General features: G+C 33.5%; 8 protein-coding genes, 2 long non-coding RNA genes, 1 other non-coding gene and 1 pseudogene across 21 annotated transcripts; 7 read left to right on the forward strand and 5 right to left on the reverse strand.

The window, feature by feature from the left end:
* The first annotated feature begins 3251 nt into the window (after positions 1-3251).
* Positions 3252-9181, forward strand: LOC147408091 (phosphatidylglycerophosphate phosphatase PTPMT1-like). Its single transcript, XM_086436967.1, has 6 exons — positions 3252-3975; positions 5576-5698; positions 6924-7017; positions 7111-7193; positions 7333-7422; positions 8199-9181. Exons 1-6 carry the CDS (start codon positions 3745-3747, stop codon positions 8763-8765), a joined length of 1188 nt encoding a protein of 395 aa, XP_086293093.1. The 5' UTR covers positions 3252-3744; the 3' UTR covers positions 8766-9181.
* Positions 9182-12622: 3441 nt separating this feature from the next.
* On the reverse strand, positions 12623-12703 carry TRNAL-AAG (transfer RNA leucine (anticodon AAG)). Its single transcript has one exon. It is a non-coding gene; the product is annotated as a tRNA-Leu (tRNA).
* Positions 12704-15938: 3235 nt separating this feature from the next.
* LOC147408093 (acid phosphatase 1-like) lies at positions 15939-20539 on the forward strand. The gene is made up of 3 exons (XM_086436968.1): positions 15939-16593; positions 17091-17300; positions 20219-20539. Exons 1-3 carry the CDS (start codon positions 16178-16180, stop codon positions 20394-20396), a joined length of 804 nt encoding a protein of 267 aa, XP_086293094.1. The 5' UTR covers positions 15939-16177; the 3' UTR covers positions 20397-20539.
* A 1676-nt stretch (positions 20540-22215) lies between these two features.
* On the forward strand, positions 22216-30698 carry LOC147408094 (lipid droplet phospholipase 1-like). Its single transcript, XM_086436969.1, has 10 exons — positions 22216-22513; positions 22730-22797; positions 24124-24194; positions 24553-24795; positions 25903-26066; positions 26191-26246; positions 26345-26397; positions 26492-26612; positions 27964-28061; positions 30430-30698. Exons 1-10 carry the CDS (start codon positions 22383-22385, stop codon positions 30499-30501), a joined length of 1077 nt encoding a protein of 358 aa, XP_086293095.1. The 5' UTR covers positions 22216-22382; the 3' UTR covers positions 30502-30698.
* Positions 30699-32724: 2026 nt separating this feature from the next.
* Positions 32725-33758, reverse strand: LOC147408095 (mitogen-activated protein kinase kinase kinase 20 pseudogene; annotated as a pseudogene).
* Positions 33759-43148: 9390 nt separating this feature from the next.
* Positions 43149-46295, reverse strand: LOC147408096 (calcium ion-binding protein). The gene is made up of 4 exons (XM_086432879.1): positions 46206-46295; positions 45266-45380; positions 44466-44526; positions 43149-43602 (listed from the first exon to the last, which is right to left on the reverse strand). The coding sequence occupies exons 1-4, from the start codon at positions 46234-46236 to the stop codon at positions 43312-43314; spliced, it is 498 nt and encodes a 165-aa protein (XP_086289005.1). The 5' UTR covers positions 46237-46295; the 3' UTR covers positions 43149-43311.
* Positions 46296-49461: 3166 nt separating this feature from the next.
* On the forward strand, positions 49462-55255 carry LOC147408097 (disease resistance RPP13-like protein 4). Of its 5 annotated transcripts, none has more exons than XM_086436970.1 (3): positions 49462-49769; positions 49850-49884; positions 53051-55255. In XM_086436970.1, exons 1-3 carry the CDS (start codon positions 49710-49712, stop codon positions 55023-55025), a joined length of 2070 nt encoding a protein of 689 aa, XP_086293096.1. In that variant the 5' UTR covers positions 49462-49709; the 3' UTR covers positions 55026-55255. The 5 variants fall into 5 exon arrangements, with proteins under 5 accessions (XP_086293096.1, XP_086293097.1, XP_086293098.1 ...); XM_086436971.1 differs by having other exon boundaries at positions 49463-49773; XM_086436974.1 differs by lacking the exon at positions 49462-49769 and adding an exon at positions 52311-52408.
* A 1274-nt stretch (positions 55256-56529) lies between these two features.
* EMB1923 (embryo defective 1923) lies at positions 56530-58571 on the forward strand. Its single transcript, XM_086436975.1, has 2 exons — positions 56530-57077; positions 57754-58571. Exons 1-2 carry the CDS (start codon positions 56702-56704, stop codon positions 58449-58451), a joined length of 1074 nt encoding a protein of 357 aa, XP_086293101.1. The 5' UTR covers positions 56530-56701; the 3' UTR covers positions 58452-58571.
* Positions 58572-64679: 6108 nt separating this feature from the next.
* Positions 64680-67226, forward strand: LOC147408099 (disease resistance RPP13-like protein 4). Its single transcript, XM_086432654.1, has one exon. It carries the CDS (start codon positions 64680-64682, stop codon positions 67224-67226), a length of 2547 nt encoding a protein of 848 aa, XP_086288780.1.
* Positions 67227-75741: 8515 nt separating this feature from the next.
* LOC147408100 (uncharacterized) lies at positions 75742-80424 on the reverse strand. The gene is made up of 3 exons (XR_015175826.1): positions 80109-80424; positions 76510-76863; positions 75742-76423 (listed from the first exon to the last, which is right to left on the reverse strand). It is a non-coding gene; the product is annotated as an uncharacterized LOC147408100 (long non-coding RNA).
* Positions 80425-88293: 7869 nt separating this feature from the next.
* LOC147408101 (disease resistance RPP13-like protein 4) lies at positions 88294-96836 on the forward strand. Of its 3 annotated transcripts, none has more exons than XM_086436978.1 (3): positions 88294-88425; positions 91293-91405; positions 93788-96836. In XM_086436978.1, the coding sequence occupies exon 3, from the start codon at positions 93792-93794 to the stop codon at positions 96360-96362; it is 2571 nt and encodes an 856-aa protein (XP_086293104.1). In that variant the 5' UTR covers positions 88294-88425; positions 91293-91405; positions 93788-93791; the 3' UTR covers positions 96363-96836. The 3 variants fall into 3 exon arrangements, with proteins under 3 accessions (XP_086293104.1, XP_086293105.1, XP_086293102.1); XM_086436979.1 differs by having other exon boundaries at positions 88317-88425; positions 91306-91405; XM_086436976.1 differs by lacking the exon at positions 88294-88425 and adding an exon at positions 88426-88542 and having other exon boundaries at positions 91306-91405.
* A 5560-nt stretch (positions 96837-102396) lies between these two features.
* LOC147408102 (uncharacterized) lies at positions 102397-115572 on the reverse strand. Of its 5 annotated transcripts, XR_015176975.1 has the most exons (4): positions 114829-115572; positions 113090-114703; positions 112755-112914; positions 102397-109310 (listed from the first exon to the last, which is right to left on the reverse strand). It is a non-coding gene; the product is annotated as an uncharacterized LOC147408102 (long non-coding RNA). The 5 variants fall into 5 exon arrangements; XR_015176974.1 differs by lacking the exon at positions 102397-109310 and having other exon boundaries at positions 111272-112914; positions 113090-114633; XR_015176971.1 differs by lacking the exon at positions 102397-109310 and having other exon boundaries at positions 111272-112914.
* Positions 115573-117986: the final 2414 nt, after the last annotated feature.

Below are 117986 nucleotides of genomic sequence, written 5' to 3' on the forward strand. Positions count from 1 at the left end.
TTAACTAAACTTTTATTTCTTATTGGTCCCTCAACCACATCCCAGGCGATAGTGTTTTTGAAATACCCAAACTACCCATTTTTCATCTTTTTCATATGCTTAGGTTTTCCAACATGCATTACAACCATTTCCAACAATTTTTTATTGTGAATGACAAATAGAAATGGAATATTTCTAATTGTGAACATTAATTTAGATGTATTTTTTTTAAAATTTATTTTGATAATTTATAACAAAAAAAAAAATGAAGAATGAAGCTGAGATTCAAAAAAAATTATATAATGTTAAGCTCATGACTTTTTATTGTCGAGGTCACCACTTTTTATTGTTGAATTTGACAATTTTTTAATATAATGTTGAACTCGACAGCAAAAAATGTTAAAACTGAAAATAAAAAGTGGTGAGCTTGACACTAGTAAAATCCACTCATTTTCGAATTCTTTTGACTAAAGTACATGGAAAGATCAACTAAAAATTTGACATAATAACTAGTATAAAATTTGGTAGGAAAAAAAAACATTAACTTCTTACATACATCTTCAAAACCCTTGAAAATGACTTCTTCCTTCTCAAATCATTTCCATCAGAATGCAGTCTCTAAAAACTCAATTAGGATGTCAGAAATCCAATTTTTTTGAACAAAAATGGTTAGTTTGAATAGTTATAGCCGTTTCAACATTTCAATTGTAAGAGACGTGTGAAGTGGGGTTCATGGACTGATTAGAAATTAAAATTTTACTAAATAGACTATTAAGAGAAGCCTTAAAACTTAAAGACTAATTAGAAAGATATCCACCCCCGTTAGGGTCCTTTAAGTAATTTCCCCCATTTTTATGAGTTAATATTTATTGGTCCAATTGTTTCCAAATGAATCCCACCTTTATATGAAATGAATAGTGAGTCTCACCATTAAATAAAATATAGGATCAAGATCAAGAGCCAACTAAATGGTTAACGTGTTTTGTCCTATATGAGTTAGAAGTTTTGGAATAGGCTGATTTTTGGTGAGGATGATCTATATGATGAGAAAATCATCCTCATAAAAATCAGTTGATTCTGAAACTTCTAACCCTAAAACTATGGATCGTCCTTTTTTTTTTTTTTTTTGTAAATTATTTTTAATGGGGTTAAAAGTTTCAGAATTGAACGAAAATTTTGTTGTTGTTGGGAGGATAATCTTCTCACCATAGAGATCATTCTCACAAAAAGTCAACCTATTCCAAAACTCTTAATCTCAGTTTACAAGTTGAATAAATGTTGACCATCATTTTTTTTTATAAATCACTTTTGATAGGGTTAAAAGTTTTCGAATAAACTAATTTTTTTTTTGTAAGAATGATATTCCCATCAGAGAGATTGTTCTCACAAAAAATCAGCCTCATTCTCATCATAGAGACCATTCTCACAAAAAAACAGTCTCCTCAAAAACTTATAACTTATATAGGAAAAATTACGTTGGTCATTTGTAGTTTTTGAACGCATTTCACTCAACAAGCTCGTTTTCTTAAAAAATTCACATTTATTTTATTTTTGGTATTGTATTCATGTGAAATATACAAGACTTCATTTTTATCTAATTTTATGATAGTTTCATTTACAGTACATCCATTTCATATTTTTCTAAGCATTGTATAATTCATTTGTTTAATAAGAATTCATACTAAATGTGTTTAGTAAATAACTAACATTTTAGTAAGTAATGAGATGTTAGAGAAAACTTTTTTTTTTTTTACTTTGGCGGATCACACATACCAACTACTTTAACATTTCAATAATTAAATATAGACACTTTTATGTGGAGAGACATATAAAGATTCAAAGGTGTTACTTGGGGAGCAAACCCAGACGCCTTTGCCATCTCAACTAACTCCTGATAGTACATGTTAAAGAAAACTAAAATATCATGCACTCTCAAGTATCTAATACTCTTAATTTTTAATTTTTTTTTTTAAATCTTTCATTTAAGTTAATATTGGAGAATAACATAACCCTCGACCACGATCTTCTCTTATAGACTATAAAAAAAGATAAAAAACTTTGAATATTTTTTTTCAAAATTAATCATAGTGATGATGGTAATGATGACGATGAAAATGATATGATGATGATGGTTCTAGTGATGATACTGTGACGACGAGGGTATTTAAATCAAATTTTTTTATATTAACCTATTAGAGAAGACCAAGGTCAAATGTGATATGTCATTAATTTGAGACATAAGGAGATATCTCAAATATTCATAAAAATGTAGAGTGGAGCCTATTATAAATTCAAGAATATAAGAGCACATGCTATCATGCATTAAATACACCAACAAAATACCCTCAAAAGTAGGGTTGCACATTGGATTGAGCCAAACCAAACCAAGGCATTTTGTATCAGTTTGATTTGATTTTTTAGCTCATCAGTTCGGTTCTAATTCGCAATTTTTTAGGATTCAGGAAATCCTAAAAAAAATCTCACTGTTTGTTTTCTATATTCTAATAAATTTAATCATCAATCTAAGTGGTCCCAATGACATGGCCCTAACCATTTAATGAGTTTCAATTTTTGAAATATCACTCGTGTCATTAAATATAATTGAGATTATAGACATATTAATATTATATTGTCAATGCCATTCTCTTTGATGGATTTTTTGACTGAAATCATTGATGGTCGTGAAATTTTCAATTGTAAGATTTGATAATTGGTATCTCAATATCTATATTTAGGAGATCCGAGAATCGAATTAAATCAAATAGAACTAATGTTGATTTGGGTTGGTTTAATTCTAAGGATAGTCGATTTGATTTCGATATTAAATTTGTAAAGCAATTAAGTTCGAGTTGATTCCAATTTTTACCCCAAACCCGAACCAAATCAAACCGTGTGCACCTTTTACTCAAAAGAGTAGTTTTATTCAAAAATTCCTTCAAATGTTTACTTTCAAATTGTATTTAATAGAAAGGGCACACTTTAACTAAACCCCAACCCAAAATCACCGAAAACTTAAGGGTATAGATGTAAATTCCAAACATGTCTTAGTCCTCATTAAATTTCGAAGCAACCTTCCCTGTTAAGAGATACGAGACGTTTTGAATTTATTACACGCCCCTACATTTCCGCCTAAATGGGTATTACCAGCATGGAAATGCCACGTGTAATTCAAAGGAGAGGGTTGCTTCAAAATTTTGAAGAAGCTGCCGCTTCAAAGTTTTTGTCCTTTTCACGCGTTAAAATCTTCAAATGACCTTATAAATAGAATAACAGTTGGGAGAGTTGGTAGGCCCGTAAGATTTAACAAATGGAAAGTAGAATCTCCGTAAGAAATTAGAAAATTAGGATATTTAAAAAAGCCATTTTTTCTGTTCAATCGAGTTGCAGGAGAGGAACCCTCTTTGTTCCGATTCAGATCATTTTTAAGTTCGATTGGTGTTGATCTAGAGAAATCTGGTGAAGACCACGCACGTTGTATTTTTCGATTATTTCTTTATTCGATGTTTTGAAGTTCGATTTCTCTTCGTAAATCTAGGGTTTTTGTGCCGTTTCATTTGTAGTTACGATTCGATCGGTATATTATGTTGTTTTCGATGATTTTTGGTAAAAAAGACATGAAGGAATTGGTGGAAATGGAATGTTGTCGGATTGAAGTTCGGATTTGTTGGGATTATTAAAACTTAGGATTTCTAGGGTTTCGTCTTCGGTTTTTGGTGATTTTTCTGTGGCTGTTTAAAATTTGAAGGGGTTTAGTATTAATTATCGATGATGGATTTGATTGGAGACATGAATATTGAAGAATTGAAGGAGTGGGAGTTGGAAAGTGGAGAAGAAGAGTTGATTCTAGACGTTCTTCGTAAGGAAATCATTGTATCCGATGCAAAGCGGGCTTTGGTTGGAGCGGGGGCTCGTGTTCTTTTCTACCCGACTCTTCTATATAATATTCTTCGGAATAAGATCCAGTCGGAGTTTCGTTGGTGGGATGGGATTGATGAGGTACATTTATCATCCATGCTTTCTTAAGTTCTTTTTCTCATTTTGTTATTTCATATTTTAGTTTCTCCATCTATGGCGTGACATCGTGCTTTCTTTATATCATATCAACTGTAGGGTGTCCTTTATATTTTAGCATACAAATTCCCATTTGTGAGCATTGTTAGCATTAGCTAAACCACGGTTTAAAATATCACATCTATTGAATGTTTGGTTAATTATAAAAACCGATATGGTGTTGGCCGATGCATTCAACACAAATCGATACATCCCCAAAAAATCAATGTTTTGGGGTCAATGTTTCGTATTGGTCTTGGCCGGTACTGATACATATCAACAGATAAGTTTTTATACATTCCGATATTTTAAACCCTGAGCATAACCAAGTATATGTAACTTATTAACAGTCCCCAATTCTTCACTCTTCACAACACACATTTCTTATAATTATTTGGAAACAAAGGGGGTTGTATCTTACCTTTATTTAGTGGAAATCTAAAGGAAAACATGTACCCAAGCAAAAGATTTACATGATATAAGAGCCATGGATGGTTAGGATCTTGCAATCAGACTAGCCATGGGCCCAGATCTTCTTTCTTCCTTCTCCGTTGTTTTTTCTTTTCATTTCCTTTGATTAATAAATCTCCACATTTTAATCTACAATTTCAATCTCCTGCAACATTATTAATATATTGAATCCGATGATTTCCACTTTTTATCATTCATAATCTTCACCCAAAGATAACATGCCACACGATCCAATCAAATGATCCTAGGAGAGATCATGAAGGACCTGATTTAAGGGGTACTAGCTCCAATAGACTCCAAGATGAACAAATTGGGATAGTGAGTTAGTGACAGACTTCATAGACAAACGGTGACCAGAAACAACACCATTTGTGTTTTTTTTTTAGTGTGTGTTTTGTTTTGTTTTTTTTTTTTTTTTTTGCGTCCTTAACAGCTCAAATCATTGAGACCAAGAGATATTGATTTCATGTTCCTTATTCAAAGGAGCATGCGATTGTGGGACAGTGTTAGCAGATCTAAGTAATTGTAACATTATTTGAACTCCCCACATTCTATATCCATCACACAAATCCCTTGTAGCTTTTTAGAACAATTGTTTCTTACCTTTATTTAATGAAAATCTCACGGGGAACATTTACCCAAATGTTCAGAAGAATTACAAGCATTGTTTTCATTGTAGACCCCCTGCCTCAATTAAGATGGATAGTTTGCATCAGACAGATGGCTGGTGTAGAAACATTGTCAAATCTTTTACATAGTTAAAGTTAATATTTGGGATAAGACTTATAAAAAAATTGGAATAAGGGATAGATGATGATACATAATGGGAACAAGCAAACCTGCTCAGAATGAAATATTTTTGTATGTGAATTGACTTTCTCGCAAAGACATCCACTATTGGCCTTGTTTTTGTCCCGCTGCCTTCAGACATGACTTACATGAGATTATAAAGCAATTTTACTGTCATATGTTTGGAAATCCTGTAGTTTATTGATTCATGTGTTTTTGTTGGAGACTGTTTTTTCGTTAAAAGCCCTACTGTTTTGTCATGTGGTACTAAAACATCTGTTATCAGTTTATATTGTTAGGTGCTGTTCCGTTTCCTACAGATGTTCCTCGCTTAAAAGAGCTTGGTGTTTGTGGAGTGATCACACTGAACGAGCCGTACGAGACTTTGGTTCCCACGTCACTGTATCATGTGAGTGTTTTCATTATTGTCTCAACTGGCATTTGCATCTTTATATGTTGAGTTTTTCTATTCAATTAATCCTACTTTTGTGCTTCATAGTTACTTCTTTCTTTGCTTAATAAAAATATATTTTGTCTATGACATTGTAAGAAAGATATTAGTGATGTACCTAGAGGAAGATTTACATTGGGGGCACTTGCCCCCACAAGAATTTTTGAAGCCTATGAGGATAAGAAAATCCGCCGCTATTGCTCCCACAAAAATTTTTCCTCTATTGGTTTGGTTGCCCCCACATATATATTTTTTCTCTTGGTTGCCTTGCCCCCACGAGAGCAAAATCCTGGCTCCGCCCCTGGATCATGTACCTGGTTAGTACTAATTTTAGAGTTCTATGAGCATATCCAAGGTGGTTGCAGTTGTATTGTTTATGATTCAGGCTTGATTGATTAATTTGTATTTCTTTCACTTATCAAAAAAAAAATCGTATTTTTTTCACCTTTCACTTATTTAGTGGGGAAAACCAGCTCAAAGCCCATCTGTATTTTCATGATTCATGGGAGATGCATAGAATGGCAGTGTCTCCAATGCATTGACCCTCTTTTTGAATGGATCTGGAAAGTTGGTACAAAGCCAATTTTATAACAATATTGAGAGGATGCATGCTTGTCTGATGAAACCTTTAAAAGCCCCCCTCACCCCCACTCCTTTCTTTTCCTTTATCTTTTTGGCATGAAGAGCATGCTTTGAAACATTTGGTTTATTCTTCAGTAACTTTCAACTTTTTGTCTGGTGGATGATGTTGGCCATGTGAATATGGACATATAATTTGGTCAACAAATGATGCTTGAACAATGAATGCCATTTTTGTTATCGAAATAAAGATAAACAATTTTTTTTTAATAGCCAGAATTCCATTCACCTTGAAAAGTGGTGACTTCTTTGCCTGTTTCTTCAGAGGCTTCTTCGTTTCATTTTTGTTGGATATACTTTATCTTACATAAATAAATTGTAGATGTTGTTCCTACTTTTTTTATTTTTGAGGTGCTTTGAACTTTGACTAAGCATGAATGTGGCAATGCAAAGGCCAGGAATGGCCGAAATGCATCTGAGATTGATAATACGTGGTAATTTGCATTTTATTTATCCACCTCATTAACCATTTCTTTTCTAGTTATTCCTTCCCTAATTGTGCAATTGTCTGCTGGGTTTATCTAATCATTTGTTTATCGTATAGACTCATGGCATTGACCACTTGGTGATACCTACCAGAGATTACCTTTTTGCTCCATCATACGGAAATATATGCCAAGCTGTAGACTTCATTCATAGTAAGTAGCTTTATCAACTTCTTGTTATAAATATTTTTTTCTAGTTTTTTGAAGGCCCTTGTAATTTTGTTTATTAATGTTTCCTTTTTGAAGAGAACGCTTCAAGTGGCACAAAAACATACGTACACTGTAAAGCTGGTAGGGGACGAAGCACAACCATTGTTCTCTGTTACCTGGTATGTTTTACATGCACACAATATTAATTATTAGCTACAAATCTTTACAGAAATACTTCTGGAAAAGAAAATTTGACTATATACTAACAAGCAAAGAAACAAAATCTGAACAAATACTTATATCATCTTTCTTTTACAGGTTCAACACAAGAAAATGACCCCTGACGCTGCATATGAGTATGTGAAGTCAATCAGACCTAGGGTGCTCTTAGCTTCTGCCCAGTGGCAGGTACTTTTGACTCCTCGGCTAGGTTTTATGTTTAAGAAGTATAGGATTCATCAGGAAATTTTCAGAAACTGAAAAATGCCAAGAGTGATATATGTACGCAATTTTGTGCTACATATCACTAAAGATCAACCATTTTCAAACTTCTAACCCTTTGAAAAGTTAATTAATTTTTGAAACATTTTGGGCCATGTATTTCATTGTAAGCTTTCAGCCATGTTTCAGTTGTCTTTTTTTTTTTTTTAAAGTATGAATTTATTGCAAGAGAAAGAATTGACAAAAGGCAGTCGGGTGATTGACCTGAAAAAACAAAAGAGGAAACTAGCTGGAGCACGCATACTCCCACTTAAAAACTAATTCTTAAAAAAATACTTCCTTAAAATCCCAAAATAATTCACTCCAAAAAAAATGACAATCCAAGAATACTCAAGGTAAGCTCCTGAGGGGAGGCTCTTAGATGGTACATGTCAAAATAACACTAGTACCATCTAAGAGGTTCCGTAGAAATGCTTTACATATACCATGTAAAAGTTTCTATATAAGTGCTAATCTGCTCTTTCGTGGTATCCAATTCTGTAGTACCGCAACGTCCTCTTTACAGATAGAATTGTAATGTTCAGTAGCTGTTTTTTTTTGGTATTTTATGTTTGTTAAAATCGGTACTGTATCAACCAAAAGAATATCCTTCACTTCTATCCAATAAATTGTATTTATAGTTGTTCATAATGCATCTAACAGCTGCACAAACTCTAAATGTTTATCTTGGTCTTGATTTACAGGCTGTTCAAGAGTTCTACCATCAGAGGGTGAGGTGTACTGGAAGGTCCAATAATCTATACGTGGAAACCCCACTTTCCCTTACCATACTTGACAATGCAGCCTTCAACGATGGTTCGGTTATGACAAAATCGGACCCCAACCATTTTGACAATCCAGTTGTGAAAGCCTCAGGTTCCTCTACAACCACAGGAAACATTGCAACCTTCGACAACAGTTCAATTGTTCCGTTAGCATTATTGAACTCCAATTATTTTGACAATCCTGTGAAAACACCGGGTTCCCCAACAAAGAGAGACCCTGCTGATTTTGATGACAGCTCAGTTGTGTTGATAACAGAATCAGACCTCGATGGATACGATGCAAATCACAACGGCTCAGTTGTGGGTTACGAGACACGTTCAGATATAAGCAGATTTCAGTTTGCTAGTCAGGCAGCACTGACGAGATTCTCGGGCTTGGGTTTTCGCCGAAAGACATCAGGAGAGAAAATGGGGAGGGAGAGCACCACTTGCTCTGTGGAAGCCGATCAGTTGGGAGGGCTTCTTGTTGACATGCATGTCTTTTGATTTGATGTTGTCCTTCTTGTTTGTTTGTTTGTTTATTTTTTCCCCTTTTTCTATGAGATAGGGGCAACTGTAGTAGATGTCCACGTCTATTTCAGTGGGTGTTTGAGTCTGTAGGAAGGGATTTTATCTTTGTTGTTTGTTTTTTTCCTCTTTTGTCGAGGAGTTAGGGGCAACTGTATGAGTCATTTCTTTGTAATTTGTTACCTCAATAATGGGGGGGATGGAGAGGTTTCTGTAATCCGGGTTGTATTTGTCATGCCAGCCTGTTGTGGCTGCGGCCTTACTTTTATTTTTATTTTTATTTTATTTTCCAGAGTTAGGTTATTTTTACCTCTGTTAACCCAAGGGGGAAAGGAAGAATGTGATGAGTCTAGGTTTATTGTGTGACAAATACAATTTTGCATTTTAAGGTAAAATATGGTTATTTAATTCTCTCTTTTAAATTTAGTTTGAATTTTGATAATATGAGGCAGTTTTTGGCTAACACCCCTGACTTCATTTTCTCTCCTGCCCATAGTGAAAAAAGGAGATCTGATCATTCCAAAACATGATCTGATACAATGGAGTTGTAAAGGACAAAATTATATGAAATTTAAAATAATAAAAAATAGTTATTTTTCACTGTTGATGAATTTTATTTCTAAATTTCACTGGTCGTTGATCAAGCTCGAAAAATAATACTTTTTTTAATATGAATATTTGAATGAAATATAAATGGCTGTGTCGTTGGATTGTAAATGTGATAATCAATGTGGATCCAATGACTTTTTTCGAGATTTAAAATCTTCAAAAAAAGAAAAGATAAGTGGGCAGTGGGCAAGAGATAGAATCTCTCTATTACTGATGTTATTTGCATCTCATGCCAAACATTTGTTGGGCTATAAGCAAATGCGTCGTATTATCAGCATTCCTTTAGTTTTTCTATTTTTCTGCTGATACTTTGCACTTTTTTAATTAGCATAATTATCCAAACTGTACAATGGTATTTGGACTTTTAGCATAAAAATTCCTTAGGTTCAGGCAACAGCAAAAAAAAGGGCCACTTTTTTTATACTTAAAATAGGACTATTTGTTAGAATTATTCATGTTTTTGATATGCCCTCACCTATAATTTCTCTAAAAACCCTTAATAAATCATTTTCTAAATTGTAACTTTTCCCTTCTGACATTTTATACCATCGAAATAGAAAGAGAGAGGGATCCATTCTCTCTATCAAAACCTACCAAAAAGTCATTGGAGTTCACCAAAGAAGCTCTAGATTTAAAGAATTATAGTGAATTTTATAAATCTATGCACTTTTGTATTCAATTCATGATCTATTAAAGATTTTCACAAAAACTTATCAATCTCTCCTCTATTTCTTTCATCTTTTGAAATCATTTATATATTCTTATAAACTTGATACATTTCTCTTCCATAATTATATAAATGGAAAATGGTAGGGAAAAAAAATTGGTTTTACAAATTTTTTTTGGTTTTATTCATAAAATTTACTCAGTGTTGAACCTCGATGTTGGAATGTATCATAACGTCAAGGCTCAACGGTACCTATTGTCAAACCTCGACGAAATTTTCTAACAGAAACTTTTGTAAATGAAAAATGTTCATAGCGTCAAACCTCAGTGATAGATACCATTGAGCCTTGATGCTATAATACAATATTCTAACATCGAGGTTCGACACTAGATAAATTTGATGAACAATCGCAAAAATCCCATAAAATCAATTTTCCCCCCTACCATTTTTCATTTACATAATAATAGAAGAGAAATGTATCAAGATTATAAAAAATATAAACGATTAAAAAAAATGAAATAAATAAAGGAGACATTGATAACTTTTGGTGAAAATCTTCAACAGATCGGGGGTCAAACATAAGAGTGCATAGATTTACAAGATTCACCATCCAATGGATTTTTGATAGATTTTGATAGAGATAAAAGACCTCTCTTTCTATTTCAATGGTATAAAATGTTGGAAAGGGTGAAGTTACAATTTAAAAGACTAATTTTCAAATATTTATTAGAGAAATTATAGGCAAGGGCAAATTCTGTCAAAAAACATGAAAAAATTGGTGTGACAATATATATATGGGTCCGTTCGCCACCCTTAGTTTTACCACACACTTTAACAAACGCGTTTTGTCTTACATGGGTTAGAAGTTTCGGAATAAGCTGATTTTTGGTGAGGATGATCTCTATGGTGAGGAGATCATCCTCACCAAAAATCAGCTCATTCCAAAACTTCTAACCCCATCAAAATTGATTTACAAAAAATGGACGGTCCACGATTTTTCAACGTGTAAACATGGGGCTAAACATTTCGGAATGGGCTGATTTTTGGGGAGGATGATCTTCTAATCATAGAGATCATCCTCACCAAAAATCAGCTCATTCCAAAACTTCTAACCCATGTAGGACAAAAAACGTTTGTTAAAGTGTGTGGTAAAACTTAGGGTGCTGAACATTTCCCTATATATATATATATATGGCCAGGATCAAGGGACATATGAAAAACATATGTAAAAACAATGTAAGATTAATAAATTTTCAAAATATGGGTTAGAAGTTTCGAATTGAACTGACTTTTTGTGAAGATGATCTCTATGATGGGAAGATCATTTGAAAAAAAAAATCAGTCCAATCTGAAACTTCTAATCCCATTAAAAGTGACTTAGAATGTGGACCGTCGATTTTTTGTCAATTTTTGTCAAAAATTTGTAAATCACTTTTGATGGATTTAGAAATTTCAGATTGAGCTGATTTTTGTGAGGATGATCTTCTCATTATAATAATCATCCTTACAAAAAATCAGCTCAATCCAAAACCTCTAACCCATATTTTGAGAAACCATTGTTTTTACATATGTTTTTACTTATGGCCCTTGAACCGCCCCCATATATATATATAAATATAAATTGAGAGAGAGAGAGAGAGATTCATTTTCTCTATCAAAAAGTCATTGGAGTTTATCAAAGAGATTCTAGATTTCAAGAATAATGGTGAACTTTGTAGATCTTTGCATTTTCATGTTCGATTCATGATCTATTGAAGATTTCCACCAAATGTTGTCGATCTCTTCTTTATTTATTTTTTAAATCATTTATATATTTTTATAATCTTAATACATTTCTCTTCCATATTTCAAGAAATTTTTACGTTTCATAAAATTTACCCAGTGTCGAACTTCGACATTGGAATGACTAATAACTAGTGTCGCGCCTCAACGATACCTATTGTTGAGGTTCGATGATTTAGACATTTTTCACTTATAGAATCTTCTATTAGACAATTTCGTCGAGGTTCGACCATAGGTACCGTTGAGCCTCGACACTATAATTCATACTTGTATTTAGGTTCGAGGCTAGGTTAATTTTGTTAACAAAACCAGGAAATTTTCATGAAATTAATATTTTTTTTGCTATCATTTTTTCGTTTATATAACATGATGAGTAATGTATGAAGATTTAAAAAAAAATAAAAAAATACATAAATGACTTTAAAAAAAATGAAGGAAACAAAAGAGAAATTTATAATCTTAATGGAAATCTTCAATAGATCGTGGATTGAAGACAAGAGTGAATAGATCTACAAGATCCATCATTATTCCTCAAATCTAGAGTCTCTTTGATGAATTCTAATAATTTTTTGGTAGAGAAAATAGATCTCTTTCTATATGGAGTAAAATGTTGGAAGGGAAGAAATTACAATTTAGAAAATTATTTTTTCAAAGATATTTTAGAGAAATATAAATGAAGGCATTTCCGTCTAAAGACATAAGTTACTCTAGCAAATAATTCTTTTTTGAGTATTAAAAAAACGAGTAAGTTTGGGGAAAACTGGGAAAAAATTTATAATGTTGAGAGTGGGATTTGAACCCACGCCCTTTCGGACCAGAACCTTAATCTGGCGCCTTAGACCAACTCGGCCATCTCAACATTTGTACACCAAAAATCAATAAAATATTAATATTAATTGTAAGTGACTTTATAGGAAGCTCGGGTTTCAGAACAAGTCGTCAACAACCCTGTTAGCACAACGAACTCAAATCGTGGAGTTTGGCAATGTAAATCGTTGATGTTGATGTTGATGATTCATATTGAAATGTTGAGATCAAAGATTGTATTAGGGTGATCTCAACAATTGGGGAGGTGCTGTAAGTAATTTTCCTTTAACAAAATTTTTTTTTTTTTTTGACGCACACTGCCTATGTCTTCTGACCCACCAAACCTTTTCATCATAACACGTGACTCCCATCACACTTATTATACCATATTCTGATCTGACTACTGAGAAGCATTATTTTAAAACTCATCACAAACCGAGACAACTCGTTCTTCAATGTGTGGATCCAAAGCATAGTGACAAAGTTAGGGTTTGGGAATAATTTGGCAAGAGAAAAAAGCTTCACAAAGATAAAGGCGAAAAAGCATCACATAAATTAAAATATAAAAAAAATGTACTTCATATAATAAATGATAAAATAATGCTTAAAAATGTAAAAAACAATAAATTATATGATTTTTTTCCCAAAAATTTATCAATTAAATTATAATTAATCATGATTTTTTGAAAAATTAAAGTTTTCTTTCAAAAACTTCATGATTTTTAAAAAAAATCGGGATATAATGTAAAACTAATAAAATAATTATTTAATCGTGAATTTTTCAAAAAATCAAATTTTCGTCACTATGGATCCAAGCAAGATACCCACAGAATCGTCCACACCCCTTAATTTGAGTTATCTCAATTGGGATTTCAAAATCTGAGCACCTTCTTAGAAAATTCGGCCAATTTGATATGTTTCTTATAAAATAAATCATTTTTTAAGAATTTAAATGTCTGGGACCTATATAGATAGGTATTTTGTGATAATTTCTATTGTAATATAAAAATATTAATTGACTATATAGATATATTATTAAAATTTATTTTATATTGATTGAAAAGTTGTCTCACTGAAGATGCCATGACTTGAATGATTGAACTCGATGTCTGAGGGTGTTGTGAGCGATAGTCCCACATCACCTGAGTATGATAATCGGATTATATATAAACCTGGGGTAATCATTACCTTATAAATCAGTTTTGTGAAGATGAGTTAGGCTCATAAGCTTTTACATGGTATTAGAGCGGGTAATCATCATAATGTAGGAGACATGTTACATGCTAGGGAAGAGTGTGAACGATAGTCCTACATCGCTTGGGTATCATAATTCAGGGTATATTCAATTTTGAATTGCAAAAATCTGGCCAAAATTTTGATAAATGAAAAATATGCAGCATATGTTTCATATGCGTATTATCCATTTCATTTCGAAAATTTGAAAACTAAAAATTCGGCCATATGATAGTGATGGTGACGGTGAAGGTGATAATGAGGACATTGAGGTTATTGTTCCATTGATTTTAAAAGAAAATCAAAGTTAAGGGACAAATTATCAATTTGAAAAATTAAAGTGTAATCTCAAATAAATCAATTGTGTAATTACTTTTTTAAAGATAAAAAAGGGAAAATTTTTATGTAAAAATGTGGATTTCTCCAAAAATTCGAAGCATGGCCACTTCAAAGTCAACTTGTATTACACATCACAACTTGCAAGTTTCACTTTGCAAAATACCACAAGTTATAGTAGCATTTTTTTTTTCCCACCAAGATTTATAAAAATTCGTAAAAAAATCGTGTTTTATTCTTTTCAAACTTAAAATCTGTGAATTATTTAAAATCGTTCAATAATCCTGAAAATAATACTTTCATTGAAATAAATGAAAAATTCATGAATTTTTCAAAAATTAAACGGGAGATTGCTAATAAGGATTCTCTCCTTACAAACCGATTTTGTCAGGACAAGTCAGGTCCATGGGCTTCTACAACTTCTACAAGTGCCAAAGATGGAATAAGAAATTAATTGGATTTGAAAACCATGATAAGAGCTAACCCGATAATTTGCTAGAAAATAACATTGCTAAAATTATTTTTCATTTGTTTTATTTGCTTTGAATTTGAATCCAAGTCGTGATATCAACACTCACAAACTTTAACCAAGTTATCAATCTTTGACATTACTTAAGTTTTAATTTCTTGATGCCTATTATTTCTTATATGGATCTAGAAAATTTATTAGACAAGGTACTCATTGGATTATTATTATTTTTTTTAAATTTATAGTTGAGAAGAAGAATAAACTAAATAATTTTAAATTTAATAAAATTGGCATCATTCTTCATAAGTTGAATAAAATTGGATTTGAAGACAAATTGTAAATATCCACTTAATCAGAGATAGTCTTCGTCATCATCATCAATATCATAAATCCTTAAACTTTGGGAAAATCGTAATGAAAATTGATATTTGAGTTGGGTCAAAAAGATCAGTAAAAGTATTTGTATGGTAAATGAATTTCAGTCTGTAGGTGCTAGAGTCGTCTCTAAGATATTTTTCAACTCGACGATCTTACATTCATATAACTGTATATGGGCAACCTTCATACCTACTAGCGAAATTACCAAAATGACGATAATAAAATGAAAGCATTTGAAGGCCATTCAATCTCTTCTTTTTATTTAAATCCAAATTTCCCTCAATTTTCTTCATCCTTCGAGACCTCTTTTTGGAGCATTAGAGTTTAGACAAATTGTGGTTACATCAAAGAAGATTTTGTATTGATCTTTTCATTACTTTTTAACGTAAAAAGATAGATTTTGAAAAGATTTCTTCTGATTTGAGAATTTATTTTGATTTCCTCATTAATTGTTTTTTTTTTTGGGTATCAAAATGCATCTCACAAAGATTTATTTTGATTTCTTCATTGATATTTTGATTCCTCTAATAGATATAAACAAAATTAATTTTGATTTTGTAAGTGTTAATAGGTTGTTCCTAAATGCCTCTTTTAGGAAAATTAATTGATAGCTCATATCCGTATCTGGACTAGATCCATTCGGATCCATATCTCGATGTAAATTTTCAAACTTAGATCCAACCCCCAAAGAAAAACGTTCCGAATCCACAAAAACTATGGCTGGTAGCTTTTAAGCCTTTTCCATCGCATTTAATTTTAAAATGCAATCCAAATTAACATTCGTAGATAAATAATACGGGTTCAGATATTGGATCCGACCCGTTCAGAAAGTCTTTCCCTCCAGTTTATAACTGTCGTGTCAAAGATGTTCAAATTCGGGTCATCTGTTACTGTTAGTCTACCGTTGCTTTACTGTCACGCCATCTCTCTCTAAAACCAGAAGACGAAACTATTTCTAGGGTTTCTCTCGGATCAAGAAACGAAGCTCTCAAACTCAAGAACTCTACAAACTGCAAACCCACCTACCACTATTTCAGATTCTCTCCAACTTCTTTATAAATTCCCCAAAAGTTTTCTTTAATCACCGATTTCTTCTTCTTTTTTTCTTCCATGAATCTTCTCGGATATTTCCTCCTTTTCTTAGCTTTCTCTTCAATCGTTTCTGCTCATGAGAAATTCGATTCTCATATCCTTCCTAGACCCCTAATCCTCGAATACCCTGAAAAACTCGAAATTGGACTCAAAGAATCCGATGAAGAGAATCAATTTCAGTGTAACAGTTGGAGATTTGCTGTCGAGGCTAATAATCTGAGTCCATGGAAGACAATTCCGTCGGAATGTGCAGATTACGTGAAGGATTACATGACGGGTAGGGCTTATGTTGTGGATCTGGAATTGGTTTCTAATGAAGCTTGGAATTACGCGAGTAGCGTAGAATTGGTTGGTGATGGGAAGGATGTTTGGGTTTTCGATGTGGACGAGACCCTGCTCTCGAACCTGCCGTATTACTCCGAGCATGGTTATGGGTGAGATTATTTCATGTTTTTTTCTAAATTTATTTTTTCATTAGTTTAGATTAAATTTCGAATTCTGCCATTTTTTTTTGTGTTAATTTCGCTAAGAAAATTTTAGGTCCTCCTTTTTAAGTTCAAAATATTTTATGGGTTGCGGCCAGGACTGATTGCCATGTCAAAATTAAGATCTCAAACTATGCTGAATTCAAGGGAGGTTGATTTTTTTTTGGGAATAAAAAGCTAATTTTTGGTATCGGATTCCATCTGTATATGCATTTTGAATTTTGGAGGTTTTCGAGATTAAATTTCAATTTCAGCCATAGTTTTTTATCTTAATTTCCCTAAGAAAATTTTAGGGCATCTTTTACAAGTTCAAAATTTTTATAGATTTTGGAGAGGTGTGATTTTGATGTCAAAATTAAGATTGAGAACTATACTGAATTGTAATGGAGTTGATTTTTTTTTAATAAATAACTGATTTTGGTATGTGTTTCGATTGAAATATGCAGTTTGGAGGTTTTTAATAGTCAGGAATTTGATAAATGGGTCGACAAGGCGAAGGCTTCTGCCATAGCGTCCAGTTTGAAGCTGTATGAGGAAGTTTTAGGATTGGGTTTCAAGGTCTTCTTATTGACTGGACGGAGTGAAACACAGAGGAGTGTCACAGTTGATAATTTGAGAAATGTTGGATTTCAGAATTGGGACAAACTTATATTAAGGTGTGGATCTAAATTGTTACTACTTACTATTGATTAGTGGAATTAATGCTGTTATTTCTGTGATTCTTTGTGGCTACTTACCTTTATAAATATATAATTTAAAAGTGAAATGGTAGCGATACTATGTGGTTTGAATGATTAATCCCTTACTTCATGGTCGACTTTAGGGGTTGTATATTTACACCTTTATTCTTAGTGAAGTAATGTTGATGGTTAGGTTAAATATGTTCTGAGGATGTTGGGAAACTAAACTTGTATATTTGTAATCTATATAGATAGTCCAATTGTTACTCATATAAGAAACCTGCCTTCACAATTTTTTTGTTTGGTTATACAATTTCGACCTTTGGAGACACTGCATTCTTTTGAAAGGTCGAACAACAACAAATAAAAAGAACAAGAAAATGGGGTTGGCCCAGGAGAAGGTCCACTTTGTTGGATGCTAGGATCATTTCTTTGGGTTTATTTTGAGCTAGGTGATCATCTAGGTTGGTTCCATCTGATGTAGAGGGTGTTGCCATTTTTAGGTTTGAACAGTGATCTCGAACATCTACTTGATCTGATGTTTGATTATCTTGAAGAGTTACTATGAGTGAAAATATCTTGAAAGATTTCATTTTCTCTAAAATGCCTACGTTTTACCGTAGCTGTTATTGGTAAGTTATATTGCTTAATTCTCTCCTAGTTCCTATTTAACAAGTATATGGACACTCCTGTCAAGTTTGACTGGGCTGTGTATTGTCTTGACATGGTGCCTTTGGGAAGTCCATTTCATGGACATGCTCATACACATGTATTATAATGCAATATTTAGCTATATTTACTTTTGGTTCCCTTTTTCTTTCCCCCTTAAAATCATCATCATCAAAGCCTTCTGCTCAAAAATTTCTCCATGATATCGATTGTTAACTATTTCTATCCAACCATTAAATTTAACCTCCTACTACCACTATGGTGGAAACTAGTATAACTTTTTAAGTTATCCATTTCGTTCTATTTTTTCTTCAACACCAATTTAAATTTCTTTTATTACTTGAGAATTAGTCCATAGATTCGAATAATCCATATACCATATTGCCTATTCCATATACATCACAATTTGTTCCACTAACGGTCTAATCACAATAATCGACTCTTAGGTAGTGGGTAATGTCTACATGGTGTTAATGAAGGATTTGGTTTTGTAACACCTTGCAAATTAGCTGAAATCATTCTTTATACATACATATATATATAACTTTGTGTGGATTCATTCCTTATAAAGAACCCTATGGTTCTTAATTCATGGAAAATCTATCTGAGTCTCTCTTTAATGCTTGGTCAACAGCACTAAACTAGAATGCTTTTATCCATCTTACTCCCTCTTGTGCGGCTTAGATTGGCCTCTACCCCATGTTACATGCATTATAATTTAATTTTTTGATTTCTTGATGAGATTCTCAAGTACCCAATGTGTCTCTCTATGTATATTACAATAGAGCAACACCAAAAAATTTATTTCAAAAAATAATATGTAAACTGGTAACAAGACATTGATATTGCAATAGAAATAATACGTCCAGACTGAATTACATTCTAATCCCCAGAAGAAAAAATAAATAAAGGCCAAGACCCTGAGTGAGAACACCTGGGATTTTTTTTAGTTAATATATAATTTTAGGCTTATTTAAATTCTCTCTGACTCTTTAGTTTTGGAACCGTAAGAGTTGTAGGAGATCCTCACTTAGGCATCAATGCAGTATGGTGCCCTTTGAGCTGTTCTGAATGGAAGATGAGATAAAGCTAGACCTTTCTCTCATAGTTTGCCTGCTTCTTTTAGGTTGATAGATTTCATGACTACTTTCTATGTGGTTGTGTGATTATTTTCAAACTATTTTCCAACAAACTATTATTTTTTCTTCTTCTTCAATTTTATGACTGTAGTTTGGAAATTCTCATAATTTCGCCAAGGCTTCTACATGCTAGGAAATGCACATGCTTTTTGATAATCCTGGTGTTTAACTGTGGATCAACAATCCATCATAAAATATAATAGAGAAATGGTTTAATTACAGCATGTCATCAGGTGCTTCTGCTCGTCTCTTTAAAGTTTCTAACTGTTGACTGATGGGCCCAATGAGGATAATGTTTTAGCTCTTCCAGGACAAACTGCTCATTATATGTGATACCCTGATCATTCATGCCCAGCATAGCAAGTGCACACGATACAATCCAATGCTTGTACCGAAATGGCATGGATGCTTCTATCTTACAATTTTCTTATTTCATGTTTTACTGTTGGTTATTTTCTTAAACTCGTGATAATGATGTCTTTTGTTTTGTCAATGAAAATAAATGACTAGTATATTATTACAAAAATTACTTCAAAATCATTTATAATATTAGAAATTTCGTTACATTTGGCATCTTGTAAATAAACTAGTATATTATTACAAAAATCACTTCAAAATCATTTATTAGAATTTTTGTTACATTTGGCATGTTGTACATACTGCAGAATGATATGTTACCCAAAAGTAAAGAACAATAAAGAAACCTTCCAAAAAATGGAAAATAAAAAAAAGAGAAAGAAATTAAAGCACGCTATGGAAGACATATTGGATGGGATACCTGTACAGTGTGTTTGATTGACTCCTTGGATTCTATTAAATAACGATCCATATCCCCAGTTCCTGTACCAGTATCCATATCCATACCTATGTATCTTAACTCATCGTAAGATTTTACATTTTTGTGTGCCTAAACTTTGGGCTTTTCTTTATAATCTCGAATCCTTTTAGTCGATGATTCTAGATAATTTCCACCTTCTATTCTTTTTTTTTTTTTTTCTTTTTTTTTCACATTTAATGGAGTCACGGTGCTCTGATCTGGAGTTCAGTCGTCGTCAACTAATAATTTATTTTCACTACCTTCTGTAGGGCCTCGGAGGACCATGGAAAATCTGCAACTACATACAAATCAGAGCAAAGGAGAGAGATGGTAAAAGAAGGGTACAGGATTCTTGGCAACTCTGGAGATCAATGGAGCGACTTACTGGGCACCTCATTGTCCAACCGCTCATTCAAGCTTCCAAATCCAATGTACTACATTTCCTGAGATCCAAATTCATTGCTAAGTGCAGTTGACTGAATAAAATTTAATTTGCGTCAAACAATTGTATTTCTGTTAAATGTATATGGCATTTAAACTCCCAAAGATTGCAATATAAATGAAATTTCAGAGTCAAAAATTGCCTCCAATTGTTTGTCATCATCTTCTTCCAAAGAGCCTTTTCGCTACTATTCAGGATTAGTGGCAAGAAACCTGTTTGATTCATCCAACCTGTCAAGGGCCATAGCTTCTTTAAAGATATGTTACAATGAGTCACTCTTGAAACTTAAGTTAATGTAACCATCCCACCTACAGCCATCAACAATGTTCAAGTATTAGGATGGTAGACCCCGTCTCGGTTATAGTGATAGCTCGACTCACTTGATCTGCCATCTCAAATAAAGAGGAGAAATTAATTAACACCATATATGTTGAAGGACTCTATTTATACTAGAATGAATAAAAAGATAAAAGGAAAATTATGATGATTTTGAAAAGAAAGATATAAAAATAAGGGTGAATTAGCATTTCGTAAGCTGAAAATGAGTTATTTACGATTCCAAACACTTTTCATTTTAATTACCAAAACGTGAACTTTCACGTTTTTGTTAAATTTGTTTTCAAAACGAAGTGACTATTTCACAGGTTTAAATTGACAATTTTGCAGGTATAAAGGGAGATTGTCACTTTAAACCTGCGAAATAATCATTTTAAAAACCTCTGAATTCGTTATCATTCACATTTTGATAATTAATATGAATAGTGAGCTGGAACTGTAAATTTGTCAAAAGTTGATCACTTTTTTGTAAATATCTCTAAAAACAATGAATCTATCTTAAGTAGATCGATTTGAGAGCTTAAGCGTTTCATTAATTTATTTACTTGATTAATAAAAAAAAATTTACTTATTTATTTATTCATTTGATCTATAGGGTTGGCATTAGGTAGCTCATGAAGAATGATTCGTAGAAAAACTTATGATCCTGACCATGTAAACACAATATACAACTCTCAAGATTAATATGTACCCTAATAATACATATCTCAGGATACTTATCAAAAGATAAAACTTGATAATTGGATTTCGTATGGAGTGTTTATATGATCAGGATCATGCATTTTTTCTTAAGTCACTAAATTTTATTTTAATTTTTTTACTTAACAATTGAGGTTGATGGTTAATAATTAAATGATGAAAGTGGGTTTTGAAGTCATTAACACTCACCAACCTTGGATCAAATTAGCAAAACCCAACCCTATATTGGAAAAAAAGAATTTGATTAAGAGACCTTACCAAGCCTCATCCACAGTAAAAAAAAAAAAAAAAAAAGAGAGACCTCAAGATTTGTATAACAAGATCTCGAGATTTAGTACAAATCTCGAGGTCTTCTTTTACGCATTTTAAAGTCTTTTGACCGTGGATGAGACTCATTAAGTCAGTAAGAAAGGTGTTATTTAAAAAAAAAGTGAAAATAATTTAATAACCAAATCATTCTCTTATCATATTTTTGTCTTTCTCAGTCTTTTAGACTGAATTGTTAAATGATCTGTTAAATATCTAATTTAAAATGATCTCTATGGACAACATATGTTCCTAGGGATTCACAATGATTTGATTTAAGGACTATCCAACGATTTAAACCTTAAGAGGCCGACACTATCATTCTCCAATCTCCCTTGTTAGTTAAACAATCGAATTTATAATTAAATAATAAATTAACCAACCGTCATCCACGTGGCAATAATTCGAAACTTCTAACCGAAAAAAAAAAAAAAAACCTACCGACCTCCGCATTCACCACGCCGACAACGCGTCTATTTTTAAATTATTATTTAATAACATCTCTTCCGTCGCTACCATCTTTCGTGTTACATTATCTCCGAATTTTAGATATTTTTGGAGAAATCGAATAACGAAAGACGATCGCTTCTCTGTGTTTTCGATTTCTTGTTCTTTTGCACAGAATGCAATGTGATTAAAAGAGAGAAAGTATGGATTGCGATCCGAAAGAGAACGGTATTTGTTCAGAATCTGTTCATGGAGGTCGGGATGTTTGGAGTTCCAAGGATTCTGCTTCTTCTGCAGATCATCTTGTTATCATGGTTAATGGAATTCTCGGCAGGTCAGGTTTCAATATATATAGATAGTGAGGATTGGGGAGAGGGGGGGGGGGGTTTTTAAATTGAGGTTTTGGAGAGATTTTGGTTAGGGTTTGGTTTTGATTAGAGGAGTTTCTGTGAAGCTTTGATTTTGAAGGCAGTTTTGGAGATTATTAGATCTGAATTTTTATGTTTTTTATTGGTAATTTTATTTCTTTTGTGTTTATTGTTTGTTGCAGTTCCACGGACTGGAAGTTCGGGGCGGAGCAATTTGTTAGATCGCTTCCTGATAAAGTGATTGTTCATTGTAAGGAGCATTTCCTTAAGTTTTTAGGGTCACTTGGATCACCATTTTTGTGCCAATTAAAGTTTTTTCAGGCAAAAAAAAATTCCTTTTTAATTTTGCTAAAAAATTGTGATCCAAACAGGGCATTAGCTTTTAGGTAGTGAATAATGTTCTATAGCTGTGGTTGGAATCTTTTGAGTTTCATTCCACGTTTTCACTTGGACAAAGTTTAATTGAAATAAATGTTCGTTTTTTGTTTTTTGTTTTTCACTTAATTTTCATGGTGGAAGACATATTCTAATTGTTCCTTAATGCCTATCACAAATATTTTTCCTGTTATTGTTCATGACATGATGAGGTGCATTGAAGGGAATTAAGCAATAAAATATTTAATATCCATAGCTTCCTAGAAGGGGGAGAGGGGATTTCAAGAATTAGACCATGAAGACAAAATGTGGTGGGAAAATACTATGGAGTTAACTTCTTCTTGGATTTTGTCTTCCTTTTGAGACTTCTTGTTGAACAATGTCAAAAATCACGAAAATATCTTTGTTCGTTGGAGAAGTCGATGAACCCTAATTGTGAACTCAATGAATTGGGCATATGTGGGTTTTGATAATGGGCCTTCCTACAGGTGTAGACTTTAAAGCCCATAGGCCCATTGTCATTTTGTCAGTTTAAAAAGCACACTCAATCCTAGTCAAGTCATTTGTTTCATAACCGAATTGTTCCTGCTAGCTTATCATTTTAAGGATTAAAATCTACAAAAAGACAGCGTGTAGACTAGGTGGATCTCGGATTGTGGTTGTCCCATTTTATGTCCCTTTGGTTGGGTGAGTTGAACATGAGAAAAGCTTGAGAGGAAAATGACTTCATTTGCTTAAAAAAAGAGTTTGTGGTCCTTTTCTTCCAAATTTGTGGAAATCATTTTCTAGCAGTTGGTCTTCCCCAATTTTATGGCCACCAGTTCCAAGTGAATAGGAGTATGCAAGTTGAAGGTTCTAAAAGAGCAAGAGGAAGACCCAAAAGAACGTGGATTGAGTTAGTGTATTGAAATGAACACACTTGCAATAACAATAGACAAGGTTTTAGACAAAATTGAATGGAAGGACCAACTCCTAATTTTTGGCGTAAGGCTTTAATGATGATTATTCCCCAAGGAAACCAAATACATGACTAGGATGGATCGTTTGCCATAGGATTTCAAGGTGATAGTTTCTTTTGTTGGGATATTTCTCCCCGTTTTTCATGAATAGAAATGTGCATTTTTAAGAATCATTTCATGCATAATGTAGATTTGACCAACATTTGCTTCATCTTACTAAAGTTGCTCGACATATTCTGCAGGTAGTGAACGTAATGTGTCTATGATGACATTAGATGGTGTGGATGTTATGGGAGAGCGGTTAGCTGAGGAGGTTGGTTTGCTTTAAAAGATCATACACTTATACTATACTTATATTGAGAATTGATCCCATTGAAACAAGTAATGGATCTGCTTGTAGTATCAAGTGATTTTCTCTAGCAAGATGTGTATGCCGTTAATATTTTCAATGTTATTTTCTTTGGTTTAGATTCAACTTATAAGATTTTGAATCTTGAATCACATTTGACTTGTAAGATTCACACACATTATAGGATCTTTATGTAAAAAGGACTCATAAATTAGATCAAATCACCGACTTTACATCTGATACGAATTATTATATTCAAATCATTAACCATGTCTACTATGCCACTGATGTTCTTGTATGTGATAAAACATATACATTTTAGGTTGTTGAAGTGATTCAATGGAAACCAGAAGTGCGGAAGATCTCATTCATTTCACATTCTATGGGAGGACTTGTAGCACGATATGCAATTGGGAGACTGTATAGACCTCCTAGGAAAGAAAACATGGTGGATATGACAAATGATCCATCCGATTTAGATTCAAGGGGTACAATATGTGGTCTGGAAGCAATAAATTTTATTACTGTCGCTACTCCTCACCTTGGTTCTAAGGGTAACAATCAGGTATTCTTTCCTTCACATTATATTTATCAATGAGAGTTCTGATTTCTGTTGGCATTAAATGCCTTATTTGCCATTCAAATATCTGAAGCTGACCTTTTATTTTCATGATAATTGAGCCGAGGTTTACCAATTTGAAAATTTAAACTCAATTCAACAAATGCTCATCAGTTGCCTGTTTGTTGGGGTTCTCCCCTGCCTTCTACATGGTGGATTGAATAAATTTGGAACTGAGGATTTCGTTGACATTACCTGATTTCTCTAATATTTGTAATTTTTTTGAGGCCATTTAGTGTGTGATATCATGGTTAAAATCTCATTTCGTCTTGGAATGTATTGACCTGATTTACAGAATTTGCTCTAACTTGGCCGAACCACAAATAGGTATAAAGCAAACTTGTTCACAGTTTGGTTTGTACCATAAACCCGTATACCACTGTTTTGTTCCATATTAGATGCCTTCATGTTTTGGTTAACATTAGAGGTACCCCCCATGTTTTGGTCAATATTAGAGATGCACCCCCTATTTTGGATTTTGGTCAATAATAGGGGTACCTGTGTTTTCAAACTGATAGCATGCTCCCTTGACCTAGGTATTTTTCTCCGAGACTAAACATAAATTATCTCTAAAAAACTACCTCTACGAACTGGGTTCATTCTAGAGTGGCGAACCCAAATTCGAACCAAGCGAACCAATGAACCTGGTAATGTAGGTCTTGACTAATATCACAATCTTGGGGATGACTGGAACGAGATGTGGAGGTCTGTTTCAGTTATCTAGGGTCTCGGTCGAGACTTCTCATATTTTGACTGACTGGAACATACACCAATTGGTTGTACCAAATTGGTCATGCATTTTGGCCTCTTTGTGGATTTATAATACCTTAGATGTATCAGATTGAATTATAGGGAAGCGGTGCAACTCGATCGTAAGTCCTTTAATAGGTTAGAAAATTCTCTTCTATATAAAATATTTAAAATTATTGATTTGTAGGGCTCTATGAAAATTTTAAAGGGTATAACATCTCTTTATTTTAGTAGATTTTGGTTATTTGCTTCCCAGATGGGTTACTTCATTCATTTGCTTGGGAAAATCACTCTCATTTGCAGGTTCCCTTTCTTTTTGGTGTAACTGCATTTGAGAAAGCAGCATCTCTTGTTATTCACTGGATATTTAGGAGAACTGGCCGACATCTTTTTCTTACTGATGCTGAGGAGGGGAAGCTTCCCTTACTTCGACGCATGGTGGATGATCATGATGAACTCTATTTCCTGTACGTTAACAACAGTTTGTTTTTTTTTTTATAGATATTTTCGGTAGATCAGTAGTTCTTTGAGACGTCTTTCTCTCCTATAAACTGCAATTCATATTACTGATGTCAAATCTCATTCATGTAGGTCTGCCTTACGAGCATTTGAACGTCGTGTTACATATTCAAATGTTGGCTATGATCGTATCCTGCCCGGTCTGTCAATGGCCACTCTTGGTTAAATATTCCTTTCCAATGAATCTGCCACCTATTCTTGTATTCCTTGATAATATGTTATCAAGATATAGTTGGTTGGAGAACATCATCAATTAGACGTATTAGCGAACTTCCAGAGGTAATATTCCACTTGCATACTTAAATTACTTCCTCCCCCCCCCCCCCCTTAAAATTCTAGTGACAGTGCGATAACTAACATTCTTGCTTACTAGTGGGAGGATGCTCTTAGTGAGAAATATCCTCATATTGTGCATGAAGAACGCTGCAAGGAAAATGACGGGGAGAAATATGCCTCCATTTCAGCAGAAAATGATGGCTTTGATGTGCTAGAAGGTACGTATCTTTGTTTAAGTTCATGATTGCATTTCTCCTTTTTTTCGTGATCCTTTTATGTGATGACATATTTAGCTTTATGAAGAGGGAGCTCTCCTCAACATTAGCCATTGCTAGAATTGCAAATAACTGCCTCAATGATGTTGTACAATCTCATCTCTTAATATGTGGCTATATTTTTCTGTTTTTGAATGCTTCAAGTTTGATGCCAATGATCTCAAGATTGTACAATTTGAAATAATTTGAGTGAGCTTCATTCAAAAAGCAAACAAGATGCAGAATTATGGCGGAATTATCTATATGGTTTGTTTATTTTCATTGGGATTAAATAAAAAATTAGTAACCTTGGGTATGATGTTAGTTTAGGAAACTTTTAGGAGTTTGATATTAATTGTTTTACGTCCTTTTTCGAGGACTATATGTAATTTCTCACCAAATAGTTCTAATTTTATGAATTTTATAGAGTTGTTTCTTTCCTGGTTCAATAATTTTGGAGTTGAAAATTGTCTAAAGTGGTCTTCTTTCTCTGTTCAGCCACTTTAGAAGAATCATAACTGTTGATAATTAAATTGCTTGTAGGTGAATTATCATAAAATTTCTATATGATATGTAAAGAGAGTGTCAATCACCTACTCATCCATTGCCTTGGGACTAGAAGTATCTGGTCTCATTTTATTTTTTCTCTTTTAGACATTTACTTGACTCTCCCCTTTTCAATTCCATCCTTCTTTATTAGCTGGCTCAGATATCATTTTAATGCTAAATATGGGACTCCTTTGGAGAGTCGTCGTTTGCAGTTTGTTGGTCTATCTAGAAAGAAAGAAATAGAAGAACATTTGGGGCAAGGAGTCTTTGCCTAATTCTATTCTGGCAACCGTATGTTCATTTTGTCTAAAGTTACGAAGAGTTTGGGGGTTCCTTCTTTGGGCTTTGTTTTTTTAAATAAGACATAATGTTAGGAGGCAACAATTAGGAGTTTTTCTTTAGATTGAATGGTATGTTTTGCTTGCTTTGTTGGTCCTTGACCTTAGCAGGAGGTCTCCTCGGCCTTTGCCTTGCTTTGTATCTTCTATATTTTTTTAATGAATATCTTATAAAAAACATTAAATTAAATGATGCTATAATTATTGTTCTATTTGTTAATAAGTAAACGATGTTTTTTCCTAGACCAAAGTATAATTGCAAAATAACATAGCTGGCATGTTGATGTAAGTTTGCAGCCTTTCATGCCATGCTGTATTTTTTGGATGCCTTTCTATTGGTCTTTGCTTTATGCCCTTGTTTATGAATTCTTGTTTTAAGGTGTCAAATAAGTTGGTTATAAGTTCCTCATGTGATCTCTATTATGCAGAGGAGATAGTGACAGGTCTATCTCGTGTTTCATGGGAAAAAGTCGATGTTAGCTTTCACGCCTGTAGACAGAGGTTTGCTGCACACAGTGTCATTCAGGTTTATCTATCTCTATCTCACCCATACACAAACTATTTCATGACTAGTAATTTTATGCCACATCTCTGATCCTGTATTATTTTTATGGAACACAACTCTGTAATTGAGATAGGACCTAGAAGAAAGCACACACATATACAGAATGCTCTAGACACACTAATCATCAGAAACCCAATCTATTGAATTTTCCATTGTTAATTCATAGCACATTTCCACGAAATATACTATAACATTTCCATTTCCTAAGGCTCAACAGTAATTCAGTTGACAATTTCTTCTTGTATTTATTTTCGTGGAAATCATTATTCATTTCACAAAATATTTTGGTAATAGTAAATTTTTGCTGAAATACTATTTTGAAAATTATTCTATATATATGAACAAAATAAAAAAGTTATGAATTGCTTTTGGAGGGACTTGCAAATTACAAAGAAATTTATTCATTTGTATGATTAATTATGATTGGTTAGGAATTTATATACTATCTTATTTTGATGCATTCTGAGATGGTAACTCGTATATATAATTATGCACATACAAGAACCATGTTTTACTTCGATAAGAAAAATAATGCAATCATTCCCCAACTTTATTCATAAAATTTGGCTTTTGGAGAATTTATTTTCAAAGCAGAATTGGAAAGAAAGCCTGGGTAAACCTAACATACAAGATTTGCTGTTGGTATATTTATCGTACTATACCTGAAACATATTCTTCCTATCAGTTGAAACTAGGAATTTATCTAGATCAGGGGTTGAGACAGGATTTTCTTATAAGGAAGGCAACCTATGCACAAGTGGTAAGGTTGAAGTGCTTGAACATGATTGATTTTGGGGAGAAATTCAAGGGTTTTTAATGTGAAGTTGAAGAAATGGGCATTTAGATCATTTCTCATTAGTCTATTGGAGTAGACCTATATCAAGGCGGCAATGCCATCAATTTAAAAACATTGGGTTTTCTCTAATATTCACCAAAACGCTTACATGCCTCCTTGACCTTGGTCTTCTCCAATAGATTAATGCAAAATGACCTCATTACCCTCATCTTCAACTTGAAACCAAAATCTGTGGGGGTGAGAAGTTCAAAATGACGGAATGAGGGTTATCTTAATTTTTATTAGTCTAGAAAAGAAGAACAAAGTCAAAGGGGGCATTTCACCAGTTTGAAAAAACATGGGTATCTCAAGTATTAATCAAAATATGCAGGGGTGTCTAAAGACCCCAATTTTTTTTAAAGGAGATGGGGCAATCAAGAGGGGTGGGGATTAGTTTGAAAACATGGGGTATCTCAAATAATGACCAAACGTAGAACCGTCTCCTCTTGTGCTGATCTAGATGGCATATAGTTGGGATGTTTTGGTTATTGGATCAAGTGTATAAACCGTTGTCCAAGAGGCTGGGTCTATAAGAAATTCCTTTTGACAAAGAACTCAAATTAACTAAACACTTTTTGTAACCATACTGCCATCCTTATCTCTATGAGAGAGTCTGAAATAGATGATTATTCTTGAGTTTCATGATGGTTTTGAGTTTGATTGGCATTGGGAGTTTGGGAAGCATCCCTAGCTTTAATTGTTCAAGGGTCTTCAATTAAACTAAATTTGATTATTCATCACCAAAAAAAAAAAAAAAACACTAAATTTAGATGATTGCTCCTTTAGCAACCAAGTAGTTGCTAGAATTGAGAATCCTTTAGAAATAATAAGGGTGTACTACTAAAGAGGTCTTTGGATTAGATTAGAATCAATTACTAAAATGAGACCAAAGCTATTATTCTTCTATTTTTAAAGATATTTTCTGCCTCTTTCGAAAGTCATTGAATATTGGGTGGGATTCAGCTAATATGGTATTTTGACGGAGGGAAATGCTCCAGTGCCTTGGTGGGATCTTGTGTTGAACTTGGATACTTCTAGTGTATGAATGCTAATTAGAAAAGTGGATGATCTTGCTTAGGATTGTGTCCTAGGGATTCCTTTTCTTTTTTGTGCATTGGGGATAACATTTTGATTGGGTTACCTTCATTTTCCTTCTTTTTTTTCATCAGTAGGATCCTCTCTTTCACTGCTCAAAAGAAGAACATTGCGAATTTGGACTGTGGCCAATCCAAGGGACAAGTCATTTTTACAAACCTATGTGTGCATGGTTTCTTTCCTTTGTCTATTCGAGTATTGCTCGTGTGCAATCTATTGGGTTTATGAATGTTATGCAATTTGGGTGTGCCATGATTGCATGTGTTTCATGTTATGTGTTGTAATAGACTTTTAATTCACGGGTGCCATTGATCTTTGTGCCAATTGTTCTTCAAGTTAAACTTTCCTTAATCTTATAATGAATAAAACAGTAATCAACTCTGTTTAAATGTTTTACAGGTCAAAGATCACTTCATGCACTCCGAAGGTGCAGATGTCATACGACACATGATTGATCATTTCCTTACTTAAAAGGTTTGGCAACCATTAAAGTTGTTAAGACTCTCCAGATGGGAAGATCAAGTTACTTTGGAAACCATCAATTTAAACTGTTAGCTGATTGTACCAAAGACAAAGAATGAGAAATTTTGCTGATTCATTATTCGTTGAATTGTACATGAGCACGTTATATTTATCAACAAAAAGCTAAGAACATTCTATGTTGCTCAGATACAGTGATACTCAGCTTCTCAAGTGTTTTTTAAATGGCTTTAGAGCCAGTAGTTTCTTTGGTGTCATGATATTTTTTGGTGCATCTGGGAATATTTGAGTCTCTCTTGATAGTTCATCTATCAAAAAAATTCTACAAATCAAATATAACTATGTATGAGACTAAAATAATTCTTACTCTTGTGACCAATGCATTTTGTTATTAGGTTAAACAAGATTGGCCGAGTGAACAATAGTTACTAAAATTCTAATTTAATAAGATAAGACCATTAGTGTATTCAATTGGTAGGCACAAGAGATGTTTCTAATGGAGATGACATTTTTTCAGCCCTTGCTGGGGCTCAGGAACAAGTGGGGCATGTTTTTGGTGCTCTATTCTTATCTTTAAAGTTCAAACTAGGGTATAGGAAAGACTCCAAGACTAGTTTGGTCTTTGAGATTTTACTCTAGATAAAGAAAAGTTATAACTAAAGCATTCTTAGAAGGAGTTAGAGAAGTACTATGCATTTGAAAATTATCCCTAGAAGTGGTGAATTTTTTTTTACATTGTAAGAGTAGCTTCCCACAAGAGCCAAGAACTTGAAGCACCCCTAAAGCAGCAAATGAGTTTCCAACTCTAACAAGAAGCTAGAAGCTAATATTCAAGTAGTTAATGAAGAGCTTGCATCTTAATGTGGACTCGAATGAGATTAAGTATAACTCAGATCATACACTAGGGAAAGTCGATTAAGATAATTTGCTTACGTACAATATGCCAATTGTGGGGTGGAAATCTTTGTGGGTTAGTGACAACAATAACCTTTGTATTACATGGCAACATCCTTATAAATCACCCTTATAATATCCCAAAACAAGTTCATAGTCTTGATGAAAGAAATTCACCCTCAATTCTAGCAAATCTCAGATCTGGCAAGACTTTGCACGAGACCTTGTGATATTGCAGCACATAATCTTGGCACCAACAAGAAATAAAACACTTTCCTTTGACCAGATTGCAATATCATTTTTTGATGTTTCGTGTGATACTAGTGACATCTTCTGCCAATGCCATCACAAATTTCTCAAGCACTAATGAGAACAACAACAATGACAAACTTAATATGGCAGCAATTTGGAAAAGTGAGTTTGGGAAGCATCCCAAGCTTTAGCTGTCTTGTAAGCTAATTGTTGCTCGAATTCAAGATCCTTCAGAATTAATAAAGATGTACTCTCAAGATGTTTTCGGATTAGATTAGAATCAATGACCAAAATGTAAACAAAGCTCTAGTAGATTTCAAAACTTTTACTGTCTCAACATCAAAGTTGGACTCCATGTAGCCATATTAGGCTTGAAAAAACAAAATGTCAAAGGTGATTTAATGGTCGCCTGGAAAAAAAAAATCTTGTTTTGAAAATTTAAACAGAGAAAGCTTCCTTTTATGGAAATCCTTTGGGTATAACCTTTGAGAGCTCCTTAATTGGTTAGTCTAATATGACATGTTCATTTATTTCTTGATAATAAGTGAGGCCTTAAAAACCAAATATATGCATCCTTTGGGGATAATCTTTGAAAGCTCATAGAGGACAAGAGATTCACGACTTCTTCATTTTTAGACACAAAAAAAGTTGTCAACAGGTTCATTATGTAAGGGAGAGCAGAATTGACTTGGAATATAATTACAGTAGAGTAAGAAATTTCTTCTAAAGAAAGAGACAACAGAAATATTGGGGGACAATATATCCATTAACTGAAAATAAACATGAGAAATCGAAAAGTCCAAAGACATGTGTAATAGACAATCTGAATGTTGACAGATTTCGCCATAAAACAAAGAGTTCTCTATATTTATAAATTTGTGTTAAATACTTACAACGAATGAATTAAAGAATGCTGAAATCTTGAAGTAAACAAAACATAAACACAGCCTTGTTTGTATAAAAAAGGATCTATACACATTAGGATTCAAAATGAGATGTTGTCGATCGAGCGAAGTGCCTATTAAAACTCATGGCACACCAATATTGCTATAGATCATCATTCATGTGCTTGTACTGCCAGAAGGCTCCTCTATCACATCCTCAACTCATGAATGGCGTCGGTCGACGTACTAACAGAAGGCACCTCTATCACATGAATGGCATTGATCGATGTACTAACAGAAGGCACCTCTATCACATCATTGGTCGATTATTTTGTTGTTGCAAATCTCTTGGTACGCATGTTCCATTGTGAATCATGAGGTTCTTTAGCAGTAGTACTTTGTCTTTTTTCTCACAACAGACCATTGCAAAAAATGAGGTATATTAGTAGTGCTTCTCTTACTACCGATATTAGGCCGCTTCTTCATCTCCTCCGCTAGATTATTGAACCTCTGCCTCTTCTTGAAAGGAAGGCAAGTAAGAGCGGGTGATTGTAATTGTGGCAAATCAATTGGGACTGTTCTTGCGACAAAAGGATGGTTCAAGAGCATATCAGGCGTCCATCGAAGTGACGTATCCCTCATGAAACACATGTTCAAGAAATCCCTTCCCTCTTCCGATATCTCTTTGGGTATACAAGGTGATTCTGTACTGAGAGCAATTCGATACAACAAAGCACATAATTCAGTATCCGGGGGACATTTCCAAGCTTTTTCACCTGTAAGCATCTCTACTACAACACACCCAAGTGCCCAAACATCACAATGAGGTTCATACTCATTACGGATAATTGATTCTGGTGCCATATACAAAGGGGTACCCCTCAATTGACTCTTTTCTGACTTATTCTCTTCTCCAACCCTCTTTGCAAGTCCAAAATCAGCAATTTTCATATTTTCAATCTCTGGATTTCTAGCATTCGAGACGATTAAGATATTGTCAGGCTTAATATCACAATGGACATACCCGTGTTGATGAATATTCTTAAGTCCTTCAAGAATCAAGCGGTTGTATAACTTGACTTGAGATTCGGGTAATCCTTTTGAACCATTGGTTTTCTTAATTCGATCAGCTAAAGAGCCTCCTGAAGCATATTCTAAGAATAAATTGTAAAATGGGCAACCATTTTCGTAGGTGAAATCGTCTCCGTAGTATTTGATGATGTATGAGGAAGTTTTAAGACGAGAAAGAATTATTTGTTATCCCCGATTCTCTACTGTCCCTTATTTTTCGCACACATTTACAACCTTATTTTTTCGGATCCCTTATAGTGGTCCACTTCGTCTCAACACGTTTCTTATAGTTAAGAAACGTGACCCACTTCAGATCTGGTTTGTGGCAACAAACCAAAACGTGGTCGAGTGCTTGATGGAAGCCTCGACCAAGTTTGGTTATAAAAGGAACCGTTTGGTCCCCAAAACTCACTCACTCTCTCAATCTCCTTCATTTTTACACCATCTAAGGAGTGAATCAGAGTTTTGGAAGTACCAAATCGAGATCGACGGATCTTCAGCGTAAGAGGGTGAAATCAATGGCGGGAGGTATTTATACAAATTTTGGGCATTTTCAGTTTTGATTCTCTTGATTTATTTCCGCATTTATTTGAGAATCAATATGTTAGATTTGGATTTTAATCTAACATTTGGTATCAGAGCATCCATAATCTCTGCCTTGATATTTATTTATTTATTTATTTATTTTATTTTATTGCATTCCGAAATTCATGATTCTCGGATTTTGGATAAAAATTTTATTTTAATGCTTATTAATGTTAGAAATCATAAGGATAATGGATTTCTAAAATTTCTGTATTTTTAAACTATATTAAAATGTTGATTTGAAGACCGATTTTGGCTACTGAGTTGTATCGGATAGAAATCGGATACAAATCAGATAAAATTCGGATAGAAATCAGTTGAGAAATTAGATTTCTAATTTCTATATAATTTTTTTAAACAATCTTTTGGAGTTTTATCTGATGAATTGTATTAGATTCAAATCTGATAGATATCGGATAGATATCAGATAGAAATCGGATCCATATCGGATCTAAATCAGATACAAATCGGATAGATTTCGGATAGACTGAAAATTGAAGAAGATAAAATGTATAAATAAAATAAATAAATAAAATAATTTCTATAATTGTTTAGGCATTTATTTAGTAACGTGCCTATCTTTTATTTATTTATTTATTTATTTTTGCATATGATCTTCAGTTTGTTTAATTGTATGCAATTTATTCAGATTTATATGTGTTATGTGTTTGCATGAATTAATTATTCTGCTTAAATTAATTATGCAAAATTTTGGATGAAAATTTATGCTTAAAATTATAGGATTGATTATGCATAATAATGACATGTTATTTTCAGTTTTTTTTTTTTTATGCAAAATAATTTTTAAGCATAAATGAATAATGTCTAAGTGATCCATATAATTTTAGTTAATTAGAGAATAGCCACAGCATCTTTAATTAAACAAAACTATAATTGATTAGGATCACATAAAGTTTATTTAGACATTAATTGTAATTAATTATACTTAATATAATAAATTTTATCCCACAGAAAATTTTATTATATTTATATAATTAATTAGGATAAAATATCAAATTATTCATAACTTACCCACAGGAATTATGAATTAATAATTTGGTAGTTTTATCATAAAATTTAATCTAAGATAGAATATATATCTTGTATAATTACGAATTAAGTGAATAATTTGATTTATTCTATCATAAAGAATGATTGAATCTTTTGAATTAAAAATTTAGCCCACAGGTAATTTTTTAATCATTAGACTCAATTTATTAAGCATGATTTACATTGGTAAAACATGAAATAATTTAGGTCTCAATTTTAACATAAACATATAATTTTTAATTTATGCAGCTTCACAAACTGCGAATTTTTCTGATATCCGATGTGATATTCCCGAATTAAAGGGTGATAACTATAAAGTATGAAAAGAGAGAATTCTCCTTCATTTAGGATGGATGGACATTGATTATGCTATTAGGAAAGACGAACCACCTGCAATTTCCGATACCAGCTCTACAGCGGACATTACGCTTTATGAAAAATGGGAGCGATCTAATCGCCTCAGCGTAATGTTCATTAAGACAAAAATCTCTGCTGGTATTCGTGGTTCTGTAGATCAGCATGATAATGTCCGGGACTTGCTGAAAGCCATTGATGATCAATTCGTCACTTCAGAAAAGGCTCTCGCAAGTACCCTAATCATGAAGTTCTCATCCCTAAGGCTCACAAATGTCAAAGGTGTGCGTGAGCACATCATGCATATGAGGGATATTGCGGCTCAATTAAAGAATCTCGAGGTTGAAATGTCGGAGTCCTTTCTGGTGCACTACATTTTGAATACCCTTCCGCATCAATACGGGCCCTTCAAAATCTCTTACAACACACATAAAGACAAATGGTCAATTAATGAACTCATGACCATGTGTGTTCAAGAGGAAGGAAGGCTAATGATGGAACTGGGTGAGAGTGCAATGCTGGCTACGCGAGGAAAGGGCAAATTTCAGGCTAATCAGAAAGGGAAAGGTAAAATACCTCCCCAAGCTGATATCAAGAAAAATTCCAAGTGTTTCTTCTGTAAAAAGACGGGACACGTGAAGAAGGAATGCGCCAAATTTAAGAAATGGCTTGAGGATAAAGGTAATTCAATCTCATTTGTTTGTTATGAATCTAATATGGTTAATGTAAATATTAACACATGGTGGATTGATTCTGGATCAACAATCCACATTTCGAATTCCTTGCAGGGTTTACAAAACCTAAGGAAGCCAGTGGGAAGTGAGCAAAGCATCTTATCCGGAAACAAGATGGGCTCACATGTGGAGGCTGTAGGGACATGCTGTTTAACTTTAAGTAGTGGTTTTGTTTTAGAATTAGAAAAGACCTTTTATGTTCCAAGTTTTTCTAGAAACTTGATTTCAGTTTCAAGACTTGTACCTTTTGGATATTCCTTTCACTTTTCAGAAATATCATTTGATTTATTTTATAAATCTGATTGTGTTGGGAATGGTATTTTGTCTGATGGTCTTTACTGCATTAATTTACAAAACAATACCACTTATAATGCTATGCATGTTCAAACTGGCACTAAAAGATGTGTTGTTAATGAGGATTCCTCTACATTATGGCACCGGAGATTAGGTCATATCTCTATAGAGAGGATTAAAAGATTAGTAAATGATGGGGTACTTAGTACTCTAGATTTTACTGATTTTGAGACTTGTGTGAACTGCATAAAGGGAAAGCAGACCAACAAGTCAAAGAAAGGTGCTAATAGGAGTTCGGCCATATTAGAAATCATACATACTGATATATGTAGTCCAGACATGGATTCACATGGTCAGAAATACTTCATCTCCTTCATAGATGATTATTCACGATATATGTATCTCTACATGCTTCATAACAAGAACGAAGCATTAGATGCCTTTAAAATCTTTAAGGCTGAAGTAGAGAAACAATGCGGCAAACAAATTAAGATCGTGAGATCAGATAGAGGTGGAGAATATTATGGTAGATACACAGAGAATGGACAAGCACCTGGGCCATTTGCAAAGTTTCTTCAAGAGCATGGGATTGTTGCCCAATACACCATGCCTGGTTCACCGGATCAGAATGGTGTAGCAGAAAGAAGAAATCGAACATTATTGGACATGGTGCGGAGTATGCTAAGCAACTCTAATCTTTCTAATTCCTTGTGGGCTGAAGCACTTAAGACGGCAGTGTATATATTAAACCGAGTTCCAACCAAGGCTGTTTCTAAAACACCATTTGAATTATGGAAAGGTTGGAAACCGAGTTTGCGACATATGCGCGTTTGGGGATGTCCGTCTGAAGTAAGAATTTATAATCCACAAGAAAAGAAACTGGACCCAAGGACCATTAGTGGGTATTTCATTGGATATGCTGAAAGGTCTAAAGGTTACAGATTTTTTTGTCCATCTTACAGTACTGGGATTGTGGAATCAAGAAATGCAAAGTTTCTTGAAAATGACTTGATCAGTGGGAGCGATCAAATCAGGACTATTGGTTCTGAGAATGATCATTCAGAGTCTCAACCTTCCACTTCAGGTGATAGATTGGTTATTGTTCACAACGCCCCTCAAGTACAAACTGGTGTTGAACAATCAATCATTGAAGTTCCACAAGCTGTTGACAACATTCCGGTAGATCAGGTTGTTCAAGAGTTGCCTGAAACTTCTGAACAACGAGTTGAACCTCATACTTCCGAGGAAGATGATGGTGCGACATTAAGAAGATCTGCTAGAACTAAGAAGTCAGCAATTTCTGGTGATTATGTTGTGTATCTGCAAGAATCTGACTACAACATTGGAGCCGAAAATGATCCTGAATCTTTTTCGCAAGCCATGAGTTGTAAAGAATCAGAATTATGGTACAATGCCATGGAGGAAGAGATGAATTCTATGAAGAGTAACGGAGTTTGGAACCTTGTTGAGTTGCCTAATAGTGCAAAAGCCATTGGTTGTAAATGGGTCTTTAAGACAAAGAAAGACTCATTAGGCAACATTGAGAGATACAAGGCAAGACTCGTTGCTAAGGGATTCACTCAGAAGGAAGGAATCGATTATACGGAGACTTTTTCTCCTGTATCTAAGAAAGATTCCTTGCGTGCTATTTTGGCATTAGTAGCCCATTTTGACTTAGAATTGCAACAAATGGATGTGAAAACGGCATTTCTTAATGGAGATCTAGAGGAGGAGGTTTACATGAAACAACCTGAAGGATTCCCCTCTAGTGATGGTGAGCAATTGGTTTGCAAGCTTAAGAAATCCATATACGGTTTAAAACAAGCATCCCGTCAATGGTATTTAAAATTCCATAATGTAATTTCTTCATTTGGTTTTGTAGAAAATATTATGGATCAATGTATATACCAGAAGGTCAGTGGGAGTAAAATTTGTTTTCTTGTTTTATATGTGGATGATATTTTGCTAGCAACCAATGATAAGGGTTTGCTGCATGAGGTGAAACAATTCCTCTCTAAAAACTTTGATATGAAGGATATGGGTGAGGCGTCTTATGTCATTGGCATTAAGATCCATAGAGACAGATTTCGAGGTATCTTGGGTCTGTCGCAGGAAACCTATATCAATAAGGTTTTAGAGAGATTTCGGATGAAGGATTGTTCACCAAGTGTTGCTCCCATTGTGAAGGGTGATAAGTTCAATTTGAACCAATGCCCGAAGAACGATCTTGAGAGGGAACAAATGAAAAACATTCCATATGCTTCTGCTGTCGGAAGCCTAATGTATGCTCAGGTCTGCACAAGACCTGACATTGCATTTGTTGTGGGGATGTTGGGACGATATCAGAGTAATCCAGGTTTAGACCACTGGAGAGCTGCAAAGAAAGTGATGAGGTATCTTCAAGGAACTAAGGATTACATGCTTATGTATAGACGGACGGACAATCTGGAAGTTATTGGTTACTCAGATTCGGACTTTGCTGGCTGTGTTGATTCACGTAAATCAACATCAGGTTACATTTTTATGATGGCTGGTGGAGCTGTATCATGGAGAAGTGCCAAGCAGACCTTGACTGCCACTTCCACTATGGAAGCCGAGTTCGTTTCTTGTTTTGAGGCTACTTCGCATGGTGTATGGCTTAAGAGTTTCATATGTGGGCTTAGAATTATGGATTCTATCTCTAGGCCATTAAGAATGTATTGCGACAATTCAGCTGCTGTTTTCATGGCTAAAAACAACAAAAGTGGAAGTCGAAGTAAACATATCGACATTAAGTATTTAGCTGTAAGGGAACGTGTCAAAGAAAAGAAAGTGGTCATTGAGCACGTTAGCACTGAATTGATGATCGCTGATCCTTTGACTAAAGGCATGCCACCATTGAAATTCAAGGATCATGTAGTGAATATGGGACTTAGTTCCATTATGTAGTTTTTCATTGTATAAACAATGTTATTTAATGAAACTCTTCTAATTGTAATGTTTCTCATATTTATGTGCACCTTAATTTATTTTGAGAAACTTCATTTGTGTAGGACCAGAATAAACATAGGGTTTATTCATTAAGAAATGTTACCACATAAAGTGTAATATTAAGAAATAAATACATTGTAATACATGGAAGGTAATACTCGTCTTTAGAGGACTTATCGCTATGATTCGTGTATTTATTACTTAATACAGATCATCGATGGGTTTAAGATGAGACATTTGTATTGTGGACCAAGTGGGAGAATGTTATCCCCGATTCTCTACTGTCCCTTATTTTTCGCACACATTTACAACCTTATTTTTTCGGATCCCTTATAGTGGTCCACTTCGTCTCAACACGTTTCTTATAGTTAAGAAACGTGACCCACTTCAGATCTGGTTTGTGGCAACAAACCAAAACGTGGTCGAGTGCTTGATGGAAGCCTCGACCAAGTTTGGTTATAAAAGGAACCGTTTGGTCCCCAAAACTCACTCACTCTCTCAATCTCCTTCATTTTTACACCATCTAAGGAGTGAATCAGAGTTTTGGAAGTACCAAATCGAGATCGACGGATCTTCAGCGTAAGAGGGTGAAATCAATGGCGGGAGGTATTTATACAAATTTTGGGCATTTTCAGTTTTTGATTCTCTTGATTTATTTCCGCATTTATTTGAGAATCAATATGTTAGATTTGGATTTTAATCTAACATTATTCTCTCGTTGACAAGGGAAATAGAATGAGAGAACTCAGCATATTTCACAGCCATTAGACAAGGGAGATAGTGGTGATGGGTTGTGGCGAGAGAGACCGTAGCGAAGCCTCCTTGACCTATGATCCTACCCTTCTTCCAAAACCGTTCTTCTTCACAGTTCTTCATCTCCATCTCCATCTCTTACTTCTGGGTTTCTGCTTCTCTCTCTGTATCTCTGTTTTTTTCAGGTTATTTCTTTTGATAGTTTCTCAAAATGAGAGGGACAGAGTGGTTTTATAGTTTAGTGTCTTAGTAGAATTTGAAACTGAAAAGGATTACGAGTCCAATGCGGAATAGGAGTACTGTTTCTAAAGAATAAAATTATCGCAAATGAACAGATAAGATGCGAAGAGAAACAAATAATTTCTAAGGATTACTTCTATCTCGAGGATCCTTCTAAATGTTAACGGTCGATCAGAGATATTGCCCATCACATTATTTGCTGAAGTGGAACCGACAACTTACTTTTTGGATCAATAGTAGAGATACTGTCCATCACATTCCAATCAATGTTAGAGATACGCCCTGTGTTTTCAATCTGATCACACACCCCACTTTGCCCACTCTTGACCTAGGTATTCTCTAGGAGACTCATTTAAATGACCCAAGTGCCCTGATATTTAATATCTAGCAGAAAATTCATTTTATCCCCAAAATCAGGCTTCTTCATCTGGGCAAAGTGTTTATTTTTCCAATGTCTTCAACCTTAAGATTCTAACTTCTTCAAACTCAAGAATCTCACTTTTTTATTTTTATTTTTATTAATCTAACCTTAGTTTTCTAATGGGCATTTCTGTACTACGCTTCCATGAATTAAACCAACGAGGGTTGGGTGTAGCAGCCAACACCTCCCTTTGATATCATTCTCCATTGTTTCTATCAAGAAGAAGTATCAAATGTCAAGTTCAAAAAATCAACAGAAAAAGGAGCAAATGTTTATCTTAATGTTTGAATCATTGATCTTGACGATTTTTATTTTTTCTAGCTTGACTTTGTATAGATCTTTTCAAAATACCCGAAATGCATTTATTATACTCTGATTAAGATTATCTAGCTGCAACCTTAATCAAAGTGTAACATCTTATCAATATTATATATGTATTTTGGTTGTTCAGAAAGATATATTCAGCAAAGTGCTAAAAATAAATGGACGGTAGAAATTATCTATACCGATTATTGAAATATCGATCTTGATGGTTCATTCATTAATCTCGATGATTTTGATTTTGCATTTTTAAGATCGACATTGGATAAATCTTTCTTAAATTCCCAAAATGCATATGTTTTATAGTTGCAAAAGGGAAATTTGGACCAAACATTATAACTAAATCTTTAAAATTTTGAGTGGGTTGTTCTTCATTCGTTATTCATTCTCACAAAACATCAAAATATATTGTTCTCCATTCATCATTCACTGTTATAAATCATTTAAATATATTTGAATCACCATTGAAAAATTCAGTATGTTAAAAGAGGTGAAAAGGGCGTATTTTTTATACTTTCAAATTTTTATTAAGCCTTGGGGCCATAAGAAAGAAAACGTTTGTTCTAAGTGAAGATCTGTCTTATGGTCTTACATCGCTTCGATGGACGCCTGATATGCTCTTGCACCATCCTTTTGTTGCCATTGATGATTGGATAATTGGAGAAATACCAACAGTAGCAACAAGGCTCGTTGCGTCTCCATCAACCATCTCCCTTGATTTTCCACAATTACAATCACAAGTTCCTACTTGTTTTGCTTGCAAGTAGGGCCAGAGGATCAATAATGTGGTTAAGAAGTGGCCTAGTATTGGCAGTAAGAGAAACACTACTAATATATGTACCTCATGGTTTAAAATGGTTTATAGCGAGAAAAAAGATGACAGATACTGAGGTTGACGAGGTGAAGAGGAGGTCTAGTATCAGCAGCACGACTTCTACTGCTAAAGCACCTCATGGTTCACAATGGCACCAGTGTACCAAGAGATTTGCAACGGCAAAACAATTGACCGATGCCAGTCTATTGTTTTGAGTCCTTTTTATTTTTATTTTTGGTTTATAGAATAATTTGGTTTGTGTTTGAGTATTGTGGATGATTTATTTCTGTCACAAGTCCGGTGATACAATTTGATTGAATTAGTTTCGTGAAAGTGTAGGAATTGCCTCATTTCATTTGATGTGGACTGATAATGTGCCATGAAAGCCTATTAGAGCCACATTTGAGGTGGTCTAATTTTGGGCTTGTGTTGTTCAGTTGTATACTCAAAAAATTGACATATGCATGCCTCCTCACGATAACTCAGTATCTATAGATTATGAATGAAAGCAGATTCAAGACTCATCACGAAATTTGATTTTGAAACAAAGAAAGAAAAGGGAGAGAAAAATGAAACAAAATTAAGAACCAACCTCAATATTCTGAATCCATTCGGATTTTCTCAAATGATACTTGCAAACTAAGAGACTTCGAATTGAAATCATGAGATAGTCCTTAAAGCCTACGGTATGTGGAAACGAATGTAATATATAATATAAGCAAATTGATCAAAAATTAAGCTTTGATTAAGATCAATGTTGGATTTCACTGCTAAAAAAGAATTAAAAAATTGAAATTTTGGAGAAAACAACTGAATTCATTGTTATTCAGAAGCGACAAAGTTCAACCCTGATCTTAGTCAAGGCTTAACTTTATGATCCAACGGGAAGCATTTGCTTTATTTGCTTATGAGGAAACGTAACTTCAGTTTAAATATATAATTTATGATAAAGTTGAATGATTAAATCATGAATTCTGAACACTTAATAATCACATCGATGTCTATATATTTTACGAGAGTGAAGTCCTTAATTAGATTAAGGAAGATATATATGCATAAGATTGTATCATAATAAAGTAGTACAATGGTGTTTTATTGGTGAATTTGCTACTTTATTTCTACACGACCATCAAATTTGGATGTCGGGCTGAAGTCTTCGTTGTGTCATAATATGTGATTCTTCAGAGAAATTCTTCTTGTGAGCTTCACAGTTACTAAAGCCAACAAAGTGGCAGAAGGTACAAAGATAACATCAGGGATGACCTTAATCTTATTAATCTGTGGGACATTCTCTCCTGCTCTCTTTATGACCATGGCAACTGGGGGTGTTACTAGTCCTGCAATCATCGTGTAGTCGTCAATCTTGCTAAGGTTCGCATTCTTCATCATGAAGTCCACAAACACCTTTTTCTTCTCCTCTGTTGTGGTGACATTTTCCCAATCCTTAAAACATGCCTGTAATTTTTTGTTTTTTTTTTGAAAAAAATAAGATTTATATATAGTAGGTCTATATAGCATAGTAGCATGGTTTTAAAACTCGTTGATTCAACTTGATTCGAATGGATTTTGAGATGAATCAGCCTCAAAATTTGATGGAACCAATACACCGACTAATCCTTGGGGCACGTGGAGTCCCCTCCCCCAACATGCACTAGGTAATTTTTGGGATAAATTTCAAAGGGTGACCCTAAGGAGGGGATTCAAACTCAACACCTCTACTTCCTCAGACTTGGTCTCGGCCTCTCACCAATCCTTAGGGTTTAAAAACTAAATATTTTTACTTATTTTAAAATTTTAATAACTAGTTTTAGAATATTTATAAACTTAGTACCAAGTTGACTGTGAGTTTTCAACTTGGTGGATATTCGAGTCAATCTAAAAGAAGGGTAGTTGACATCTTGCTCGGGTTTTCAAATTGATGACATACCTCTTTATCACAGGGATACTAACGAAACTTAGTCCAGATCTATACACCCAAAGTGGAGAGCTGTATTAATCCTCTTCCCACTCCATAAAACGTACCACATAATCAAGAATACAAAAATAATAATAAAAAGATATAATTTAGGGAATTAATTACTCGGGTTCTTGAGTAAGGCAGGTTTTGAGGTGTGGGAGGAGGATTTCAACACGAAGGGATATTAAAGGCCACAAGAGGGGTCTTTTAGATTAAAAAAAATCTAGGATTTTTCACAAGAGAGTGAAGGGGTTGTATGGTAATTTTCTTTTTTTTGAAGTCTTGGACATGATTAGCCCTTGCTCCTGCCCCTCCAAAAAAAATTTAAAAAAAATTCAATATATTGGGGAACTTAACTGACCTCAACATCTTTGCGTGGTGGTGCATCATAATGCTTACCAGGCAATGCCACATTGATTGTGCTGGATTAGTTCATGAGTCAAGCGTAAGAATGGTTAATGAAGTGAACAAGGCACTTTGACATATATACATGTGTGCACATATACATAAATATATATTCGTATGGGTTGGGATTTGTTAACTCATTAGAAAACATATGATCCTACTTGTGCAAACATGAAATTCAATGGTCGGGATTTCTATATGTATCCCAATAAATCATATCCTATAGAAGATAAATCACAACTGTGGGATTTCTTGTTTATATGATTAGGCTTATTGTTTTTTTCACAAGTCATGGGATCTGACTCCATACAAACATAAAGATAATTTGAGGTATTCCTCAAGATTTTAGTGAAGATTATAGATAACCCTTGAATTTTCAAACTGGTGACATACCCTTTTGACTTATGGTCTTTTGTGAGAGACTATAGTAAAATGACCAAGAGGCTTTCCCTCTTCAAAAACTCATTGTCTTTTAACCTCTTCTATAATTTAGGGAACTTTAAATTTTCAACCTTCTGATTCTATCTCCTTCAACCTCTTACCTCAAGAAAAAGAGGTTGTTAGGTAAAAAAAATATGAAGGGTCTCCAACAAGATGTAGAAGTCAAGGGTATTTAGGTATTTTTATTAGTATCTCATAGAAGACCAAAGTCAAGGGATATTTCATATATTAAAATTTCAAGGGTATCTTTAATTTTTATCAAAACCCAAAAGGGTAGATCGAAAAATATTAACCTTGGAATTATGAATCACTCACTTGAAGATGTCAAGAAGAGCTATGTGGAAGTCTTCAAAAGTGTCGATATCTCTTTCAATAAATTGCTTGCAAAGAGTATCTGTTAGCATATTTACCACTTGACCTGTAGGCAACCCTGAAAAAAAATAAATTAATTAGTCAAAACCTTTTCCATTTAAAAAATATTTAAGGTTCTTTTATTTGTAAGTGAAGACCAATTAAAGCACTAATAAATCCAAAAAACAAGGAGTGGGAATACTCTTCAGCTCACCTTTGAGATAATCTTTTATTCTTAGGAAAAAAAAAATCAATTTCCAAAAAAATGGTATTGGAAACTGATGTTTGATTGCTTTTAGGAAAATGTCCAAAACATAGATTTGGTTTTAGTTTTGGCTTTGGGTGTAATTTGAGCGAATAACATCAGAATTTTCCAACTTCAACAAGAAAATAATTTTTCAGGGGCTCAGGTCGAAAATAATATTGCATGAAAATGGGAAAAATGATTTTCTACTAAAACTTTTGTGTGTAGAGCTGAAAATCGCATTTCCCCACGCAATCTCACAGGATCTAAAAGATAATATGTCGAAATTTTTTGGACCTTATTAAGCTATCTTAAAAAACAATTAACTATACAAAAAATAAAATAAAAAAGAAAAGTATGAAAAATGATATGAAATCCATATAAATCAAATCATTGGTACTTCACTACTATAATTTGGGTTTTGTTACACGATAAGGTGTTTTAAACAGACCTTGGAAATAAGCATTTAAGTGTATTTTTTAAATAAAAATTTATTTTGAAAATAGTTTTGACACGAAAAAAATTAATTCCAATATGTATTTAATGCATTTTAACGTGTGCCATTGGGGAACATGTTAACAAAATCCCTAATATTTTAACAACATTTTTAAATAGTAACTTATATTTAAGAGAGAGAGAGAGAGAGAGAGAGAGAGAGACCTTTTCCCATAAAACTCATGACCAACCCCATTTTGGAAGAGAAAGAGAAATCCACGGATATCAAGAGCCCAAATAGATTAGGCTTACATGATCTCTCTTATTTATAAATTTGTAAGAAGTCTACAAAGAAAGAAAATTAAAAAAATTATGGAATGGCTTTGTAGGTTTGTTGTGAACTCAAGGAAGGAATCGATCCATTGCTTTCTTTTCTTTTACATAGAATACCTGTACTGTACTCACAGGAGTTTAATTGTTACCTGACTCTCGCTCTCCTCTGTGTACCAAGTGGAAACTCTTTGGGCCCACTGATCCATGGACATGTGGCCCACCTGTTGATAGACCTATATGACCTAAGTTAGCCTGATTGATGGTTTCTGGCTGTTGGATTCAACCATTATTTATTTATTTATGGGCTTTATGCACATGTAATTGGATTACAAGCCCATTACGAAATAAACCTAGAATTGAACCACGAATTCAACAATAAGGCTGATTTTCTGCGTATAGGTTTACAAAAAGATTTGATCAAGCTATTATTGGTCGGGTCCGAAAGAGTTTAGTTAATACGTGGAGCACAAAGGAGATTGGGAGTTAGATTGCAATCTAACTCCTAGGAGCACACAGTATCTGTCTCTCCCTATTATATTTTATATTTTCTTGATTTCTTTCTTTTGTGCGATTGGCATTCCGAAGCAATTGATTCTTGACTTAGAACCAGACGTTTACATGATTAACAAACTTTTGAGCAAACCTTAATTCCGCTAAAAAGAGGTATAGAAATGGAGAAGAAAACTTAGATTTCTCTTCCAAAAATCATTCATCTTCAAATTTTTTGATAAATTTTATTACCTTAGCCATTATCTTAAGATTAATCAAACTGACCTCAAAATTGTATCTCATATCTCACATCTTGACATGAAAGTGGATGGGAACCATAGACACTTTTTCACTCATATCTCGATGAAAAGCATCTATGATTCCCATAAACTTTCACTTCAAGATATGCGATGTGAGGCATAATCTTAAGGCCACTTCAGCATTATTCTTTAGTCTATTAGAATATGCTTGTTTTAAACATTGATATTATTCAACATGGTCATAAAAGCTCATCAACACCATGTTGAGTCTGTGTCATTAATTCCACTATACAATATTAGTGATTAATAATAGAAGAATTTATTCATATTTAAGAACATCCTTCTACCTCGAAGCAAGGTCCATTAAACAAAAACTCTACTAAATAAGGTTTTAAGTTTCTCCTTAAGATCAAATAAGAAATGACCAAGCAAATCTATGTTGGATTTTGATGTGTTAAAATGAAAATACGTGCGAGGTTTACTTTCTGGATATAAAATATTGAAAATAATTATATCATCCAATGCCAATGTATATATCAATATGTGCTACTTTCATGAAAATTTGAATTATGAAAAATCCTTTACTATGTATCTCTTTTTTTTTTTTTTTCCTTTTTTACATTCAAGTTCTAAAGTGATGATATAGAAAAAAAATTAAAAAAGGATTCTAAATTTTTTAACATTATATTTCTTAATGGTTAAAATGTAAAATTACGGCATGTCCTTGTTTCTCCTTAAAATAAAAAAAATAAAATAAAATAAAGATAAGAAAATGAAAAAGGAAACAAACCATGATTTTCAATTTCACAAAATGAATAACTTTATCTTAATGATTTGATTAAAATGAGAAATATTTCATTTTCTAATGTAACTAAATTTTATGTTATTGGAGATTTTGTGTTCAACATCCAAATGTAATTAATCTTTCGTAATTTGTATGTCTAAGAATAACTATCTTTATAAATATCATGTTGCATCAAAGAAATTGTATCATAAGTTCAAGGAAAATGGTACCCTATCCAATATATTATTTTTCGTTAGGGAAGGGTTGCATGTAAAAACTTCTCAAAATCGTGGGGTCTTGATTTCATGGTTTGTGCCTTGCCAAGCCTAATTAGGGGTGGCAATGGGTCAGGTCGTGTCGTGTCAATGTAATGGTATTATAAAATTTTACCAAACCCAAATTTAACCCATTTAATAATTATGTCAAAAACTTAAACTCAAATCCAACACATTTATTAAATGCGTACCTCACCCGACCAATGTAATCTATTTAATAAAATTTTAATCTTAATTGAAAAAAATAAGTTCCATTTCCACCACCAAAAATAAAATATCATTACTAAAAACAAAATCATACAATTATAAACCAATATCAACTAATTAATATAAAGTAATTTTCATTGCCCGCATGATCACCATATTGGAAATCAAATACTACAGTCCCCTAAATTTCAAGGGAAACCTCATATTAAAAAATATAAATATAAATAAATAATTTAGTAAGGAAAAATATATTTTTTTCTTTTTCAAATTAAAAGTTTAACCATTAATTATTGAAAAAATATCTTAAGACACTTTATATTTTTTAAATATGAAAAAATATATTTTTTAAAAGTTCTATGACAAATAAAAACATGGTAATTTAAAAAATCCTTAAATAATTGTTAATATTTGATATACCTCTTGTGTTTTATGATTTAAAATAACACATCAATGATTGAATAACTAAATGTGTCAAAATGGGTTAAGCAGGTTGACGTCCTTAACCTATGATCCATTTAATAATTGTGTTAAACTGATCAATACTATTATGATCCAAATCCAATTAAACTTAACCTAAACCCACTAGTTTCATGTTGTTTTCGAGTCATATTAAAATTGCCACCCTTAGCCTTTTAGCCTTTAACCTTCTACTCTTTTTCAATAATACCCTTATAACTTTATTGTTTTCCTCTCTTTAACCACAAAGAGAATGATCGTGTCGTGGACACGAAGAAATAATGATATTGTCATCCTCTAATTTATATAATAAAACACAATAATTGTCTCTCTCATTTGTATGAATCTTTATATATCATAAAATAAGTATATCTCGAGGATAAGTGTTATCTTAATTGCGCTATCTTTTCTTCTTTTTTCTTTCCAAAAATATCTTAAATTTTATTAGCTTTCATTTTTTACCATCTTTCTAATAATACTCTTAACTTTAGAAAATTATTATGGGACTTCCAATTGTTACTTATTACACTCCAATCAATAATATAGAAAATAAGTGAACGATTGAGAATATAATTAAAATACCTAAAGCCTAAAGCCTAAAGCCTAAAGTAGCTCTCTAAATGCCTAAAGCTCTAAAATGGTGTTTTTTAATGTGATTAAAGTAAGTACTTTTAGAGTGGGCATATTTTCACTTTATATAAAGGAAAAGGAAAATGCTACAATCAAAAGTCATCTATTTCGCAGAGAGTGAAATGAACTGAAATCCTGATCCGATCAAAGCGGATTTCAGAATGGAAACCTTCCTCAAGTAATTGTCTCTTCATCTTTCTTTCCCCACGCCTTCTGGCTTTGCTGTTCTTGTCTCTCAAAAAGGGGAACTTCCGGATTCGACCCATTCAGGCGCTGCAGACCTTTCAGCATTTACATGTGCAAAGCTTACACTCTTACTTCGTTATCCACAACACAACACAGTCCACACCCTACTGTAAGTAAGTTTCTTGAGCTTCTCTCTCCTATATATAATAGTTGTTCGATCAATGTTTTTAGAATTGGGTTTTTTTGTAGACGAATATCAAAACAAGGAAACTCAATAAGCTCTTGTAAGTCGTTTTTTCCTTTATTTTCCCAATATTTTTACGATTTATTGCCTTTGATACTGTATTTTTGAAGTAAAATTTTGCAGATTTTGATGAATATTTGAGATAACAATACCCTTTGATGGTTGGCTTCTGTAACCCAATTAATTGCTCCATTTTCTTAGTCTCATCTAGCCTACTTAGACCACTTTCATAAACCCCCTGACCCCCAACCTGAATCAGCCAACTCCTTAACCCTAGCTTTTGCAAAACTTTAATTGGAAAATTAAGGTTCCCCAAAATTGAACAATTCCATTTCTTAAGGTCCCGTTTAAGCCTTTTTTAACTTAAAAGGAAATTTTTTTTGTAAACCCATTCTTCAAATAAAGTTGGCAAAATCATCAATTCCTTACTGATTTGGAGATGGCTGTATCCGTTTTTTATTTTACTTCGATTCAGATTCATCGATGATGAAGTTACTGAAATTTGATTCCTTTTCTATTGAAAAAAAAAACCATGATTAGAGACCGTCTAGAAGGAACCAAACTGCTTGGAATGGAACCAAGTTGGTTAGACGCAACGGGTACCCAGAACTAAGATATTTTTTCATTTTTTTCATATTATAGATAGAATGCTTCTCTTAGTTCCTGACCTTTTAAAGTTAATAGTTATTACAAACTGTGCATTCAAACTTAAAATTAGTCATCTCTCCTAGAAGTTTATTACTTGTAAAGAAAATGAATTTTAGTTTTTGAAAAAAAATACTGACTTATTTCCTTACTAGAGTAAATTGTAATTAACTAATTATGTTATTAATGCTTTTATAAATAGTGTGTTGTGTGCTTGAAAGTAAAAAAAAAAGGTTTTGCAATGATTTATATAAGGTTTTTTCTTGTATTTTGTGATGGAAAAAGACTTGCGTAGAAAGAATATGAAAATTTACTTTCACTACTCACTATACATATAATTTGTCTCATCCGATTCTTGAGAACCGGAACAATGGCTACCCACAATTTTTTGGGGGTTCCAATTCCGATTCCACTTATTTAGAATTGCAACTGGAACATAGAAAATATGATTGTTCCAGTTCTAGAAATCTTATAAACCAAACTGGAACCAACTCATTGAAACCCCTAATTCTATATACATATATAAAAGGGAAGCAACTGAAGAAACTTTTTGTTATGTTTCTATACATCCTTCTCCTCAAAAACATCTTTAATCTCTCCATACATTTTATATTCTTTTGGCATACTCCATCATCAAATCATTCATATTTTTTAAGTTTCTATATCAAATCATTCATATTCTCTTTTAAATTGATTCTATGGGTTATAGTGATAGATTCAGTATACTACTTGATTGTTTTTGTTATGTTCTCGACATGACTAGCTTAACTGAACATTTACTTTTTCACGTGATTTGTGGAACATGAGTACTTGATGGTTATGGTTTGTTTAATATGACACTTGAACTTTGTAAGGCAATGGTTTTAGGAGTGATTCTTTTACATTTTGCTATTTCAATATGTGATGTATATTATGTTTTTTTAATGATTGTTTATATTTATATATTTAAATTTAGACCATTATATGCATATTTACTTCTATGTAATTTAGGATTTCATAACATTGTGGTTGTACTCACCACGTGAAAACTAGAGAACCAAGCTACCGAACCCTGAGAAATGAGAAACAAATTCTCTTCCTATCTGTAAAAACTGAGTTCGTTCTAGGGTGGCTAACCACATACCCAAATCGAAATCAAGAGAACTGATAAACAGGGTAAATAGTATCAAATATATCATCTAGGGAGATAAGACGGAAACTAATCTTTCATATTTGTGTGATTGTACATCATTTAGCTTACATGATTGATTTTGAGAGATTTTTTTTTTTTAAAGATATTTAATATTATAAGGGCACACTAAAGGAAAAAATGTCTAAATTTTACAACTTGTTCATGGAATATTCTTTACTCAATTTTAGTGTTAAAGCAATTAAAAAGGTGAAAATGTCTTTGTGCAGTTTTTAGTTATTCAAATTTTCATTTTTCCCATATCTGCCCCTACCATAACCACTTAATTATTTTCATGCTCCAGCTTCCCTAGCTTAAAGAAAGAATTATATCTACACAGAGGACATTATGCTAACCTATAGACTATTAAGTAGGTATCATATAGGTTTGTTTAAGAATGGATCATTTTGGATTAAACTTCCATCAATATGTAACTAGTAAAAGTACGGTCACTGGTCAAGTTTGATTTAGGTAGCATGAAATTAAAAATCGCGAAAAACTGTTGAAAAAACAAAAAATCAAGATGTTCATTTTTGTTGAAACAGCAATCATTCAAAAAATGGTATTTTTTCTTTTTTCAACAAACTTTATCATTGTGAAAATGTTGGAAAAAATGACGGTCCTAATCCATTGTTTGATTACAATGTAAACAGCACTTTGACCGTATTACAATATCACATCTTGGCCCATAGCACTGCAATAGGTGGACCTGTTATCAATATAATTAGGGAGTTTGTAACAGACTAATCCGGTACCCATTCGAACCTCCAGCTGCGTTATGTTATTTACAAACTCAATAGGCTTATTACATGCATGCACGTACTGCAAGATGTTTGTTTTGCTATGATTTATGCATTTGTATCTCTCTTATGTATAAGAAATCATCAGATGTTACTATGCATGATAATATATACATAGGAGCTGTTTTGTTTCTGTTATACGCAACTCTGAAGACAAAACTTAAAGCAATAAATTTTCATATTCCCTTAGTATTCTTTTTTCCATGATTTGGACTAGAACTTTACTTTAAAGGATTGGGATCAGTTGCTCATGAAAAATAATTCTTGAAAAAATGCATGATCCCGACAGTGTAAATATGAAATCCAACTGTCAGGATTTTTATATATCCCAATGATATTTATCTCGAAGATAAACTGTGACAGTTCAATTTCATGTTTGGGATCATTTATTTTTTCATGAGTCATTTTTTCATGTTGCCAGTTCCTGACCATAATTTTAAAGGTCATTGTCAATACTCAGTATGTTGTTCTAGATAAATCCATTTTTTTTCTGTAATAATTGTTGGCAAGAACTATTGTACACTTAGCTGATACCTTAACTTTTTTTCTATTTTTAATTTGAAAATCATTGTAATTTGGAAAAACTTGTGCAGGAAGATGTTGGATGCAATTATAAATGTTCTCGTAGAAAAATTGGTCGAAGTTCTCTTAAATGAAGGTTCTCATGTGGTTAAATTCCATGAGCAATTTAAGACATTGAAGAAAGAGCTTTTATTCGTGCAAAGTTACCTCAAAGATGCTGAAAAAGTGAGAATGAAGGATAGAAAGGAAACTCTTAAGACTACTGTGCAAGAATTAAGAGAGGTACTATACGATGCAGAGGACATTATATCAGATTGCAAGTTGTTTTTGGAGCCAGAAAGAAGAAAAATGCCATCCAAGTATGTGACCTATTTTTCTCCTTCATACTTGAAATTTCGTTATCAAATGGGAAAGAAGTTGAGTGAAATAAATAAAGAAATTCGGGATCTTAGAGAGAAGATGATATCTTACCTTCCGACAACTCCTACCATTCCAAACCAAGAACAATTTATTATAAATCGGCCAGTGAGATATCCAGTCATAATGAACGACGCTGAATTGGTAGGCTTGGATGATGATGCAGAGAAAATTATTTGTTGGCTCTTAGAGGGACAAGGGCCCTTGAATGTTATTGGAATGGTTGGAATGGGTGGGATAGGCAAAACTACGCTTGCTCAAAAGATCCGCAACAATTCTAATGTGATCAAACACTTCGACCATGTCTTAATGGTAACAGTTTCCCAAACTTTCAAATTTGAAGAGTTAGTCAAGAACATGTTGAGAAAACTCAATGTAGACAAAGACTTGGAAGACATCAATCAAAAAAAAAAAGGCTTGGAAGACATGGATATACTAGGTCTACTGGAGGAACTACATGAGAGACTTAACGAAGAAGTGTGCTTGATTATATTGGATGATGTATGGAGTATAGATGAAGGATCATGGTGGGAGAGCTTGAAGTCAGTTTGTCCTCAAGGGAATGGTAGTTGTGTCATTGTCACAACTAGGCATGAACAAGTGGCTCGATCAATGAGAGCCGCTGAGATGCACATACATCGCCCTAAGCTTCTTCCTGATAAGGATAGTTGGTCGTTATTCACCAAAATAGCATTTATAGAGCACGGAGGTCAGTGTCCTAATCCAGAGCTTGAACGTATCGGTAGAGAGATCGTTTGCGGATGTAAAGGGCTCCCATTGGCAATCAAAGTTGTGGGCGGAATGATGCAAGGTAAAGGACACTCAATCGATGAGTGGGGACGGATATCTGAGAATCTAAAGGAAGAGTTAGCTAAGAAAGGTGAATCGATCTTCTCTGTGTTAGAAGTAAGCTATAGGGAGCTTCCTTCACATTTGAAACCTTGTATGTTGTGTTTGGCTGTGTTTCCCGAAGATTACCGAATTTCATCGGACAATGTGATTCTTTGGTGGATTGGTGAGGGATTTGTTCGAGAACGAGATGACAAAAGGACTGCATATGAAATTGGACAAGAATATATTGATGAATTAATCAGTCGTTCTTTATTACTAGGTTTGGAGATGGGTTATTTTGGTTCCTTTAGCATCCATGATATGATACGTGACATGATTAGAGTGATCGCTAAAGAAGAAAATTTTATTTGCGTCAACGACGAAAGGGGTAGGCCCTCTTGTACCCAATCACGTCGGCTTGGCATGGTGAAGACTACAGATATCTTTCGTGAAGTTAATTTCAAATCATTGCGGATGATAGTGGGGATAAATGTTGAAGCTAACGAGTTTCTTCTAAACCTACGACGGAACCTATGTCAATTAAAATGGTTGAGGGTTTTGGATATTTCTTTCGAATTTTCGTCTGAAGTGGATTGGTTGAGTGGGATAGGATCACTGCAACATATCGTTTATATTCGGATAAAGAACTGTGGAATAAAGAGCCTGCCATATTCTATTAGAAATCTTCCTAGTCTTCAAACTTTATATCTAGAAAATTGGCCTAATTTAAAGAGGTTACCAAGAAATGTAGCATTCCAAATACGTTTAACAGGTTGTAGATCCCTAGACTCGGAATGACTTTTAAGTCCCCATATGGTGTGCTCCTCAATTTGAATATTTTCGTATTTCTTCTCTTTCTCTCTCTTAATGTTTGTTTGTTGTAACAATGTAAGTCTTACTTTTGATGTATAAATGTGTTGTATTAGCAATTGAAGTAGGTTTTTGTCTGCTTCAGTAAATGACATTATTTGGTGGTTTGTTTGAGCTATAAACAATTTTGAGGTGTGGGTGGATTTCCTTGAATTTGAGATTTCTTGCATAACTAGGAGGTGCTTATGACATTTTTACACTTATACAGTCGATCAAACATTGAAGAATAGCAAAACTTACACCATTTTTTCTGTTGTTTTAAAGCTGGGTCAGCAGATGATGATTTTCTATCTAGAAGTAAGGTAGAAAATTGTAAAAATTAGTTGAACTTTTTTGGCTTCAAATCAAGTCAATGAAATTGTGAAATTTCAAACAACATTTTAATTTTCCCCACAAGTACATTATTGTTACCTCCTACCAAAAATAATCACCACTGTTTCATTACAATCTTGTTTTTCTGAATATTTTAGGAATCAATAAAAAAAAAATTTGAAAAAGAAAAAAAAAATTTGTTTTCCTATATAGAACATGTTTTCTATAAGTCTTGTAATCTAATATTTTATATGGTAAATTCATCACAAAAGCTTTTACACGAACGAATAAATTTATCAAGACATAAATATTCGAGAATTTTCAAATAATTACAGGCATATTTATTTATTTTTTAAGTGTGACAAGTGTTAACAAAGCTATCACATAGTTTTAACACTAATAATTTGTCAATACTACGTGATAGTTTTGTCAAAAATGTGTAAAACACTTTTGGTGTTTTCGCAAACTCGATAATTATTTGAAAATTTTCTCAATATCGTACAATAGTATCCAATTACACAATTTGACCAACCCAACTGCAGTTCTACTGTAGATGGTTCATGAACCCTTTGAAGGTTCATTTGGTAATTTAATAGAAATAAAAGGAGCAACTTCTAAGGTAAACCCTGTGAGCGATAGTCCCACATCGCTTAGGTATCAAGACCTTGTGCTATATATAAATCAGGGGTAATCCTCATCTTTCAAGCCAGTTTTGTGAATTAGGCCCACGGGCTTCTACATGATGTCAAAGCAGGTAACCACATGGATGTGGGACACAAATTACACATGAGGGTGTGTGTTTGTCAATGATGTCAAAGCAGGTAACCACATGGATGTGGGACACAAATTACACATGGGGGAGTGTGTGTTTGTCAGGATGAGTTAGGCCCATGGGCTTCTTCATGGTATCAGAGTGGATAACCACAAGTATGTAGGAGACATGTCACACGGGAAGGGGGAGTATGAGTGATAATCCCACATCGCCTAAGTATCAAGACCTTGGGGGTAATCCTCACCTTACAAGTCGATTTTGTGATTATGAGTTTGGCCCATGGGCTTCTACAAACCCCACCTTCCTACAAGTAGGTATCGAGACCTTGGGATGTATATAAACCGAGGCAATCCTCACCTTACAAGCCGATTTTGTCAGAATGGGTGAGGCCCATGGGCTTCTACAAACCCCACCCTTCTGCAAGTTGCAAATCGATAAACCCTAATTTCTGTAAGTTCTCTCTTCAGATCTTCGCAGCTGAAAATGGTGGAATCTCTGTAACCAAAACCGCCCAATTTCAATGTCGATTCCTCTTATCTTATCTCCAAACTCACCCCACAAATCTCCCTTCTTTTCGATTTTCAGAAACCCTTCAAACACTAATTTCTACGCTCTTCGTCGTAATCACTTTCTTCAATCTCGCATTTCTCCAATTATATTTCAATCCTTAAAAGCCTATTCATCTCTAGAATTTTATGGGTTTTCTGTTAAACCCTTAGGGTTTTTAGATCATAGAAGGCCCGGGTTTTCTACTTGGGCAGAAAATGGAGAAGGAGAGATGAAGAGCGTTGTAGATGAAGCCGAAGAAGCTCGAGGACAGAGTACGATGCCTTCGAGGTTCAGATACTTGACGAAAGAAGCTCCAGATCGTCCTGTGAGGTGGCCATGGTTGATTGGTAAGTTAATCTGATCGAAATTTTCCCTCTTTTGTTAGTGAGAGTTTATCTTGAATCAAACGAGTCAGAATTTGTTTCTTAAACTGGATTCTAAATGCCTAATCTCAAATATTAAAAAAAAAAGCATTGAAATTAGGTCCAAAATCAACTTTATTAGTTAGGGTTTATCAAGAATCAAAGGAGTCCAAAACTCAGAATTTGTTTCCCAAACTGGTCCCTAAATTTAGATGTAAAAAAAAATTATATAAAAAAAAAAAGCATTTAAATTTAGGTCCAAAATCAACTCTTTTAGTTAGGGTTTATCAAGAATCAAACGAGTCAGAATCTGTTTCCCAAAGGGTTCCCAATTTAGATGTAAAATATAATATTTAAAAAAAAAAGCGTTTAAATTAGGTCCAAAATCAAGTCTGTTAGTTAGGGTTTATCAAGAATCAAACGAGTCAGAATCTATTCCCTAAACTGGATCCTAATCTAAAATGTATAAAAAAAAAAAGCATTTAAATTTCGTCTAAAATCAACTTTGTTGCATTGTTTTAAGGTAAGCGATACTAGCTATCCAAGTCCACCTGATCTTGTATTTGCTATTTATGTTGCATGAATTATAACTTTACTTGTTGAGATGCAATTATTTCTTCTAACGAGGGGTTTGATCCTCTTTACATGACTATATTTGCAGCCCTAGTTTTCCTCATTTATGCCTGGCGAACCGTATTGTGGGAACTTTCTAATTGGAAGAAAGCTATAATGGGCATTTCCCATTTCATGGGTTACCTCTCAAAACTTGCTTTGGCCACTATTTTTCATTTTGCTGGCGATCAAATCATCGCTGTAATCAGATTTATTGAGATGACACTCTACACCATTCGTTCTATGTACTCTAGTATAGTGGCATCAGCTCCTATTCAGGAGCTAACGGTGATCATCTTATTGACATCGGCAGTGTTTGCTATTGCGGAAGCTACGGTCCCAGACTCCATAAACAGCCAGCCGTACATCCTCACAATTTCTGGCCTAATTGGATATGCAGCTGTAATGGATGTTCTCCCTGAATCTCTCTTCTGGTTGTTTCTTGTGGGATTAGGCTGTTTCTCACGGTTTGTTAAGAAGAGAGATGTTGTTTCATCTACATTGCCCGTTGCTGCTGTGCTAATCGCTGTCGGGCAGCCTTGGATCAGAATTCTCGTAATGGCTTTGTATTTGGCTCTTGCTATCTCTCATCACTCAAAGAAGCTCTCTGAAGGAAACACAGAGATTGAAGGTGTAGAGACAGTTAGAAGACTTCCTATCCCGTTATTGGGTGTGGCGTTGGTCATTGGGATCCATGTTGCTGCGAAGTGGGTCCGTTATCGGCACTTGACGTGGATGATTGTTTGATTGAATGTTGGGTTTGTTATCAAAAGCAATTTTTTATGGGTCTAATGTGTTCTGTTTTAGTGTAAATTTTGCAATTACTAGTTAGATATCTCGCACTTACATGTATGTTGGTGTTGTGTCTTTTGCCTCTGAGTAATATTGTGAGTTCTTTGAACACCTAGTAGAAGGGTGCGGTCAGTTTGGACATGATCTGTGCTTTTGTTGGATAAATATTAAGAGCAAGGGTCATCTGTGTTTTAGGTTTAGGCTGCAGTGGGATTTCTATGAGCTTTGGCTTCTGAACACTGAAAACCCTGTGTGGGTTTGTTGTGGACATGATCATAATCCCCAGCTTCAGCCACTGCAAGATGAGAGCAACTCGATTTTGTGTTTGAAGTTGTGTGTCTCTTCTTTGAAGACTCTGAGAAGCATACCTGATCTAAACTTTTGTTCTCTGTTTTAATAAAATCACTTATGGAAATCCATACAACCGTTGACAAATCAATTTCAAATTGTTGCGAATGGTTGCCACAGATATGGTAGAGGCAGAGTTTCTTCTAAATCTGGGACTGAAACTACATCAATCAAAATGAAATGGTTGCCACAGATATGGTAGAGGCAGAGTTTCTTCTAAATCTGGGACTGAAACTACATCAATCAAAGTGGTGGAGGCTTTTTGGATTATCATCCGAACTCCCTACTGTTGTAAATTAGTTGAGTGGGATCGGGATGGCCACAACATCTCATTTATCTATCTCAAGATAATGAGATCTGGATTGGAGATACTAGCAGATTCTATTGGAAACCTTCAAATTTTATATTTGGAAAAATGTCCTAATTTAAAGAGATTACCAAGAAATGTAGCATTTCAAGATTTAAAGAATTGTGAATCTCTAAAATGCCTACCCGTGGATCTTGGAAATCTTTCCAAACTATAATTGCTATTAATTTTGTGAATTCAAGAGTCAATGATGGGTATCATATTTTTGAGTTGAAGAAAATGACCCTACTACGCAGTCTTGCTTTGAATATATTTTTGAAAGGTGGAATAGAAAAGGCGGATCTGAAAGTGTTATCAGAGCTCAAACAATTGAGGATATTAACATTAATGTTCAAATATTATGGCTATTTTGATCAGTAGCTCTTGGCAAGGAAATGAATCATGAACTTTCACCTCTTCACCAGTTTTCAGAGCTACGTCTTCAAAAATTATCGAGGAGAAAGGACACCTCAATCCGGCTTCTCTTCCCAATTTACGTCATCTTTACCTTCACAAGGGTTTTATCACCCACATGAGTTCAGACTTCTTTCGAATGGAGCAAGAGAATGACAATAGAGTTTGGAAATTGGAATTCTTATTGCTTGATATTCTATATCATTCACAGGAGGAGTAGCCAAGAATACCGAGGCAATGCCATCCTAGAAATAGTCATTCCACCTGCTGTGTGGACCAAAGTGGAATTGCCTTTTAATTTAAATATTTTTTTTTTCTTCAGTTTGTGGTAACAATGTATCTTCATGATGATATAAATAGCATTATTTAGTTTTTTGGGACAATTTTTTAACACCACACACATTATTAGAGGCATGGTGGATGTTCTTGAGGTCTTTTTGTGAAAGTAGGATAATATCACAAAAAAAAAAAAAAACAAGAGATGAGAAGAGAGGGAATTGCACGAGCCATTGAACAACATGTTTTTTTCCCTAATCAAGTATGCTGGAAATTGCACCAAGTAGAAATTTTCTCGCACATTTTTTATTTTTTGAGGCACAATTGAGTGTGAGCTCTTTTCCTCAACCAAATGAGGCTGCTCCTTCAAGTCGCTTAGCACCTCAATTTTTTGAATCTCCCTTTCTACATCTTCCCCCAGTGTATTTCTAACCATATCCATGTTTCATGAACAACCATTGTAAGCAACATTCATATGAAGGTTATCGTAAAAATAAATGAAACCAGTCTATTGTAGTGCTCTCTCCATTCCAGTTATAGCACAACCACTCATAGTTAGTGCTATCAAATGCCTAGATTGCTTCATAGTGTGATGCTATTCATCTTCGAGCAGCACGGATTTTCGTTGCCATTCCATAAAGATTTACTTATTTGTAAACTTTTTGGATCTGTTAAGTAATTTTCCACTTTTAATTAGTACTTACAAGTCTCCCAAATCTAACTTCTTATGTTCACACAATTATGACCGTAATTACTAACACGAAATCTAACTAATGAGATAAAAGATATATGTTATAGAAGGAAAATGCTGGACTAACCTTGAAGTTCGCTTCGTTTCACACTTTGCTGACATGGATGTGTATACAGAACCATAGATGTGTTTCATCGAGATACTGAGTGGAAAGCATTTATATCTCGATAAAAAAGAACCATAGGTTCTGTGCACACCTCCATGTCAGCATGACTCATTAAAGAATACATTATGCCTCTCTAAGATAAATCCCAATCGTTGGATTTCACATACACATGATTAATATTGTGTGTGAACATATAAAATGTCTTCGGATTTAACCCTATGTACATCAGACTTGATTGGTATAATTAGTATATTGTAGAAGGTACTTCTAGGTGCCATCATCTCACCTTTCTTCTTATATAAATATGAAGGCCAAAATATTTTTATAAATCCACCAAACCCAAGTGGGTAATATATTATACAATAGTATAATGTGGAAGACTTGACTTTGTATTACTCTATGGGTAGTAGTTAGTACCTCTGTTTCTCATCTCTCCTATATACAGCTGCCTATCTATGATCCTTATAAGACAGAGTACTTTGAAAAACAAGAAGGAAGCTCTAATAAGAACTTGTAAGTCCTATTTTCCTTCGATTTTCCAAAGCTTTTATGATTTTCCTAAGCTTTTATGACTATTTCCTTAGCTTATTATTATTATTAAAAGATCCACAAGAGGGTTCTCAAGAATTTTAAGAAAAACTTTAAATTTTAATTTCAAGAAAATTAAACAAAATTTAATTATCCTAATCCTTATAAAAAAAATTACAATCCTAATCTAATAAAATGAACAAGTTGATCCTTATCAAACAAAAATCGGCAATACTAATTTAAACTAATCATAATTCAACTCAAAAGCTATCTAGAAAAATCTATAAAAAAGAACCTCTACACCCAAAATTTATATGCCTGCTCTCTTGAATCCTAAAACAGAACCATCCAAACTTCTTCAACCCCGAAAATCAAAGTCCCAACTCAATACCCATACCCTGGGGTCTGCCTTTCATCTAGAAAACACTCAAGAACACCCAAGAAAACCATCAAAACACTTAATTCCTCTTCAAAAGTTCCAAATCATCCGAAAAATGTATTATATTGGAGTTTGGACTCATACCCGGAGATAGATATTATTTCAAGAACATTGTAAGGATTATTCTATTATCTACAAATTTTTGAATAAGGAATTATTCTATTATTTACGAATTTCTGAGGGAACCTATCGCTGCAATCAAGAAGATAAACTTCTTTCCCTAGAGTTTAAGTCTTTTTTTCTTTTGAAATGTAGATCTTTTGGTAATAGTAGAAACCGACTTTTTTCTTTGTGAGATTTATGCCTACTACCTTTCAAATCCCATAACTTGATCCCACAACTCCTTCCTATAGTAGATTTTTTTGCATTTTGTCCATTTTGAATCAATTTTTTGTTCTTAGACTATAAAACTAGTTAACGAACTCCATTAAACCCCAAAGTCGGGTTTCCCAAAACCAAAAGCAGATCCACTCCCATGGATCGAGGTGCTTTCAACAGAGAATCATTACCAGGAAAAAATCTATGGTTTTGTGCATACTGCCACATCAATGAATGTCTTTCTATTTTCTTTTTAGTCAGTTTAGAATGACTCTGATTATGTTATGAGTCATGCTAGTGTGATTGTGTAAGACGCTACGTTTGACACTGAGTTGGCGTGAAGGTCTTTGGAGAACCTTGATGAAAAACATCTATGGTTCCATGTACACCACCAATTCAGCTTAGTGTCGAACGTAGTATCTTATGCAGTCACTTTAGGATTTCCTTTTTTTATATCATACAATAAGGCACAGTGCTTGGAAAAGCAAAGACAGAAGAATAAGTTTCTTTCTCCTTATAAATAACGTGATTTTTATTATTTCCCTTCTACAATATTTATTGGTGATATGTATGTAATAGTGTCTTTCTGTGTAGGTGAATCTAAAAAGAAGGAAGCTTGTAGTTATATAATTAAGTCTCGGGAGGTCAATCCGGAAAGAAGGAAGCTCTAATAAACACATAAGCACTTGTAAGTTCTAATTTCCTTTGTTTCCCCAAGGCTTCTATGGTTTTATTTCCTTGATTTATTACCATTATATTTGTCTTCTAGTCCCAAGCTTTTTGTTTTTGTTATTTCTGTTTTCTTATATTTTTTCCATGCCACATCAACAAATCTCACTTCTTTCCACGAACAATTTCATTGCTAAAAATGATAATTTTGTCGCACCATTGTCATTAGAAGGACGTGACTAATTTTTTTTGTCACAAAGCATAGAGTTGTCGCAAAAAAGTGGTCTTTAGCCATGAATAATTAATCGTCGCTAAATGTAAGACTTCCACCATAAAAATTATCCCCAAATGTCATATATATATTGTCGCTCATAGTGCCCCAAGCATGGTGAATATTCGTCACAAAAAAACTTACTATTTTCCACAACTTTAATGTCGTCGCAAAAAGTTACTTTTTCCCACAAAACCTTCTCGTGGTTAATAATATTTTTATCATTTTGAGAAATATAATTCACCACATATATCATTCATGACAAAAGATAACTTTTCGTGGAGAAAAAACCTTATTTTCCATTAATACTTTTCGTGGCTGAGTATTTGCCAATATAAATTTCTTCACAAAAAAACATATTTTGTTATGAATCTTCTCGTAGCTTATTTATTTATTTATTTATTTAAATTGAGACAAAAATATAATTAGGTAAGAGTTTATTTTGTTGCAAAAGTTACTTTTTACAAGGAAATTCAAGTTGTGATATAAAAAAAAAACTATATTTTTCTTAAATATATTTATTTTATTTATATATTTTTTTATTCACTTGTCAATTACCTGCTAACAATTAATTATAAATTATCGCGAACAATATAAATGAAATCTAAAAATAAAATAATATAAAAAGTAAACAAATAAAGTGTACAAAATATTACATTGCATATGTCACAATACATCAATGAATAAGAAATAAAACTCCAAAAAGTTGAATCCATACACAATCCACAATCAGGTATCATGGTATCGTCTTCAAGCCTTGTGGATACTATAATATGACGAAAATTAATCCTACTGAATTTTCTCTAAAATTAATCCTAAAAGTACTCCAATCTTATACATCCTGTAAAATTTCTCATCTGAGACTTGAAAGTTGTCCTTTACCATCTCCCAATCTGATTCGGATTTGATGGTAATTGCTTTACAATTCCAACTTGCTAAAAACTGTAGATCCAACCAATTGGTCCAATAAATCAAGTCAAGGTATGGGAAAATGGTATGTTACTGTAACCTTGTTTATGACTCTGTACACATGTTCCAACTAATGTTTGACCAGTAATTGGCACTTAAGCTCTTCATGTTTTTTGGGCTCGTATGGTAGGAGGGAGTAATTAGCAAAGATCAGAACCCAGTACCAAGTCTATCTGATGGTATATATCCCTCAGGAGAGGTAGCACAATGACTAGGTCACTAGCAAGGATGCCCCAACCAATGCTATCATCTCTTCCTATAAAAGCATACATTACACAGGATCCCTCTTATTTCCTCCAGGAAATTTTCCCATGGATAAGGGATTAGAACCCTCTTTGAGGCCTAATTTAGGCACCTATTGGAGCCCCTACTGTTCTACACTTTTACAAACAATAATACATGCTTCTATACAACAAAGTACGTTGTCATGATTTTAAGCACCTTTCTTTCTTTCGTGTACAATAAATAATCAGAAGTTTCTACGTTCTGCTTATATGTGTAGGAGATATTTTATGTACACAATTCTGAAGATGAACCCTTAATCTTCTTTTTGTCACGATTTGGTTTTACACTTACCTTTAAATGACATTCTTGATATATATTGGTCTACATTGATGCGATATATATTTTTTTTGTATTACTGGAATACCTTCAGGCAAGAAGTGATGATATGCTTTTGAGTTGTTACCTTCACTTTCTTCCATTTTTTAATTTGAAAATTATATTTTTGGAAAATTTTTGTAGGAAGATGTTGGATGCAGTAATCAATAGTCTCATAGAAAAGTTGGTCGAAAGTCTCTTAAATGAAGGTCGTCATGTACTTCAATTCCATGATGAGTTCGAGGTTTTGAAAGATGAGCTTTTGTTCATGCGAGGTTACGTCAAAGATGCAGAAAAAGCAAGAGTGGAGAACCAAAAGGAAACTGTTAAGGTTGCTGTGCAGGAATTGAAGGAGTTATTATACAATGCAGAGGACCTTATATCAGATTGCGAGTTGTTCTTGACATCAAAAAGAATGAAAATGGCATCCAAGTACATGAATTATTTTTCTCCCTCGTACTTGAAATTCCGTTATAAAATGGGAAAGAAGTTGGGTGAAATAAATCAAAAAATTCGAGTTCTTAATAAGAGGATGAGAAATTACATTCCTACAGCTCCTACAGTTCCAAATCCAGAACAATCAGGTATAAATCGGCCAGTGATATACCCAGTCCTAACGAATGATGCTGAAGTAGTAGGCCTGAAAGATGATGCAGAGAAGATTATAGAGTGGCTCTCACAACTACAAGGATCCTTCAACGTTATTGGTATCATTGGAATGGGTGGGATCGGCAAAACTACCCTTGCTCAAAAAATACTCTCAAATGTGACAAATGACTTCGATAGTGTCTTGATGGTGACTGTTTCCCAAACTCTCAAATTCGAAGAGTTAATCAAGAACATGTTGAGAAAACTCAATGTAGACATAAAAGACTTGGCAAACGTAGATGTAAAAGGTCTACTAGAAGAAGTACGTGATCGGTTAGAAGGGAATCGATGCTTGGTTATCCTGGATGATGTGTGGGATCTAAAGGAAGGGTTATGGTGGGAGAGCTTGAAGTCAGCTTTGCCTCTAAGAAATAGTTGTGTCATTGTCACAACTAGGCACGAGGAAGTGGCTCGATCAATGGGAGCTGCTGAGAAGTACATACATCGTCCCCAGCTTCTTTCTGACAAGGAAAGTTGGTCATTATTTACCAAAACTGCATTTGGAGAGCAAGAAGGTTGGTGCCTTAATCCCGAGCTTGAGCGTATTGGTAGGGGGATTGTTGCTGCATGTGAAAGGCTCCCACTAGGTATCAAAGTTGTTGGTGGAATGATGAAAGGTAAAGGTTGTTCGATCGGGGCGTGGAGTCGGATATACAAGAATTTGAAAGAAGACCTAGTTAAGAAGGATGAACCAATCTTTTCTGTCCTAGCAATAAGCTACCAAGAGCTTCCTTCACATTTAAAACCATGCATTTTGTGTTTGGCCATGTTTCCCGAAGATTGCGTTATCCGGTCAGATGATATAATTCCTTGGTGGATTGGTGAGGGCTTGATTCGAGGAAGAGGAGATGACCGAAGGGCTGCATATGAAATTGCACAAGAATACATTGATGAATTAATTGGACATTGTTTATTAATGGTTGAACGGATGGACAGGTTCGAAGAACACTATAAAGAATTCAAAATCCATGATTTGGTACGACACATGATCAGGTCAATCGCCAAGGAAGAAAAATTTATGTGCTTCGATGATGATGATCACAGGGGTAGGCCATCCTGTAACCAATCACGCCGGGTGGGTATGGTGGGGAATACTGATATGAATCTCTTGAATGAAATCGATTTCAAATTGTTGCGGACCATAGCAGGGACAGAAATGGAGGATGGTAGGGGATTTTGTCAAAATATGGGAGTGAAACTATGTCAATTGAAATGGCTGAGGGTTTTGGATATTTCTTTTTCTTCCTCCGATAGTGGAGGAGAATGGTTGAATGGGATACGATGGTTGAAACATCTCATTTGTCTAAGAATTAATGGATGTGGACTGGCTAAAATTCCTGATTCCATTGGAAACCTCCTAAACCTTCAAAGTTTATATCTTCAATGTTTTTCTAAATTAAAGGGATTACCAAAAAGTATTGCATCTCTGGAGAAACTAACCATCTTATCTTTGTGTGAATGTAAATCTATAGAAGGGATGCCGAAGGAGCTTGGAAATCTTACAAACCTTGAAGAGTTGTCGGGTTTGAAAGTTAGAAATTATGATAAAAGGTCATTTTGTGTTCCTGATTTGAAGAAAATGACTAAACTCCGTGCGCTAGAGATGGAAATAGACTTAAAAGATGGAATTGAAGAAGGGGATCTGAAAGTATTGTCAGAGCTCAAGCAATTGAGGAAGTTAAGCTTATATGTGTATGGAGATTATGAAATGGAAAGTAAAATACAGCAACAACTTTTACCTCTTGAACAACTTACAGAGCTTTGTCTTTATGGCTACTGTGGACTAGCGACACCTATTTGGCTCAATCCCACCACTCTTCCCAATTTACTATACCTTTGTCTCCATTATTGTTTATTTAGACGCTGCAGTCCGCAATTCTTTGGAGGAGGGAACGAAGAGGTCTGGAAATTGGAAGTCGTAGTTCTCAACTATGTAGTTTCTAGGGAAAGCTGGGAAACGATGGAATGCGCAATGCCATTCTTAAAACGCAAACATACTTGCGAGTGCCTTTTGGGTGGTGGTGATGATGATGATGATGATTATTGATGCTGCCATTTTACATATTTTTTATTTATATTTTACTCTTTCCATATCTATTTAGTTTTGTTTCTTTGTTATATAAGTATTAACGTACGTTTGATCTATAAAATAAATAATTTGGTTGTTGTAACATTAAAGTTTTTTATTTTTTGTCTCCTCCTTCATCTGCAAATAGCATTATGTAATTTCTGAATGGTAACAGGTTATAAAGAATGTGAGGTGGATTATTATTAATTTGGAAAACAGCATCAGTTGCAAATTACAGTTTCCAAAGGTTTAATCCCTAGGAATATCTTTCCTTCTCACCCAAACCTTTAAATATTATTCCTCGTCCGTCCGGTTACTAAACAAGGTCAGGTGACATATCCCATTATATGTCACGTGGCATTTTGTGAAACTCATTGACCATATGGATATGTGATCCGTCCCTTGGTCATGTTGTGTAAATGTCTTATATTATGAAGGAAGAATATGAAAAGGGCAATCGTGTAATATTTTTTTGTAAGGATTTTCTATATTTTAGAATTTCTGTTTTGGAGAGATTTACATATTTTGATAACTCCAGATTTTATAAATAGATATCTCTAGGACTATAAAATTTATAAGAAAATAATTATCGTTCTTGTTCTATTCCTTAGATGTAGGCACACTGTCAAACCACGTAAATCCTTGTGTTCGTGTGCGTTTTTTATTATTTATTTTTTTTATCTCTTTGTTGTTTCGATTTTTCACTTCTACGCACAAAAGATCAATTGATTGGTGATGTGAATCCATTGATTATAGCATTGTCTTAAGATTCTAATCAATGGATTTAAGTTCTTTTTCAAGAGATTAGATTTAGTGGATATAATTTATCAAACACTACGATTTTCGATACGTAAGGTTAATCAAAGGATGTACCACATATCCATGCAGTTAGTGGGTTCCCAAAAATGCCACATGACATCTAATGGGGTGGTACCTGACCTTGGTTAGGAACAAGACACCTGACTGGATCACTACTCATTAGTTAATTACAGTGAGTTCATTTTTAAGAGAGTGCTAATTCCACACTTTGATTGCACCTAAAAATTCAATCGAAAAAGAGAGTTTGTTTTTGGCATAGTTTTATGGTCCACTAAGCCAGCATAAAACTTAGTTGAGTTGACTCAACTCGATTGGATTTTGAGGTGATTCTGTTGCAATAATTGTTGAACCAACTCAAAAATATTAAGTCAACGCATCGGCTATGCCAAGTCAACTCTAGAAAATGAACTGATTCTAATAAAAAATTAAACTTGGCCGAGTTATTGGGCCATGTATAATATTTTTGTGGATTTAAAATATTAAAAAATTATTTTTTAGTATTTAAAATTTTAATTTATTTGTATTCGACTCATTCAAGTTGACTCGCAAGTTGTCAACTTAACTCTACTTGATGACATCCAAGTTGAATTGAGTATTTGAGTGTTAAAACTATAGTAGTTCGTTTTTTAGGGTTTGACCAAAGTCAAAGAGGGTTGGAGGGTCGCTGGAGATCCAATTACAACGGGTCAAAACTGATCAGATTATGTGCCGGGTCAAATGGGATCCGGTTTTACCATGTTCGGTTGGGCTTGGATGATTCAGTTAGTAACAGATGAATGTGTTTCAAAAATTACTTAATGGTCTTTTTGAATGGACTATTGTCCATGAACAAAATGTCTTAACTAATGCACGATGGGCTAAAGTACCCAGCAGCCTCCACTTAATAAACAGGGTTCAGCCCTTTGAAAGTCGGATTTGGGTATTTGGGCCTAAAGCTTACCTTCTTCCTCAACTGTCCCATTGGGCTAGGGGTGTCAACGGGTACCCAATTACCTAGTTACCCGGTTTTGGGTCCATTATGAGAGATCCGATGTACCCAATGACCTAGTTTCTTGGTTTTGGGTCCATTATGAGAGATCCCATTATTTTTCAGGTCAGTTATGAGTAGTCATTTTAAGAACCCATTAAGAATCGGGTCTCCATCGGGTAAACGGGTAAATAGGAATTGTTTTATTTTTTTGGATGGTATTCATATTTATTATTTAGTAGTACAATTAATTAAGATGATATTTATGAGTTTTTGGATGAAATTTAGAGGGGGTGTGGTGTTGGATTGCTAATGTGGTAATTCATTTGAGCAAAACAATCCTTAGTAATTAAGTCAAATTATTTTTATTTTTGTCTTAAAGGGTACCCAATGGGTATCGGATATTTCTTGGGTTGGTTCTGGTTCCAAGGGTCTCATACCCAAAATCGAAATCGATGTTTAAGTTCGGGTCCAATTTTGGGTATACATGCAACCGAACCAAACCCAACCCATTTACACCCCAACATAGCATTATAGGGGTTTTGAAAACCCTAAAGACAAAAGAACGAATCAGCTGCTTTAAAAGGAAAATCATCAACCCTTGGTTGACGGCAAAGGGTGACCACGGTGAAGAAGCACCAATGATCACACATCCGGTGATCACATGATCAATCGGGGAAGATTTTGATGGTTTAATAATAAAAAGAAAGAGGGTATTGAAAAAAATTCAAACTTCCAATCAAGAACAATATATTCTATTCGATTAAATATTGAAATCAATTGAATGCAAAAACTTCAACCAACGCACTGATACCAATTGTTGGGTTTTAAATTGAAAACAGAACTTTAACTCTAAACATTCCATCAATTTGAACATCAAACATGAATAAACGAGATTCTAGATCATCGACATACGTGTCAAATAGCAAGCTTAAAATCGAATAGGATAGAGAAATATATAGATTTAATTCCTTAGAGTTCTTTGATTGATAATTTCTTCTCTAGTCTCATTGATAAATACTACACCAAGGTATTTGCTCTTTAATATAAGTTGTTACTTCATCTATAATTAGTCACACACTTATGAGGGGTCATACATTTGAACCCAGTACGTCAAGGTTGCATTGCAATATATAATAAAGAAATTGCTATGGGCCCAAGAATTTGGGTCTATTGGTCCATAGTGGTTGTCCATCATACCCAGCAGTCCTGAATTCGATTTGTATAAACGGCCCAAAAGGTTTGGCCTATTAGAAATTATCAAAAGCTAAGTCTGGGCCCGGCTTAATGACCAATAAATGCATCACCTACCCCTTAGTGAAAACAACACTCTAAAAATCAGACTTTATTTCACCTTATTTAGTTGATTCTGTACCACATTAGGATTTGCACGAAAACGGGTCATTTAATATGGCCAAGCCCACATCTCATCGCAAATATATCAAATTAAAACAATATTTAAAATTAGAAATATAGGTATATATTGTTTTACACTAGATTACTAATATATAGATTTAATTACTTAAAAGAGTTCTTTTGAAAGACAGCAGTTCCAGCCTCTCTCTAGGTATTTTTAGTGTCCATGATATGGTACGTGATATGATTAGAATGATTGCCAAGGAAGAAAATTTTATTTGCTTCGATGACGGGTAGGCCTTCCTGTAATAGATCACGTCGGGTTGGCATCGCGAGGAATGTAGGAGATTTGAATCGCTTTGTTGAAAATAATTTCAAATTGTTGTGGAAGAAAGTGGGGATAGATATGTTAGAGGAGGAGTTTCTTCCAAATCTGGGAATGAAACTATGTCAACTGAAATGGTTGAGGGTTTTAGATATTTCTTTTAGATTTCCATCTGAACACCCTATCGTAGACTTGTTGAGTGGAAATCTCATTTCTCTTAAGATAGTAATTCTATTGAAAATCTTTGAAACCTTCAAATTTTATATCTTGAAGGCTGGCCTAATTTAAAGAGATTCCCAAGAAATGTAGAAACTCTGTAGAAACTAACCACCCTGTTTTTAAAGGATTGTAAGTCCTAAAAATGCCTGCCCATGGAGCTTGAAAATCTTTCCAAACTTCAACTGCTGTGGGTGTCTCATGTTGTGAAATCAAGAGTCAATGATGGGTTTCATGTTTTTGAGTTGAAGAAACTGACCCAACTTCGTAGTCTTTCCTTGGAAATAATTTCAAAAGATGGATACGAAAAAGGGGATTTGAAAGTGTTGTCAGAGCTCAAACAATTGAGGACGTTAACATTAACATTAACATTGAAATGGTATGGTTTTCGCGATAAGCATCAGCTGGCGAGGAAATTGGATCATGATCTCTCACATCATGTGATATCATGAGGTAAGTATTTCAAATGAATCCACAACTGACTTTTCCTATTTAAACATTTCCATATTTTTCTCTTTGTTTGTTTCTTTATTTGTTGTAATAATGTAAGTCTTACGTTTGATATGTAAATATATAACTTGTTATAGCAATTAAGATACTAGGCTTTGTGTTATGTGTAGTTATAAATTGCATTATTTAGTGGTTTGGGTGAGCTCTAAACAATTTCTGGCTCCAACTCATTAGAGGATAAGGGATTACCTTCATCTGTTAGAAGTAAATGTGGATATGAGATTTTTGCATAATTAAAAGGTAGATATGACATTTTTACCTTTGTAATTAATCAAAATTTAATGATTGGTAAAGTTAAAAAGTGATATCTGTGTCAAAGTAATGTCCGCAATTGCCCTTGTTGAGCAATTAGAAGGATTTTTTTTAGTTTTCTTTTGAAGTTTTGATAGATCAAAGCTTGCCGATAATTACCAGCAACAGAGTTCCAGTGCACGCACTATACAGTTGAATGACATCTCAGGAGATGGACAAATAGTATCATTTGATTGTATAATCCATTAATTGTGTGGTTATCATCATCATGATGGTTGTGTCTTTTGCCTTCAATTAATATTTGTGGTATTGTTGAACACCAAGTAGAAGGGTGTAGTCTGTTTTGATATGATCTATGCTTGTGTTGGATAAACATTGAGAACATGGATTGTTCATGAACTTTGAATTTAGAACTCCTTATATAGATAATTCTATCATAATAACTTAGAATCTTATTAAAATATTAAAAACTCAACTTTGTATTCTAGAATTTGAAATAAAGTCAAAAGATGCAATAGAAGAAGGGGATCTGAAAGTATTGTTAGAGCTCAAGCAATTGAGGAAGTTAAACTTAGGGCGTGTTTGAATGCAGAAAATGATTTGTTAAGCAAATCCTATTCTACTCTTTGGGCACAACATGAAAAATTATTTTTGTTGTTTGAATTGCAAAAAAAAAAAAAAATTATTCTAATTTGACTTTTATGATAATTATATAAAAAATAATGATAAAATCATTTTATTTTGGGAAAATTTTGAATTATTACACCCCCCCCCCCAAATTTCTTAAATTATTAGAGAACTACTATTGGCACCCCAAAATTTTTAAAGAGCTACTATTGGCATTTTACATTTTAATTATTTCACCCCAATTTCTTAAATTATTTATCACCCCCCCCCTCCCAAAAAATAAATAAAATAAAATAAAAAAATAAATTAAAACACACTCTTCAAACATTACAAAGGTTTGGCTCAAATTTATAATCTCAACATTATAACACTCATTCAAACAATTTTAGTAGTTGTTTACAATTATGATTAGGCTCATATAAATCCTAAACCTAAAAAATAAATTCAATCTAACAAATAATGAAATAATTTTTTTTACACAACAACTTTTACTTATTATTTTCTTTTTTTATTTGAGGTGTAATCAATAAATTTTGGGGTGCCAATAGCAATACTGTATCTTTTTTTATTATAAAATAAATGTTGATATAATTTAAAATTAATTATTCAAATAGAAATTTACAAAAAAAAATAGATTGATTTAGATAATTAATTTTTTTATATAAAAATAATTAATTTTTAACAATTTAAATAATTATTTTATAAATAAAATTATGGTTTTTTTTTATTCCATTTTTTTGTGTGCTTTTTTTTTATTTTTTTTTTATTTTGCTTAACTTTATTTATAAAACAAATATTGATTTTGTTTGATTTGATGTGTGCTAGAGAATCATTTTCCAAAAGGAGAGGGGTAAGAAAATGATTTGCCATTAATGAAAGAAAATTGGGGGTGTTGGCAAATCATTTTACGTGCAAATTTAGAGTTTTTTGATGCATCAAATACTGAAAAATTGTTATTTTCTACGGAACTTCAAATTCCCCCTAATTTTCTGTGCAATCAAATATACCCTTAGTACTCGTGGATAGAGATTATGACATGGAAATAAAAATACAGCGCTAACTTTAACCTCTTCAACAACTTCCAGAGCTTTATCTTAAAGCTTACCATGGAAAAGTGACATCTATGTGGCTCAATCCCACCACTCGTCCCAATTTACTATACCTAAATCTAAATTCATGTCGTTTTGCCCGTTGCAATCCACAATTCTTTGAGGTCTGGAAATTAGGGGCCCGTGTGGATACAGGAGCCAGAAGTACTTAAAATATAAGTACTTCTAGAAGTACTTTCTAAAGTACTGTCTCAAGTAGCTGAATACGTGTTGTACGTTTGGATGTAGGATCTGAAAAGTACTGTCAGAAGTACTTCTCATATAGTTTTGTGTTAGGAAACTATTCTGTATTCTGTTAAAATGACCAGAATACCCTTATATGTAATAATTACTGTTTTTACCATTATAACTCAACAACATATGCTAAAAAAAATAACAGTTACTATTTTTATTAAATAAAAACATTATAACATCATTTTATACTCAAAATATACTTAATCTTTTTTTTTTTTTAATTCAACAGAACCTCCCCTAAATATTGGACATATAAAAAATAAAATATGTATAAAAACATAACAACTATCATATAATAAAACCTGTATCATCATATATAAAATCATATGTGATAATCACACCAACATATGTAAAATGAAAAAAAAAATATTCATAAACAAAATTTATATGTGATCGTCATTCCAATAAACAAAGATGTTCATATAGTAGAAACATATTAAATTTATCCAAAAATATAATTTATTTAGTTAATAGTAATTTTTAAATCATAAAATTATATAATTATATCACGTCGATCATAAGCTTCTTTTATAGCTTCAGCTATGACTTCTCTCCTACGTTCCATTTCTTTATGTCTTTCCCGTTGTGAACGTCTCGAGGGTCCAGACTGATCTACACTCCTAGGGACGGCTTTATCTATATAATCTAATTCTTCGTATATAGCAAATTCAACATCTACCAAAGCTTCATTTCAAATGAAATTGTGCAGTCCCATGCAAGCAATGACGATATCCCTTTGAGTATCAATGGAGTATGTGTGCATGTCCCTAAGAATTGCCCATCTTGCCTTTAATACCCCAAAACACCTCTCTATAACATTACGCAATGAGGAATGAAGATGGTTAAATAACTCCTTCTTTTCCTTCTGCCATGCACCCCGTCGAAAGTCTTGTAAATGGTAACAAACACCCCTATATGGTGTCATGTACCCATCCATCAATGGATAGCCAGAGTCAACCAAGTAATATTTACCTACAAATGAATAATAATTTCATTATTTTATATATATAAACATATAATTGAATGTACTTTTAAGTAAAATTTTGAATACCAACCTGACGGAGGGTGAGAAAATCCTGAATTAGGATTATTTATGGTTTTTAAGAACACGTTCGCGTCATTTGTTTGTCCCTCCCAACCAGCAACTACATATGTGAAGAACATATCGAAAGAACATACAGCCATTACATTTTGTGCTATACCTTTTCGACCTAAATATCGAAGTTGATCTACCATTGGAACTCGTGCCCCAATATGAGTACCGTCAATCGCTCCCACACAATCCTTCATATAAAAAAATTTTATTTTAAAGATTAAACATTATAATTTTTTTGAATTTAACTTTAAAATTACCTTAAAGAAAGGCCAGAATCTTCGATTTGTACGAATTTGATGAGGAATCTCATCCAAAGAACGAGGCACAATAAGAGTTTTGCACAATTCAAGGACAGCTTTCAAGATTCTATGAAAGTGTCTACTCACGGTTTCTTCAGAACGTTGAAATCGATCACCAACACTTCGCATGCCATCGTTTTGTCCCAATATCTTCAAGAACATTCCTAAGGATACTTCCAAAGAAACGTTCCTTGTTCTTTCATGACCCACCTCTTCGTGTAAAGTATTGCATAATTTCTCAAATACATGCTTCTCCATTCGAAATTGTTCGTGACATATTGCATTATTCCCAGACAAAACATAATTCATATAATTTTATCCAGTAAAATTACAATTAGTCTTTGGTTGTCGAACTAATTTATTTTTACGAGCCGTGCGATAATGATTTGCTGCAGCAAGTGCAGCCATACATATAATCTCATCGTCTGAATCTAAATAATCCATCTTGTTTCTGTTTACATTATTAATATAAAAAATATATCATTTAATATTCCATATTAATAATCATATAAATATATTCAATTTATAAACAATCATATAAAATATTAAAACAAATATTTTTAACAATCAAACCATAATTCATAATTCATAATCCATGAGACATAATCAACAATCCACAAACCAAAAATAAATAGAAACTTAATCCATACAGAATAAATCCAAATCATAATCCATGAAACAAATTTTCTTTTATTAACCACATAGTTCACAAAAAAAAAAGGATTCATAAAAGACCGACCCATAAAGAAAACTATGCTACCCTCTAGTGATCACCACAATAACGACGATATTCAAAATCAATGTACGATAGACGAGTATCATTTGTCGGCAAGTTATAAAAGGCATTCCTAAAATCTACACTCTCCACGAACTTGGATATCACATAAGAATATCGATTGCTACCTATAGGAATATCATCCACTAATTCATTAAGAAGTGACAAGCATTCACCGGGAGTAAGCTTTTTTTACTCGTTTGAAAGTTCATCTTTATGAATTTTTGATTGGAAAAGATCCACCAAACGACTGAATTCAACCTCGAATAAATCAGATTTTTTTCCCTTTTTGCGTTTTGATTTATAATCCCCACTTATTGATGACCTTCTCTGTGATGGTCTTGAACTTGGTGACTCATCAATATCATCATCGGGGTGAGTTGGGAGTATATTTTCTTGTGTCGCTGGAATGTATTCAGGAGTATCATCATCATCATCATCATCATCATCAGCAATTGACTCATTCGTCATGTTTGTCGTTGTAGAATATCGAACACGAGATCCGGTAGCTGTGGTACCACCAAATAACTTGTCCAACTCATCTCTATGCTCCAATGCCTTATAACGAAACTTATTATCTCCAGAATGTTGCTATAAAAAAAAATAAATATTATTAATAAATATTATTAACATATTATAAATAAGTGAAATTAAATATATTAAAAAATATGCATTACCATTTCTCGTTCAATCCACCATTCATCGCTCATGATTATAGAATAACCGTTCCAACCGATTCCAGTTACACTCATTAGATTGAACCAAGCCTTCCAATCTAATTTTGTTTTGTTCCAATGATTTTTGAATTGTTTTTGTTCGAATTTAAATCCTGTTTTCTTGAAAAATTCATTTCGAACAAACTTCCATCCTAACCTATCTAAAGTTGGCCCATTTCTGTGACCTTGCGCGACTGCTTCAACACATAGCTCAACAAAGGTCTTGTGTAAATACGGACTCCAATTTGCTTTACCCTTGTCATTTTGTGTTGCAACTTGTTTGTCTTTGTTCATATTTGTTGTTTCAGAAGGCATCTTAAATGAAAACAAACCAATATGTGAAAAAATAATAATAAATGTTTAAAAGAAAAAAATTAATTATGTGTTAGAAAAAAACATAAATAAATCATGTGTTAGAGAAAAATTAATTACAACAAACTGATTTTGATAGGATTTAAAACCAATAGAAGAGATAAGACAATGTATGTCTAATGTAGGACTTGTATTACATACTCTTAAGATTGTTTACAATTAGGATAAGGCTCATATAAAATCCTAAATCTAGCAAATAGAAATATAATAGACAGAGAGAGATAAAGAAATACCCTTACTGTTGATAATACACCAGCACCCAGATGCACAAAAATCATAATACCTTAAAAATATATAATTACACTAAATATATATATAAATATAATAAAATTATATTAAAAAATTATAAAAATAATTATTTTCAATTTAAATAAATTTATAAATTTTATAATTCTAACGAAATTTCGGCAGCATTTCCTCTTAAAAATGGACGTATGAAAATTTTCTGATAAAAAAATACCTGCATAATACACAATCTAACATCCATGCAACAGTTCATATAAATATTATCAATTCAAGCACCCCAATATGTCATCAAAGCCTAAAACACGACCTCGAATGAACATGAGACTAATTCTAACATAAATTCATCCCAAAACATTAGCAAACCATGAAATTTTATCTTCAAAAGCCACAACGAAAAAAATCGAACACATCTAGGGATGAGGAAACTAGTAAAAAATAGATTCTGTGATAACCCAATCCACCACAGACTACAATAGAAATTATAATTGCAAGAAACACAAAAAACTTTAAGATTTTATACACCACCCATAGATTTTTAACAAAAAAAAAGAGTTAATAATCTACATCACCCAAACATGCTAACAAACAACTTTTACTAAAACCTCACCAATTCGTATATAACACCAAAAGAACTACACACAGTTGGTGTGGCGTTAGTAAAAGTTAGTGTTGCAATCGTAACTCTCTTAAAGAAATTCAATAATACTATGTTTAGGCACTTGGACTTCCAATCAATGATTACCAAGTTGCATTTGAACTAGCTTTATTTGCATATATGATAGAGGTGAATGCATCCATTATAGGATCTCATGTCATAGTTATGCACCTGAGATTATATATCAATGCTAGTAGATTACAGTTTAAAAAGTTTTTCTCCATTTTATATATATTTTTGGTTTGTTTTTCACTAATCTTTGGCTAAATAATAATAGGGAAATGTTCAACACCCTAAGCTTTACCCTACACTTTAATAAACGTGTTTTGTCCTACATGGGTTAGAAGTTTTGGAATGGGCTGATTTTTGATGAGGATGATCTCTATGATTAGAAGATCATCCTCACCAAAAATCAGCCCATTCCAAAAATTTTAGCCTATGTTTACGAGTTGAAAAATCGTGGACTATCCATTTTTTGTAAACCATTTTTTATGATGTTAGAAGTTTTGGAATGGGCTGATTTTTGGTGAGGATGATCTCCTCATCATAGAGATCAGCCTATTCCAAAACTTCTAACCCATGTAGGACAAAACACGTTTGTTAAAGTGTAGGATAAAGCTTAGGGTGGGGAACAGGACCCATAATAATAGGCTTAGAGTCATAGCTTGGTTTGTTGATATATCGCAATGCAACCTTGAGATCAAGAGTTAAATTTGGTGCATTCTAACCATTGCTTGGTATTGAATCCTGACCCAATTCATCAAGCAATCTTCATTTAGGACAATTAGGGATTAGATTAAATCGAGAATCATTGGAAAACTTCTAAATCTATATGATTTAGAAGTCTCCATAACCAAGATTTCTTATTTGAAGGGCATTTGCAATGGTTATGGACTTGGAAGGACAACTCCGATCTCACGAGTCTTATATAGAACTCCAACATTGCTCACAAAATTTAATTTCGAGGTTCTTCTATAAGTATGGGGTATTTTAGCTACTAAATAGATAGATAAAAACATTAAAAATCACCCAAAATTATATTTGAAAGTTGTAGATATTTGAGAGGCTGTAATTGAACCACATGCTCTTACAAGATTCAAATCACTCAAAATAGATGTTCGCATTTCAGTTTTAAAATCAAAACTTTGCTGAAATTCCCAACGGAGGCTTTAGATTGACTCAACTCAACCAAACATTAAATAAATAAATAAGTAAATTCAATCTCATCCATGAGCAAGCAATATTCATCCACTCTAATTAGTTACACAATATATCAGCTCAAACATGCAAGTAATGAAGTACAAAGCATGAACATACTTCACCTCAAAACATTTGAAAAAAAAAAAACACTTCACAAGAAATGAGACCTAAGCATCTTGATGATAATTTTGGGTTAATCCCCACTTTAAGCTTATACAATTACAATAGCGAGACCACCATTATAATATTCAGTAAAAAAATCCGATCCAAACAAATCCATTCCTCTTATTACAAGTAAACATAGGAAAAATACGAATGGAATTCGAAGGAATCAATGATTTACAGATTGTGTTGAAGGTCAGATTAAAATAATAAAAAATAAAAACTGAAACCATAGGCTATAGTCCTACATACCCTTCCTCTTCAACCCATTAGAATAAGTTTTTAGCAAATGTTCCTAAACGTAAACATTGGCGAAAACGAAACACCAACATTAACAATTAACTTCATTTTTATTTTATTTTTTCTAAAGAACAAAAAGGCCGTTCTAAAAAAAAATCAAAATTGAGTTTCTAAACAGATTTGTCGACTGAACCTCGACAGAGAGAGGTAACTCTCAATTTTTAATTTTTTTTCTTTTATAAAAATCATTTGAAAAAAAATCAAAATTGAGTATCTAAACAGATTTGTCGACTGAACCTCGACAGAGAGGTAACTTTCAATTTTGATTTTTTTTTTTTAAAACCATTTGAAAAAAAAAATCAAAATTAAGTTTCTAAACAGATTTGTCGACTGAACCTCGACAAAGAGAGGTAACTCTCAATTTTGATTTTTTTTTTTTTTTAAACCATTTGAAAAAAAAAGAAAAATGAGTTTCTAAACAGATTTTGAGAAGAAAGCGAGGTTCAGTCGAGGTTTAGTCGAAATTTCGAAGAGTTTTAAATGAGAGTTACCTCTCTCTGTCGAGGTTCAGTTGACAAATCAGCTATAGAAGAACAATCCATTGAAGAACAGACGAGGGTTATACCTCACGGTTGTGTTTTCAATCGAAAACTTCAAAGTGGGATTAAAAAAGTAGAAAAATTACCTCTCTCTGTCGAGGGTTTCAAGGATGAGAACGATCTCGCCACCGTTGAGAGTGCCGTTGAGGGTTTCTGTTGAGGGTTTCCGTTGATGGGGTTAACCACCGTAATCGCCGGAGGGAGAAGTCAGTCGGAGGAAGAAGACAGTCGGAGGGAGAGAGATGACTCGGCTCTGTCGAACCAGTCTCACGATTTGCTTCCCTATGTAGTGCGGAGAAGACAGAGTCACCTTGTTTTACGTTTCGTTTATCTTAGAGTAACCATGTTTTACGTTTCGTTAATTTAGGATAAAATAACGATAAAATAAAACGAGGGGTAAACTTGGAAAATTGTGAAAAAATTTGACAGGAAAATTGTTCTCCGCAAAAACGAAATTGAGAAGTACCAATTTTGGTACTTCTCATAAAGAGTGTGGTTTGGAATATTGATGATGATGCCATTTTTATTTTTTTAAAATATTTGTATATCTTACTTTTTCTGAATCTGTTTGGTTTGTTTGTTTGTTTCTTAAGGGATTACCTTCATCTGTTAGAAGTAAATGTGGATATGAGATTTTTGGCATAATTAAAAGGTAGATATGACATTTTTACCTTTGTAATTAATCAAAATTTAATGATTGGTAAAGTTTAAAAAGTGATATCTGTGTCAAAGTAATGTCCGCAATTGCCCTTGTTGAGCCATTAGAAGGATTTTTTTTTAGTTTTCTTTTGAAGTTTGATGATAGATCAAAGCTTGCCGATAATTACCAGCAACAGAGTTCCAGTGCACGCACTATACAGTTGAATGACATCTCGGGGAGGCGATGGACAAATAGTGTCATTTGATTGTATAATCCATTAATTGTGTGGTTATCATCATCATGATGGTTGTGTCTTTTGCCTTCAATTAATATTTGTGGTATTGTTGAACACCAGTAGAGAGGGTGTAGTCTGTTTTGATATGATCTATGCTTGTGTTGGATAAACATTGAGAACATGGATTGTTCATGAACTTTGGATTTAGAACTCCTTATATAGATAATTCTATATAATAACTTAGAATCTTATTAAAATATTAAAAACTCAACTTTGTATTCTAGAATTTTGAAATAAAGTCAAAAGATGCAAATAGAAGAAGGGGGATCTGAAAGTATTGTTAGAGCTCAAGCAATGAGGAAGTTAAACTTAGGGCGTGTTTTGAATGCAGAAAAATGATTTGTTAAGCAAATCCTATTCTACTCTTTGGGCACAACATGAAAAATTATTTTTGTTGTTTGAATTGCAAAAAAAAAAAAAAACAAAAAAAAAAAAAAAAAAAAACATTATTCAAATTTGACTTTTATGATAATTATATAAAAAATATGATAAAAATCATTATTTTTTTGGGAAAATTTTGATAATTATTCACCCCCCCCCCCCTAATTTCTTAAATTATTAGAGAACTACTATTGGCACCCCAAAAATTTTAAAGAGCTACTATTGGCATCTTACATTTTAATTATTTCACCCCAATTTCTTAAATTATTTATCACCCCCCCCCCTCCCAAAAAATAAAAAAAAAATAAATAAATTAATTAAAAAACACACTCTTCAAACATTACAAAGGTTTGGCTCAAATTTATAATCTCAACACATTATAACACTCATTCAAACAATTTTTAGTAGTTGTTTACAATTATGATTAGGCTCATATAAATCCTAAACCTAAAAAATAAATTCAATCCAACAAATAATGAATAATAATTTTTTTACACACCAACTTTTACTTATTATTTTCTTTTTTTATTTGAGGTGTAATCAATAAATTTTGGGGTGCCAATAGAGCAATACTGTATCTTTCTTTATTATAAAATAAATGTTGATATAATTTAAAATTAATTATTCAAATAGAAATTTTACAAAAAAAAATAGATTGATTTAGATAATTAATTTTTTTATATAAAAATAATTAATTTTTAACAATTTAAATAATTATTTTATAATAAAATTATGGTTTTTTTTTATTCCATTTTTTTGTGTGCTTTTTTTTTTTATTTTTTATTTTTATTAACTTACTTTATTATAAAACAAATATTGATTTTGTTTGATTTGATGTGTGCTAGAGAATCATTTTCCCAAAAGGAGAGGGGGTAAGAAAATGATTTGCCATTAATGAAAGAAAATTGGGGGTGTTGGCAAATCATTTTACGTGCAAATTTAGAGTTTTTTGATGCATCAAATACTGAAAAATTGTTATTTTCTACGGAACTTCAAATTCCCCTAATTTTCTGTGCAATCAATATACCCTTAGTACTCGTGGATAGAGATTATGACATGGAAATAAAAATACAGCGCTAACTTTAACCTCTTCAACAACTTCCAGAGCTTTATCTTAAAGCTTACCATGGAAAAGTGACATCTATGTGGCTCAATCCCACCACTCGTCCCAATTTACTATACCTAAATCTAAATTCATGTCGTTTTGCCCGTTGTACGTTTTTGGGCGAGCCGGGCAGAAATCAAATGCGGGATGCCATTCTTAAGACACCAAAATATTAGAGAGTGTGTTTTGGAATATTGATGATGATGCCATTTTTATTTTTTTAAAATATTTGTATATCTTACTTTTTCTGAATCTGTTTGGTTTGTTTGTTTGTTTCTTAAGTATTAACGTTTGATCTATAAATAAATAAGTTGGTTGTTTTTGCAAATAAGGTTTTTACATCTCTCTGTCCCTTTAGCTGTAAATAGCATTATTTCGTATGTAACATTTCTGAAGGGTGCTGATTTTTGAACTCAACCTAATAGGGGGACTCAAAACTCACCTACATCGCATGGGTACATAGATTCTATTCCTTGGAACCGACCTGCCATCTACAATTGTATATACCAAGGTACAGTTGTATATCTCGAAAGAATCTACGATTCTTTACGTATGACACGTTAGTGAGTTTTAGAGTTCAACTGTCAAGTTGAGTTGAAAAATCATTATAAAAGCAATCTACAAATTAATAAAGACAAACCACATCATAGCCGAATTTTTTTATCTTATATGGGATGATTTTTGGTGAGGATGATTTCTATGATAAGGAGATCATTCTCACAAAAAATCAGACCATTCCGAAATTTTTAACCCCATTAAAATTGGTTTACAAAAAACGTTGACGATTTACAGTTCTTGAACTTATTTTGATGGGGTTAGAAGTTTCGGAATGGGATGATTTTTGATGAGGGTGATCTCTTCATCATAAAGATCATCCTCACCAAAAATCAGCTCATTCCAAAACTTTTAACTCATATAAGACAAAATAATTCAGCTATGGTGTGGGTTGCCCTTATTGATCCGTGGGGTGCTGTTATAATTACCCTTAGAGTTGACGTGGATTATTATTAATTTAGCAAACAACATCAAGTACAAATTACACTTTACCAAAGGTTTAATCCGTAGGAATATCTTCATTTCACTGCAAACCTTTAACGTTTAACATCAAAACTACAGAATAGGGATCATGTCCCGTTCTTAACCAAGGTTATGTGGCACCCCATTATATCCCACGTGACATTTTTTGGGACCCACCAACCATATGGTAACTTCTAATTTTATAAATAGAGATCTCTGGGACTGTAAAACTTATGAGAAAAATAGTTATTATTCTTATTATGTTCTTTGGACGTAGGCACACTATCGAACCACATAAATCCTTGTGTTTGTACGTGTTTTTTGTCTCTTTATTGTTTTGATTTTTCACATCTATACACAAAAGGATCAATTTCGTTGGTGATGTAAATCCGTTGATTATAGCATTGTCTAAAGAATGATTTCTAATTGTTGGATTTAAATTCTTTTTCAAGAGATTAGATTTAGTGGATACAATTTTTCAAACACTATGATTTTTTGTTAGGAACGAGACACCTGACTCATTAGTTGATTGCGGTGAGCTCATTTCTAAGAGAGTACGATTTCCACACTTTTGATGAACCATCAATTTTTATTGTTAATTTGTAAATCACTTTTGATGGGATTAGAAATTTAGAGATGAGTTGATTTTTTGTGAGGACGTCTCCTCACTATAGAGATGATCCTCACAAAAAATCAGTCAATTACTAAACTTTTTAGTCATATAAAACAAAAGTTTGGTTATATATTTATATTTCCTAAATTCAACCCGTCATAGAATAGTAGGAAACCTATTACAATATCACTCCTCTTTAGATTCGGAAACCACATATTATAGAAATTGGAAACTAGAAAACTAAATTGCACGTTCTGGTTTCCAATTCCAAGTTCTACTTGAACAAACAAATCAAAAAGATAATTTTCTTTTGATCTAGTAGTCATATAAAACAAAAGTTTGGTTATATCTTTATATTTCCTAAATTCAACCCGTCATAGATCTAGTAGGAAACCTATTACAATATCACTCCTCTTTAGATTCGGAAACCCACCTATTATAGAAATTGGAAATTAGAACTAAATTGCACGTTCTGGTTTCCAATTCCAAGTTCTACTTGAACAACACATAAATCCAAAAGATAATTTCTTTTGATCTAGGTCCAAGGATTTGAAAATGGATAACTAGCAAACTTACACAGAACCCCCAAACTTAAAAATGAAATTCATCGGTGAAAAATAACTTTTAATATTTTGTTTTCAAAATTCATGGAATTTCATCCTTTATAGTCCTGAAGAATCTAATCATGTTTTTGGATGCCAAGAGATGAGCCCAAATATGCTTAATAAGAGTGAAATCCTTAATTTAGTAAGGCTAAGTGGACTCTATTGCAAAGAAGACATTTAAATTCAAAAATTAAAATGCCCTTAACGTTAATTATGTAAATAAGCATTTATTATATAAAAGACTAAGATACCCCTTTTTTTTTTAATAAAAATAAAATGAGTAAAAGTATTATTAAATGTAAATGTGGTGAAAATGCTAATGTGCCCGTGAAGTCTTGAACGTTGCATTATATATATATATATATAGTATATATATATATATATCTATATATATATGGTCCCATTCAACACCAACCATTTTGGCCAACATTTTAGCCAACCATTTTTGTCCTACATGGGTTAGAAGTTTTAGAATGGGCTGATTTTTGGTGAGAATGATCTCTACAGTTAGAGATCATCCCGCCCCAAAAAGCCCCCCGTCCAAAACTTCTAGTCCCATGTTTACAAGTTGAAAAATCGTGGATCGTCCATTTTTTGTAAACCATTTTTGATGGGGTTAGAAGTTTTGGAATGGGGCTGATTTTGGTGATGATGATCTCCTCATCGTAGAGATCATCATCACCAAAAATCAGCCCATTCCAAAACTTCTAACCCATGTTTTGAAAAATGTTTTGCCAATATATATATATATATAGGGAGCAGTTCGGCAACCCTAAAGTTTGCCAAGTTTGGTGCCAAACAATTTTGTAAATCACTTTTGATAGGGTTACAAGTTTTGGAATAAGCTGATTTTTTGTGAGGATGATCTCTATGGTGAAGAGATCATCCTCACAAAAAATCAGCTCATTTTGAAACTTCTAAGCCTAGTTTACAAGTTGAAGAATCATGGACCGTCCAATTTTTGTAAATCACTTTTGATGGGGTTAGAAGTTTTGGAATAGGCTGATTTTTGGTGATGATGACCTCATCAGCATAGAGATCATTCTCACAAAAAATCAGTTCATTCCAAAACTTCTAACCTATATTTTGAAAAATGTTTGGCACCAAACTTGACAAACTTTAGGGTTGCCGAACCACTCCCATATATATATATATATATAGTAAAACAGAAATGAGTTAGAATAGTTATGTGTGACATAAATGTCCAATCAATTACAATATTGTGATAGACAAATCCAACTACAAACCTCCCATTATTTACAATTTTGTGAGTTAAACCTCCCATCAAACTATAATGTCATAAGACCCACTTTATTTTATTTATTTTTTACCTCCTCTAATTTTATTGAATTTTCTCCTTTACCCCTTTAATCCATTTTATTATTTTTCATCTTTTACCCCTTTAATCTTAATGTTTTTAATAATACCTCTCAAATTTTATTTTTTCCACTTTTATCCTTTTAATGTAAACGATGATGCCCTTCCTCTAATTTTTTGCTATATTTTATCTTTTACTCTCTTAATCCACTTTATTAGTTTTCATCTCTTATCCATATCAAGTTATAGTTTCTTCATTTCTTGGGATCCATTTTATTTAATTTAGTTTTTACTTTTCCTAATTTTATTATATTATATTTTCTTTTTATCCCTTTAATCCACTTAATTATTTTTCATCTTTTACTCCTTCAATCTCAATTTTTTTTATTTAGAATAATATCTCTCTAACTTTTTTTTTTCATTTCTACTCTACCCCTTAACCTGAGAGAGGATGCATGTGTCATAGACAAAGTTGAACTCTGCTATATATATATATATATATATAGGGGTCCCGTCCCTTTCAGCAACAAACATTTTGGCAAAACATTTTTCAAAAACATGGGTTAGAGGTTTTGGAATGGGCTGATTTTTGGTGAGGATGATCTCTACGGTGAGGAGATCATCCTCATCAAAAATCAGCCCATTCCAAAACTTCTAACCCCAGTTTACAAGTTGAAAATTTGTGGACTGTCCATTTTTTGTAAACCATTTTTGATGGGTTAGAAGTTTTGGAATGGGCTGATTTTGGTGATGATGATCTCCTCACCGTAGAGATCATCCTCACCAAAAATCAGCCCATTCCAAAACCTCTAACCCATGTTTTGAAAAATGTTTTGCCAAAATGTTTGTCAAAAATGTTTGTATGCTATATACATTTCCCTATATATATATATATATATATATTGATGGAGACTGTAATGTTCATTCAGATTAGGATGGGATGCATGGCAATTGGCAGGAGGATGCATGGCAATTGGCAAAACACTAAAAATCACTTTAGTCAATCCCAATTATTTTATTTTTAAAATAGCCTTCAACTTTGACCGAGTAACATGTGAGATGACTTGCCTACTTTAAGGATTTTTTTAGAGTCAATCACCACATATATTTATTTTTTGAAAATATGTACGAAAAAGTCTTTTCTAAAAAATATTGACTTTTTAGTATTCACTTTATCAAATATTAGTCTAAAAATGATATTTGAAATGGAAATATCGTAATTACCCTTTCAATGATTTTTGAGATTTAAATAAACGCGTTTATTTGAAGTATTCATATGTTTTAAAATTAATGACATGCATCTTGACCATGATTATTTCTTATAGATCAATGGAAAATGATCTAAAAGAAAAAAAAAATCTTAACTTTCTCTTCCCAAAATTAATAATCTTTAACTTATGTAGATGATGATGATCATGATGAAGATGAATATGGTCATGATCATCATAATGATTTGATTAATGTATATTAGATTTATTGAAATATATACATAATTTTAAAACTTGACTTGAATGTTCATCTAATTAATTCAACTAAATAATTAGTAAGTTGACTCAAATGAGTCAAATAAAATTATATTGAATAGTTTTAAATAAATTAAAATATTTATTTTTTACAAAAATATTAATAATTAAATAAATTGATTAATTTTTTATTCGATTTGATATATTCTTAAATCAAACCACTTTATAAAGTTGTTAAAAGGGTATTTCAAGTATTTTTCTTTAAAAAAATCTCTAAAAATATTTAATAGATTAATATTTAATTAAGTAAAATTAAAATGGATGGTCTGTATTCTTTAGTAGAAGACTACTTTGTAAAGCTACCGACACTTTTTCGTAAAGCTACCGACTATCTTCCTTCCTTCCCTCTTTAGGTAGAGTAATTTTTGAGAATAGGGACCTCCCTTGTCGTCTTGTGGACCTTATTTATAAGGATGCTTTAGGTATGTTTAGAATAGGTTATAATTATAATTATTTATTTATTTATTTATGGGGTCTACCTAATCCTGTTTTAATAGTCAAAAACATAAAATGAAAAAAAAGGATTATTCCGTACATATTCTCAATAAAGACTTTCACAATCATTGTCCCATTCTTTCAAGGTTGTTCTTAGGCACACGTCAAAGTGCAATAAATACACTTCGTAAATTGGAATCTTAAGGTATTTTAGTACAAAATAATTTTTTAAGGTCATTTTGGATACAAAATCCAATTTCTAAAGTGTATTAAGTGCACATTAGGGCGTTCGTTAACAAAATCCTTTCTTTAATTATTTATATATATATTTTTTCCAAAAATTGCCGACGCATTACTTGATTGGGTCTTTGTTTGAATAATCTCGAAAGGAAGAAACTAGGAAAGTCATCAACCCAGATAAGAGAAAAGTTCACACTTCTGTCCTGTCTCAACTCTCAACACACAACTCAGTGTAATCTCTCTCTCTCTCTCTCTCTCTCTCTATATATATATATCTGATTTTGTAAAAAAAAAAAAAGGAAAAGAAAAAAACCTAACGAATTTCGCATCCTGGTTTCAAATTTTGGAGGTAAAGTCTTGCTCTCTCTCAATTCAATAGCAATTTAGTTTTTCTCATTTAAAACAGTAATTACTATATGCATTTGGTTCTTCATTTAGTGCTTTTCTTTTACTTTTATTTATTTCATTAATTCATTGTTTTTGAAGAAAAATATGGATTTTTAGAAGCTGATTTTTTATGGGATTCGTTTGAATTCAATTGGGTATGTGGATCATTCTTCTTCCTTTGTAGATGTTGGTTTGTTTGTTTTTCTTTTGACTATTTAGTTTTAACCATGTTTGGATGGAGAGAAGTGGAGAGAAGAGAAGAGAAACTCAGTTTCTCTATCACGTTTGAATTGACAGGAGAGAAATTGGGATAGTTTTGAAATTTGAAAATATTAAAAAAAATAAAAAATTTAAGAGCAGAATTAGAATTATAAAATATTTTAAAAGGGTCCTATCCGTTTCTCTCCAAATCTCTCCATTTTAGGAGAAAGAAAACTCGCCTTTTTTTCTTTTCTCTTCTCTCCCCACTTAACAATCCAAATAAAAGGAATGGAGAGAAACTCATTAATTTTATTCTCTCCATTTCTCTCAATCCAAACACAGCGCTAGAAAATTTTATATTTTGTTTTCTTTTTTGCAACTGGTTTTTTATGAAAATATTTCAGTCAAATTGGGTCATGGAACTTCTATTTATTTATTTATTTTTTACTTTTACAGAGAACTAGTGTAATTGGGATGGGGGAATTGCAAGATTTTTTTTTTTTTTTTTTTAATTTATTTATTATTATTTTTACGGAGAAATTAGATTTTAAGCTGATGGATTTTGTTTGAATGAAGAGGCATTTCAGATTTTTCTTGGGTTGGTTTGTGGGGTGTGGGGAATGAAAAGTGGGTTTTGAGTCTTAGCTTTTGTTTTTTACCATTTGAAGTGTTCAAAGAAAATCTTTGATGGCTTTAATAAGATATGATTCTTCATGAAAGATAAAAAATTCAGATTCGGATATCGCTGTATCCGAACTGATAAGCATCCGTTGACATCCCTATTTATGGGTATTTAATTTGTTGAATTAATATTTTATTTTGTGATATATATTTTAGGTTTAAAATTTGGATTTTAATTATTTACTACATCAGCATAGACTATGCACCAATCTCGGACAAACACGGTGCAAACTAAACCCATCTCAGGATCAATGTCAGAAAAATAGTACTGTTAGATAATCTACTTAACGATTTTCGATCACAAGATCGAGGAAAATCCAATTTAGAATATGCAAAACAATTTTTCTTGTGGCCTAATATATCCTTTGACCACAATCTTTTGTGACAGACTCACACCCTCTAACCAAAAACATTGATCCCACATACATGCATGGACATATTTGTCTCTGGCATCCTCTTCAATTGTTAGGGTGAAAATTTTGATAGGGTATAAACTTTGATTCATGCTAAGGCGATTAAAGGTCTCTCTAAAGTGTGTTAGACAATCCTTATGCTTTCTATTTTTACTAAAATGTTGTCGATATAAACCTCCTTAGTGTCTCCAAGCTTATTTGTAAACATTTTGGTCACTAACCTCTAATATGTTGCATCCGCGTTCTTCAAATCGAAGGGGATGACTTGATAACAAAACAATCTTTACTTGGTGATGAAGGTGGGTTTCTCCAAGCCTTTTCTTGCCAAAGGTATCTCTGGTTGTACACAAAATATCTTTTTGTATAGAGTGCAAAGGTTGACTTTTATTTTTTTGCTAATCAAGCAAGGGATTTCATATAAAAAATAAAATAAATAATTTTACAGTATTTGAAGGATGTATACCCCCATGAATTACATTAAGCAAATATAGGACAGAGTAAGCAGGTCTCCCCATGACTTTTGTTCCCTTTCCAAATGTTGAGGGAATCTCAATTCTCAACCGAACAAGAGAGCAATATTTATATAATGTTTATTATTATTATTATTATTGTGGAGGGATAAAATCCTTTCCCTTCTAGACACATGGCATTATGTGGGTAGAACTTTATTTAATTAGAGAAGAATCCCAATTTAAGAGGATTATTCCCTTTTAGATAATTATTTTATTTGGATACAGATAAATATGAAAATTATAATGTAACTTGGGTTAAAGTTTCTTTTCTAGGTTGGGTTTTTTTTTTCCTTTTTCCTACTCAAAGGACCAAAGGCCATCGTATAAGAGGAGGAAGAAATAAAGGGGAGGAAGAAGAGGAAAAGAGGGATATGGGAGAAATGTCTTAGGGGTATAAGGTACAGAGATTCTCATGTAATAGGAATAAAGACTATAGTAGAGTGGAATGCCTCTCTGAGCTAGTAGATATAGGCACATTTCCGTGGATGTAGGCACCTTTACCAAACCGTGTAAAAATTCTCTCGTGTTCTCTGTTTTCTATATTTTTTGTATTCGTACGGTTTGTGTGGGTGTGATCTTGAGGTAACTCACAAAAATCACCTCTATATTTTGAGTGTGATCTTGATATAGGTTGCAGATCTCGAGGTGAATCACAAAAATCATCTCTACAATTGTTGTTATTATTATTATTATTATTATTATTGCACTAAGCTGGCATCGCATATAAAGCTGAGTATCAATCCTTGCTATCCTACTTTTCTTTTTATATGATACCAACAAAGTTACAATGCTTGGAAAAGCTAAAGATCAATATTTGCTTCAGGCCAAGCTTCTTTCATCTTATAAATAGTGCGCTTTGTATGATTGTCTTTCTACAATATTTATTGGCAATAAATTTGTAATAGTCTTCCTTTGTAGGTGTATCTCAAAAGAAGGAAGCTTATTGCTATGTAATTGGGTCTTTCTAGGAAGGTCAATCTCAAAAGAAGGAAGCTCTAACAACCACTAATAAGCACTTGTAAGTTCTAATTTCCTTTGCTTCCCCAAGCTTTCTGTATAGGTGGATCTCAAAAGAAGGATGCTTGTGTGTGTGTGTTTGTGTTTTTTCTTTCCTTTGTTTTGTTAGTTTTATTATATTTATTTCCATGTTATTGCCATAAATCCTATATTTCTTCTTTTCTTTGAATAAAAATGAAAGAGCACTCTTATGAAAGTGACTTCACGACTAAAGACTTACCGCGCTACACATGATTTCTTGATGAATGGTTGGTATAACACTACATATGGGTAGATAAAAAAGCTCATTTCATTAAACCAAATATAAAACTGCATATTAAATATAAAATAAAAATGTACTTTTCAAATCTTTGTTAGTAAGTCAGTATTAGATCGCCGATTGAAAGAATCGTGAATTTATCACAACTTTTTCAAAAAATCAGAGAATTTGTCACCATGCTACAAAATTAACCAACCTTAAATGAATGCATGTGTGGTTTAGGGTTCTCAATGGATTGGACTAGACTGAAAATTTGACTCATTCCGATCTGACAAATTGAGATCTAGATTGATGGTTTGTATTTTCTTAAGGATTCAACAAAGCCAATTTGATAACCTATTGGCTCTGCTCTAGATCAACCATGTATGTCCCGATCCTATAAAATGTGGCTATTTATGTAAATTATATATATATATATATATATATTTTAAATATATGACATTTATTTATATTTTGTACATCGATCCAATATGATTCCATGAAATTGTCATTGATCAGATTTGGATCTTAAGATTGAAATCCGATAAAAAATAATCAAACAAGATCTGATCAGATTCTTATTGGATCAATTTTGGTCAAATCCAATCCGTATCGGATTAGTCCTAGACTGATCCCAATCCATTGAAAGTCCTAGTGTGGTTATCTATAATTTGAAAAATAATAATTTCACTTATGGGGAGATTTTATTATAGGATTACCTTTAGTCATCATGCCATAAGTTTTGGGATATAGTCATAGTATAATGAAGTTGTAATATTGTAGTCCTAAAAGAATCCCTTATTGATCTCATCTATTCTATATAGAGGAAACTCAATTTTTTTGAACAGAGATTTGCTGTTAAGAAAAAACTGTGTTAAGCTATTAACTCCATGGCATGAAGCTATGTGAAATAAAGACACTGATTGGTTAAGTGGAGAAAAAATTACTATAGAATATTAGCAAATTTCTCAAAATGTGGTCAACTTTAGACGAAATTCCCATTCCGCCTAACTGTTCATTTTTATTCCCGAAACATGAAGAACGAGATAGCAGGTTGTTGGTTTGAATTCACTTGTCTGTGTTTTCCGGTTAGCTCTTCTTTTACATTGATCCTCTGCTAAGCAAGAAAAAACCTACTAATCCCGTTGTTTCCCCTGCCTCTTGCTTAATGCTAATTGGTTCTCATCCCGTCTGAAATAATATTTCTGATCGCTCTTTACTACGTGGCACTCCCTAGTTGTACTCATTCTTCCCATTCCCTCCTCAAATCCCTTATTTCAATGGATCTTTTCCCGTGCTTAGGTTAGCTCTTCCATCTTTAGGGCCTGTCCTCCTCGTTTATTTGTCTCCATAGGTTGTGATCGTCTTAACGCCAAATCTATCTTCAGGAGTGACAATCTTGCTGGTTTAAAGTGATTGAGTCCGATGATTTTTAATTTTTTTTTTTCAAACCGACAATCGCATTGGTTATAAAAGTGACCATCTTGTAGGTTTGCAGTGATCTCGCTACTTTAAACCAGCGAGATCGTCACTTTGTAAAACTTGTGATCCAGTTTTTCTATGTTTTGGGAATTAAAATGAACAGTGAGCTGGAATCCGAATTTCGGCTAAGAAATAAATCATGGTATTCTATAATCAGCCTCCTTACATGATCAAGGATGTCCCCACCAATGCTATAATCTTTTCCTATAAAGACATACACTACACCAGATCTGTCTGAGGCTCAGTTTGGGCACCTATTGGAACCATTATTGTATTACACTACTTACAAACTATGATACATGCTTGTACACACAACAAAGTAAATTTTGCCATGATTTAAGCACTTTTCTTTCTTTTGTGTATAGGAAATAATCAGATGTTGCTATGTCCTGATTATGTATCTAGGAGCTATTTTATGTACACAACTCTGAAGATGAAACTTAAAACCATAATTTTTCATAATCCCTTCACTTTCTTTTTGTCATGATTTGGTTTTACACTCAGCTTTAAATTTCATTGTCGAAGTATATCGATGTGCTATTTTTTTTTTCTTTCTATATTGTTGAAATATCTCTAGGCAAGAAGTGATTTTATGTTTTGAGTTGTTATCTTGACTTCCTTCCAATTTTAATCTGAAAATTATATTTGTGAAAAATTGTGTAGGAAGATGTTGGATCCAGTAACCAATATTCTCTTAGAAAAGTTGGTCGAAGGTCTTTTAAACGAAGGTCAACATGTACTTCAATTCCACGATGAGTTCAAGGCTTTAAAGACAGAGCTTTTGTTCATGCAAAGTTACCTCAAAGATGCGGAAAAAGTGAGAGTGAAAGACCAAAAGGAAACTCTTAAGGTGGTTGTGCAGGAATTAAGGGAGTTATTATACAGCGCAGAGGACCTCATATTAGATTGTGAGTTCTTCTTGGAATCAGAAAGAAGAAAAATGGCAACCAAGTGCATGACTTATTGTTCTCCCTCATTCTTGAGATTTCGTTATCTAAGGGGAAAGAAGTTGGGTGAAATAAACAAAGGAATACGAGCTCTTAAAGAGAAGATGAGATCTTACCTTCCTACAACTTCTCTGGTTCTAAACCAAGAGCATTTAGGTATTAATCGGCCAGTGAGATACCCAGTCCTAATGAATGATGCTGAATTCGTAGGCCTAGACGATGCTGCAAAAGAAATTATAAAGTGGGTCTTAGAACTCCAAGGGTCCTTAAACGTCATTGGTATTGTTGGAATGGGTGGGATAGGCAAAACCACCCTTGCTCAAAAGATACACAGTGATGGTAATGTGGAGAATGGTTTCCATAGTGTCTTGATGGTGTCTGTTTCCCAAACTTTCAAATTTGAAGAGTTAATCAAGAACATGTTGAGAAAACTCAAAGTAGACAAAGATTTGGTAAACATGGATGTAGACCTTCTACTGGAGGAATTACATGATCAATTAAAAGGGAACCGATGCTTGGTTATCCTAGATGATGTGTGGGGCCTAGATGAAGGGTCATGGTGGGAGAGCTTGAAATCAGTTTTGCCTCGAGGGAATGGTAGTTGTGTCATTGTCACAACTAGGCACGAGGAAGTGGCTCGATCAATGGGAGCTGCTGAGAAGTACATACATCGTCCCCAGCTTCTCTCTGATGAGGAAAGTTGGTCATTATTCACCAAAATTGCATTGGGAGAGAAAGAAGGCCGGTTCCTTAATCCAGAGCTTAAGCATATTGGTAGGGAGATTGTTGGTGAATGTAAAAGGCTCCCACTAGCCATCAAAGTCATTGGCGGAATGATGAAAGGTAAAGAATGTTCGATCAGCGAGTGGAGTCGGATATACGAGAATTTGAAGGACGAGCTTGCCAAGAAGGGTGATCGAATCTTTTCTGTCCTAGAAGTAAGCTACCAAGAGCTTCCGTCACAATTGAAACCATGCATGTTGTGTTTGGCCATGTTTCCTGAAGATTACGAAATCTCATCAAAAGAAATAATTCCTTGGTGGATTGGTGAGGGCTTTGTTCGAGGAGGAGGAGGAGACGACCGGAGGACTGCATATGAAATTGCACAAGAATACATTGATGAATTAATCAGACATTGTTTATTAATGGGTGAAAAGATGGATGATTTCAGAGAACACTTCGATACATTTAAAATCCATGATTTGGTACGAGACATGATTAGGGGGATTGCCAAGGAAGAAAATTTTATTTGCTTCTATGACAGCAAGGGTAGACCCTCCTGTACTCGATCACGCCGGGTGAGCATGGTGCGGAATGCTGATATGAATCTCTTTAATGAAATCAATTTCAAATTGTTGCGGACCGTAGTGGGGACAAATATAGAGGATGGTGAGGAATTTCGTCAAAATATGGGAGTTAAACTATGTCAATTAAAATGGTTGAGGTTTTTGAATATTTCTTTTCAATATTCATATAGTCATCATTCCTGCTGTACCGTAGATTGGTTGAGTGGGATTGGATCTTTGAAACATCTCATTTGTCTAAGAATTGACAAATGTGGATTGGAAAGACTTCCTGATTCCATTGGAAACCTCCGAGACCTCCAAATTTTGTCTCTCTACTTTTGGCCTAATTTAAGAACATTACCAAGAAATATTGCATCTCTGGAGAAACTGACCACCTTATCTTTGTACGATTGTAAATCTCTAGAATCGCTGCCGAAGGGGCTTGGAAATCTTTCTAACCTTCAAGAGTTGTGGGGTTTCAAAGTTGAGAATTCTTCTAGTGATGGGTCTTTTTGTGTCTCTGATTTGAAGAAAATGACTCAACTCCGTGTTCTAGAGTTGGAAATACGATCAGAAGATGGAATAGAAGAAAGGGATCTGAAAGTGTTGTCAGAGCTCAAACAATTGAGGAAGTTAAGATTACTGTTTCGATACTTTGTCTATGGTAGATATCTAATCAAAAGAAAAATGCAGCATGAATTTTCACCTCTTCAACAACTTTCAGAACTTCGTCTTGAAGGTTACCGTGGAGAAGTGACACCTACTTGGCTTAATCCCACAACTCTTCCCAATTTATTATATCTTTCTCTTGATTCATGTGGTGTTACCCGCTTGAGTCCAGAATTCTTTGGAGGGAACAAAGACGTCTGGAAATTGGAAGTCGTAGTTATGAAGGGCATAACTAATCTGGTAGAGAACTGGAAAAGGTTGTACACTGGAATGCCATTCTTAAGACACCATCGAATTGAACGTTGTGATTACTTGGATTGGTCTCGACGGAGATGATGACTCATCCTCACAAAACCGGCTTGTAAGTGAGGATTGCCCCAGTTTTATATATAACCCAAGGTCTTCGTACCTAGGTGATGTGGGACTATCGCTCAACGTGTGTAACGTCTCCTACATCCATGTGGTTACCTCTCTCTGATACTATGTAATAGCCCATGGGCTTAACTCATCCTCACAAAACTGTCTTCTGAGTGAGGATTGCCCCAGGTTTATACATATCCCGAGTTCTTGATACATAGGCGACATGGGACTATCACTCACAAGAAAAAACATCAATTCAAGTGATGTGCTGTGTGCCTCATTTCCTTTAAATGTTTTCATATTTAACTCTTTCTACGTTTGCTTTGTTTGTTGCAAATTGTGATGGTGTAATTAACGAATAATTGGTTGCAGCAATATATGTAAGGTTTTTATGTCTTCATTAAAGTTATAAATAGCATTTGGTTGCTGTATAGGCATCCCGATTACTACCAGGGGCAACCCACACTATAGACAAAAATTTCTTCTTATATAGGTTAAAAGTTTTGGAATGAGTTGATTTTTTGTGAGGATGATTTCTATAGTGAGTAAGTTACTCTCACAAAAAATCAGCTCATTCCATAAATTCTAACCCCATTAAAACAAGTTGAAGAACCGTAAATTATCCATTTTTTTGTAAACCACTTCTGATGGGATTAGAAATTTCAGAATGGCTGATTTTTGGTGAGGATGATCTCCTTACCATATGAATGAGTTAAGACATCATTCTTAGACAAAGTTTTGTCTTATATGATTGAAAAATTTCGGGATGAGCTGATTTTTTGTAAGGATGATTTCTCATCACAAAAAATCAGCGCATTCTGAAACTTCTAACCCTATAAAAAGTAGTTTATAAATTGATGGTCTATGATTTTTTGACTTGTAAAAGATTTTGAATGGATTTATTTTTTTGTGAGAATGATCTCCTCACCATAGAGACCATTTTTATAAAAACTCAACCCAATTCGAAACTTTTAAATCATATAGAACAAATTTTGTTAGTAAACGTTGTCATCCTAAGATTTTATACCAAACGCTCCTCATACACACACACATATATGTATAGAGAGTCATGTTCAACACCATACGTGTTTTGATCTACATGGGTTAGAAGTTTTGTAATGGGATGATTTTTGGTGAGGATGATCTCTATGGTGAGGAGATCATTCTAACGAAAAATCAGCTCATTCTAAAACTTTTAACCCCATCAAAAGTGATTTAACACAAAAAGGACAATCTCGATTCTTCAACTTGTAAGCATGAGATTAGAAGTTTCGAAATGGGCTGATTTTTTGTGAAGATAATCTCCTTACCATAAAGATCATCCTCACAAAAAAATCAATCTATTCCAAAACTTCTAACCCACATAAGACAAAACATGTAAGGTGCTGAAAGTTGTAAGGGTATTATTGGAGAAGGGGTAGAATTGTAAATATAATAAAATTGAAAGAGTATTATTGAAGAAGTGGAGAAAATGAAAGAAAATAATTTTTGAATGATTTTATTATAAAGTGGTTGGAAGAGAAAATATAATAAAGTTGAAAGGATATTTTTAGAAAAATAAGGGGAGAAAAGAGAATAAAATTGAAATTGTTCTTCGAGATGTGTGAGATTGAATATGATCTACTCTTTGTGGAGTATAAGCATTGGGGGAAGACAACCGTTGTGTTTTATTATATAGATATTATATAAAAAAATTGATTTACAATTTAAAATTGATAACTTGTAAGAAGATAAATATATTTTAATTAAATATTCATTAACTAAGCAAAGTGTGCGTTGTAAAAAAAATAATCATAATTCCAATATAGTTCATAGCTTAGCTATATTTTCACTCAATCCTTGCTTATTAGTTTGGCAATATTTTCGCTTACTATTGTTATGAAGTTAAAGGAAGGGAAATAAATTGTGACCCCATTAATTAGTAGCAATGATCAAGAGGGGATTGATGGTTCAAAGAAAAACAAACACGAAGCTTCGATCCTTAGCAAAGTCTTCAACTTCTTTTGTAGGTTTCATTCGATTTGTTGGGGATTTGATGATGCAAAAGTCAGCAAATGGGACTTAGTCAAATTACATAGCTGGATACAGATTTAAAATACTTATGTACTCGAATAATTTTGTCCATTATGTGTAGTGACTTTTGTAGTGAATTTACCATTATAATTCTTGGGTTTTAAAATATTCAATTATGTAATTTTGAGAAAATAAATAATTGTAACGGTAAATTCATTATAAATGTTTTTACACAAACGAATAAATTTATTTGTGTAATAAATATTTTAAAACTATAAACAATTGTGTAATTTTTGAAAAACTTTTAATCGAATGTGTAAAACAACCTTATTTTTAAGGATAAAAAAAAAAAAACCAAACATGTTTAAGAAATAAACTGAAGGTACTTAACATGGTCGATAGAATGAGATTTTTCATGAAGAGTGGCTAAGTTTCCAAACATTTTAGGAGCATATTCCACAATTTGAGAGTGGAGATTGGAAATGTATCAACTCCCAAAGCACAAGTTGGAGGATTGAAAACATGAGTGACACTCCTAAAATAAAGGGACGCAGTCAATTAATGTTTGAATTTTGATAGCGAATCATTTTGATTACGTATCAACCCAGATGTCTCAATCTAGTTAGCAAATATACATAAATATTAACCTACATTGTAGTTATATTTTCTGAAGTAGGCACTACAATTTAAATATATTTTAGATAGAATCTAGATCCAGTATGACTCTTATCGAATTGAATTCTGAACAAACCCAAAATCCGATCCATTGACAACCCTATGAAAGAAGAACCAATTAATTTCCCACACTCAACTCACACATCTCAAGAGAGGATTGAATGTTGAGGTGATCTTAATTATCAACCAAACTCAAGTTGCTGATAAAATATTTATATAACTTCACGTGTATGTAATGTGAAAAAGTTGAATTTCTATACACTCTCCACTTGTTGAGGGAATTTCAATTCTCCAACAAGACCAAGTGGGCATTATTCCATTATCAGAGAGATTAACTGGGCAGACCCATCTGTTGCATTTTTATTATAATAATAAAAAAATAAAAATAAAAAAACTCCCTCAAGACAATGTACTTTATGATTGTACTTTGAAATGAAAAAATAACAAATTGAATCAGGGGAATAGCTCACCAACTTGAATTTAATTGTCAAAAGGAAGATTTGGATGTCTAATTGGCAGATTGGACCTTACTTCCGAAGCTTCGATCTTAATTTCATTTAAGAGCTACCTCTGTCTATCATTTTAAAATCTTGACTAACTATGGAGCAGATTTTAATTGAATTGTGCATATAGGGTGATCGAAAACTAATGTCTTTTTAATAAAAACAGGTTCTCAAGGCTTAATTCGAAGTAGAAGCCGAACATTGGCCTTCCAAAGATATTGAGTGTTTAGTTGATACAAAAGTTGACTTTCTGTACCCTCTCCACTTGTTGAGGGAATCTCAATTCTCCAACACAACCATGTGGGCATTATTATTATTATAACAGGGAAGACTTTATTATTATTATTATATATAAAAGACTTGACTTCACTTTGTACCACACTAAGCTGGCCTGCCTATAAAACTTTGCCTCTATATGACACCAAGCGAAAGGTCGATATCTTCTTTCTTTCTCTAATTTTTTTTATTATCAAAATTATTTCCCAAAGATCAACATTTGACTTTAGAGTAAGCTTCATTCTTTTTATTCAGAGCGCCTTTTGTATTATTCTCTTTCTTCTTTATTTATTTAGAATCAGTCTTGCCTATACCAATAATTATGTAATTGGGTCTTTCTGTATAGGTGGATCTAAAAAGCAGGAAGCTTATTTCTATGTAATTGGGTGTGTGAATCTCAAAAGAAGGAAACTCTAGTAACCACTGGTAAGTACTACTTCTAATTTCCTTTGTTTCCTTTCAAGCTTGTATGATTTTATTTAATTTCATGGATTTATTACCATTTTATTCATCATTCTTTCCCTTTTTTTTATTTTTGTCGCCTTTTATTGTATTTATTTCCTTGTTATTACCCGTATGAGTGAGCATCCTTCTTTTTTTTTTATTTTTTTTAAGCAAGCCAATAGTGTTCAATAAAAATAAATAGGATTACCAATCTTCAAGGGTATTGGTAAAGCATTGTAAATATAACCAAATGTATTTCGAAAGGCTGGTGTTAAAGGTACCCATGCTTTTAATTGGGAACCATTTTCATCGGGCACATCTGTTTTATTGCCAAAATAGTGACATTAGTTGGGGCACCCGTTTTAATAGGAACACCCAACTAGGGCTGGCAATAGGTCGGATAATACCCGTCTACTCGATTAAGAATTTGGGTTATATTACCTGATACCCATTTACCCAAAACTTTTTGTAGGGTTGAGTATGAATATACGTCATAGCCTACCTTTTTACCCTATAACAAAAGTATAATTTCATATATATATAATAATTAATTTTTTTATTATATAATTTTTGCTATTAATATTTTAAAAAAATTCCAATAAGAGAGTAAAAATTTGATTGTTGATAAATTAACGTACTTTTGGCGCACGTACCTGACGCATGCTAATGTGGAAACATATAACTTATTAAAAAAAAAAAAAAAAAGAGAGTTTCTCTCCCTTGCTTATTCTCTGCCTACATATTTATTTTTTTAGATTTCAAAACGGACTGCTACCAAGCCCTCAAATTACAAAAAAAAAAAAAAAAAATCAACTGTGAAAAATAAATGTTTTTTTTATTTTTTTTAAAGTTCATATACTTTTATCCTCTACAACCCAATTTCATCAAATCATGATTTTGAATGTCACAAAGTGATTAGATCTAAAAGGTTTTTTTTTTTCACTATAGTAGGAGAGAGAAACTCTTTTTTTTATTAAATAAATTATGTGCTTCCATGTAAGATGCGTTCACCAAGAATCAGTGAAAATATCAGGGTATGGTTATCCACCTAAACCTTGGGTAAAAATTTGGATTTAAGTATTATCATAAAATTCGGGTATGTGTGCGTATGTTTCAATTAAGGTACGGAGTCTGTGGAAGTCTTACCCAACCTGTTGCCAGGCCTACATCCAATCAAAATTTGAAATTTTCTCACCTTCCTTACTTTTCTAGTCATCACCACGACTGTGCAAGACCGCTATGCACCACCACCATTGTGATAAATCATCTTGTGAGATCACTACCGTGCGCCTCCACCACCATTCTTCATCTTCTTCACCTTCACCATAGGATCTAATGTTGACAGGATCCCGTCAACATTAGATCTTATAATGTTTTTGTTCAGTGTCATCGAGATCCTGTCGACATTGGAGAATTTTTTTTAGAAGTACACTCAATGTCGATAGGATCCTATCGGCATGAGATCATAAAGTATTTTGTATGAGTGTCGATAGGTCCTAAAAATAAAAAATAAAATAAAAAAACCATTTAAAATTGTGAGAAAATAGAGACTTACTATTGAAGAGTTTGAATGTAATGGATTCTTCTTGGTTGAGGATGATTTGGGTGAACATCCAAGCATCTCTTCACTTATATCTATTGTTCAATTTCCATGTGTTTTCATATATATAACAGTGTTTTAAAAATCAGACCGGACGTTGACCTGTATGATGGAATGAGTCCATCCAAAGCAATCTGATCGATTGGACCCAAATATGAAATATCCAATAAATATTTTAGATTTTTTCCTAAAATCAGGTAACTTTTTTACTTCTAAAAACATGATCCAGTGTCACATGATACAGATTACAAGATTTTAAGAACTTTTACAGAAAAAATAATAATAATAATATAAAAAAGAAAATTTCCTCATAGATTGGAATTTGAAATTGAAATTGAAATTGAAATTTAAGAATTTAATGGATGTTCATTTATTTATTTATTTTAAATTTGGTCTAGACATTGATTTTAGGGGTTGTCATACTAAGCATGGGGACCCAACAATTAAAATCCTACTAGCCGGTGGGATGGTACATGCAGCCTGCCAAAGTAAAAAAGAAATTAAAATCCTACTAAGTTTAATCATTTTCCATTAGTTTGTAAAAGAATACCTAAGGTCAAGGGTCAAGGGTGCATGTCATCAATTTTAAAACAGATGAGGTAACTAAAATATTCATCAAATCATAGAGGGGTATGTGAAAAATCCTCCAAAAGTTGGACCGATCCTTTTACAAACCTGGTTGAGTCATTGGTTGAACCAGTTTAACTGGTTGAATCAGATGGTCAATTGATTTTTTCAAAAGTCGGGTTTTTTTTTTGGTTGACTCAACTCATAGAAGCAATCGAGTCTGGTCCAACCTGATCACATTTATTCTTTAATATGAGATTTTCGAAAAAAACATGGACGCCCAAGCTAAGTTGTTGGGCGCCCTTAAAACTAGTCATTTCAAAATAAAAGAAATATCTCTAGGAGACTAAGAAATACGAAACGAACACATCAAAGTATGAAATTGACAGGATCTCCTCCAGCATAATGATCTCTCATCATAGAAAGAGATCTATAAAACAATACCACCTCCATAGCGAAGAGATATATTTATCTTCTCAATCTAAATTTCGTTCCGACCAATACGCCCAAATAGGTCTAGACTTCTTTTTTCTCGATTTATCCTTTTTTTTATCTTTCTTTCTTATTTAGATTCAATGTGTCATTCATCTAGCTACTCTTTATAGTTTATAACATTACGATAAGACAAGGACCCTCAAAAGCAAGATAATTTTGAGGTACAATTGGGCATTGGGGAAAATTAGAGTTACCTTCTAGTGTTTTCAAACTGATGACTTACCTCGTCTTGCATGAGCGCCTAACATAGAATCCTTATTTTTTATTTCCACAAAATATATGTTGTTTCGATCTCTAAGATTTGTTTTGAACCTCTTCAACCTTGTCTAAAACACATCATCTTCAACCTTTGGGCAATAACTCCCGACTTTCATTATTATTATAAACCTAACATTATTTAACTTCTCTCGAAATCCAATCTTATTCATGAGGGATTAATTGTTCAAGGAGATTAAATCTTCAAATTGAAGATGAATGTAAAATTTTGTTACCGAATCTACAAGTTGAGATGATGGGATTTTGAGGAAAAGTCAAGGGATTTTTGGCAAAAGGTGGAAGACAAAAGGAATTTTAGTCATTTTATGTTACTCTCTCATTGAAGACCGAAGTCTAGGGGCTTGTCATCAACTTTAGAATGTAGAATGTAGGACAGGAAAATCTCTTCAAAATTACCCAACCTTAAAAGTACTGACTACAGTGGTTAAGGGCGGTCGATGACCCGGATTAGACACAAAATCCAACCCATTCTGATCTGATAAATTGGGATCTAGATTGACGATTTGGGTCTTGATAAGCATCCGATTGAGCCAAGTTGATAACCTATCATGCATGTCTCCGGTCCAATTAAATGTCAGAATTTATGTAAATTATATCATATGTTTTGTTTAAACATATGAAGTTTATTTATAATTTGTATGTCAAATTTGATTCGGTCTAGTTTTCATTGGATCGGATTAAGATCTTAATATTGACATTCAATATAAAAATAAAAAATAAAAATAAAAAATTGATTAGACAAGATCCGATTATGATTCATACTTGGATCGATTTTGCCCAAATATGATTCGTATCAAATTAGTCCTAGATCAACTCCAATCCAATCCAGACTCGCTCCATTGACAATCTGAGTGTAGTTGTCCATAATTTGAAAATAATAATTTCAGTTATAGGGTGATTTTATACAGGATCGTCATGTTGCAATTTTGTAGTATAGTCATAGTATAATGGAGTTGTAATATCATCGTCCTAAAAATGTGTCCTATTGATCTCATCCATTTTATATAAAGGAAACTCAATTTTCTCCCAAACCAAATTATTGTTGTAGAGGCTTTGCGTACCAATCTATCAATTAAAGCTTGAACAATAATTTGTATTCCTCTAGGCTCATCTTCTCTTTGTGTATCACTCACTGACGTCAATGCGTGTGTATGGAACCATAGACCTTTTTTCCTTGTGCATCAAAAAAAGAACTATAGTTCTGTGCACACAACATGAAAAAAAAAAAATTGTATTCGACAGCCCAAGGTCCTTTAATTTCATAAAATGAAGTGATTAATTTTGGGATTTTTTGCTGGGGGGATTGTTAGTATTATAAAGGTTATAATATAAAACAGCAAATTTGCAATTCATAAGATATCATTTTCTCCTTTTTAGTGTTAAAACAAGCAATAGAGGGTAAAAAATATCTTTGGGTAGATTTGAGCTATTCCTTATAATTGTTCCCACATCCAGCTCTACGATAACCACTTCATTAATTAATCATTTTGAGGTCCAGTGCCTAGCTTAGAGAAATAATTATTTGTACATATAAGACATTATTCTAACAAATAGAATTAATATTAATTATATATATAAAATAGTATTGTATGGGTTTGTGTATTATTTGGTCATTTTGGATTGAACTTCATCCCCCTATTTGTAGTAAAAATATGGTCTAGTCAAGTTTGATTTTAGATAGTGAGGGAAAACGATATTTGAGTCAATACTATGTTACAAATATAACACATAATGCTACAATAGCTACATACTTCTGTTACCAACATAATCAATCATGCACCTATTGGAACCACGACTTTATTACACGCTATATAGTTACAAACTAGTACATGCTTCTACTCAACAATGTACGTTTTGCTATGATCTTAGTACAATTCTTTGTTTTTTTTGTAAGAAATAATCAGTTGTTGCCACGTCCAGATTGGGCTATTTTATAAGATGAAATTTAAAATAGTCAGTGATAAAATGACACGCTAAAATATATGAAAGTGGTCTGTCTGGACACAATTGATGTGGCAAGTACACAGAACCATAGATCTTTTACTTTGCGATACACAAGGAAAAAAGATCTACTGTTACGTGCACTTGCCATGTCAACCGTGTATATTTTAGCACGTCATTTTATCATTAGTTATCTTAAAATCATAAGTTCTCATAATCCCTTAATCTCCTTTTGCTTCTTATTTGGTTTTGCAGTTATTTATATATATATATATATAGGTCATTGTCTACAGAAATATATATATTGCTCCACATGATACTTTAATTTTTTTTCCTTCTTCTATACTGTTGGAATATTTGTAGGCAAGAAGTGATGATATGCGACTGAGTTGTTACCTTCACTTCCATTTTTAATTTGAAAATTATATTTTTGGAAATATTGTGTAGGAAGATGTTGGATGCAGTAATCAATATTCTTGTAGAAAAGTTGGTCGAAAGTCTCCTAAATGAGGGTCGCCATGTGCTTCAATTCCACGACGAGTTCAAGGCTTTGAAGAAAGAGCTTTTGTACGTGCAAAAGTTCCTCGAAGATGCAGAAAAAGTGAGAGTGAAGGACCAAAAGGAACTTCTTAAGTTGGTTGTGCAAGAATTAAGGGAGTTATTATATGATGCAGAGGACCTTATATCAGACTGCGAGTTGTTCTTGAAATCAGAAAGAAGAAAAATGGCATCCAAGTGCATGAATTATTGTTCTCTCTCGTTCTGGAAATTTCGTTATCGAATGGGAAAGAAGTTGAGTGAAATAAATCAAGGAATGCAAGATGTTAAAGAGAAGATGAGCTCTTTCCTTGCTAGAACTCCTGTGGCACCAAACCAAGAACATTTAGGTGTTAATCAGCCAGTGAGATACCCAGAACTCCTTACGAATGATGCTGAAGTAGTAGGCCTAGACAATGCTGCTGAGAAAGTTATAGGGTGGCTTTTAAAAATACGAGGGTCCTTCAACGTCATTGGTATCGTTGGAATGGGTGGGATCGGCAAAACTACCCTTGCTCAAAAGATACAGAATGACGAAAATGTGAAGAAGGACTTTGATAGTTTCTTGATGGTGACTGTTTCCCAAACTCCCAAATTTGATGAGTTAATCAAGAACATGTTGGTAAAACTCGATGTGAAAAAAGACTTGGCAAACATAGATGTAATAGGTCTACTGGAGGAACTGCGTAATCGGCTAGAAGGGAAACGATGTTTAATTATCCTAGATGATGTGTGGAGCCAAGATGGAGGGTCATGGTGGGACAGCTTGAAGACAGCTTTGCCTCAAAGGAATAGCTGTGTCATTGTCACGACTAGGCAAAAGGAAGTGGCTCGATCACTGGGAGCTACTGAGATGCACATACATCATCCCGAGCTTCTCTCTGATGAGGAAAGTTGGTCATTATTCACCAAAACTGCATTTGGAGAGCAAGAAGGTCAGTGCCTTAATCCCGAGCTTGAGTGTATTGGTAGGGCGATCGTTGGTGAATGTAAAAGGCTCCCACTAGCAATCAAAGTCGTTGGTGGAATGATGAAAGGTAAAGGATATTTGACCAGTGACTGGCGTAGGATACATGAGAATTTGAAGGAGGAACTGGCTAACAAGGGTGACCCAGTGAAGTCTGTCCTAGAAATAAGCTACCAAGAGCTTCCTTCACATTTGAAACTATGCATGTTGTGTTTGGCCATGTTTCCTGAAGATCGCGATATCTGGTCAATTGAAATAGTTCCTTGGTTGATTGGTGAGGGCTTGGTTCGAGGAGGAGGAGGACAAGACCGAAGGACTAAATATGAAATTGGACAAGAATATATTAATGAACTAATGAGACGTTGTTTACTAACTTGTGATGATTGGTACAGGTCCAGAGAACTCTTCTATGTATTCAGAATCCATGATTTGGTACGAGACATGATCAGGGGGATCGCCAAGGAAGAAAATTTTATTTGCTTCAATGATGAAGACAAGGGTGGACCTTCCTGCACTCAAACGCGCCGGGTGGGCATGGTGCAGGATACTGATATGAATTTCTTTAATGAAATCATCAATTTCAAATCGTTGCGGACCATATCAGCGAGAGGTATAGCGGAGAGCAAGGAATTTCGTCAAAATATGGGAGTCAAACTATGTCAATTAAAATGGTTGAGGGTTTTGAGTATATCTTTTCAAGATTCTGTTAGTATTTATGATTCCTCCTCTTGTAATGGAGGAGATTGGTTGAGTGAGATAGGATCTTTGAAACATCTCATTTGTCTAAAACTTGAATACTGTGGATTGGCGAGACTTCCTGATTCCATTGGAAACCTCAGAAACCTCCAAACTCTCTCTCTCGAGTACTGCCCTTATTTAAAGGGATTACCAAGAGGTATTGCATCTCTGGAGAAACTAACCATCTTATCTTTGTATAAATGTGAATCTGTAGAATGGCTGCCAAAGGAGCTTGGAAATCTTTCCAACCTTCAGGAGTTGTGGGGTTTCAAAGTTGGGAATTCTTCAAGAGTGAATTATAATGATGAGTCTTTTTGTGTTTCTGATTTGAAGAAAATGACTCAACTCTGTGTTCTAGAGTTGGAAATACGATCAGAAGATGGAATTGAAGAAGGGGATCTGAAAGTGTTGTCAGAGCTCAAGCAATTGAGGAAGTTAAGATTAAAATTTTATGAGCACAGAATGGAGAGTAAAATACAGCATCAACTTTCACCTCTTCAACAACTTTCCGAGCTTAGTTTTTATGAATACAGTGGAAAAATGACACCAATTTGGCTCAATCCCACCACTCTTCCCAAATTGCTCTCTCTTTCTTTTCATTCATGTAGTTTTTCCCACTTGAATCCACAATTCTTTGGAGAAGGGAACGAAGAGGTCTGGAAATTGGAAGTCTTTGTTATGAACAATGTGGTTACTGTACAGGATGATAGCTGGGAAAGGATACAAAAGGCAATGCCTTTCTTAAGACGCCATGACATTGAAGATTGTTCTTTCTTGGATTCTCCGTCTGAAGTTGATGGGTATTATGACTCCATCTAATTTGTTAGAGGGAGAAGAACATTAATTGCTGTGATGTGTTGTGATGTGTGCCTCATTTCCTTTAATTTTTTTCATATTTTACTGTATTTGTTTAGTATGTTTGTTTTTTGTGAATTGTGATCTTGTAAGTTTAATGTTTGATCTATGAATAAGTTGTTGTAGCAATGAATTTTATTTTTTTCCGGAGGTTGCAACAAAGAGAGTTCACTTTTAGCATAGTTTTACAACCTGCTTAGTCAGCTTGAAACTGAGTTGAGTTGACTCAACTCAATTGGATTTTGAGGTGACTCTGTTACGAAAATCGATGGAACCAACTCATCGAATCAACTTGGAAAATATCATGTCAACTCATCAGATAGATCAACTCATCTCTACAAAATGAACTGGGTTTGTTTATTAAAAAAATTTTGACCAAGCATAACAACCTAAAATTTGCAATTTTTTTTTAAGAAAACGATTGTCCTGCATATTTTCTAAATGCAATCAAACAGACCCTTAATGAATATTATAGTCATCTTATAGATTTGTTTAGCCACACCAAAAAGAGAGGTCACTAATATGGAAAAGAGGGTTTTTTTTTTTTTTTTAATTAGTAAAGAGTGTATTTGTTAAAAGGGAGGTCAAGATGACCAACCTAAAAAGTACAAGCTAAGGACGACCTTTCTACAAAACAAAACATCATAAAAAAATAAAATAAAAAATAAAAAAAACCACCAAACACACAAAACCCAAAACAAGAAGCAACTACTCAACCAAATTGAAAACCTAATCCCATCTAGCTAGAAAATCATCGAAGAAAACTCCCCTAATTTCATTGTATAATTTACACCAAAAGAGCAAAAGAGCCAAAGTTGACACCACAAGCTCCTCAAAGAACAACTCATTTCCATCAAAGATGCGAGAATTCCTTTCCTTTCGAATGCTCCAACAAGATATGTTTCGAAAGCCTGTGAGAGAACTGGCAATGAAGAAGAAATGGGCTTTCTTCAATGTGGCAAAGGTAGAAGACCATTAACTAGGTTTATATAGATATTGTTTTATCTGACACTTCGGTCTTGGTCTTTTAGATGACTCTGTAAAATTTTATAATGAGCTGCTCTTATCAAATTCTGTTCACCAGACTAAGATAATATTATGAAAGTCTAATATGAAATTTTATGTGTAGAATAGATCTCAATTATTTAAGAGGGAACCATATGCTAGACCCTAATGCCTATCACCTCGAATCCTCGATGCACCCACCACATCCTGTTTATTGTTTAACTGATCAGTTCAAACGGCTGATTAGAGTAACTAAACCATCTGATCTATAGCTAAATAATTTCCTTTAGTCCAATGTCTGAGATATAAATCCTACCAAGAGTTGACTCCATACCTGAAAGACATTTTGGATCTATATGCCATAATAATGCAGACTGCAGAGTATAAAAGAATTGTACCACGGAAAAAGAAGACCATTAAATTTCATTATGATCAGGAGAGAATTACAACTGAACTATGAAGTATAATTCAATAAAACAAGTACCTTGTGTGATATTAACACTGCTTATGACTAATAAAAGAGATGATTGTCAGCACTCCTTACCTAATATCGTTTAGCCAAAATGTTAGTTTTTCTTTTCTGGGATAAACTCAAGTTCAGCAAAATTCCATTGCACTGTAGTTAAACTACATCTCATTCCCATCCCAAATATTGTGTTCAACAGTGTGAAATTATTTCACCATTCAACTCTATCCTGAGACATGTTTTTTTTTTTCTTTTTTTTTTTTACAAGTATAAAATATATTAATGAGAGAAGGAGAATCAAAATACAAAAAGAGAAGGCTGAGATAGCCCCTCAAGGAAGAAAGCGAAACGAGCCAAAAGAAAGCCAAAACTTTAATGATTACAAAAGGAATTCCATCTATAAAAAAAGTCCTCGAAAGGTAGTCCCCACAAACTCTTTGTTCAATTTTGACTAAAGGTACATATAGCCCAAGATCTCCAAGAAAACGCCAAGAGAGCTTCTCGCGTTACTTTTGAACACCCCATTATTTCTCTCGTTCCACAACCCCCAAGCAATAGCCGGGGGAAGCATAGCCCAAAGGTATCTTTTTCTAGAAGAGAAAGCGTTATTAGCCCACCCTTCTAACAACAAGAAGAATTTCCGAGGTAAGACCCAGTTAATAAGGAAAAGCCTAAGGAAAAGAGACCGAATATCATGAGAAAAGGAACAATGAATTAAGATATAGTCAACAGATTCCCCATCCCTCGAACAAAGGGAGCAGCAATTAGGAGTGATCTAGCCCCAGGCAATCAACTTTTCCATCGTTAAAATCCTTCCTAAAGAAGTCAACCAAACAAAAAAAAAAAAACTTTAGAAAGAACTAACTTGGACCAAATGATGGACTTCGAGAAGGAATACTTAGCAAAAGGAATAAGTGATTTATGAAAACAAAGGACAGAAAATCTCATATTCTTCATGTTCGTCCATTCCCACCTATCCTGTTCACTTTCGTTGAGATGAAAAGAATCCAAGAGATCAAGGAAAGATATCACCTTTGTTAGCTCCCAATCATTAAAATTTCTCCTGAACTCCAAATCCCAAGTAGAAGTGAAGTCGTTGTGAATCAAACACTGCTGAATGAAACAGTTTTCTTCAAAGAACAAGCATACAAGGACGGAAATTGAGTTGCAAGAGAAGATGTGCCACACCAATTATGTTCCCAGAATCTGATTTGTCCCCCATGCCCGCTCTGAATCTAATCCCTCTATCAAAGTCCTTAACCACCTTAAGAATCCCCTTCCACACACTACACCTAAACGAGCATTTAGCCTCACTGCTATACCAACCTAACATCTTCTCCCCGTACTTAGTCAAAATGACCCTCCCCCATAAACTACCCCTCCTCGCCAAATCTCCAAAGCCACTTCCCTAAAAGCACTCTATTAACCAATCTAAGACCCCTTATCCCCAATCCCCCCCCTCGGGCGTTCTTCTTGGGCATGCAAAGCCACTTCCCTAAAAGCACTCTATTAACCAATCTAAGACCCCTTATCCCCAATCCCCCCCCCCTCGGGCGTTCTTCTTGGGCATGCAAATCAACTTCCATCTGACCAAGTGGTACTTCCCCCCTACCATTCTTGTCATTCCACAAAAAATTTCTCATAAGCCTTTCCAATCTGATTTTCACGGACTTAGAAAGCTAAAACAGGGAGAGGAAGTATATCAGGATACTTGTCAAGGTGCTTTTGATCAAAGTTACTTCCCCCCTTTGGATAAATATTTGGCCTTCCATGTACTCAACTTTTTCTTCAATCTCTTAATCACACCTTTCCAAATTCTGTTACTATTATAGGGGGCTCTCAGGGGTAAACCCAAATAAGACGTGGGTAAAGTATCATGCCTACACCCCAAAGTTGAAGCCATCAACTGAATACTAGAATCTTGCTGGAGTTGTTTCTTGGCTTGCTTCTTGACTTGTAGTAGAAAAAGATAAGATAAGAAGAAATAAGAGATGTAGAAGTATACGAACTATGAAAACAAGTTGTAGAATAAAAGAAGAATTTGTCGAAGTAGAATTTATTTGTTGCTCTTTGTGAGGCTTTCTCGGCCTCTTTGTAACCTTTTTCCCTTTTTTTCTCAATATATTATACTTTTCAAAACAAAACAAAACAAAACAAAAAAATTAGAAGTAGTGAGTCTTTGAGTGTAAATGTGTGATTTGGAGGGTATTATAGAGAAAATGTGGGGGCTTTAGATGCTTAGAGGGTGGCAGGAATGGGAGGGGAGATGGGGTATTTATAGAGGTGTTTGATGAAGAAAACATAAAAATAAAAAATAGCACCCAACAATCAGATCTCCAACTGTTGGACAGTTATGGCATCACATACTGCATATGTGATCACATATTGCAGTATGTGATGGCATGTGCAATCACAAACTACGATATGGGATAGCATGTGTCTAAGGCATGTTTTTTCCATATGCCATAGTGTCATATCTGAGAATAGTTTTGTGGATGGCATAATATGCGGTGGCATATGCATTTGACAACCATGCAAGGCATGCTCTCTAGTCCCCATTAGTTCTTCAGCTTCCTCTAAACACCCGACTCTCCCAAAATATCTACCATGCCCATTGTCATGTGCAATCCTAGTGGTTAGCATGTACCCTTGCATCACTTTAACCCAGTTCTTCCCTTCCTCCACTAGACAGCCATGATTACAAGTAGACAAGACCCCAATCAATGTTACTTCATTTGGCTTAAACCCTTCCATCTGCATCTTTAAAAACAAATCCAATGTTTCTTTTGCAAACTCATTGATCATAGCCTTTGCGATTGTGACCCAAAGTAATTTTCTTAATCGACCCAGTAAATCTATGAAAAGTTTCTCATCTTAGATTGAGTGATTCTCTAACCATTTTGAGCTAAACCACAAACAGTTGCCATAGATGTAGGTAAAAGCAGAAAGCCAAACTGAAGTTACATTTAACTTAAAGAGAAGCAACAAACTCAAAGAGTGTCGATTTTACCTCTCTCCGGAGAGCCATTGGCACGCCTCCATCAAAAAGGCCATTCAATTCTTCTTTCCAAGGAAAGAAAGGTACTGCAGTGACCCAATCAGTAGAAACATTCTTACTGTCACTTGAAGGGATGTTGTCGTCTGACCTTCTTCCCATCATCACTTACAACCTGAAGAGTATAGCACCAAAGTAGATTAGTAAAGAAAAAAAATTAGGGTGGTTATTATTGTTAACATGAAACCATTTCTATTTTAGAAATCCATAATATATGGAAACATGTCATATCAGATTTACTAATATTCCAATTTCAAGAGAGTGACTTATTTTTTATATGTTCTTTTTACCTTTCCACTTGAATTACGCTTTCCTCTAGTTAACCCCTGAAAATAAAACACAATTGATCAAAGAAAAATAGAATGGGATCGTGAGCTCAAACACAATTTACTCTCTATAAAGAGGTCAGTATTATTGTGTATGAACTCTACATTGGAGATTCTAACACAGAAGGGCAACCTTGGAATCTCTTCTGTTGAATGATGAATTTGAGAGCTGTAAATATAACTGAACTAATAAAGAAACCAAGCAGAATCATAATATATTAATCTTTACCCCTGCTTACATTAACTACAATACTGCTACATGTATTGGTTATCTTTAGCATTAATATTTGTATATTTAAATGTTTCTAGTTGTATCACTAACAATTGATGTATGGGTATAAACTAATCTTGAAATTTGACTGTTATGGCTTCAATCATATAGAGCTTGCAGTTATGTTTCCTTATATAATATAGAAACAACTAAGGACACTCGCAAGAATTCCTTGAGCGTTTGATGTGACCCTCTCAGATTGTTAATCTATGCTCTATAAGAAAATGTTTTATATATTCAACACTTTTTGTTGCTATGTGGCAATCGATCTCAATCTTTTGTGAGATGAACAATTATTATCACCAAATAACTTCATGGCTTTGGATAACTTGAACCCACTAAGTCAATAGCTCAGGTGACCAAACCATACATCCATTTTCAAATTCAGAAACATACAGCCTTATTTTTCTTTTTGGTATCTTAATCTTGTAACTTGATGGATTTCCTGTGATGGGAACACAGTAATCAAGAGTTAGCTTATGCACAGCCTGATCGTATCTATTTTGAGTTATTTTGAAGCATTTATCAGGTTCCAATAGGATTCATTGGCAAAGATTACATTGAATAATCTCAAGAATCTATAAACAGCTGCTTACAAGGCTTCTGAATATATGCACCTACTAACTACAATTCAGGATGATTGATATAGTCTTATAGAACTGAAAAATTCCAAGAACCCGAAACACTTGATTGCATTGCAACCTTTAACTCAGTAAGAATTCAAAAGGTCTAACAATCCCCATGTAATTAAAAATCTCAAGGTCATTTTCCATCTTCTCCTCCTCACCATCCCAAGATTTGTTCTTCCTCTCCAAGACCAAAATATTATAACTAATCAATCAGGACTTCTAACATTCAAGAAAAGCACAAGTGTCAATCATGTATAGATTTTTGTGAATTAAAAACATGACTTAATAATTGCTTACAAAGCATATACTCGGACCTTCAGATACCTAGAAAAATAATCAAATTACAAAGGATCGACAACACCATATTACAGAACAAAAAGAGTTGATTTCTAGTCTAAAATAAACACAAATCAAGCAGAAAAATTTATAGCGTAAACTACCAAAGAGAAATCCAAAATATGATTTAAATCACAACATAATTGTAAAGGAACAAACCAGAAAATTAAGAAGAAACCACCTGAAGAAAACCAACAATCCACCATTCGAAATCAGATTGAAGCATGATCAATGAAAACAATTTGACTTAAGAGGAAGAATCGAAATGAAACCTGTACTTGAAAGAATTGATCAATTTATTCTCGCTGTTGTTTGAGTTGGGCTTTGAGATTTTAGGTGGAACTACAATTTTACGAATCTAAAGTATCAAACAATTATATTACTAAACGTAGCACAGATCATCAATGTTTCTCTCTCTAAAAACATTATCGTTGAGCAGATACAATAAATTGTAAAATTCAAATTACCTTGAGAATCAAAACAATTCTATCCTGTTCATCAACCTCATCGAAATGCTTCTTTCGACCAATTCCAATCCTAATCTTCAACCTCCACCTTCTCTGCCACATTGAGAACACTCGAATCGTTCTTAGATGGATTCTGGAGAGAATTTATGTAATCTTCAAACCTCTTTAATGACGTTTTTCACAACATCCTAAAATTGAGAATCCCATCTTCTATATAAGTAATCTTCAGTAGGAAACGGAGGATTGGAGTGGCAGCAACAGAAACCCTAGAAATTGAGGGGGAGTTCGGAGGATGAGTTGAGGGTTTCTTTAATGGCAGAGAGTAGCTAAATTAGGGTTTCTAAAGGAGAAATTGTGAGGGCACTATAATAGTCGGCACAGAACAAGGAACCTAAATTCCTTTGTATGCTAACAATCCAAGAAAAAAACTTTGATCCATGAACAAAGAACTTTCTGAGAGAGATTTGAAAGATTACGATCATGGTGGAGAAGAGAGTAACAGAGGAATCAACTGGGGTGAGATTTTGGGGCTTTTGCAGAGAACACGGGAGAGAGTAATACAAGCTCTTCGGCATGGCGAATCACCGTGTAGATGAACATAGAGAGATAAGAAAGGGAAGAGAATAGAGAGTGCTCCGTCTAGACGAACTTAACACAGAGAGAGAAAGAGAGAGAGTGTGTGTGTGTGTGAAGCCTTCCTTCCCTGTTTCCAGAACACGGCCTAAAAAATTCGCGCGCACTTCATTCGCGGTTTTGCTATATTATTTAGAGAGATTTACAGGACAGACCTATCTGCTGCAATTTTATTACAAAAACTCCCCTAATTTATCAAGTTTGCTAGCTGCACCAACCTTACTTAATGAATCATGCAGATTTAGTAAGATTTCAAATCTTACTAAGAGTGATTGGGCCCACATGGACAATCAAATTAGCAATCCAATAAGATTTCAAATCTTACTAAGAGTGATTGGGCCCACATGGACAATCAAATTAGCAATCCAAGAACACATACTTTCAGATTGCATGTAAAAACTCATATTAGAAAGAAAAAATTAAAAGAAAAAAAAAAAAATTTGATCTTAATAATAGATATTGAAAATGAATGGATATCAAACTTCCAAATTTAAAATTAAAATTTAATGGAGAAATTTAATTTTTTTTCAAAATTTTCTTTTAAAGTTCTTAGAATTATGTCCTTTAATGATCTTGTACATCAAATCATGTTTTTGAACTTTACAAATTAATGTGGTTAGAATTCACTCCAAGATATGTTAAGTAACAAATTAATTGTAAAAAATTAAAAATTTATGACATGGATCCCACTTTAGGATTTTCTGAGTAACGAACTTGATAAAGTAAGGTTTGGTGGGTAAGGAACTTCATAAAGCAAGATTCCCTTGGAGTTGTGAGAGACTCCAAAGGAGTTTTTGTAATAAAAGTACAACAGTAAAGTCTACTAGGTAAATCTCTCTATTATTTATGAGTCGGGATCCTATGCATTCAATGAAACGCTCCTCCCGCACCTCAATATACGACACGTTAGCTGCATTTCAAGAAAATTTTGAAAAGGTAAATGTGTGCTCTCCTTGCGTTGAAAAATATGTTATATGGATCAAAGTTTCCCATAATTTTTTTGACTAATGATTTTTGAATTCAACCTGACAACCGGACTTAAAAACTCACCGACGTGTCATGCACAAAGAATCATAGATTCTTTTGCTCAAGATACGCAATTGTACCTCGGGATACACAACTACAGATGGCAGGTGGTTGTGTATCCCGAGGGGCAGAATACGATTCTTTGTCAATGTCACGTCGGTGAGTTTTGAGTCCCCCTACCAGGTTGAGTTCAAAAATCAGCACTCAATTTTTTTTTTGGTTGATAAATTGAAGTTGACCCATAATTACTGACAACAGATCTCCATTGCATTATACAGTCGAACGAGAACTTAGGAGATCCATAGTATTACCATATATAAGTCCACCTTTCGCTAATAGTCTGATTTGATTCTACAATCTAGTAATTATGGTGGTTATCATTGTCATTGAATCCTTATCACAGAGATTTGGGGTTGGATGAAAAGTCCTATTCCTCCATTCAATTTTGTTTAGCATTCAATTACGTCTAACCATTAAATGCAGCGATGATTTGGCTGATAACATTGACCCACAAATGACAACAAGCCCAAGAGGCATTTCTTTATGATCGATCATCCATCATATCAATGCCTCATCCCAACTATTAAGGTTGGCAACATGAATCTGATTTAAACATTCAACACTCTCTTTTGATCAAGGCTATCCAGGACACAAGGCACCTGTTGTGCCCAATCCAATGACTCTTCCCTATTTAAGACATCTTATCCTTCAAAGACATGATTTCACCCATATGACTTGAGAATTCTTTAGATGGTTCGAAGAGGATGATAGCAAGCTTTGGAAATTGAAAGTTTTAACTTTGAAGCTCATATTTCAACTGGAGCAGTGGCTGCTAATGCGAAGTGCAATGCCATACTTAGACTCCTACGAATTCGATATTGTAGGAACTTGAAGTCATGTCCCTGCATTGGTGTTGTCTCTTATGAGAAAATAGTGATTGTTCTTGTTCTGTTCTACGGGAAGTAGGTACACTACCAAACCACATAAATTCTTGTATTTTGTGCGATTGTATTTTCTTTGATATTTCAATTTTTTCACAATTTTACCATGGGTTGATCTAGTAAGAGGAGGGAACCATATGCTTACAAAGGAGAATGTGGACTCACCTTACCTAATGTTGCACTCCGTCCTGGAACAAAAAATATATAATATGGTTCAAAGTTCACCCCCATTTTTATCCTTTTTTTGGCATAATCACCGATAACAGGTTCCGTTGCTCTATGTATAAGTTGAATGACATCTTAAGTGTTGCATAGTATCACCAAAGAACGTCTAGCTCACTTTCACAAATAGCCTAATTAGATTGAATAATCCATTATGGTAATTATCATCATCATCAAATCATTATTTCAAAGATTTGGGGTCGGCTGGAAAGAGTCTATTCCTCCATTTAATTTTGTCTAGAATTGAACTATGTCTCACCTTTAATTGTGGTGATGATTCGGCTGATAACATCGATCCATAAATGACTATAAACCAAAAAAAAAAAAAAAGCACTT

This window comes from Akebia trifoliata, chromosome 3 (assembly GCF_017979445.1).
Source record: "Akebia trifoliata isolate Shusen 1 chromosome 3, ASM1797944v1, whole genome shotgun sequence".
NCBI lineage: Eukaryota > Viridiplantae > Streptophyta > Magnoliopsida > Ranunculales > Lardizabalaceae > Akebia > Akebia trifoliata.

Coding starts and splice junctions, on each gene's coding strand:
- LOC147408094 (XM_086436969.1), top strand. CDS start 22,383: ATGGATTGCGATCCGAAAGAGAACGGTATTTGTTCAGAATCTGTTCAT. Junction 24,796..25,902: donor GTTCTAAGGGTAACAATCAG/GTATTCTTTCCT, acceptor TCTCATTTGCAG/GTTCCCTTTCTTTTTGGTGT. Junction 28,062..30,429: donor CTGCACACAGTGTCATTCAG/GTTTATCTATCT, acceptor AATGTTTTACAG/GTCAAAGATCACTTCATGCA.
- LOC147408093 (XM_086436968.1), top strand. CDS start 16,178: ATGAATCTTCTCGGATATTTCCTCCTTTTCTTAGCTTTCTCTTCAATC. Junction 16,594..17,090: donor TACTCCGAGCATGGTTATGG/GTGAGATTATTT, acceptor TGAAATATGCAG/TTTGGAGGTTTTTAATAGTC. Junction 17,301..20,218: donor TGGGACAAACTTATATTAAG/GTGTGGATCTAA, acceptor TACCTTCTGTAG/GGCCTCGGAGGACCATGGAA.
- LOC147408099 (XM_086432654.1), top strand. CDS start 64,680: ATGTTGGATGCAGTAATCAATAGTCTCATAGAAAAGTTGGTCGAAAGT.
- LOC147408096 (XM_086432879.1), bottom strand. CDS start 46,236: ATGGGGTTGGTCATGAGTTTTATGGGAAAAG. Junction 45,381..46,205: donor CATGAGTTTTATGGGAAAAG/GTCTCTCTCTCT, acceptor ATTTTTTTTCAG/GGTTGCCTACAGGTCAAGTG. Junction 43,603..44,465: donor CACCACGCAAAGATGTTGAG/GTCAGTTAAGTT, acceptor AAAAAATTACAG/GCATGTTTTAAGGATTGGGA.
- LOC147408101 (XM_086436978.1), top strand. CDS start 93,792: ATGTTGGATCCAGTAACCAATATTCTCTTAGAAAAGTTGGTCGAAGGT.
- LOC147408091 (XM_086436967.1), top strand. CDS start 3,745: ATGATGGATTTGATTGGAGACATGAATATTGAAGAATTGAAGGAGTGG. Junction 5,699..6,923: donor TTCCCACGTCACTGTATCAT/GTGAGTGTTTTC, acceptor TTTATCGTATAG/ACTCATGGCATTGACCACTT. Junction 7,018..7,110: donor AGCTGTAGACTTCATTCATA/GTAAGTAGCTTT, acceptor TCCTTTTTGAAG/AGAACGCTTCAAGTGGCACA.
- LOC147408097 (XM_086436970.1), top strand. CDS start 49,710: ATGTGCAAAGCTTACACTCTTACTTCGTTATCCACAACACAACACAGT. Junction 49,770..49,849: donor AACACAGTCCACACCCTACT/GTAAGTAAGTTT, acceptor GTTTTTTTGTAG/ACGAATATCAAAACAAGGAA. Junction 49,885..53,050: donor AGGAAACTCAATAAGCTCTT/GTAAGTCGTTTT, acceptor AAACTTGTGCAG/GAAGATGTTGGATGCAATTA.
- EMB1923 (XM_086436975.1), top strand. CDS start 56,702: ATGTCGATTCCTCTTATCTTATCTCCAAACTCACCCCACAAATCTCCC. Junction 57,078..57,753: donor GAGGTGGCCATGGTTGATTG/GTAAGTTAATCT, acceptor CTATATTTGCAG/CCCTAGTTTTCCTCATTTAT.